General features: G+C 41.0%; 5 protein-coding genes and 1 non-coding gene across 9 annotated transcripts; 3 read left to right on the forward strand and 3 right to left on the reverse strand.

The window, feature by feature from the left end:
- Positions 1-17,152: 17,152 nt before the first annotated feature.
- ACTRT3 (actin related protein T3) lies at positions 17,153-20,198 on the reverse strand. Its single transcript, XM_003256426.3, has 2 exons — positions 19,623-20,198; positions 17,153-18,576 (listed from the first exon to the last, which is right to left on the reverse strand). Exons 1-2 carry the CDS (start codon positions 19,820-19,822, stop codon positions 17,658-17,660), a joined length of 1,119 nt encoding a protein of 372 aa, XP_003256474.1. The 5' UTR covers positions 19,823-20,198; the 3' UTR covers positions 17,153-17,657.
- A 1,316-nt stretch (positions 20,199-21,514) lies between these two features.
- On the forward strand, positions 21,515-21,587 carry TRNAV-AAC. Its single transcript has one exon. It is a non-coding gene; the product is annotated as a tRNA-Val (tRNA).
- A 439-nt stretch (positions 21,588-22,026) lies between these two features.
- Positions 22,027-38,526, forward strand: MYNN (myoneurin). Of its 2 annotated transcripts, none has more exons than XM_012510808.2 (8): positions 22,027-22,752; positions 23,558-23,854; positions 28,134-28,927; positions 29,956-30,115; positions 31,822-32,000; positions 32,826-32,909; positions 33,969-34,055; positions 35,766-38,526. In XM_012510808.2, the coding sequence occupies exons 2-8, from the start codon at positions 23,589-23,591 to the stop codon at positions 36,026-36,028; spliced, it is 1,833 nt and encodes a 610-aa protein (XP_012366262.1). In that variant the 5' UTR covers positions 22,027-22,752; positions 23,558-23,588; the 3' UTR covers positions 36,029-38,526. The 2 variants fall into 2 exon arrangements, with proteins under 2 accessions (XP_012366262.1, XP_030678653.1); XM_030822793.1 differs by having other exon boundaries at positions 22,029-22,752; positions 23,558-23,724.
- A 4,298-nt stretch (positions 38,527-42,824) lies between these two features.
- Positions 42,825-62,060, reverse strand: LRRC34 (leucine rich repeat containing 34). Its single transcript, XM_003256429.4, has 11 exons — positions 61,899-62,060; positions 58,107-58,224; positions 57,246-57,367; positions 57,085-57,149; positions 56,503-56,586; positions 53,693-53,821; positions 50,327-50,422; positions 46,103-46,257; positions 45,572-45,727; positions 44,855-44,981; positions 42,825-43,195 (listed from the first exon to the last, which is right to left on the reverse strand). The coding sequence occupies exons 1-11, from the start codon at positions 62,035-62,037 to the stop codon at positions 42,992-42,994; spliced, it is 1,395 nt and encodes a 464-aa protein (XP_003256477.1). The 5' UTR covers positions 62,038-62,060; the 3' UTR covers positions 42,825-42,991.
- Positions 62,061-71,699: 9,639 nt separating this feature from the next.
- LRRIQ4 (leucine rich repeats and IQ motif containing 4) lies at positions 71,700-86,676 on the forward strand. Its single transcript, XM_030822794.1, has 5 exons — positions 71,700-72,750; positions 77,338-77,511; positions 79,364-79,502; positions 81,854-82,050; positions 86,382-86,676. Exons 1-5 carry the CDS (start codon positions 71,731-71,733, stop codon positions 86,532-86,534), a joined length of 1,683 nt encoding a protein of 560 aa, XP_030678654.1. The 5' UTR covers positions 71,700-71,730; the 3' UTR covers positions 86,535-86,676.
- A 1,396-nt stretch (positions 86,677-88,072) lies between these two features.
- Positions 88,073-119,125, reverse strand: LRRC31 (leucine rich repeat containing 31). 3 transcript variants are annotated; one of them, XM_003256432.4, is made up of 9 exons: positions 118,899-119,125; positions 110,658-110,801; positions 109,542-109,709; positions 105,524-105,691; positions 105,153-105,320; positions 103,628-103,795; positions 100,435-100,602; positions 96,823-96,990; positions 88,073-89,140 (listed from the first exon to the last, which is right to left on the reverse strand). In XM_003256432.4, exons 1-9 carry the CDS (start codon positions 119,071-119,073, stop codon positions 88,809-88,811), a joined length of 1,659 nt encoding a protein of 552 aa, XP_003256480.1. In that variant the 5' UTR covers positions 119,074-119,125; the 3' UTR covers positions 88,073-88,808. The 3 variants fall into 3 exon arrangements, with proteins under 3 accessions (XP_003256480.1, XP_012366079.1, XP_012366078.1); XM_012510625.2 differs by having other exon boundaries at positions 88,798-89,158; positions 118,899-119,093; XM_012510624.1 differs by lacking the exon at positions 109,542-109,709 and having other exon boundaries at positions 88,809-89,140; positions 118,899-119,073.
- Between the last annotated feature and the right edge of the window lie 24,745 nt (positions 119,126-143,870).

Genomic DNA, 143,870 nt, shown 5'->3' on the forward strand with positions numbered 1-143,870 from the left:
TGGCTCATGCCTGTAATCCTAGCACTCTGGGAGACTGAGGCGGACAGACTGCCTGAGCTCGGGACTTTGAGACCAGCCTGGGCAACATGGCAAAACCTCATCTCTACTAAAAATACAAAAAATTAGCCAGGTGTGGTGGTGCATGCCTGTAGTCCCGGCTACTTGGGAGGCCAAGACAGGAGAATCGCCTGAACCCAGGAGGCAGAGGTTGCAGTGAGCTGAGATGACAGCACTCCAGCCTGGGGAACAGAACGAGACTCTGTCTCCAAAAAAAAAATAAAAAAATAAAAAAATAAAAATATATATATATAAAATATAACATAATAAAGTCTAAAGACAGGGAATTCCTGAACAAGTCAAAATAGCAGCTGAACAACAGCAGCAGAGCAAGTCAAGGACACCATCCATTCCATCTCCCTCTGCCATCCTCATACTTACCCCTGACGGCCACAGTATATTCTCAAGATAAATCTAAAACATTTCTTTTGGGGGTTTAGAATCAGAAAATTTAAAAATTAATCCTGGTTAGTTAAGTGTTTTGGTTAGTTGAATTCTAACTGACTGAAATTCTTCTTTAGGTCTTTTTTTGTTGCTGTTTTTCTTTTTTGTTGTTGTTGTTGGTGGTGGTGTTTTTGAGACAGAATCTTGCTCTGTTGCCCAGGCTGAAGTGCAGTGGTGCAATCTCCATTGCAACCTGCCTCCCGGATTCAAGCAATTCTCATGCCTCAGCCTCCCGAGTAGCTGGGATTACAGGCATGTGCCACCATGCCTGGCTAATTTTTGTATTTTTAGTAGAGACAGGGTTTCGCCATGTTGGTCAGGCTGATCTCGAACTCCTGACCTCAGGTGATCCACCTGCCTCAGCCTCCAAAAGTGCTGAAATCACAGGCATGAGCCACCACGCCCAGCCTAGATCAATCTTTGTATTTCATATTTTGTCCAAGATTTCACTCTAACATCAGGATCAGATCACTTTCATGGTTTTAGATGAATTTCCTTTATTCCCATTCTCAGAACATGAAGAGATGACTCTAAATATTTCTTTTGAGGAAGTAAGTGGTACACCTTAAATTTGCATAGCAGTACACTTTCACATGGTTTGCCTAATCTAATCTTTACAAATATTTGTGAGTTAGAGAGAGCAGATATTAATAGCTTCATTTTAGAGACGAGGAAATAAAGGCTGAAGTTGAAATGAATTGCCCAAGGTCACTGAAAAACTACATGGCAAAACTGAGATTTAAGCCCAGATATTCTATCTTTCAATTCAGTGCACTTTCTACTTGTGGAGACAATAAATCAGATTTCTCTGGGCCAGTGCAAATTTTGCATATCAAGTCACAGTATCCCCATTATTGCATTCATATTTGTTGAAACGAGAGTTTTTTTTTTGTTTTGTTTGTTTGTTTTTGTTTTTGTTCGAGACGCAGTCTCGCTCTGTCACCCAGGCTGGAGTACAATGGTGCGATCTCAGCTCACCGTAACCTTCACCTCCCGGGTTCCAGTGATTCTCCTGCCTCAGCCTCCCTACTAGCTGGGATTATAGGCACCTGCCATCAAGCCCAGCTAATTTTTGTATTTTTAGTAGAGATGGGGTTTCACCATGTTGGCCAGGCTGGTCTCGAACTCCTGACCTCAGATGATACACCTGCCTCGGCCTCCCAAAGTGCTGGGATTACAGGCGTGAGCCAACATGCCCGGCCAAGAGTTGGTTTTTAAATTAGAAAACACGAGCATGATAATTAAAACTATGGGAGGGCTTCCAAAGGAGGAATCAGGTCAGATACTCAAGCTAATACTCTCATTTCAGTGCAGTAGAAGAATGGCTGTGTCTTATCCCCTCCCGCTCTACAACTAAAGAGTGAAAAAGAGAGAAATTTGATAAATAAAATGGAGCAGGAAGGTTGCAAGGACAGAGGTAGCATTGCTGAAGGGAATGTGTCACAGATCTTGCTTACCCTTGATTTATCCTACATAAAATTCAGTAATAGTAGCTATAATACAGTGTTTTGTACTAATAAAATAAGACAGTCACCTTAAAACAATCAATAAAGGTAGTTTGAGTATTAGAAGAATAAAGAAATCCTTGCACATGACCCAGGCTCTAACTTCAGAGAAAAAAGAAGCCATAAGATATGAACCCCCTTAACTCCCTACCATGAAATCTTTAAACTGACCTGTATCTGATGGCCCATTTCCTTCCCTTTTGCTCTTTTCTTTTCTATGGAAAATCCCTCTTCTGCTGTACTGCCTTCCTAGAAACCTTTCTCCAGTTCCGGTCATCAACCTTTTTTGTTCTTCAGACCCCTTCCAATCAGCACATAAACATGGTTATTCAAAGCATTACTCATTACCCTGTCAGCTAACTCTCCTATTTCTCTCCTCTCCTTCATAAACTAAAGAACTATCTGTATCTACCATCTCTCCATCAATTCCTACACCTCAATTCTCAATCTACTGCATTCTGTCTTTCTGCCTCCCTAGTCCACCAAAACTACTCTTACCAATAGACAGGATGACTATATAATGTATTGTCCAAACTGGAATTTTTGAAAATACTATTTAAGTCCTCCTCCCCTACCCATTGTGCTACGGTGTAAAACCCTGTTCATTTCCTTCACACTCTGGAATTATATATTTACTAGTTCTCACTGTCTGTCTTTTAGTTTACTGCCAAACTTCAGGGATACTGAAGTTCAGTTGCCCTGGTACCTGGGCATTCCCAGCACCTGGCATAATGTTGACAGGTAGCAGGAGCTCAGTAATTCTTTTTTTTTTTTTTGCATGCAATACTTTTATTTTAGACATGCCAAGGAAAGCTGTTTCAGAATCTACTAATTTAAAGCAAGCAGCCGTATACAGACAGCAAAAGCAGCAACATTTTGTTACAGCTTAGCAAGAACTTAGAGAGCTATGTCTGAAGTCTGTTCTGCAATATCTGCAATTATTACTTAATAATAACTCTTTCAAAGCATTAATGCTGAGTTTATATAGTTCAAAAATTCTAACATTCAGTTTTAATACCTAAATACTTATATTTTTCCTGTATTTTCCTTGTATTAAGTCCTCATTTAAATACTTAATACTTTGTTAACTGTGGCATTATATTTCTGAATTTTAAAACCTTTAATATTGGTAACTATTGCATATTCTTTTAATAAAACAGTAATTCTTTATTGGATGAATGGATACATGAATAAGCAGATGAAAAAATAAACAAATACCATGCAGAACACTTTTGGAAAATAGTGGCATAAATACTATAAAATTGAGAATACTATAGCTGGATCTTTGTCCTCTATTTAAAAAGTCAGCAACAGAATCTCTGAGATGAAGGTTGAACAACCAAAAGAGGTCAGAGTTAACACCAGGAAAAAGGTAAGAATGAGTGGAGAAAAGTCGAGAGAACTGGTGAATTCAAACCATTTCCTCTATTCTTCTCCTTTGATACTTGCTATCTGTATAACCCTGTTTTAATTCCATATCTTGCACCAGAGAAAATTACACTAATGAACAGGTAAAACAATCTTTCTTTCCTTTTTTTTTTTTTTTTTTCCAGATGGAGTTGCCCAGGCTGGAGTGCAATGGCGCGATCTCGGCTCACTGCAACCTCCGCCTCCTGGATTCAAGTGGTTCTCCTGCCTCAGCCTCCCCAGTAGCTGAGATTACAAGCATGTGCCACCATGCCCAGCCAATTTTTTTTTGTATTTTTTTGGGTTTGTTTTTTTTTTTTTTTTTTGTATTTTTAGTAGAGACGGGGTTTCACCATGTTGGTCAGGCTGGTCTTGAACTCCTGACCTCAGGTGATCCACCTGCCTCGGTCTCCCAAAGTGCCGGGATTATAGGCATGAGCCACTGAGCCCAGCCTAATCTTTCTGGTTAAGGAACACCATTCTGTCTGATAGAGAGGGGAGACCTTTGAATGTGGAAGTCAAACACTCAGAAGGATTATCAACAGCAGTGCTGTTTTTGCTATAGTCAGGTTGCTGCAATGAATACCAAAGAAAGATTTATTCCATAACAGGAATGACACTTTGGACAGCTATCAAATAACATTTACTTAATTATCTTTTTAACAGTCACTTTTTAAAGATTAACTTTAAGACAAATATTTAACTAGATAGATATTCTCCTATCAGTTATACATCAATCACATGAATCTGTCTGTAATAAACAAGCAACCAAATTTCCTTTTCTACTGAGAAAAGGAAAAGTGGGAGTGGGAGATGGAGAAAGGTGACAGAACTGTGAGTTTTTATTATTGTATATCTCATTATCGAAAAGCTACGCATTGGACACATACACAAAAAAGAAAAAGTCTTTCACCTCTGAGAATAAATATTCTAAGCATGCTCTGTGGTCCCAAATTCTTTTTTTTTTTTTTTGAGACAAAGTCTCTCTCTGTTGCCCAGGCCAGAGTGCAGTGGCACAATCTTGCCTCACTGCAACCTCCACCTCCTGGGTTCAAGCGGTTCTCCTGCCTCAGTCTCCCAAGTAGCTGGGACTACACGCGTGTGCCACCATGCCTGGCTAATTTTTTTGTATTTTTAGTAGAAACAGGGTTTCACCATGTTGGCCAGGCTGGTCTCGAACTCCTGACCTCAAGTAATCTACCCACCTCGGCCTCCCAAAGTGCTAGGATTACAGGCGTGAGCCACTGCGCCCGGCCCCCAACTTCCTCGTCTTGGGGCCTACATCCCCGAATAGCACAGGGCTGTAAACAAGATTTGTTCTGCCCCAGAATGACAGCCCCTGTGCCTTTCCTATTACAAATAATCACAAACAATGTCCATGGTATTTGGTAGTTGCAAAGGGTCTCAAATAGGAGAAAATTTACTTGCAAATATAGCATCTGAAAGCTGCATGTCCTGTCTTTACAATGCTATCTGTCACTGTATCCAGGGAAGAGGGGTACAAATTGGGAGAAGAGCTGGTCCCAGAAGTCTCTGAGGCATGCCTCCTGTGTTGTAGAGAACATTTCCTTCTAGGACAGAAGCCACCCTAACCTCTCTTCTAGGACAGTGCCACAATACAATTATTTGGTAAGATAGCAATCATATAGCAGTCATGCCAATTTTCCTGCATCAGTTAAGGTACTTTTGAGTGAAGCAACAAAACCCCTGACGCTAACTGGCTAAAACAATCAAGGTGATTCATCAGCTCATGTATTTGAAAAGTTGAAAGGCAGGGCAAGCTCACGCATTTTGGAAAGTCCAAAGTCAGAGCTCCACCTCTTTCTCTCTGTTTCCCTGGGCTTTGCCCTTCTTTGTGAGTTGACTCTGTCCTCAAACTGGCCTCCCTCTTAGTTGCAAGTGACTGATAGGAGCAACATTAGTTACTAAGGTCTTCATTCCCATTAAAGGGGAGGAAACTCTTACCTCAGTCAGCCATTAAACTGAAGTTCAGCACTTTGTTCTGATGAAGCCATCCCAGAAGCAATCATGATGGCAAGAGAGAGGGGATTAGAACCATCCTTGGATACAGGCAAGAGTCAATCCATCCTACCTATGATGCATGGCTGCAACTGAATGCAGGAGGAGGGTGTGATGCAGGAGAGGCACCATCATGTATGTATCCAGCCTCTGCATTGATACCCTTGACCCCCGTGACTTAATACTACACATACACACACACACACACACACACACACACCTCTGAGAAACAGACTCTGTTTTTAGCCATTATCTCTCTCCCTGCCATCTTTACCTCCTGCTTTATCAAAACTTTTGGCAGGGAAAGCAAGGCAGGAAAGAAGATGAGGAAAGATAAGACAGAGAAGATATAATGTGTCCTTCATTTTAATAGTAGGACTCTGGAAAAGATTGAATGATTCAATCTGCATAGCTACTCAAGGTTTGCAGCTGTGGCCAGATCCAGTTCTGTTGACAACCAGATATACATAGTGATCAAGATAAATTCTATTTTGGGAAATGCCAGAAGAGAAAGTAACATAGGTGGATTACCCAGAGGTTCTATACAAGTCTGGACAATTCTCCTTCAAACCAAATACTACCCTTTGGGTTATTGATGCACTCTTAGTAATTAGGTAAAGGAACAATCTAAAAACATAAAAAATTTTGTGCATAATTATTCACGATAGCAGTAAAAAAATTGAAAACAAGTTAAATATTCATCTGTAGGTGAAGTGTTACATAGATTATGATACATCCATTAAATGGAACATTAGGCAACAATATTAAATAATGGTTATGAAGGCTCTGTAATACCATGGAATAATATTCATAATTTATTACTAAACAAAAAAGCAGAATTTGACATATAATTGTCTAAAATATATACATCAGGTATAAAAAGAGACAGGTATAAAATATATACATCAGGTATAAAGAGAGACTGGAAAGAAATGTACCAAATAATGACCTAGATTTTAATTTTGTAACTGAAAAACATTAGAAAGCACTATTAATTACAGATATCTACTTAGCATTTGCCTCTGTGCTGGTGAAATCATAGTTACAATTAGCTGGTCTGTTCTCTGCCCCAACAGCACTCCATTATGCATTCAACAAACAATTATTGAGCACCTGTTATGTACTAGGCACCTGGGATCTGTCAATGAACTCAATTACTTGGGTTCTGCCCCTATCCTTATAGCCCAGTGAAGAACACAGATAAGCAAATAACTTATTGCAAATTAGGAAAACATGTTATAAAGGTAATCAACAGAAGATCATAAGAGGAGGGGTAACCTGCTTCAAAAGGGGGTCAGAGAGGATTCTGAGGAGGTGGTATCTAAGTTGAGACTTGAGGAGGAGAGAAGGGGCCAGGAACTACAAGTGCAATTTAAGCAGAGAACCCAGGATGAGAGCTTGGTACAAAGGAGGCTGGTGTGGCTGAAGCACAGTGCAAGAAGAGAAAAGGGTGCATTAGTTTGTTTTCACGCTGCTGGTAAAGACATACCCGAGACTGGGAAGAAAAAGGGATTTTATTGGACTTACAGTTCCACATGGCTGTGAATGCCTCAGAATCATGGTGGGAGGCAAAAGTCACTTCTTACATGGCGGCAGCAAGAGAAAATGAGAGAAGAAGCGAAAGTGGAAACTCCTGATAAACCCATCAGATCTCGTGAGACTTACTCACTATCACGAGAATAGCATGGGAAACACTGGCCCACGTGATTCAATTACCTCCCCCTGGGTCTCTCCCAAAACACATAGGAATTCTGGGCGATACAATTCAAGTTGAGATTTGGGTGAGGACACAGAGGGGTAAGCAGGGGGCCAGATTATACAAAGCCTTGACAAGAATTTTGGATTTTATTCCAAGTGCAACATGAAGTCACTAAAGGGTTGTGAAGAGAAAAAACATGGCTCAGTTAGCCTTTTAATGAGATCACTCTAGTTTCGTTGTGAAGAATGAATTGGTAATGGGTGTGAGTCAAGATAAGAAGTAGAAAGACCTGTCAGGTCTTTGTATAAGATGGTGAACTGGGCTGGGGCAGTGGCTCACACCTGTAATCCCAGCACTTTGGGAGGCCAAGGCAGGTGGATCACCTGAGGTCAGGGGTTCAAGACCAGCCTGGCCAACGTGGTGAAACCCCGTCTCTACTAAAAATACAAAAATTGCTGGACGTTGTGTCACGTGCCTGTAATCCCAGTTCCTTGGGAGGCTGAGGCAGGAGAATCATTTGAACCCAGGAGGTGGAGGTTGCAGTAAGCCAAAATCACACCATTGCACTAGAGCCTGGGCAACAGAGCAAGACTCTGTCTCCAAAAAAAAAAAAAAAAAAAAAAGATAGTGAACTGGATTAAGGAAGTGGCAATGAAGCCAAAGTGGGAGGATCACTGGAGGCCAAGAGTTCAAGACCAGCCTGGGCAATATAGCAAGATCCTGACTCTCAAAAAAATTATTTTAAAAATTAGGCTGGTGGTGCACATCTGTAGTCCCTCTATTTCTCACCTTTTTTTATGATATTGTCACATTAATTTTGTAATTGAGAAAATTAGAAAGCATTATTAATTAGATTACTTAGCATTTGCCTCTGTGCTAACTCCTGGGCTCAAGTGACCCTCACACCTCAGCCTCAGGGCTGCAGTGAGCTATGTCACACTACTGCACTCCAGCCTCGGCAACAGAGCAAGACCCAATCTCAAAAAAAAAAAAAATAGACCAGAGGACATGGTGGGGTGCAGGGAGAATGAGACATCAGCAACGGTGCCCAGAAGACTGGTTTGAGCTACTGGGTGTAGCAGTAGCATTTACAGAAAGGGGAAAGGGAAGAAAACATAGATTTGGGGGATAAAATGAAGAATTTAGTAAATTTAAATAACATAAGACTGCACCATATAATTTGCTTATAGAATCTCTCTCTCCAGGAAGACCTTTAAGGATGAGGAATATACGTTTCACCTTTGAAGTCTCAACACCATGAACGATACAACATGTTGCAGACTAGGTATTTAGTGTTTGTTAAATGAACATCACAACTTTGCAAGTGGTTCATTCATTCCAGTATAATAAGATTCTAGTTGTGAAAAGCCATTTAAACAGTTTTCCTTACCAAGCAAAAGTTGATAGATGAGTAATTATTCTTTAACTTAAAAAGAGAATGAAAAAGTATGTGATTTTTTTAAAATTATTTTTTGTTTGTTTAGTTTTCTGTAAAGTAAAATAGCAGTTAAAAGCTTAAATGTGTGTGTTTACATTCTTGGGCCTGCTACTGACCTTCTTCAAGTGATTTTACCTCCCAACGTTTCAGTTTCTCCATTTGCAAAAGGGAGATAATGGTGGTTGCCTTATCTCACAAGGATGTCATGAAAATAAGTCAGATAAATTGCTTTGCCCTCCTTGGAGAGGGGCTCTAGAAAGTAAGCATTATTAGATATGATGATGAATACCCACAACTTCAAAGATATTTTTAAATTGCCCCCCCTCCACCCCCAAGTCTTTGAACATGTTAAGCCTATGAATAGCACTGGGTTAGGTGTTTATACATTTCTGGCAAGCTTTCACCTCTTGTTAAAGCAGTAAATGGTCTTTGAACAAACGTATTTCTCATTCTTTGATAACTATGCTTCCTTGTTTGTACACTTGAAAGATGATTATAATCTGGCATATGAGGTCAAGTTGAACTCCTTGGTGCCATTACAGTTCAAATGCAGCTTTAATTGAGTTTTTCTTCCAAGGTTGAAAATAAGTCACCCAGTTTACTTTAGCAAACTACTCGCATTTTTTAAAAAGATTCTGGGGAATGTAACTGTTTTTGCAACTGATATGTATAATGTTTTTCATTTTAGTTATAATATCCTCATTGATCATACAAAAAAGTCAGTTATTTGTATTTCATTATTGCATTTTTCTGTTTTCCTTAAATTGTTTTTAATAACTATAATTATGCCCTTTAACACTTATATAGACAGCCATAGTACACACATAAATATCACCAAAGTGAAAACCTAGAGCCCCAAGACAAAAAAAAAAAAAAAAATGATAGTCAAACATCACCTAGAGAAAGATTCTAGCTGCAGGTGTGCATCAAGGTCATAATTGGTGTTATTTTAAAAATTCACAAACCATTAGCACTTCGACCCTTCTCCATATATCTCTTAACTATATAACCAAGTCAAAACCACTTCCTGCCGGAGTAACTACAACATACCCATCAGAGCACTGTAAAATCATTACTTGCAAAGTAAAGAGTAAGACAGACTTCTCCTCTCATTAATAATACCAGTTGCTGTCATATACATTACTCATATATTCTCCCCACAACCACCCTGCAAGGGAAGTCTTAGTACATCCGGTTGACATATGTGGAATGTAAAGTTGGGTGACTTATGCTAGATTCCCTCAGCTAGGTTAGAACAGGGTAAAAGTACAGGACCACAATAATATCCTTATTTCAAGGCCTTCCTGTTTCCTTTTTATATCAAGGAAGAAATGAGAATTTGAGGCAACACAAATGAAGACCATATATACTTTGATACCTACCTAGGAGGGGAGATATAAACCAGAGTAAAGGACAAATATGGGAAAAGTTGCCTCATTTCCACCGAGTGATGGTGGAACCCTCTTCATATCCCATAAAGACTGACAGAATGGACACTGAAAAACAGGCCCACCCCTCAGGCAGAACCACTGGAAGAAATACCCTAACTCGTATACGTGAAGGATCAGCACTACTATTTTCAGAATATTATTAAAATTTAATTTTGAAACTTCTCTTTAGTGATATTCCCAGAAACCTATAAAAGATACCACCAGTGTAAACTCCTCTCAAATACATTTATTTTGGGTAGGCCTTAAACTGGTAGGATGGTCCAAACCCTCACCCTTCTAGGGAAAGCATTCAGGAATGCTTAAATTTGCCTAGGCCAAAGGTCGCAAATTAATAGCCTATAATAGACCAGATTTTATCTCAAAAGGTTTTTTGATTGGCCCATTGCAACGACTTCAGCTACCAACAACCTAAGCTAGGAGGTCCCCAGGCCATCCTTACATCTGACAAGCTGCCTACAAATTTAGGGGTTCCCACTACCCTTTCAAGTTTCATAATTCAGTAGAATGACTTAGAGAACTCAGGAAAGTGTTATTTCGGTTTTATTACAGTTTTATTATAGCAAAAGGATGTTTATTACAGTTATTATTATGGTTTTATTATAGCAAAAGGATTCAAATCAAAAGCAGCCAAAGGGCGAGACACATAGAGTGAGGTCTGGGACGGTCCCAAAAAGAAGATTCCATTGTCCCTCTTCTCATGTCCTCAGGGACATATTTTCCTCCTAGCACACTGAGTACTGCCAACCACGGACATTCATCCAAGCTTCAGTGTGTCCAGAGTTTTTATTGGGGCTTCATTACAGGCATGATTGGATGAATCGCTAGTCGTATGGCTCAGACATGTGGCTCCAAGTCTCTCAAGAGGTTAGGCTAGTATCATGGGGCCCAAAGCCCCAACACTCTAATCACATCGCTGACCAACCCAGTCATGAGTCATCTCGTTAGTGTAAACTATTGGGTCTAGTCCAAGAGGCCTACCAAGAAAAGACACTCCCACCATTCTTGGTGAATTCCAAGGGTTTAGAGGCTACTTTCCAGGGTTCAGGAACAAAAGCCATCCAAATTATTTACTATGCACTTATATAATATTTAAATTTTATTTCAATTTAGCCACCAACATTCTATAATCAGTGCTGTTGACATAAAAATCTGAATTTTTGTCTTCTCTTGCAATATTGACAATTTTAGGCTCAATCTCTGTAAGATTGCTGCCTCCTTAAAAAGGGACGCTCATTCTCCCCACCATCTCTATAGCCTCCATTTTCTTATTCCCGGTGTGATTCACTTCTTTGTTTCCTTCCTGTCCACTGCAGACATTTAAATTTGCAAATCCTGGGCTAATTCTTGGGTACTTTCGCTGTTTTTACTTCCATCACATATTACCTTAAAAGAATGAACATGGAAGGAATGACAGTTACCTTTGTCACTTCATTCTCATCTTAGTTTAAAACCACTCCTCCCTTACACTTTATATGAGGGTGGGTGCATGTTTACACATGCTTGTGCCTGTGCCATCTATTTGTCTCTCAAGTCTCGAGCCAGGCTAACATGGAATTTTTGACTGCAGAACCAAGGCAAGCTGAATTAAAACTCAATGTCATACTCAGAGTCAAAACCCATAACCAACCCCGGACCTTAAAAAGGAAGCCCCTCATTCTGAAGGACAAAAGAAAAAGCATGTTTCTCAGTATTTTTAAAGCTAATGCTTCCTTCATAAGCATAAAATTCTCACATCCTTCTTTATGTGAAATACAACCTAAGTAACTGAAAATAAAGAGAACAAGTATCGTCATTTGCAAACTTCATATACCCTTTCTCTCACGATACCCCTTTGAGAATCACTGGTTTAAATAATATAAAAGGCATGAAACAAGCCCTAAGTACCTCAGGAACCATGTGGGACATCTGTAGTTTCTCTCAGATACAGCTGTCACATAGACCTTGAAGTACAGTCAACCCTCAATATTCATAGATTCTGTATTTGTGGATTCACCTAGTCACCGAAATTGTTTGTAATCTCAAAAGCAATACCTGCAGTGCTTTCATAGTCATTCACGGGCATGTGCAGAGCCCTGAAAAGTTTTATTTCCCTAACACGTAGGTTCCCAGTTTTGCCTTTGTAGTCCAAAAAGGACACTATAAACAACTGTCCTATCTCTGGTCTATTTAATGGCAAGTTTTTCACATTTTTATGCTTTTAGTTGGTGACTGTGCTGTTTAAAATGACCCCCAATCATAGTGCTTAAGTGCTGTCTAGCGTTCCTAAGCACAAGAAAGCTGTGATGTGTCTTACAGAAAAAAAAAATACTTGTTAGCCTTCATTCAGGCTTAAGTGATAGTGTTGTTGAATATGAGTTCAATGCTAATGAATCAACAACATACTTTAGGGTGTCTTTAACAGAAACACACACAAGATTATGTATTGATTCTTTGACGAAAATGTTATGACCGAATGTTCCCAGAAACCTAATCCCGTAATTCCTCTGGGAGCAATGGTTCAGTGTTCGCTAATCCAGTGTTCACAGAGGCTTCACAGAATGTAACTACTGCAAATAACCAGAATCAACTGTACTTGTAAAAAAGAGAAACACATACAGCACAAAATCACATCGAAGAGTGCTGGGGCGGGAGTGGATGTGGGGTGGAAACCAAGGTTACAACCATTAAGGAGGTTATTTTATTTTAAACCAGAAAGTGACGATGGAGTTAATGCTAGCCATCTGTCCCAGGTTAACCAGGTTAACCAACAAAGCCTTAGGGTGCAATACAGTGAACAGAACACTTCCCAAAACTGGGAAGCCTAGCTTCTGGTCACAACTCCGCCAAAAAATTAACTTAGGCAAGTAAATAACTTAGGCAAGTAACTAAAAACCCTCTCCGCAGCAGTTTCTTCATCTGCTAGAGTCACTCAAATCGGTGGCAGTAAGAAGTCACTTTTGCCATAATTATTATATACAGAAAGTTTTCACATAAATTATCTCACTGGATGACCTGTATGGTCATCCAGGATGACTGGCCGTCTTTACTCCAGAATTATATAACGTAATCATTTTACCAAAAAGAAACAATATATTGAATGTTTATAATACTAAGAATTGTCCTTTGGACTGTTTGTAATAGACACGTCAGAGGGAGGACTTCAAATATGAGCTAGAAAACAACTATGGACTTATTTTTAAATTGAATGTATTAAATCACTATTTTCTTTTTAAAAATGAAAGAAAAACATTCCTGGTCTGTGGCCATTCTTGCTTCACGGCCCTGCACCACCACAAATGTTGTAAATGTGGAGAAGCAAAAGTACCACTAGATGGAGTAAGAACAAAAGACATGCATTTCTCTGTAGTTCAAGGAATCCCCGCCCTTGAAAAGGGGATCTTAGTCCTCGCAAGGTGGCTCACGCCTGTAATCTCAGCACTTTGGGAGGCAGAAGCAGGCGGATCACCTGAGGTCAGGAGTTCGAGACCAGCCTGCCCAACATTACCAAAAATACAAAAAAATTAGCCGGGTATGGTGATGTGTGCCTGTAAACCCAGCTACTCGGGAGGCTGAGAGAAAATCCCTAGAAACCCGGGAGGCGGAGGTTGCAGTGAGCCAAGATGGGGACACTGCACTCCAGCTCTGGGTGACAGAGTGGGACTCCGTCTCAAAAGAAAGAGAAGAAAAAGCGATCTTAGATCACCTTGAGTAAAGTGAGGCTTACTGAAGCTGAGCTACTTCCTCAAGACTCTAAACAAGTTCTTGGCAAAATCATTCCTTACTTTTCCACAAAACCATGCTGATAGGAAAAGTATTTTTCCTTAGAGAACATTACCAGCAACAGTGGACTCTAGAGGTTTTTTTACATTTCTTAATTCTAATAGTGCTAAGAAATGTATCTGCTAGACAATTCTAGGGGACCTACTTTAGTTAATAGGTTAAAAAGCTACAAATATACACGTTCATAAATTTACTGACATGGTCTTGCCTACTGACTCAATCATCAGGATTCAGGCTATCACCCTAAAGGTGGGCCTTTATATACACACCCCTGGCTGCTCTCTTGGCAACTACCCCCAGAAGAAGGTCCTAAGGAATTACAGGTATGGATTTGGGACGGAATTACCTTGTCGTGGCAAGTGGGTAGAAAGGCCTGTTTGTTTCTTTCAACCTAGTGGGCCATCAGCTTATCTTCTTAAAGGAAATCAGAGCCATTCTTGTGGGAGACTGCCGGCTGAGAGGGTTGGGGGGGCGGTGTGGAATAAATTTCTTTTCCGTCTTTCATTATGCCTAGTGTTCCGTTATTGGAACGCTAAGCTTGTGGGGGTTATATCCTACTGCTCAAGGTCATCGCCAAGGTCTAATTTTTCAAAAAAGAAACTTGTAACCTCCGGCATAAACCGATGACCATTAAAGGAACACAACTTTCAATGTTCATTTAGATCTTCTAATTAAATATTCATTAAATGTTAGATGATCTCTCAAAAAAAAATCACTGCTCTCCCACACCCGATTGAGGGGACTGGTCGAGATCTACTTTGGGAGAAGCAAAAACCTCAACAAAATCTGCAGAGCAGGAAATAAGTTGTAATACAACCATAAAAGGCAACAAAAAGAGGAAGACGGGAGAACCCACGCAGGAACGGCTCCAGGCAACCCCGGCTCACTGCCCATTCATTTTCGCCAACTTTGGAGGTGCTTTCACGTCTCCTGCCAATTTGCAGCACACTGGCCCAGTCAGTCAGGTTTGGGGGTTCACAAGCCCCCATTGCCGGCGAGGGGGGACGGATGCGCACGATCGGCGTTCCCCCCAACAGGAAAGCGAACTGCATGTGTGAGCCGAGTCCTGGGTGCACGTCCCACAGCTCAGGGAAGCGCGCCGCGCGCGGGGACTCGCTCCGTTCCTCTTCCTGCGGCCTGAAAGGCCTGAACCTCGCCCTCACCCCCGAGAGACCCGCGGCTGACAGAGCCCAACTCTTCGCGGCGGCAGTGGGCGCCTCCGGAGAAGCCCCGGGCCGACCGCGGCCTCCAGGCGGGGTTCGGGGGCTGGGCAGGCGACCCGCCGCAGGTCCCCGGGAGGGGCGAACGGGCCAGCAGCTGACATTTTTTGTTTGCTCCAGAATGAACGGTGGAAGGCGGCAGGCCGAGGCTTTTCCGCCCGCTGAAAGTCAGCGAGAAAAACAGCGCGCGGGGAGCAAAAGCACGGCGCCTACGCCCTTCTCAGTTAGGGTTAGACAAAAAATGGCCGCCACCCCTCCCAGGCCCACCCTCCGCAACCCGGTGCGCTGCCGGGCGAGTCGGCTTATAAAGGGAGCGGCCGCCGACCGCACGGATTGGCCAAGCTGACTCTCGCGGCTCTCGTGAGAGTCACTCTCTCGGGCGGGCGGGTGGCAGGGAACGGGAAATTAAAGTTCCATTTCCGGCCATGAGGAAGGACCCTGCCCTTCCGCACGTCCGGGAAAGGCTTTGCGTCTATACTGCCGACCTTCTTTAAAGGTGAAAGTAACTTGAGGTATCAGAGGGCCTTTTTTCTATCCTCTGCAGACCAGACGCGGTTCACCTCGACTACCTTAAAAATGGAATTCACAGGAAGATTTTAGGGCCTAAGACACAGAACACTAATTCCTAGTTTTGATCGTTACATTTTTTGGAGAACTTTGTGAAAATAGATTCCCAGGCAGCACTGACTAAAGCAGAATCTTATCTCGGCTCAGTGGGATGCGTCCGAGTTCCTACCCTGCCCCCTTCTCCTTAGAATGCCTTCTCCAGCCTCTCCTTGAGCAGAGGATGGCTTTAATCAAGTGTAACTACTACATTATTAATCTTAAGGACTGAATCTCCCTTTCATTAGGAAAGAAAGGCGTTTCAATCATTGACTTTGCTTTAAAATAGTGCTGTGTCTTGATGAGGTAAAAAGAGGGGAGTAATCCACCATAAATTGTAACGATTTTTTTTTTTTTGAGACGGAGTCTTGCTCTTTCGCCCAGGCTGGATGGAATGCAGTGGCGTGATCTCGGCTCACTGCAACCTCTGCCTCCCGGGTTCAAGCGATTCTCGTGCCTCAGCCTCCTGAGTAGCTGGGATTACAGGCGCCCGCCACCACGCCCGGCTAGTTTTTGTGTTTTTAGTAGAGACAGGGGTTTCACCATGTTGCCCAGGCTGGTCTCGAACTCCAGGGCTCAAGCAATCCACCCGCTTCGGCCTCCCAAACTGCTGAGATTACAGGTATGAGCCACCGCACCCAGCCGTGAATTTTTATAATGGCCAGTATAGTGCAGTTTTACATATAAATGACAGGATGATCTTAAAAGTTTTACTCGTGTTCAGTTAGATAAACTCCGTGGAGTTGTCGCTGTCGGTCTCCATCTGAAAGAAAAGTAAAATATCTCTCTCTCCATCTCTCTCCCTCCTTCTCTCTCTCCCATCCCCTTTTTCTTTCATAGCATCTGCCAGGTTGTAAAGTTTTTTAAGGACAGAATCTGACTCCTGTTTTTAGCACTATTGCACTTAGCATAGTACCTTACATAGAGTAGATGCTAAATGCTTTGAGTTATATATTAACACTACCACCATTCTCTTAGCGTCCTACATTATCTCAAACCCTTCTTTCCCCTTCATATCTAATTAGGCACTAAATCTTGTCAGTTTTCATAATTTCTTTTTTTAAATTCCTATTGCTTATAATCTTGAGTACAAGACTTGGCACTTTATATCCGGACTAGTAACTTTCTAACTGATCACCAAATCTCCAGGGCCTTCCTCGTTCAATTTATTCTCCAAACTATCACCACATTCATCATAACATAGTTTCCTTATGGCTCCTGCTTTTAAATCTTTAATTTCTCTCCTTTGCATATTGGATATTTAGCACTTTAAGCCTTTCAGTCCCTGGCCTTCACTTAACCTTGCTAGTCATAGTGCTTGTTCTGCTCTATATGAGCTCTTGACTTGAACAAAATCAGTCTAAACTAGGCGTGGTGGTGCACACCTGTGGATTCAGTTACTTGGGAGGCTGAGGGCAGAGCCCAGGAGTTGGAGGCTGCAGTGAGCTATGATTGCACTACTGCACTCCAGCCTGGGACACAGGACAAGACTCTGCCTCTAAAACTAAATAAATGAATAAATACATACATAAACAAAAAATTTTAAAAACAAACAAAATCAATCTATTAAACATGCCCTGAATATGCTTTCTTCATTCTCATCTTCAGCAACTTGTTCATTTTAGTATGCTTGCCTGGATATCCACCCTCCATCCCAATGCCACCCCTTCCATGATGGCATATCTCTGCTATGGAGTCTCTTTCCTCACCACAGCAACCTTCTTTCCCTAAACTTCAATAAGCTTAAATCTTATCACTCATTTGGCACATAGCATATTGTACCACAAATGCTCTCTTCCAAGGGAAATATAAGCTCACCAACGTCAAGTTATAGAAGAAACACTATGGGAAACATTATTTTAACTTGGTTCTACTCAATAGACATCTGTTCTTGAGCTTCACCATTATTATCCCCCAAACCCATTATAGAAATACAACAGAAATATTGGCATCCCAGTAGTTGAAGTATTTTCTCTTCTCCCAGAAACATATAATATCCAAAGTTTTCTGTCACATATACTCAAAACATTTTCTTCTAACCATTTTATCTGTATTTCAGAAGCATCTTTGGTGTACTATGTTGGGTCCAACTTCTTTAAATTCTGCAGCAGTGATCCACATGTCCTGGAAGGCAGACAAGGATGCAAGAATAGAACCTCCCATCCACACTGATATTTTCCTTTCTGGAGGAGCTTTAACTTGCACAGCGGTGTTGGCAGGAGCCACCTTTGCTATATCCTTAACTAACCGCTTGTCTAAACCAGGGAAGGAGGTTGATCCCCCGGCAAGGATAATATTGGAAAAGAAGGAATTCCTCAGGCCTGTATCACATTTCATTATGCTGCTTAAGCATATCTTATCAATGCCAGGGGCCTCAAGGTTCATATGACACGGAGAGAAGAGGGCCTCTGGACAAGAAAAGAGCTGGTCATGGAGCTGGATGACCTTCCCATCAGGTAGTTGGTAAACTTTCTCTAGACAATCAGGTTTCTTGGCCATTTCCTCTTCGTAGTTCATTGCCACATAACAAAAGGTCTCCTTGATGTCTTCAACAATCTTTCTGTCTGAAGCACTAAGCAACATGATACCATGGTTCTTCATTAGCACCATGAGGTAGTTGGTGAGGTCAAGGCCTGCCAGATCCAGTTGCTGCACACCATGAGGCAGACAGTAACCCTCAAAGATGGGTACACTCTGGGTAACCCCAGCACCTGAATTCAGCACAAGGCCAGTAGTGAAGCCAGCAGCAAAGAGAGCCAGCACAGCCTGGATGGACATATAGAAGGCAGGAACACCCAGATGCTCAAAAAACACTTCCGTGATCTGTTGCCGGTTGGCCAGTGGGTTCAGCGCTGGCTCAGTAATCAAGACTGGGCCATCACATGGCTTCAGCTTTAGGTTATAGTCATAGATATGCTTCCACATGATCTCCATGTCCTTCCATGAAGTAATGAGACCACGCTCCACTGGGTAACTGTAGGGAGAGCAATAAGATCAATGACAGCTTTTTATTTTTCTAGTTTCTATTGTCTTCGACCCTCAGTTAATTCCCCGCGTTTATTACCAATATCGCTTTATGGGCAATAACTGCCACAGCCTCTCACAGAAGGTAAGTGTCAGCCAAAATTAGCACAGCTACTTACCTCTGCAATTTTTTTTTTTTTTTTTGAGACGGAGTCTCGCTCTGTCACCCATTCTGGAGTGCAGTGGTGCGATCTCGGCTCACTGCAAGCTCCGCCTTCCAGGTTAATGCCATTCTCCTGCCTCAGCCTCCTGAGTAGCTGGGACTACAGGCGCCTGCCACGACGCCCGGCTAATTTTTTTGTATTTTTAGTAGAGACGGGGTTTCACCGTGTTAGCCAGGATGGTCTCGAACTCCTGACCTCCTGATCCGCCCGCCTCGGCCTCCCAAAGTGCTAGGATTACAGGCGTGAGCCACCGCACCCAGCCTACCTCTGCAATTTTTGTTGCTTTCCATTTTCTCTGTCCTTTGAAAATTTGTGACTTTTAAAAAATTGGGAAATGTCCACATTATAGTATAGTTTAAATGTCAATTGAAGAGAATAACCCAAGTGACAAAAGGAACTATGAGTTAATATTCTTAAATGAATTCGTCCCATAACTTTATACGTTTTAATACATTTGTATAGCCACAGACAGCAAAATGTTCAGTTTTTAGATGTGTGGTACCCTTGGAGATTTGTGGCCCGCGTGTTTGTAGTAACTCCAGCTGGACGGGGCTTTCCAGCTCCCGGCTTTCTTATCCTTTCTGTCCCCATTGCGCACCTCCTTTGGGGTCCTTCCCTGCCCCGCGACAACACCCCCAGTCCCCCTGCCCCCAGCCACCCCAGCCCCACCCACCCAACCTCACCCACCCCCAACCTCCCCAGCCCCACCCCACCCCAACCTCCCCAGCCCCACCCCACCCCAACCTCCCCAGCCCCACCCCACCCCAACCTCCCCAGCCCCACCCCACCCCAACCTCCCCAGCCCCACCAGCCTGCTGGGAGAAGGAGGTACCTGATGGACAGCGAGCTCCTCCAGTCCTGAGCTTGGTCGCCCACGCAGAGTTCTTGCCTGCCCTGGGCCGCGCAGCCCTGGCCCTTGGCGCGGCCGATAATGTTCGGGTAGATAAACTGGGGCTCCCGGCACCCAGCCACGCCCGCCTTGATCACTCCCGAGCCGTTGTCGATCACCACCGGTAGCTGGCAGTGGTTCATGCCGCCGCTGCTGCCGCCGCCTCCTGTCTCTGGGCCGCTCTAGCTACGGGCTCGGCCGGGGCCGAGTGCCTGGAACGCCGCGTCACAGAGGCCCCGGCACGGCCGGGTGAGGCCAGAGTCCTGGGGGCGCAGGCGGGGGGTCGGGAGGGCCCCAGGCGGAAGGACTCGCTGGACGCACCGTGCTTCTCGTGTCACCGCCCGCTATTGCTTCTCGCAGGAACTGGGCCACCCCAACCCCTGGAATCCCGGAATCCCAGTATCAGGAAAACCCGACTTGCCCATCAAAAGATTCAACTGTAACCCTTCACAAGTGCATTTCTCAAAATACCCAGAAGAGCTATAAAAGCAGTTTTATTTTCCAAAGCCACTTAATTCTGGTTAACTGGTGGCGGTTCCGGGGAGTTCTAGAATTCGCCCTTGAAACTGGGGAAAAATGAGACTTAAGAGGAGAAAGTTGTTGCAGGAAGGGAGGCAATGTCTGCTTCTGAAATGTTAAACTTCTAAAATAAGGAGAAAAATGCTGGAATTTAAATGAGTTTTAAGTACGTTTATTATTGCTTCTGTACCTTGGGCAATGCTTTGTTGTGTTTCTTCCTGTGATTTCCAAGCAAAATCTACGCAATTAAAACAAAATAGTAGTTCCTCGCTTATATATATAAATTTATATATATTTATATAAACATATAAAGTTCATATATATTTATATAAATATATAAAGTTCATATATATTTATATAAATATATAAAGTTCATATATATTTATATGTATTTATATAAATATATATAAAAATATTAAAATTATATATAAATTTATATAATTTATATAAATATAAATTATATAAATATATATTTTATATTTATAAAATATAAAATGCATATATTTATATAAATATATAAAATATGTAAATATAAATGTATATATTTAAGCGAGGATATAAATCGAAATATATGTATTAATATTTATATTTATAATATATAATAAATTTATATATATTATAAATATAAATACATATATATTTCGATTTCTATCCTTCTGGTGTAATCTGCAAGCCTCATTCCCTACTCTTTATTTTTAGGCTGAAGGACGTGCCTGCCTTTTTGCAGGAAAAGTAAAGTTTCTCAGGTCATATGAAATTCAAGTTTGGAAAAATTTGAAAGTACATTGCATGTCAATAAACGTATCTTGGTGTCTGATTCTGCATACCCTATAGAGAATTTTAAAACAAGCAGTCAGTTTAGAACTTCTGCTTGGTCTTCGGAAGCAAAAGGAGGAAATTCAAAAGTAATTTTACACGTCCTTCCACCAGAAGCTGAAAGGATGGCTTTTTCGCGGCTGAATAACGAAAGCCCCCTGCTTCGCCCCGGACTCTGAGCAGTTCAACCTGCGGAAAGGATGTGTAATAAAACGCCTTTCCCGGGAGACCAAAAAAAAAAAAAGGGCACCCAAAGGAAGGGCAACTCGGGAGTGCCTGGTTTCTACCGCGGTACCCGGGCGCTTTGGAAGAAAGTGCATGCAGATTCAAGCTTTTGAAATGGTTTCAGCACTGTTCAATTGGGCATAGGCTATTTTTCCTTTTCTGTTTTTTTCTTTAAATACATTATATTCATTCCTGTCAATCTGGTATTAATCGCTTGAGAATTGCGAATTGACACATACATATCAGAGACTTTACAAGCCTTTCCATACAGCGAGGTTTCCGTAGTGTAGTGGTTATCACGTTCGCCTAACACGCGAAAGGTCCCCGGTTCGAAACCGGGCGGAAACAAATGCGAAGTTACTTTTATTTTTTTTCTTTCTTTTTCCTTCGCTTGGAAGAAAGCGGGAGATCACGCTTTGTTTTTTTGTTGTTGTTCGTTTTGGTTTTTTTTTGAGGGAAGCCTTTGCTTAGTGTATGCCGGTCTTTCAAAAGACATGATCCAGATAGCAATTTGAGAGTTTGAACTGTAAGTTTGTTACTTTATTCGTTCACCAAATGTTTTTATGGAAGCCTTGCCACGTGGAACACGTGCCCCGGGTTTTAAAAAATGAACTTGACTCACCAGCTAACACTGAAAAAATAATGTACAGCCTAGACGGAAAGATCAAAGTGTAAAAGTGGTTAGTCCTGTCGCCTCCTGAGCATTTTTGTATTATGTCACTTGGTTTTTCGTCTGAAGTGGATGTAAATAATCGTATTAAAAATCTGCTAGTCCAGACACAGGAAAACCTTTTCCGGTATAAAGCCCACCTTCCTCTAATGTTGCGCATGCCCACTGTGCCCAGCTGCTCCGCTTTCGTGCATCCCAGATTTCTGTCACCAGGTAAGGGCATCTTGGACGCTGAGCTACAGTTGGCTGGGGCACCAAAAAAACAGGGGGTGCCAAGAGCTTTCAGGTACGTAAGCGGGAAAGGGGTGCCGAGTCTCAGCTAAAAAATCCCCCATGGCAGAGATCCGAGTACACATGCAGCAGTTTCCACCGGTGGGGCCCCGAGGAAGGGGAGGATGATGGGAGAAGACAAGCAACTACAAGCCCCCGCACGCAGTGCGCAGCTGGCTTCAGGAGAGAGGCCCGTGGTGCAGTGCTGCCGGGCCTCTGCGCAGAGCCCCGGCAGAGCGCCAGACGCTGACTGCCGGCACCAGAATGCTGGCGATGAGGAAGACAGGCGGAGCGCTGCGACCTAGCGAGCCCTCAGCTCTCGTATCCATGACACCTGCTGCTTCGGGGGACCCCTGGCATGATGGGGAATGGGTCTCTGTGGGACATCCTGTCCCGCCCTGGCCGGCGCCGGACCCCCATGGCCCCAGAACCTCCTGCACTGCCACGGGATGACAGAGCCGGACGTGACGCCAACGTGGAAGGAAGGGAGGGGCGGAGCGTGGCGCGGTGACGTCCTCCCAAGATGGCGGAGACAGAGTGAAGAAACTGTGTTCCCCCCTTGGGTTGCTATCGGTGAGTTCCTACTTCACCCCCAGCCCGCCATTCCCGGTCTTTCCAGAACCTGGGCCATCGGAGGGCAGGCTCCTTGGAGTTCCAGCACGGGTCGGGGCGCAGGTGGAAGGCTTGGGCTAGGCAGCCCCGGGGTGGCCTGGGCCACAACCTCTGCTGTGGGAATTCGCGGGAGTGGGAGCTGGGCAGAGGGCAGAGCGGCAGAAGCCGAGGAGGGACTGGCTTTGGTTGTCACTCTCGGATGCCGCCTCGCGTAGAGAGAGTGGGAAGGGAGAAGGTGTGGCCTCCTTGGTGCGAGTGATAGAACCTTTGACAACAAGCCATGGCCCGGCGCATTCCCGGCTTTCTGGGCAGCCACCTCGCGTTTTGGAGAAACTGCACTGGGGAAACTAACAGGTTTCGGCGATTTGAGAGCAGTTTTTAAAAACTCGTACTGTTCTGCCCCTGTCAGTCCCAAGAGATCATGTCTTAGTGGTTTAAAAAATTGTTTTGTAACATGAGTATGTCTACTGAGCTTGAAAATCTGAGGGTTCAACTGATGTGAAAGCGTCAGGTTTTGCGGTGCTTTTTTCAGGTGGTAGAAGTATTGCCATTCACCGTCACTTATTGATGTGTCCAAACGATTGTGTTAGTTGGTCAAGGTAACCAAAGATAGAAAGGCACTCATCCCTTCATTCTTAACCATATATGTTTGATAAAGATTTTCAAGGGGGCTAAAATTGTTAAAGTTTTGTCCTCTGTCCGTTCCCTCACTGAGCGTTGATGAAAACTTACGGTTACTGATTTACTATTTCTTTTTGTCTTTTAGATCAAGGGTAAAATTCCATTCTGATATCAAAATGCAGTATTCGCACCACTGTGAGCACCTTTTAGAGAGACTGAACAAACAGCGGGAAGCAGGTTTTCTTTGTGACTGCACCATAGTGATTGGGGAATTCCAGTTTAAAGCTCATAGGAATGTGCTGGCCTCCTTTAGTGAGTATTTTGGTGCGATCTACAGAAGCACTTCTGAGAACAATGTCTTTCTTGATCAGAGTCAGGTGAAGGCTGATGGATTTCAGAAACTGTTGGAGTTTATATACACAGGAACTTTAAATCTTGACAGGTAAAGTACACATTTTATTTTCAGTTATAAAAGCTAGTCAGTAGTCTTCACAGCAAAAGTAATGTGTATTTTTTCCATTCTCTGAACTCAAATTCTTCAACTATTTATGCACACAATGTTTGTTTTTATAAAGAAATCAGTATCACTGATTTAGGATGAGCAGGCAATATTTCATAAGCACAGATAATAAACAGTAAAATTTGACACGTTTATTTACTTAAAGCCTGTGATTTCACTTATGTAAACTTGAACATTAAACACAATGAATTTTATTTATTTTATTTTTGAGATGGGCTCACCGTCACCCAGGCTGGAGTGCAGTGGCGCGATCTCGGCTCACTGCAACCTCTGCCTCCCGGGTTCAAGCGATTCTCCCACCCCAGCCTCCTTAGTAACTGGGACTACAGGCGTGCACTACCACACCTGGCTAATTTTTGTATTTTTTGGTAGAGACAGGGTTTCACCATGCTGGCCAGGCTGCAAACACAAAAAATTCTAAGTTACTCCCAGTTTCCCATTGCTTTTTGGTTCTTGAATTCCTCTGGTCTTCTGTCTCCCTGATTCTGACTCCTGTTATCTCTATTAACCTACCAGTACTAATACTGAAGTAAGGTCAGAGATGCTAGAATGATTCTCTAAGATGCTTACTGATGTCACTGCATTAACAAGAAGTAGGTTCTGAGGAATCTGATAATGCAGGCACTGTGTGTCTCCCCTATATAACGAACCATATAATTAGATAATTATCAAAACATTTACTGATTGTAGGTGAAAAGGTGGAGGGAATAAAAGCAAAGAGAAACTGATTAAATTACCCCTGTCTCATTTCTGTCTCTCTTATGAAAGTGAACATGAGTAGACTGTTCATAATCTTCTGACATAGGAAGATTATAGGCTTTGGAATTAGATCTTTCCTGTCAGTCGCTATGTCTCCTTGAGCATGATGCAATCTCTGTGGGCCTCAGTTTCCCCATCTGTCAAAATCAGATGGTAATAACTACCTTGAGGCTAAATAAGGTTTTACTTGATCCTTATTCACTTCCCACTGAACGTTAATTTCTTTATTTTTCCTCTTTACCCTCTCCTCCGCCTTTAATTCCACATTTCTTGGAGAAAAAATAGAAAAAAGAAACACTTGAAATTCTACTACCCACTGATAACCCCTGTTAACCTTTTGATATATATTAATTCATTCTTTTCCAGATCTCTGTAGAGATGTGTGTGTATACATTAAGCAAAATCTTTCCCTCCCTTTTATATTATAACATCGTGGAAATATACTTATTTAAAAATCTAGAATCAGGGTGCTGATTAATCCTTTTGACGAGGAAACATTCTTGTGTAAGAAGTATCCAGTGGGGGGAGTGGAGAGAGAGAAAAGTAAACTTCCATGCTATTTTGGAATTATTTTTAAATTTTGGTATAATGAAATCTTCAAGTGAGTTCTTTATAAGTTGATTAAAGGAAAAGAGCAGTGTGAATTTTGGCTGGCCTTCAATTTAATGGTTTCCATTTCTCTCAATTAACTATGCAAAACAAAAAATCTTGATTTGAATACACGGTAGAGCACTCTTCTTTGAGACTTCATGCAAAGAACCAATGTGAAGAACAACCAGGTGTTTTCTTCAGTCTCTTTTGGTACATATCTTTCCTGGGGACTGGGGAGCTAGTTCCTCGAGTTCAGCTAGAAATGTAAGAGAGGATTTATACCAAAATAGAAAGGCTTACAACTTAGTGGTTAAGAAAACAGGTAGAATAATAGAATTAAGTTGGCTCAGGGGCCAGATTACCTTGGTCAAATCTTGGTTCTAACATTCTGTGCTCTTAGACAGGTTACTTTATTTCTTTGGACTTCTGATTTTTCACTTGTATGTAAAATGAGGATTATAATAGATTTCATAGGCATATCCTGAGGATAATCTTATAAAGCATTTAGGCATGTGCCTGGCAATATGTAATTAAATGACCTTCAGTGACTGTTCACAAGATGTTATCTAATACTTGTAAACAAAAGCAAATCTGCTATTGAAGTAAATATTGATTGGTGCTCTTAACTGTGACTGAGATTATAGCCATCTATGAAATAGTTTGTATGAATTACCATTTCAATGTTGAACAATTTTTTTTTTTTTTTTTTTTTTTTTTGAGACGGAGCCTCACTCTGTCACCCAGGCTGGAGTGCAATGGCGTGATCTCGGCTCACTGCAACCTCCACCTCCCAGGTTCAAGGGATTCTCCTGCCTCAGCCTCCCGAGTAGCTGGGATTACAGGCACCCGCCATCATGCCCGGCTAATTTTTGTATTTTGTAGAGACTGGGTTTTACCGTGTTGGCCAGGCTGGTCTTGAACTCCTGACCTTAGGTTATCTGCCCACCTTGGCCTTACAGGCGTAAGCGACTGTACCCGGCCTTGAACAATTAATGTATGACTTCCTGCTAACTTATGTTGGTTTTAAAGGCTACCTGACCTTGTTATCTGTTTGGCGGTTTATTTTATGGAGCACTAAACACAATTAGAGACCAAAAGACCTTTTTTAGTGGCCCAGCCCAAAAGACAATTTTTAGAAAGCTGTTGTGACGCTCAGTTAAATAAGGGGAAACATACAGGTGGCACTTGAGGCAAAGCAAGTTTAATTAGAAGATAATGAGAACATGGGTAGTGATGTGTAGATACTGTAGCATACTTTTAGAGATCTTAGAGGTTCATGACACTAGTTATTTTTTATTTTATTTTTTATTTTATTATTTTATTTTATTTTTTATTTTATTTTTTTATTTTATTTTATTTTATTTATTTTATTTAGTCCTTTAAAATAGTATCACCAGCACTATATTTACATTGTCAGCTATGATTAAAACCCTTTTCTGGCTTATACTTACAACAAAGAGGGAAAGAGATCATCTTCCTAAAGATAAACCATATTTAGGGGAAAAAAATCAAGTAGGAAGATTATTTGAGGGTAAGGGGTGTGTGTGTGTGTGTGTGTGTGTGTGTGTGTGTGTGTGTTTCCATCCTCAAATACTTACAACAGTCATGTTTTTAGTGTTAGTACCAACTCAACTCTAATTTTACAGCTAAGAAAGTTGAACCCCCCCAAAGATGCTGACTTACCCTAATTAAGTCAGCTAGTAATGCCAGAGCCAGTGCTAGATTAATCAAACAACCTTTCACCACATTGTGAACTTCTGAAGGGCGGAGACTATTTACTTATTAATATCTTAGTACCACACATGGTAGATGCTCAGTAAACATTTGACTAGAATATTGAACAAGGTGGCTTAAGTCTTTCTTTGTAACTCTCATATCACAAACACTCCAGCTAATTTGGGTTGAGTATCACCAAAGAAGGTGGGAGGGTTGCTAGAGAGAGTTTAACATTCTAAAACCTTGTTCCTCTAAGTGGATTCCTTTAAGCAACATTGGCATCACCTGGAAGTGTATTAAGAAATGCAGGCTGTGCTGGTGGCTCACACTTGTAATCCTAGCACTTTGGGAGCCCATGGTGGGAGGATCACTTGAGGCCAGGAGTTCGAGAGCAGCCTGGGCAGCATAGCAAGACCCTGCCTCTACAAAAAAAAGTAGCCAGGTATGGTTGCACATGCTTGTAGTCCCACTTACTTGGGAAGCTGACGCAGAAGCCCAGGAGTTCAAGGCTGCAGTGAGTTATCATTATACCAGTGCACTTCTGCTTGGGCAACAGAGGAATACCCCATCTCAAAACAGAAAAAAAATGCAGAATCTCAGGCCCCATCACAGACCTACTGAATTTGAATCTACATTTAACAAGATTCCTGGGTGATTCACATGCACAGCAAAGTTTGGGAAACATAATTAAAGTCCTTCACAGGGGAGCAGGAGAAAATAGTAGGAAACAAGTGTCATTAGACTTTCCCTCTTGCCAATGCAGAAAAGTTGGTTGCTATCTGAAGAGGCCTCAGGATGAATGGAGGAGGTAGTGAGTTACCATCAGCTATTTTTGTGTTCTAGGGTTTTTTAAAAAAAAAAAAGCCAGAAAATTTAACATTTAATTTTTCTGCAGTGGTTCACTGTCAGCTGTGAATAGCCATTATCTTTCATCTCTTGAAGTTCTGTAAAATTGGAGATTTTTTACCTAAACATTATTCTGAATGAATTTATAAATATATTTTTCTCTTAGTTGTGTGTTTTTCAGCGTTCTGCTTCATTAGGTCTTTAAAATACATTGAAATATATATGCAGCTCTGTTTCGAAAAGTTTTTTTTTGATCAGAATATTGTCATGTAGCCTTGTTTCCTTACAGTTGGAATGTTAAAGAAATTCATCAGGCTGCTGACTATCTCAAAGTGGAAGAGGTGGTCACTAAATGCAAAATAAAGATGGAAGACTTTGCTTTTATTGCTAATCCTTCTTCTACAGAGATTTCTAGTATTACTGGAAACATTGAATTGAATCAACAGACTTGTCTTCTTACTCTGCGAGATTATAATAATCGAGAGAAATCAGAAGTATCTACAGATTTGATTCAGGCAAATCCTAAACAAGGGGCATTAGCAAAAAAGTCATCTCAAACAAAAAAGAAGAAGAAGGCTTTCAACTCCCCGAAAACAGGGCAGAATAAAACAGTGCAATATCCCAGTGACATCTTAGAGAATGCATCTGTTGAATTATTCCTAGATGCAAATAAACTGTCCACACCTGTAGTAGAACAAGTTGCACAAATAAATGATAATTCAGAACTCGAGTTGACATCAGTAGTGGAAAATACTTTTCCAGCACAAGATATTGTGCACGCTGTTACAGTGAAACGGAAACGTGGAAAATCACAGCCAAACTGTGCTCTGAAAGAACACTCTATGTCTAATATAGCCAGTGTCAACAGTCCTTATGAGGCGGAGAACTGCGGGGAAGAGCTGGATCAGAGGTATTCCAAGGCCAAGCCAATGTGTAACACATGTGGGAAAGTGTTTTCAGAAGCTAGCAGTTTGAGAAGGCACATGAGAATACATAAAGGAGTCAAACCTTACGTCTGCCACTTATGTGGAAAGGCATTTACCCAATGTAACCAGCTGAAAACACATGTAAGAACTCATACAGGTGAGACGGGTGTGTGGGGAGATATAATTATTTTTATACTGTGACTGAAATAGTGTATTTTTATAGAGAGTACTTAGCACACACTACTTGTGACCAGAATTTGGCATATTTTTCTATTCATCAAAGTATTTAACAGTGTTAAACTGTTGAAAATTTATTTGTAATTGTAACCAAGTATTTAATGGCTGTTTAAGCCCTAATGCATCAACTCCTTATACCATTTTCCCTCCAAATAGGCATGTTGATTCTAGCTTACCAAGTATTTAACAGAGCCAAAGACATTAAAACTGATAAAGAGAAAATGTAATTACAATTCAGGCCAATTTTCAGATATTGCCAACACTTCTTCTACGTACTTCCTAGACTCTGTTGACTTCTGAACATGTTCATTGGAATTACACATACAGTGTTCCCTAAGCTTCTACAGTTACCTTTATTTTGCATGTCCTCTGCCTGGTTGTAAAGTATGAGCACCCATTAGTACGTTTAGATTCGTACTTTTTTTTTTTTTTTTGAGACGGAGTCTCACTCTGTCGCCCAGGCTGGAGTGCAGTGGCGCAATCTCGGCTCACTGCAAGCTCCGCCTACCGAGTTCACGCCATTCTCCTGCCTCAGCCTCCCAAGTAGCTGGGACTACAGGTGCCTGCCACCACGCCCGGCTAATTTTTTGGTATTTTTAATAGAGACTGGGTTTCACCGTGTTAGCCAGGATGGTCTCGATCCCCTGACCTCGTGATCCACCTGCCTCGGCCTCCCAAAGTGCTGGGATTACAGGCATGAGCCACCGAGCCCAGCCCTAAATTCGTACTTTTTAAAATGCTGTATGTACTTCTCTCGTGAATTAGGAAACACTAATTTCTTCTAATTCTACTGGTGTTTTCAGTGGTCTGGAAAAGATTATATTTGTTTTCAGTTCCAACAGTTAACATTTTCTTAATAACAAAGCTAGTACTGTTGATGAAATCTTATATGACTTATGCAACCAAAACACTATTTTCTTCTAAATATAAATTTTATTGTTCTTTTAGGTGAGAAGCCATACAAATGTGAATTGTGTGATAAAGGATTTGCTCAGAAATGTCAGCTAGTCTTCCATAGTCGCATGCATCATGGTGAAGAAAAACCCTATAAATGTGATGTATGCAACTTACAGTTCGCAACTTCTAGCAATCTCAAGATTCATGCAAGGTGAAAAACCAAATGAGTTGTTTGATCTTTTAGTCTTTTAATCACCATAGTCTTATGAATAGACTATTATACTAGAATTCAGGACAGTAGAATTGTAATTGTGGTTCCACCAAACAGCATTAACATATTCAAGGAACCACAAGGAAGCCATAGTGGTTGATAGGAAATAAGCAGGGGGTGGGGACTACTAGGAAATAAGGTCAGACTGGTCCAGAAATAAGATCAGAATGGTCCAGAATGCAACTTAAGGGGATCATTTTAACTGGTATAGGATTATAAGAGTGGAATCAGGGTAAACAGGAATCTATAAATAAAACCCAAGCAAGGGTGATGGTGGTTCAGGCCAGGGTGGCAGCAGTGAAAGAAATAAGTAGTAGTAGATTCTGGATATATTGTAAAGTTAGAAATAACAGAATTTGCAGACAGATTGTATGTGAAGTCTGGAAGAGAGTCAAAGATGATTCTGAGGTTTTGGGCCTGAACCCCTATAAAGATGGAGTTGCCATTAACTGAGATAGAGAAGGTTTGCGGGTAGAACAGTTTAAGTGGAAGTGCAGGAATTTACGAGTACAGTTCTGTGCATGTTAAATTTGAGATGACTTACACTTCTGAATAGAGGTGTGCAATAGATAATTGGTTATCTAAGTCTGCAGTTCAGGGGACTGGTTTGAGCTGAAGATAACAGTTTGGCAGTCATCAGCATATGACAGTATTTAAAGCTGTAACCCTGGCTAAGGTCACCAAGAGAGTGAATGTGGACAGACGAAATCAAAAGACGGCCCTGAGGCACTCTAACTTTATGAGTTCTGAGAGATGGGTGAGAACCAGCAGAGGTAACTAGGAAGGAGCAGCCAGTAGAGGAGGAAAATCAGGAGAGAGGGCTGCCCTGGAATCCCAAATGAAGGAAGTTATTCCAGATGGGAGTGGTCAATTGTAAAATTCTGTGATAGAGAGATGAAGACTGAGAATTGACGTGGATTTAGCCAAGTGGGAAGTCAGCAGTGCTCTTGACAAAAGTATCATTAGTAGAGGCCAGTAGAGAAGAAATGGAAGTAGATAGAACACTTGGGAGTCTCAAGGTTTTGGTAAAGGGAAGCAGAGAATGGAGGAGCATGTAAGGTCAAAGGTCTTTGTTTTGTTTTTGTTTTTTTTAATATGGGAGACATCAGTATATTTGTATATCATAATCCAATGGAGTGAGAAACATGGATGATGTAGGACTGGGGAAACTGCAGAAGTGATATCATTAAGTAGGAATTTAAGTATATAAATTAGAATTGATAGATTCAGATGAACTGTCACCCTCATGTCATATGAATTTTTCTCAGTGAAATAGGAAGCAGGGATGTCACCTGAGAGTAACAATGGGCGAGGAGATGCTGATGGTTTGAGGAGAGAGTTTTCACGAGTCAAAGAGTGACTAGACTCGTGAAAATAATTGCCTGCAGTATTAGGGACCCACTGACAACCATATAAAGATCATAGAACTAATGTTTTGATAATAAGTAATCTCAGAACTAATGTTTTGATAATAAGTAAAATATTTGTTTTTGGCAGTGTTTACACTGAAACAACTACTGATTTTAAATACATCGTCTTGGCCTGTTAAGATGACATGAAATAAAATGTATAAAAAAATTTATGAATTCTTGCTATATAGACTGACCTCCAAATTGTTTTACTTATTTAACTTTATTTACCAATAGGAAGCATAGTGGAGAGAAGCCATATGTCTGTGATAGGTGTGGACAGAGATTTGCTCAAGCCAGCACACTGACCTATCATGTCCGTAGGCATACTGGAGAAAAGCCTTATGTATGTGATACCTGTGGGAAGGCATTTGCTGTCTCTAGTTCTCTTATCACTCATTCTCGAAAACATACAGGTAAGTTTGACAGGGAGAGACTGCTCAAAATAAAGTTATAAATAAAAAGGGGACTTGGGCCTTTAGCGAAGTAGATTGGAAACTTTGTAGTTAGATATCTGTTTATACTTCTATAAGCTATGTTTATGATTTTCACATATTTGTTAAATATAAAAGCTGACTTATTTTCTAGAATAATACAAGGTGGGTGAAATAAACTATATAACTTACACATTAAAATCAGTGAGATAATTTTGATATTATATAAACTTGCATTGAGATGCGTTTTGTGACTTTAAAAAAACCTTTTCAGCTTCCTGAAGGGTCATCTCCTATAGTTAGGGTTGAGGAGTGGGTTTGGGTTGAACACTGATTTTTTAACTTCTTAGGACCTTTCCTACACAGATATTCTGAGATTTTCAAATAAAGTAATTCAGATGCAAAATAGCAGTTTGGAAACAAATTGCTTTTTTAGGGTACATTTTTTAAAAGACTTCCCTACATACTTTTGTTCTCCTTTATTAATATAGTAGATAGCAAGAATAGAAGTGTGGGTTTATGAATTGACATGTTCTTAATCATATAAAAATCAAATTCCTTGCCCAAATCATCTCTACTAGAAGGGACATTTTCAGGAATAAGGTTTTAATATATGAAAACTTATGAATAGTATACAATAATTACTAATATTCATTTACTTGGATCACTGAAAATACCTCTAAAGTACAATATAGAGAGATTTTAATTTAAATAATATTTCAGAAAAGCTTACTTTAGATTATTTGTAATTGATAAATATTATATTGGTATAGTACACCACTTCGCTATCTTTTATTTTCCATCTAGGTGAAAAACCATACATATGTGGTATTTGTGGGAAAAGTTTTATTTCCTCAGGAGAGCTCAACAAACACTTTCGGTCCCATACAGGTCTGTGTTTAGGGAGAACGTATTATTTTTTGTTCTCTCTTAATTTCTTTTTATGTAAACCTTGACTTTTAAGCCATTATGGACTATATGGTATTTAGTCATATTATACCTATAGCAATATCTTAATGCATAAATATCAACTTATTTGCTTATTTTGTTTTTTTTTTTTTAGTTGTTTGGAGTATGAATTAAATTTGTTAAAGAATTGTGTTGGTTTTCCAAGAAATGTGCCAGATAATCAATAGTTTTTAAATTATTTGGATTAAATTGCACAGATATACCAAGAAATGAAAAGGAATAGGTAATACCAAGATAACATCAGATTTTCTTACTAAACAGTGTTTAGTATGCAATTTTTAGGAACAAATTTTAATTTTGACATGTTTATTGTAAAAAGTAGTTTGTAAATTGTATAAAGAAAATATTGAATGTAAAAAATTTTAAAGGAAAATGCCACTTTGAAAGAGTACTGTTCTGACATTCTCTTTTTAAAAATTCCTCATAATTCCTACCTAGAATAATGTGAGTACTTAATAGAGATTTAGTAAGTTTTTGGTGACTTTATATTCTCACGTGCTTTAGTTTACACCATAAAGCACTGAACAGTTCTTATTTCCAAAGAAGTGTAATATTGTAGCACGTTGTCAGTATTTTTAAGGATTTTCTAATTTGTCAGGTACCTGAGAGCAGAAACCATGATTATTACACTTATTTTCTCCCAGCTGTATCTCTTAGCCAGTGTCTGGCATGTAATTGACACTCACTAAGTGTTTTCATAGAAATACAAGAGTAGGCTTTTGTTTGTTTTAGTTTGCAAATACATTTCTGTTCATGAAAATGCTCAAGTTTTCTTGAGACACAGATTTTTTGTATAAAGGAGTGTCTAGGTTGTATAGAATCTTTCATTTCACTATATTATAACCAGGTGATTAAAGTGACAATTTGAAACCAAATTTAAACACTAATAATTTTTGCCTTGTGTTCATAAACGTTGATATTTTTGTCTTAGCTAGCAGCTTTTAAAATCTTGAAATTTAAACTTTTAAATTTGTTTTTCAGGAGAAAGACCATTTATCTGCGAATTATGTGGAAATTCTTACACAGATATTAAAAATTTAAAGAAGCACAAAACAAAAGTCCATTCTGGTAAATGCTTGTGTTTTGTTTTGTTTTGTTTTTAATTTGATGCTCATATTAGTGCTATTCCTTAAAATGTTGAGATGAGATGTACATTTAAGCAGTTTACATTAAATGTCTATTTCAAAAACTAGGTATATACATGTGAGGAAAGTAGCTTTTTTGCAGAAACATTCACTCTGGATTTCTTTTCATATTGAGTCTCTTATTAAAAAAAAACAACTTGAAACATTTCCTCCTTTTAAAACCTGACTTAATAACAGTCCCAAGCATGAAGGAACATATAAGCAAGCTATGTGTCACTGTTTCCCATACTGGAGTCTGGATAACTCAGGGTTTACGGTGGTTATTATGAAAAAAAAAAAGGGGGGGTGTGTGTTATGAACACTAGTCCAGAAATGTTTAAGAGGAAATAGGGAAACAGATAGCCCTACATTGTTATAATATATTAAAATGGAAAGCCAAACAACAAGTTTTGAGTCCATTGGTTAAAGTGAATTCTTGAAAAAGTTTCCCTGTGCTTAGCATTTTATTCTGTCATTATTAGACATGACACTAGGCCCTTCTGGTGTGTAAATACTTAAACATCATAAGTATTAAGTTAGAAACATCTAAAAACTGCAGTAAGTCATTAATTTAACCACTTGTTAAATTTCTGTAAAGTGTACTTTCAGGGAATATGAAGTTAAACAAGGCATAGTTCTGGTACTCAAAGCACTTACAACCTGGTGTGCGAGAGCAGAAACCTAAATAAATAATTAAATAAACTAAATAAATAAATAGGGAAAATGTACGGCATAAATCGACACAAAAGTGCTAAAGAAGATAACTGCATTTTTATGAGGTCAGTACTAGAAAAAACTTAATTTTAGGGAACTTGAAGGATGGAGAAGAGTTCAAAGATAGAGATGGGAAGAGAGGATTCATTCCAGGCAGAGAACATTGTAAAGAGTCAGTGGGACAAGAGGGAAACCTTGGCTAGTTGAAGTGAAGAGTAGTTTGGGAAGAATACAGATAATTACAATTTTACGAAAGCAGTTTTGTCTGCCTAACAAGGACGGTGAAACCAAAATCATGTCAACACTTCAGAGTAACGGAAGCATGTTAAAGCCATTGGAAAATTTGAAGGCAAAAGTACATCTTTAGTCAGTGTGCTAATTGCTCCTTTTAGTAGAGCAGAATTTCTCACCTCTGAAAGTATATGAAAGTGCCATACATACTGTTCTGAACTCACAGAATAATATGAACAACTTATTAAAAACATTCAGTGAATGAATAGAATATTTCTTATCACTATTTAATATTTTGAGGGAGTTTAAGAAGTATAACTTGACATTTACTCTCAAAGAATTTACAGTCTGGTTGAGGATTCAAGGCATATCTCAGTAGGATGTTAAATGGCAATAAGAGAGATAGATGCCACGAGGCAGTATATGAAAATTGACAAATGTGTGATTAAGCAGATAAAACAGCTCACCTTGTTTCATTCTTAATCAAGTCCATTTTTTTTTTTAATGGAGTTGGTGCTTGAACTTAACCTTGAAGCCCAGATTGAATTTACATAGATAGTGAGGAGGGCATATCTACAAAAGAGAAACCGCTTGAGTAAAGGTATGGAGGTTGGAATGTAATTTCTGGGAATAGTAAGTACATTAGTCTACCTCAGGGGTTTAGTTTTGTTTTTAAAGATAATGTAGATTTTTTTTCCTTCCATTGTAGGTGCAGATAAAACTCTAGACTCCAGTGCAGAGGATCATACTGTGAGTGAACAAGATTCCATACAAAAAAGTCCTTTATCAGAAACTATGGATGTGAAGCCTTCTGATATGACTTTACCATTAGCTCTTCCAATTGGGACTGAGGACCATCACATGCTTCTGCCTGTCACAGATACTCAGTCTCCTACGTCAGATACGTTGTTGAGGTCAACTGTGAATGGGTATTCAGAACCACAGTTGATTTTTTTACAACAATTATACTGACTTTGTAAGGAATATGGAATTGCTAAGATATCATTGGTAGCAAACATCTCTGGTAAGGTGCATATATTCATATTAAATTCCCATTCATTTAAGTTGTGACCATTATTTTTCATTCACTGAAGTAAAAGCACCTGATGCTGCATCACAACTATAATGTTTGTTTTTATTTTTGGCTTTATGTCTATACTCCACAGAGAGCTTTTTAAATAATGAATTATGTAGCACTATTTTGGGTGGATGAGTTTTATTTTCTTTTAAAGCTGCCTTAATTCCATTTTATTTTGCATTTTAGAATTGCCCTTCATTTACTAAATCAGCCAGTTAATGTGATTCAGTTTTGACCTGTGGGATTTTAAAATTTTCCTGCCGTCATAATTTAAGCAAAATCCACAATAGTATCAGCCCAAGAGTATGTTGCTACTTGTAAGCCCCATGGATCAATACATAAACTATGGAGAAAAAATAAAATTTCATATTTTCACTCGTGAAAATTTAGGTGCTGAAAAAGAATTGTGCTATTTCTCTTAATATATTGTTAGAAATAACTTTTCTAATGAAACAAAAAATGTTTCTCAAAATCTAGAAAAGTGCATATAAATTTTTGTTCATTTAGAACTCAGTATTCTGGAGAAAACCAATGGTCAGTACTTTTGGTTTGAGTTATCTGAGATTATATTTTCAAAATGAATTTTAAGTAGATATTTGGTGTTTTTATCTTGTCAAAGACAGTTTCAAAATTTGATTCAGTTTATGTTTTATTCAGTTCTAAAATATTGGAGATGAGGAAAATGTACTTGAGTTTTGAAATATTTTGGTAAGCCTCTCTTATTCCTGTTATGCACTTTTTAAAATAAATATTAAATTCCAGAAAGAATTTTCTAGATATAAACTTAATGTATAGTAGAAATCACTTGGCTTCTAAATTTGGTACATTATATTGCATAAAGAGTTAAGAAATTAACCTCAATTATAAGTAAATATTTTGAGTTAGCAGAAAGCCAATTTTAATTAAATATTTTGTATCTGAGTTTTCTATAAGTTTGGGGTTTGTTAATTTTATAAATTAAACCACAACTTTTGGTAGTGGTTGTAGTTTCACAATGGTCCTTTTCCTTCCAAATGAATGTGGAAAATTCGTTATTACCCTGATATTTGCACCACTCATCCCCATGCCACTTTTCCCACATATTAATTTATTTCACTGCCTGATCTTTGGATATGAAATTATCAGTTCCACAAAGTCAATTTTTATAGTGCCGACCAAACAGCATGATGATATTCTTTTTCTTTTTTTTTCCCCCCACAAGGCTGTTGTTCAGCGTGAGATGACATCATTTCTTATTTCTGCCATGCTGTGGCTTTTTTGTTTTCTGCTTTTAAACTACACCTGTAGTACAGTTAATATGGTTTTTATTGGTATTGATTTCTTTAATTCATTAATTTTCTCTATTTGGGACCCAAGTCATAAGAACCAATTAGAGGACATAATAAAAACACTTAATGCTTGTAGTCTGTAGAGATCTTTACCATTTCACAGCACACACATTATTTTCATAATAAATTGCCACTGGTGGGACATGGGACTGACTTATTTGAATAGAGTTTGAAATACCACCTTTGTATGATACAAACTTAATATTTGATTATTTTATCTAAGAAATCTATGCATGTGTATTAAGTTAAAATAGTGGGTTTAAATAAAATTAATACAGCATTAGAATGTTCACTTAATCTCTTCTGGGTTAAATGTGATAGGAATGTATTGGAATGTGAAGAAATTAGAGAAAATTAAAAGACTCAGCCTCTTTAGGAAGTTTGCTAAAATGGAGAGGTTATGTTTAATTTATTTATATCTTCATTAATCCAAGCATCTAATGAGCAAAAAACTGCTACAGTGACGTCATAATTCTATAAGGGCAATAGTTGCCAAATTTCGTCTGGTATTATTAGCATTTTGCCTTTGCATAGATTAGCCTTCAAATTTATTATTTTTAGTATTATTTGATACGATTGAAGTGGCTAAGATTGACTGAGCTTTTCTTGATCACATTTTCTGCTTCTTAGCTAAAGTAATTTTATTTAAATTGACATGGCTTGAGTTGTCATCATTTTCTGCTCTTCTAGAATGATGTGTAGAGAAAACTTGAAGATACTATCCCTTCTTTGGCATTTTTCTCTTAATGCTATGCTATTATTTATCATAATATGCATATATTTAGTTGTATCTGGTATCATTCTAACACTCATAACTACCATTTTAGTTAAGTCCAACTTTATATTTGTTACAATGCAGTGTTTTGGGAAAGGTCTATTAGTAATTATTTAAGTATTACATATTTTTATGGAAGTCTTTAGAAGGTGAAGATCTTACTGAGAAACTATTTTCTAAATAAATTTAATTTTGTTTTGCATTTGTATCAGATCATGCCTACTGTATGTTAGATTTTAGACTATTCTAAAAGAAACCGTAGATTATATGAAAATTTTTTTGCTGTTTTTAAATGGCATTTGTCTTATGCTTAATTTCACAGGATGATTTTGATAGAAAAATTTTAGAAAACCTTTTCTCAAAGGTAATGATTCTATCAGTTTCATTCCAACAGTAGCTTATTTCTGTGTTTCAGTCCTACAGAAATTGTGCAAGTGAGTAGTTGAAATAATGTACATGTACTAGTTTTTTAAAGTATTCTAAATAGTTCTAACATTTAATGCATATCAGAAACATGTTTAAGAAATAACAATATCCAGGCCCACCCCACCTATTGAATCAGACAGTTCCCAGGGCATATATATGCTGGAGAAGACCCATAGGTGATTTTAATGTATACCAAACATGTAGAGTCTCACTCTGTTGCCCAGGCTGGAGTGCAGTGGCGTGATCTCAGCTAACTGCAACCTCTGCCTCCTGGATTCAAGCAATTCTCCTGCCTCAGCCTCCCAAGTAACTAGTACTACAGGTGCGTGCCACCACACCTGACTAATTTTTGTTAGAGATGGGGTTTCACTATGTTGGCCAGGCTGGTCTCAAACTCCTGACCTCAGGTGATCTGCCCACTTCGACCTCCCAAAGTGCTGGGATTATAGGCATAAGCCACTGCGCCCAACCATGAACTACTATCTTAAACATTTCTTGATGTTCTACCTTTGGGAAGCAGTTTAAAATGATGCTCTTGAATATAATTTTCAATATTTTACCTGGAAATTTTGAGTACCTAGAACTTTTTTTTTCTTATTATACTTTAAGTTCTAGGGTACATGTGCACAGCATGCAGGTTTGTTACATATATATACATGTGCCATGTTGCTGTGCTGTACCCATTAACTCATCATTTACATTAGGTATTCCTCCTAATGCTATCCCTCCCCTCTCCCCCCGAGTACCTAGAACTTGACTAGAAATACCATCAAGTAAAATTCTTTAAATTCTACATTTTTACTCATTATTTATGGGCAATATTGATATGTAGTTATTACAGCATTAATTTTTTGAGATAATAATATAGTCTACTCTTCTGTCCTCTGCAACTCCTGCCTCCATTCATTCAAAAGAGGTTTACTGTACAGAGACTCCTTGACTTACGGGTTTAGACAAGGAGTATACTGAATATGTATTAGTTTCACACATTGTAAAGTCAAGAAATCATAAGTCTGGGACCATCTGTATTTGTTGAAGAAATTAGATAATTACCATGTAAACACAGTATTTAATTTCATGAAGAATTTACTAAAATAAACACCATGGATGTGAACATCCACATATTTGGATAACAGTATCTGGCCAGTGTTTCAAATGCTGGGAAAAAAATTCAAATCAGTATGCATAAAGCTGCAAAGATGATAAACTACCCTTAAGTTTACAGTCAAATGGAGATGCCAAGCATAAATATAACTTGCAATAAGACAAGCCAAGATGTTGAGTGTTATAGTAGGGGAAGGCAAGAAAGGAAATGCTGAGCAGTCAACAGGAGTAGAATGGACAGAGAAACAGCCATTGCTTACCTGGATAGGCAAACAAGGAGATAGCTGATGGAAGAATTTGCACAAAGCTGATGAAGAGTGAACTAGGCAGAATGGAGAGAAAGCGTTAAGTGGAGAGGAGATAGAAGTCAGAGGCATCTCCAGTACTACACCTATACCATCTTGAAATAGTCCTCTACCCATACTCTGTGCTGAAGGAGTGAGATTAGATAGCCAGGTTTGTAACCTATGTCCTCACGTGCCAACCACAGTTGCGTGCTGGAGGGTGGGGATTAGACAGCCACATAGGTAACACATGATTCCATGCTTGTGACCACAGCAACAAGACACTTCACCAGGGAAAAACAATTCATAGGCCAGACTGAGCTGGTAAGATTCTTTCTCACAAATTTGAGCTATGAAATTCTGAGACAATCAGATAATGATATATGTATAAATGAAAAGATCATTTTAGAACTAGCCTCGAAGTCAGTGAAGCAAGCTAAAGTCTAAAGGAAATGATGAGTAAGCAGAGAAAGCTGATCTATAGAGCAAAGCTAGGGAATGAAACAGGTTTGCAGAGCCAAGAGACTGCCCTAGAGAGATCAGAAGAGTGGCCTTAGTTTCTGGCTTTGCAATCCTACTGAGGTGATGCAGCCATGATTCATTTTCTGCCCCTGGATGCCATTGATTGTGGCTGTTGTATCCTTATGTTAAATCCCTTTTTTCTTAAACAGGCTGAGTCACTTTCTTTTCCCTGTGATCAGGCAGCCCCAAATTGGACACCTAAGCTTTGATCCTTGGTGATTGAGACGATAGTGATACCATTGACATCAAGATAAGTCAAGGAGCCTGTTTAGAGAAGGGAAGCAATTTTGATGTGCCGAATTTGATTGGTGATGAGATATGTATGAAATTTCTGGTAGTGGTTGGAAATGGGGCCTGAACCAGGAGAAGTTAAAACTAGAGATACAGATCTTGCAGCTAATAATTTATAGAAATGATTAAGGCAGCCCTGGGAGATGGTATAGGAGAAAAAAAGATCAGGACATAATTTGGGGGAAAATTCATTTAAAGCATTTAAAGGATAAGCAAAGATAGAAAAGAAGATGGAAAGTGATAACAGAAAGGAAGAAAACCAAGGCGGCACACATTTTTCAGAGGCAAAAGTGGCTTTGTAGCAGTCACATGGTACAGAGAAGTAGGATGTAAATCTGAGACAACATTGGGTTGGATAATTGGAGCATGATGATCCTTTAGAAGGCAGGTACAGTATAATAGTGGGAGCAGAAACCAGATGGATATAGTTGTAGTAGATATTAAGAAGACATGATCAATGATAATACTATGGAAAAGTTTGAAAAGGAGAACGTTTAAGACAAATGATCATTATTTTCCCAAATATCTGAAAAGCACATACTGCTTTATTTTTTGCTTTCAAATTTGAAACATTGTAAAATGATGAGTATAATATGATCTGCAACAGTGTAAGGTGAAGCAATCTTTGATCTGGGTCTTAAAGGATGATTGCTAAGAGAAAAATGAAACAATACAATATGATTGCAGATTTGCTCTTTACAATTTAGATGTGCAGAGGAAATGAGAGGTTTCCTATGGAACTTATATGTCCTTCCTCTTGAGCGCATACCCAGTGGTAAGTCTGGAAAAAATTAACTTTTAATTTTAGCCAGTTTAAAACCTAGTCTGATATAAAGGGGATAGAATTTATATCTTAAGGGATTTTAAGGTAATGCTTAATCTTTTGGAGAAATGCTGTTTTATTTCTGCCCTTTGTCTCTCTAAAATGGTGTCTAGACATATCTTACAAGACAGTGGCATCAGGGTAGACAGAGTCTTTCTTGAGCCCTTCCATTCTCTGGGTTAATTATACTGACCTCTGTTGCGGCAGGCAGCAGCTTATAAAATAAGTAACAAAGTCTTTCCTAGTTTGGTCAGAGTCCAGTTGTCCTTGGCTGAACTGACTTCATCTCAGTTCTCTTGGATGTGGAAAACTCTCTGAGGCCCTATCACCTGCAACTCTGCCTCAAGCGGCAGTGTAGGTCAGGTTACAGGTTTACCACCTGCACCCCACTGTAAGCTCAAGGTAAGCCTACTTGCTTCCCCTTCAGCCATCTTCTGAATCTCCCTTTGGGGGAATATGGGAACTTGTGGGTCTCTTCTGTAGCACACAGGAAGAGACAGTAGCCTGGGAAATCAAACTCTTTCCAGAATCTGGTAGACTCCCTACTACCCAGCATGTGAGGAATACTACAAAGCAATGAAAAGTGAACAGACTACTGCCACATTAAACAACATAAATGAATCATACTAATATAATGTTGAACAAAAGAAGCCAGACACAAAGAGTGTATACTATATGCTTCCATTTATATAAAGGTCAAGAACAGGCAAAACTACTCTGTGGGGTTAGAAGTCAGGATAGTGGTTATCTATGAGATGAGAGTGGGAGAAGCTGGCAGCACTGACTTGTTGGGAAAGGGGTATGTATATGTTTATATATATTTGCCTGTATTTATGAAATTGTTATTAACATCTGTCTGTAACACGTAAATAGGATAGGTAGAATACTTTTTCAGCTTCTGAACTTTGAAACCCTTTGAAAGTCACTGATAATTTTCTACTACAAACCTTTTTATTGATACTACTTAATAACTTTCAGTGAGATACCTACAATGACCTTTACTTGCATGCTAGTTCACTACTTGGTTATATTTTCATTATAAAAAGAAATTTAGTCTAGTTCCTTGGCCTCTTTCTCCAGGGTTAGAATTTTAGTCTCTATATTGTAAAATTTCTTTTAAAAAATTACCCTACTCAGTTTTTCACAATAGACAGTTATGCAAAGTTTAATACAGTTAAAAAATTAGTATCTTTTACACATTTGAAAAAATTGACTTGTTTTAATTTGTAAAAGAAAACAGGCTATAGAATATTAATCTCTGTGAAACAATAAGACAAATGTATGAAAATTATTTTAGAGCTTTTTCATGGCTGTTGACCTACTGGAACAAGAGCAAAACCTGCATTAGATGAGTGGTCATAAGATTCTCCATAAGTTGATGTCCAATAATAATGCTTTTTAAGGCCATTGGAGACTTCTGCAAGATATACGCGTCCATCTACCACAAATGGCTCCACATCTGTATTGTCTGGTTTTAGACAACCCGTTTGAATTAAGTGTGAATATGCCTAGGATTTTTAAGAAAAGAAAAAAACTATATCATTAAGAAAAAAATGTATTCAATTTACAGTGCTTAAGGAAATTTAAATATTCAAATTAGCTGTGCTAATTTGTAGTTTAAAATAAAATACTCTGAATAACATTGCTGAATTTTAATATTTTCCAGGTATTGTAGGTAGATTTTTATTCATTTAATTACACAGAATGAAATTATAATGTTGCAAAACTTATTTCTAACTTTTAATGTATTAGACATGTTTTGTCATTTTGTGACTCCTAGAGTTAATTTTCTATACTACCAATTTTGTGGACCAAAGCTCCTATGGTCAAAATTTTCAAGTCCCACGGATGTTCATAAATAGGAATAGGTAGGGGGGCTGGGTAGGAGGGCTATTGTATACATTCTTAAAAGTCTGCTGATAGCTAGTTACCCATTCCTCAGAAAAATTAAGGGAATCCCAGATTTGGACATACAATTATATAGAGTTCATGACCCCCCCCGAATCTAATCTACAGATTTAGGCTAAGAGAGACAATTCCATAGTATTGGATGCTGGCCTATTAATTATTTCTTCATTGTAGAATTTTTATACTTTCTTTTTTTTTTTTTTTTTTTTGAGACAGAGTCTTGCCCTGTCACCAAGCTGGAGTGCAGTGGCACGATCTCGGCTCACTGCAACCTCTGCCTCCTGGGTTCAAGAGATTCTCCTGCCTCAGCCTCCCGAATAGCTGGGACTACAGGCTCCATGCACCACCACACCCAGCTAATTTTTGTCCTTTTAGTAGAGACGGGGTTTCACCATGTTGGCCAGGATGGTCTTAATCTCTTGACCTCGTGATCCCCCCGCCTTGGCCTCCCAAAGTGCTGGGATAACAGGCATGAGCCACGATCCTTAGTATCTATGTAACAGAGCCATACAAACATGTAGAACTGGTTTGTCAATAAGGTTGGCATTATGGGGAAAGATGGAAATTTAGACATTAAAAGATTTAAAAGTCAAGTTGGTTTTTGCTTTAGCTTGTCATTCATCATTAGTTCCAGTTCCAGACCCAACTTATTCAGCTACTGGTGTGTAGAACCTAAAGAATTATGGATGTTTTTCTAAAAGTAAGGGTTGGTTTTTTTGGGAGGGTCGTTTAGACAACACTGTATGTTTTATTACTCTTTTTAGTGGTGGAATTTTTGTTAGTCCTCTTGCAAATTTTTTGAATTTTAACATCTGCTTTTTCCCCCTCATTCTTTCCAGATGAAAACTGTTACTATTATTTCTGTTTTGAAAGTAGTATCAAATGCTGTCTATTTATGTGAGCAACATGCCAAATATTTTGATAGCTTGTACTCTATCTCTCCCATTCCATATTTTGGTATAATTATTAGGGAGCAGATCAGAAATTTTCCTACATCTGATCAATAATTATGATTTTTTTTAACCTTAGAGGAATTAGAACTGTGTCATTCAGTGATGTGTAATAGTAATACATAGTTTTAATATCTTTTGTTATTTCAACCACCAAACTCTGTAGTAGCTAATTTTAGGACTTATGTTAATTATCAAAACTGCAGTGTCTCACTGTGTAACATTTCTGAGGCACCTGTAAATAATAACTGATGTTACAGAGATGATCCCAGAAAAAGCCTTCAGTGAAGGAAAAAACTTAAAACTTACTACACACGTAGCCTCATCAAATTTGTTTCCCCAAATGTAGATATGAGAGAAAGTGAGATTTGTTTTCATTGATTGTGAAAGTGCAACAAGTCCTTCTCCCTCTATGTTGTTGCTGACTACTGACAACCTGAAACCAATAGTTCCACATTAATACAAAAATTAGCAACATTTATTACAAACATTTTCTTGTGTAGTCTCAGCATTATTCTTCAGTATGTTGTAATGCAGTGGTAAAAATACTGACCATTTAATTCCTAAAATCCAAGAAACTTAGTTTTCTAATTAGATCCTTAAGGTACTTAGTAGAGCTAACTACATTTTGAAAGTTTCTGTTTTATATTATTCAGTAAATGTTTGGGTGGATAGCAGATATATTTTTCTGGATAAATGCATCCAAGTATCTTATTCTTTAGTTCATTCTTATTTTTAAAAGTCTTGATCATATTGAATGCTTCTGAGTTTTCTATTAGAATTCAGGATAAGTAATATAAGCAATACAGATTTTCTCATTAATTTGAAGGAATCGATAATAGAATCAGTCTAATTGTAAAAGACATTACATTTGAAAAATGTAACTGTTTACTGTAACTTAATACTATGTCAGTTTAGAAGCTGAGTTTTCATATTTCATCATAATCTTAAGAGTTAAGGGGATTGAGGTTAGTATTTAAAAATTTGCTTTTCTGTTATTTTGATTAAATATAAAACCATACTAACGCTTTAAGACTCCTGTTGTGTGAAGTGAGAGTTTCACTGAGATAGTTTGCGCCTGCATTTTCTATTCTGTTAAAGGAAAGATCTATTACTTCCAGGGTAGTGTTGCTTTTCAGTACATCCGCCAAATACACCATTCCATCATGAGTTATTTTGTTGCTGGCAAAGGAAAAATAGTTATATTTGAAAATATGAAATAGTGTTTTTATTCATAGTGATAAGATGCTTGAAAACTTAAACAGTACTTTCTGTTTTAGTAAAGGTTTATTTTAATCACTTGATTTCCAAGAAAGTTAATGAAAATTCACCATAAAATATTGCTTTCATTCTTGTTTACACAACTAAATTGCTCATTTATGTTACTAAAAGATAGCAGTATTAAATATTAAAGCTTAGGACAAAGGGTTGACAATTGGTTGCAGTTTCTAATCATTGGAAATAATGTCTAACAAAGTATCCCAAGTACCATGAATATTTATATAGATTATTCCCATTATTTAACTTTGAATTATTAATGTGTAAATTATCACTTACCAGCTGACATCAAGGTAGCGCAGGCTATTGTTCAGATACAGTGCATCACATAACTGTTGTATACCACTGTTTTTTATATCATGCTTACACATGTGTAGTGCAACAAGACAGTGATTTTCTTTCAACATGCGGCCTACATGGACTGTAGATTCTTCCTAAAAGTGGATAAAATCTTATTTCTAAAATATAATTTTGAAGTAGTACATGTTTATTTCAGACATACGCTGTTATTTAAATCAGCTTTTTAAAAAGATTATATTGGTTAAAACTGTTAGTCCACAATTTGCATTTGTTTGGTCTATCTTTAAAAAATTATCTTTGCCACAAATAATATTTTTTACCTTCTCAGAAGGTAAAATAGAGTCACTATATTTTACAAGTGCCTGCTACCTAAGTGATGTAAAAGAGGCTGGTTAATTTGGTTTTTTTAAAAAACAATAATCAGTCATTTCAAAAGGAAAAAAAAAATTGGTCCCATCATGTATTGAGCATGTAATCCATCTTTCAAGTCTCTAAACCTTTCTTATACCTTCCATGTGTTCCTGAACTTTGCTCTTGATCTCTACTCTTGATGGTTTTCAGACAAAATACAAAGACATTTCCCAATCTTTATTTATTTTTATTTTTTATTTTTTTTGAGACAGAGTCTTGCTCCATCGCCCAGGTTGGAGTGCAGTGGCGCAATCTCCACTCACTGCAAGCACCGTCTCCTGGGTTCATGCCATTCTCCTGCCTCAGCCTCCTGAGTAGCTGGGACTACAGGCGCCCACCACCACACCCGGCTAATTTTTTTGTATTTTTAGTAGAGACGGGGTTTCACCATGTTAGCCAGGACGATCTCGATCTCCTGACCTCGTGATCCGCCCGCCTCGGCCTCCCAAAGTGCTGGGATTACAGGCTTGAGCCACCGTGCCCGGCCCCAATCTTTATTTTATATTAAGAATACACTCATTAACCCTGTGATATATCTGATCCTTCCCTTTATATTCATCTCAAATTCCTAAGAGGTTTTATTCTTATTCTCTGATCATCAGAAGACTTTTTTTTAAGTTCCACAATCTAGCTGCTTCTAGGTAAAAGATACATGGCATCAATGAAGATCTGAATACCAGGCATTTTAAGTTTTTAATAAAATCAAAGCATATTTTCAAAGGAATGGCCCAAAGTATTTTGTGACAAGAAGTACTCTTGCATGATTGCTGTATAACATAATAAGTTTTTTAGTCACTGGAAATGCTGATGATGAACATAGATAACTATATGTGTTCTTGTTATATAAAAAGGTACTTTGAAAAAAACTTTAAATGAAACCACATAGCAATAGCAGAAAGTACCTGAGCTTTATAAAAATCAAATCTGTCAGATACTGGCTTTACCTTTTACTGGCTATATGACTTTGGGCAAATATTTTCATCTAGCTGAGTCTCAGTTTCCATTTTAGTAAAGTAGCTGAAATTATGCTTCCCTCACAGAAATAAGTTAACTAATAAAAGTACCTAGCACAAAATAAGTGTTCCATAAGCAGATACAAAGTATTTATTATTGTTCAATATTCTGTAATTCCGTATTTGCTGAAATTGCTTTGACACTGAAAAGATACACCCAAAGGAATGCTATGTAGACTAAGATCTTTAAAAATGCAAGCCAACCATGCCAAAGGGATGCTATGCAGTCTAGGAACGTAAAAAAATGCAAACCAACCACTTAGGGGGTTCCACTATTGCTCTACCTAGTGCCAGGCACAGAGGACAAATTCAATATGTTTTTGTGTTTGGGCCTTGATTGCAGTTTTAGGCTACAAAGCTTGAAAGCAGGAGTATCCTAATTAAGGGAGGAACTATTGTCAGAAATAGTAAAGGGTTTTAGCCCCATTCACTGAGTTTGTGACTTGATTTGTCTAGAGTGGCACCTGGCATCAGTATTTTTCAAGCTCCCCAGATAATGTCAATGAGCATTAAAGGTGAAGTCCAACATCTTAACAGCTTTTTGTTATCCCATTGTTATCCCATGGTAATAAAACAGTAAAACCCGTAAATGGAATAGATTTGCAGGTTTGTATTTGGGAACAGCAATTTAAGAGCAGAATAGTACCCTTGGGGATAGAGAAGGTAGTGGCTGTCCTGGAGAAGAACAAAACAGGCTAGCACCTAGCTGGCTGCCAGAAGCACCAGGCTGAGAGCAACAAGAGGGCCTGGGCTTTTAATAATAAGCATCCTCAGGTGGATTTAGGAATGACACCACTCAACATATTTTAAAAAGGGATCATGCTTATTATGTGATCTCCTATATATAAACATATTTCCACAGAGACAAAATCCAGAAATTTTTTATTTAGCCCTCAAATCTCCTGTCTTGTCCTCAATCTGAGAACCTCCCTACCACACTCACCTCCCCTGCTTTGATTCCGATTACCCTCCTTATGTCCCCATGGCACCCCGAGCATATCACTCTCCAGACTTGTCAAGCTCCCTCCACCTAGATGGAAAACTCACTGAAGACAAGTGCTATGTAATTTATTTGACTTTAATACCTCTGGCACCTCGCTAGCATTGTGTCTGGTTTAAGGTTGCATTCAAATATTCATGGTGCGAATGAATCATGAGTGAAGCAATTCACTGCACACCTACTTTGAGCTGTATTTTGCTAGTCTTTTAAGTATTTTTAAAATAGGAATCTATTTGAAGATTCTGAGGGTCTTGTTGAACAGATTGGATTTACGTACATGAAACAACGTGATGTAAAACCGCAAAAATTCTGGTACCGAAAAGTGCAGAGATAACTCAAAGGGAGAGATCTATGTAGGCAAAGAATGTAAAATACATTTCTGAATATGAGAATACTACTTTAAAAATATCCTTAATTCTCAGTTATTCATGCTAAGGGGGAACAATGAAGTAGATAATTTTAAATTATCTAAAGTGCTTTAATCATTTAAAAAGTTCAGAGTTTGGCTGGGCATGGTAGCTGATGCCTGTCATCCCAGCACTTTGGGAGGCCAAGGCAGGCAAATAGCTTGAGCTCAGGAGTTCAAGACCAGCCTGGCCAACATGACAAAACCCTGTCTCTACCAAAAATACAAAAAAAATGAGCTGGGCATGGTGGTGCATACCTGTGGTCCCAGCCACTCAGGAAGCTGAGGTGGGAGGACCATTTGAGGCCAGGAGGTGGAGGCTGCCGTGAGCCAAGATCATGCCACCGCACTCCAGCCTGGGTGACAGAGTGAGACCTCATCTCAAAAAAAATAAAGTTGAGAATTCAAACATTGACATTTGTTGATTGATTGATTGATTGAGATGAAGATGAAGTCTCGCTCTGTTGCCCAGGCTGGAGTGCAGTGGTGCGATCTCAGCTCACTGCAACCTCTGCTTCCTGGGTTCAAGCGATTCTCCTGCCTCAGCCTCCCAAGTAGCTAGGATTATAGGCGCCTGCCACCATGCCTGGCTAATTTTTGTATTTTTAGTAGAGACTGGGTTTTGCCATGTTGGCCAGGCTGGTCTCAAACTCCTGACCTCAGGTGATCTGCCTGCCTCGGCCTCCCAAAGTGCTGGGATTACAGGTGTGAGCCACTGTGCCCGGCCAAACATTAAATTTTAAACATTGAACTTTATAAAGTGCTTTGACCATTTACTTTTCCTAATAGTTAGATATATGTTTTTGTTTATACCAATAATAACGTGAGTTCTTATTCTCTAGCTGTTTACAAGTGATAGGAGAAGAAAGCCACCCAGAAGGAGGAAGAAGTCATGAAAGTAGGAACCACGTTTTTACTCATCTTTCTGTCTCCAGCAAGCAGCTTACTGCTTTTCACACACATTCTGCTTTTATTACTCATGATTTCAAAGGTGTAATGGTTCAGCCACATCAATGTAACAAACAGTTCACACTGGGCTCTTATAGTCTGGCCTTTAAAACCTTCACTATTTATGCTTTCATCTTAACTACTTTGACCCTCACAAGTTTACTCACTAAGAACTTGAGTTTCAAGAGAAAAGATGACATGTTTGCTGCTTAAATAAGTAATATCTAAAAGCATATTTAATTATAAACATCTTACCAAGAATTGATGTAATTTTCGTTTAAACATTTTTATAAATAGTAGTTTACAAGATATAGTAAGTACATCTCTAAAAATACAGTGTATCCATGTACCTTGACATAAATTTATAGTAGTACCTTAGTTTTATTCATGTTGTTATATTAACTACCATCACTTTGAATACATACCTGTTCACCATACAGTATAGGTCGGTTTAGGTTTATTGCCTTAATTGCTTGGTTTCGAGTTAGTACCGTAGCAAATGCTATCACACTTTGCATTCCCTAAAAACAGGTAAATTCATTAAGGAAACAGACAAAGTATATAATAATCTCGCTACATAAATATTTCAAGATCAGCTATCTGCATTCTGATAAAATTGTTTTTAAAATTTAAGCATTCCTTGCACTTTGAATTGTAAGTTGATCAAATTCAAAAATGAATTGTTACTGTATTTTTTTCTCTTGGCCCTAAAATCTATCTAAAACATGGCATGGGGAGTTTCTTAATGTTTCAGTGTCCATTTCCTGGGTGTTTCCCTCTAGGTTTTTATTCCTTACTCCTCAAGCTTCTATGTGGATCCCAGCTGGAGCTCATACTACTTATCCAACACACATCATTGTGCAAGCACTCTTTTATATTCATACTTTAAGTGTGTGTGTGGTGGGAAAAGGTTACCAATCACATTTTTCACAGATCCCATAGGCCTGTCTTGCGCTATCTGACTGGAAGGGCCTAGTCCCCCCATATCCGTGATGGACACCACCATGTACACCCAGCTGGTATGCCGGAAACCATGGGCTTCCTCTCTCTCTGCCATTCCTCTTACCTTCCCATCCAGTTGATCACTAAGACTTACAGATTCTGCTGCCTCCAAAAGATGTCTCAAATTAGTCTGTTCCTGTCCATCTCTGTGGCCACCACCCCAGCCCAAGTCCTCCTCACCTCTCACCTGGACTACTAAGTGGTCAGATGGCTTCTTCTTGCCACCCTTTAATTCTGAACAGAGAAACCAGTGATCTAAAACCACCAATCAGATCATTACCCCTCAGCTTTTCCAGATTTCCATGATTTCCTTTTTCCATGATTTTCATTTATAATACAACCCCCACTTCTTCCCCTTACCCGCGACCCACAACCCACACAACTTTGCCATATCTGGCCTCCATAAGCTTCTCTACTTTTACTTCGAGGCACTCTTAACTTTGTCTGCTCAGCCATTCTGACTTCTCAGTTCTTAAAACCTGTGACACTTGCTATTTTATTATTCCATGTACCTCCCTCGTGATTTTTGCCATATCTCAGTATGCAAAATATTTAACACTGTTTTTGTTTTTATTTATTTATTTTTTGAGATAGGGTCTCACTCTGTCGCCTAGGCTGGAGTGCAGTGGCACACTCAGCTCACTGCAGCCTTGACCTGCTGGGCTCCAGCAATCCTCCCACCTCAGCCTCCTTAGTAGCTGGCATGCTTGGCTAATTTTTGTATTGTAGAGACGGTGTTTTCCCATGTTGCCAAGGCTGGTCTCAAACTCCTAGGCTCAGGCAATCTGCCTGCCTTGGCCTCCCAAAGTGCTGGGATTACAGGCGTGAGTCATCACGCCCAAACTTACTTTACGCCATTTACTTAATACTTTCCCATTAAATCAACTCACTTTTTCAATTATATTTATTTTAAAATAAAACTTTGTATCACTGCTATAAATGGAAAACCATAATCCCTTGAAACAAACAGAAAGCATCTGTAAAGATAAATATATGAGTATGAAAATTACCTCACTCTGCACCAAGAATGCTACCCATGCCACACTTAGGGAAGCACTATCTTAATGTCTGTGCATGCTGGATGCTCTGCCTGGAAGGTTCTGACATGGACACTCTCCATGAGTTTTTTCTCATCCTTCATAACTCGTAAATATTACCTTAGTAATATAAGTCTTAGGCAACCATCCTGTAGCAGAATTACTTCTCCCCATTATCAGAGTACTCAGTCATTTTTGTAGCACTTTCCTCTTATTTCTTCATTGGTGTTTTCCCAACGAAAATACAAGTTTCATAAGGGCAGAGGCAGAGGCCATATGATTCACTGTTGTATCCTTAGTTTCCAGCACAATGACTGGTATGTGGAGATGATCAGTACCGAATTAATGTTTTCCCAGAACCACACTGGCTGCATCTACCACCTTAAAAAGTTAATCTTGGCCAGGCGCTGTGGCTCACGCCTGTAATCCCAGCACTTTGGGAGGCCGAGGCAGGTGGATCACCTGAGGTCGGGAGTTTGAGACCAGCCTAGCCAACATCATGAAACCCCGTCTCTACTAAAAATACAAAAAAATATTAGCTGGGCATGGTGGCAGGCACCTGTAATCCCAGCTACTCAGGAGGCTGAGGCAGGAGAATTGCTTGAACCCAGGAGGTGGAGGTTGCAGAGAGCCAAGATCACGCCATTGCACTCCAGCCTGGGTGACAAGAGTGAGACTTTGTCTCCAAAAAAGTTAATCCTTCAGAATCTATTATACCAGAAAGCCCCCTGGCCCATCTTATTTTCATGTCACATTGATTAACCTGAGGCTATACAACAGGTTCCCAAGAGTAGGCCTAAAGATTTGAAAGCATGTCAGAGAAAGTGAAGCCTGGAATTTGAAGACATGCAAAAAAACACATTTTTCACTATCAGGCCAGGTGAAGGTTCAAAGCAACTTTTATCTTTTTTAATAATTTTTAGAGACAGGGTCTTACCATGTTGCCCATGCTGGAGTACAGTGGATGTTCACAGGCACGGTTGTAGTGAACTGTATCCTCAAACTCCTGGGCTCAAGAGATTCTCCCACTTCAGCCTCCTGAATAGCTGGGACTACAGGTGCATGTCATGTCACCCAGCTTCAGAGCAGCTTTTAGCATCATCATTTTAAGTTTTTGTGCTACAATATAAGTAACTACTAAAAAGTATTTTATTTTTGTTTTGAGGCAGAGTCTCACTCTGTTGCCCAGGGGCTGGAGTGCAACTCACTGCAGCCTCCACCTCCCGGTTTAAGCAATTCTCCTGCCTCAGCCTCCTGAGTAACTGGGATTACAGGCTTCCACCACCAGGTCCCGACTAATTTTTGTATTTTTAGTAGAGACGGGGTTTCACCATGTTGGCCAGGCTGGTCTTGGACTCCTCACCTCAGGTGATCCACCTGCCTCGGCCTCCCAAAGTGCTGGGATTATAGGCGTGAGCCACCGCACCCAGCCTAAAATGTATTTTCAAAAGTAAAAAATTTATATGAATAAAGTAATATTTGTTTAATTAAAGTGAACATGATCTTTTTCTAAAAATTCCATACAGTTTAAGATGAGTTATATAGATGGAAGTTTAGGAATATTTTTATTAAGTATTTTTCTATGTTATTTACTATAGTCTCATAATAATCTGCACTATTATGTCTAGGGGAAAAATACCTTTTCTCTGATATTAGACATAAGAGGCAAAATTAATCATTCATAAGACTCTCATTTAGCTGTTCTCTAATGACCCACTATCTGGATGATTTTCTCATAACCAATTTACTCACCAGATCACAGTCACCCAGATCTAATTTCTCTAAGGATGAATTAATTTGCAGCATTGCAGCAAAAAACATTCCACCTTTATTTTCAATTTTGTTTCCAGTCATTCTTAGGTATTTCAGAGTCCGATTCTTCTGAAAAGGAAAAAAATTTATTTAATAATTTTTAATCCACAGAATTCTATACATTACATGAATTAGGAGACTATACTACTATTTGCAGACTCCAATTTTCATGGAGATAGAACACAATATATTCCTTTTTTTTTTTTTTTTTTTTTGAGACGGAGTCTCGCTCTGTCGCCCAGGCTGGAGTGCAGTGGTGTGATCTCGGCTCACTGCAAACTCCGCCTTCTGGGTTCACAGCATTCTCCTGCCTCAGCCTCCTAAGTAGCTGGGACTACAGGCACCCGCCACCACGCCTGGCTAATTTTTTTCTGTATTTTTAGTAGAGACGGGGTTTCACTGTGTTAGCCAGGATGGTCTTGATCTCCTGACCTCGTGATCTGCCCAGCTTGGCCTCCCAAAGTGCTGGGATTACAGGCGTGAGCCACTGTGCCCGGCCAGAACAGGATATATTCCTTAAAGGTAACATTCAATCTACCATAATAGATAAAAATCTGGTTTAACAGTTGAGTAGAAAGAATGCCCAAGAAAGAGATGCCCAAGCAATAACCAGTAAATAAGACATATATTAATAAACTTTGACTGGAAAAATCTGTAAATGTATCTTATGAAAATTATAGCACTTCACTTTTTTAAATTGAGGTGAAATTCACATAACATAAAACTGACGATTTTTAAGTATACAATTCAGTAGCATTTAGTACATTCACAATATTGTGCAGTCATCACCTGTAGCTAGTTCCAAAACATTTTCATCATCCCCGAAGCCGGTCCTATACCATTAACCAGTCACTCCCCATTCCTCCTATATCACTTTTAAAGTAATATAATTTGATAAATATTTCACAAAATTACAGACATTTCATCATTCTAATGAGTAACTATTAGGACATATAATAGTGTAAATAATTGTCACAATTCAAACCCCTCTGTGATCAGGAAGAAGAAAAGGATGTCCTCTCACCACTTCTATTTAACATTGTACTGGAGGTTCTAGCCAGAGCAATTAGCCAAGAAAAACAAAAAGAAAAACCATACAAATTGGAAATGAAGTGAAACTCTGTTTGTATGTGACACCATCTTGCATAGGGAAAATCCTAAGGATTCCACCAAAAAAACCTGTTAGAACTAACACAAGAGTTCAGCAACACAGCAGGACACAAGATCAATATACAAAAACAGCTGTATTTCCATATGCTAACAATGAACAACCTAAAAATGAAATTAAGAACAACAATTCCACTTACAATAGCATAAAAAAAAGTTAGGAATAAATTTAACAAAAGAAATGTAAGATTTGCACATCGAAAACTACAGAGCATTGCTGAAAGAAATGAAAGGCCTTAAATAAATGAAACATCTTATGTTCAAGGTTTGGAAGACTTAAGATGGCAATACTCCCCAAGTTGATCTACAGATTTACTGTAATTACTATTAAAATCCCAGCTGCTGGCCGGGTGAAGTGGCTCATGCCTGTAATCCCAGCACCTTGGGAGGCCGAGGTGGGCAGATCATCTGAGGTTGGGAGTTTGAGACTAGCCTGACCAGCGTGGAGAAACCCTGTCTCTACTAAAAATGCAAAATTAGCCGGGCATGGTGGCGCATGCCTATAATCCCAGCTACTCGGGAGGCTGAGGCAGGAGAATTGCTTGAACCTAGGAGGCGGAGGTTGTGGTGAGCCAAAATCGCGCCATTGCACTCCGGCCCGGGCAACGAGCAAAACTCTATCTCAAAAAAAAAAAAAAAAATCCCAGCTGCTTTTCTTGCAGAAATTGATTAACTGACCTAAAATTCATATGGAAATGCAAGGGACACAGAAGAGCCAACACAATCCTGAAAAAAGAACAAGGACACACTTCTTGATTTCAAAACCTACTACAAAGCTATAGTAATCAAGATAGTGTGGTACTGGCATAAGGATAGACATATAGATTAAAAGAATAGAATTGAGAGTACAGAAATAAACTCCTGTAATGATGGTTAACTGATGTTTGGACAAAACTGTCAAGACAGTTCAATGGGAGAAAGAATAGTCTTTTAACAAATGGTGTTAGGACACGTGGATATACACATGCAAAAGAATAAAGTTGGACTCCCACCTCATACCATATTCAAAAATTAAAATGGATCAAAGAATTAAAGAGTTAAAACTGTAAAACTCTTAAAAAAACATAAATCTTTGTGACTGGGTTTTCAAGATTAACCTTGAAAACATTAAGCCAGTCACAAAAGGCCACATATTGTATGATTCTGTTTATATGAAATGTCCACAATAGGCAAATATATAGAGAGATGAAGTAGGTTAGTGACTGCCAGGGGCTGGAGAGTAGGGGGTGGAAAAGATGGAGAGGGATTGCTAATGAGTTAAGGGCTTTTCCTTTTGTGGTGATAAGAATGTTTTAAAAATAGTGATAGTAGTGATACTTGCACATCTCTGTGAATATATTAATACTTAACCACTGAAGACTTTCAAAGGGTAGATTTTTGTATATGAGTTAAATCTTAGTAAAACTATGACTTCAAAAGTGTTCATGCAATGTCTACACTTGAATAAATTAAAGTATAATAAAAAATATACATTCCTACAATATTAAAATAAGTTCACTTCAACATTGGACACTGTTGGTTCCAAGCTATCAGAAGTTAGAATTTCCAAATAAAATGTTAGTTTGAAGTACATAAATGCTTACATGCAGCACTTTAGCAATCAATTCTCCACCTTCAGGCCCAATATCATTAAACATGAGGTTTAAGTAAATGAGATTAAGTTGTTTCTATAAGAGAAAGGAAGCTATTACACATTATTATTATTGGAAATTGGTCAATTTTACATACATGTATATACATACACACATACAGTATATACTTTATTTGAACAAGTGTTTTCCTCCAAAGAAAATCTTTATAACCAAGAAAAACTGTATCCTAGCAAAAACAACTACATTAAGGAAAAAAAAATCATTCTCATGTAATCAAAATATAATTACAATATAAATGAAAGAAAAAACGATATTTAGTTTTGATCAATCTGAAAGATGGATGTGGTGTATATATTTAATCATGGTGTACAAGTTTGCAAAAGATAACTCAGGAGCTCTAGCTACTGGCTCCATTGAGACCAAATCCACAGTGGGTTTCTAGTATATTTCAAGTGTTCTAGCACAGAGTTGGGACCCTTGACATCAGGTAAAACTAGTGTTTTATGTGTGTGTCATTAGACTAATTGGTTTCATTGTAAATGGAACTAAGGACATTTTGTAGTAAAATAATACCTGAAGCAGTTTCATAGCATAGTATGCACCAACATCACATAGAAGGTTATATCCAACATCCAGACCTGAAGCACAGATGAATAGAAGCTGATATTCATTATAAAGAATACTTAAATTAGATCAATGAAAAGCAGGAGGTATTGATTCTTATGGAAACATACCATTAATATACAGACAATTCTTTAAAATTTTGGAAAGAATCCAAAAATCTTCACCTGTAACTCTTTCTACTGGCACTAAGCGGTTGTTACCAGCAATGTTTAATGTGATTCCTGCTGCTAGCCTGTTAAAATACAAAAAAAAAAAAAACAAAAAACAAAAAAAAGATTTTGAAATACAAACCCAGTAAAGAAGTAAAAGTATGTTTCCTTCATGTATAAATAGTCATATCACAGATAACATTTACTGGAAGCAAGCATATAAGTAGACTTATACAGTATATTTATACCGGGTAACTTAAAACTACTGAACATTCTGCAGACTGCAAAGTGCTTTAAAAGATTCCATATATTTCTCTCTCTTGCACACACTCACACTCACACAAACAGTATCCCCACTTTATAGATAACAATACTGAAAACTTCAATGATTTGCTTAGACTCACCCAGCTCAGGTTAGGCGCGGTGGTTCACGCCTGTAATCCCAGCACTTTGGGAGGCCAAGGTGGGCAGGTCGCCTGAGGTCAGGAGTTCGAGACCAGCCTGGCCAACATGGTGAAACCCTGTCTCTACTAAAAATACAAAAATTAGACAGGCATGATGGCGAGCACCTGTAATCCCAGCTACTCAGGAGGCTGAGGCAGGAGAATTGCTTGAACCCAGGAGGCTGAGTTTGCAGTGAGCCGAGATCACGCCACTGCACTCTAGCCTGGGCAACAGAGGGAGACACCATCTCAGAGAAAAAAAAAAAAGATTCACCCCACCCACACACACAAAAAAGGTTCACCCCACCCACAGAAGTTAAAAGTCACTCTGGAGTAAATATATAGATTTATATATTAAATTTGTATTTGTCTTTCTTACCCCTTTTTAATTTCTTCATCCACTTTTTGAAGTATATGCAATATAAAAGGATTAATTTTCTGGGATTTTTCCATACACAGATTAGAATAATGTTCCTGGAGACCAGATTCTGGAGATTCTGAAAAATATATGCATCCTCTATCACATATAAATTATTCTAGAAGCTTTAAAAAAACCATAAAAACTACCTCTTTCAAATATATGAGTTGTATGTGTGTATAGTGGGGTAGGGAAGAAAAGGAAACAGAATTGTTAGAAAAAGAGAAGAGAAATAAAAATAATGAATGGGAGAGATCATTAAAATGCTGTTTGGAGAACTAGGGCCATTGAAGCACCCACTGAGGCTTGGCAGACACTGGCTCAAGTGAGCACCCTACGTTGGAAGTGACATAAAGGGAGAACTAAGCTGCATTATGTGCCAGGCCTGTTAGCTGAGGAAAATGACTTCCAAAGAAATTGTATATTTTGTCCAAAACCATGCAGCTAATAAGGGCAGAGTGCAGAATCAAACTGATTCCAAAACCTCTTTCCACTGTGCCCTATTGGGTTACAGTGACTCAACGTTTCTTTCCTTTTTTTTTTTTTTCAATTCAGTATCTCAGCATCCACCAGAGGAAAAGTTTTCTTCCAATAGCTTCATATAAAAACAATTTTATCTAATAACCTAACTCAAAAGGGATCTGAAAAAGCACCTACTCCCACAAGCTTCTTGGATACCCTCTACACCATCCCAAGTTTGAATGTAACTGTCGGTTCTTCGTACCAAATCGAGGCCTGGCTCACAGAAGCTCTTCTACCCAGCTTTCCATTTCCTCTTTCTAAAGGTGACTTTTCCCTAAGTTCTTAAGAAGATAGAAACAAAGCAGGAGTTGAGATCTCCCTTCTGTTATACATGCAGCTTTCCTTAATGACCTTACTGTTTTCAGTAATACCTCAAAAGCATCTTCTGCAAGGCCTACATCTTCTGGGGTGGAAGTTATGCTGTTACTTTTCTTAGAAGCACAGGCCACTGTCTTTGTTTTCTATACTTCTACCTTTTGTGGATGTCTTTTAAAAATTTGTGCACAGAGATCTCATTGCTCAACCAGCCTAGCTTTTTAGGAGCTGGCTTCTCTTCTAGGTCTCTACATCTCAGAAATGTTGTTTACTGAGTGTCCTTTGCACTCTGAAGAATAATGAGTTTGCTAAACGGATCTGCAGAACAAGATTTAATGTGAGGAACATTATATTTCAGATGAAAGCAAACAAAATTTTCTTATAGTTTTTAATAACCTTTTTAAAAATAAATTTAATTTACTTATTCCAGACAATTTGGAAATTTCTTTTTTTTTTTTTTTTTTTTTTTTTTTGAGATAGGTTCTCGATCTGCCACCCAGGCTGGAGAGCAGGAGTGCAATCTCGGCTCACTGCAACCTCTGCCTCCCGGGTTCAAGCGATTCTCCTGCCTCAGCCTCCCAAGTAGCTGGGACTGCAGGCACACGCCACCACATCCAGCTATAAAGATGGGGTTTCACCATGTTGGTCAGGCTGGTCTCAAACTCCTGACCTCAAGTGATCAGCCTGCCTCAGCCTCCCAAAGTGCTGGGATTACAGGTGAGCCACTGCGCCCGACGGGAAATTTCTAACATTTAAAAAAAAATACATGTTAATCTGCAATCCCACTGCGAAAGAACAACCACAATTGAGGTCTAGGCATACATACTTCCTATAGTTTTTCTTTTATATGCATATTAAGTATTTTTTAAACAAAATTGGTATCTTTGGATATAATTTTATATGCTGTTTTTTTCAATTAACATTATATTGTAAGCAGTTTTCCCATGTCACTATTCTCTGAAAATTTTAAATAGCATAATTTCTGTCATGTGGATAGATGTACGTATTGAAAAAGCTTCACCTATTTTAGAAAATTTTCATGTATTTAAATGATATTGTAGCACAATATTTCCCAAACTGTATTTTGTGGAATATTCATGTTTTACAGGATGATCAAAGGTGTTCCAAATAAAATAGGTTTTATTATCAAGTAAGTTTGAGAAGTGCTAAAATAAACAAAACTATACACAGACACAACACTTCTCAGGGTATTTAAAACGTGCACACTCTTCAAACTGTTAAGTTTGAGAATAGGGAGGATAAGAATGCTGCATTTCCGGCCGGGCGCAGTGGCTCATGCCTGTAATCCCAGCACTTTGGGAAGCTGAGGCGGGCAGATCACTTGAGGCCAGGAGTTCGAGACCAGCCTGGCCAACATGGTGAAACCCTATCTCTACCAAAAAATACAGAAATTAGCTGGTATGGTGGCAGGTGCCTGTAGTCCCAGCTACTTGGGAGGCTGAGGCGACAGAATCGCTTGAACGCGGGAGGTGGAGCTTGCAAGGTTGCAGTGAGCAGAGATCGCGCCACTGCACTCCAGCCTGGGAGAAAGAGGAGACTCCATCTCAAAAACAAAACAAAACAAAAAACAAAAACCTCACTTGGAAAGCAATCTAGAAAATGCTGCTTTAGCGTCCTCCCCAGGAAACAAAGCAAGTAGATCCCCAATAGAAGTTGGAGCTAGGCTCCCACTGGGCTTCTTTCTTCCCTACTCTCTTCCTTGGTATTAAGAGAAAGATTGCCCTGAGAATCTCCGAGATTCAGCGCTGCCCGCACCACAACCAAGGCACAGAAATGTGTCAGACTACAATTCATTTTCGCGAAGGCATGAAGGAATCTTCATGAAGATTCATGCCTTCATGAAGATTCATGAATACGAGCTAAATACAGCTAAACAAAGTTATGGAAATATTCTTATTTAACTAGCTAGCCATAGATTTACAGTGTTTAAAAGTTTCTGCTACCCTTCCTTTGATTTAAAATTCACCTATGTATTTTGTATGCCAGGATTTTGTGGCACCAATGAATTTATTTCCTATACTGTATTCATATTAGAAGGAAAACAGCCTTCAAATTGTAAGGCAAAAACTAGGAAATAACCCAGCTACGCAGGAAAATGTCAAGAACCTAACCCAAATTTCATTTTTTCATCCACGCCTCTGGCAACACGTTTTACAATTTCCAGAGAAAAGACTTACTTAGGAGGTAGATCCCTCCAAAACATGCTTTTCTATACTTAGCCAAGCACTGCGAAATCTAAGCGATGAGCATGAGCCAGAACGTGGGTGCCCTATCCAGAATCCGCAGTGTGTACATTTGAACAAGTTGTTATCCCAGCTTAAATTTCCTCTCACGCTAAAGGCAGAGCCTAACACTGCCCATCTCCTGGATGCAGTATTATTAAGCCAGCCTCCGAACACAGTTCCGTATCCACAAACAGACTTTAAAACAAGCATATAAAACGGAAATGGCGGGTAGGGGGTGGCCGTTCAGGGTATGTGCTTAACTTGCTAACGATCATTCATGGGCGCAGAAATATTTACAACGGAGATAGTACAGAGGTGCAAAGTCAGAAACGGTATCAAGACCCTCATGCCCCCCTGTGACCTGCTCTCTGGGACTTTCACAAAAAGGGGGCTGAGAAGAGTCCCCCAGCCAACCCCTCCCGGAGACCCTGAGAGCACGGCGACAGGCACCGTCTGCACAACTTATCGCGCAAAGGGCGGACCCACGCGGCGACCGGGGACTCCTCTCCTGCCCTCGTTTCGGGGCGCCCCAAACCTCTGGCCACAGCTGGGGTTCCGCCGCGCCGCCTTGGGCTGCCGGACTGCTGAGAGGACTCCGGCCGTGCGACCCCGGCACCCCTCGCGCGTTTCGTCTGGGCCAGGCCGCGCAGACGTGCTCCCTACTTCTTACCGCGCTGGACCGCCAGGGCCGCGCCCGGAGTACGGGCCTGAGTGGAGGCCCAAGCCGGGGACCTGGCCGGCGCACGGGCGGCCTCCCGAGGGCTCCCCATGCTCCTCTCACCCACTGGCCGCGGCGGCTGCGCTGCCATGGCGACCGCGCGCGCGCTTACAGTCCGCCTGCGGCTGTGAGGCGGCTACAGGAGCCCTGGCGCCAGCCTGCTTCGAGTCCCGCTAGCTGTGCCTGCCCGGGCCCTGAGGCCTGACTGCTAAGGCAGTGACCGCCAACTCTGTGGAGGTCCTCTGTCACTCTGACCTGGTTAAAGGCAGCCTGAGGGAGGGCGTCCTGGCTCCTTTGCAGGGAGGAGTTCCCGAGGTTTGAGGGGCTCCGCTGCTGAGCTAGGGCTGGGGCTACAAAGAAGATTATGACAAAGCCGGCTCCTGCAAAGTGTGCACCGGCCTGCCGGGCCAGCGAAGAAGCAGAGAGTAGCATCAGCACATGATAAAGGCGTAAGGCTTTGGGGGCATAAAGGGTTTTGTGCTCCCAAAGGGCGGGGCCACCAGGGAGGGCTTCTTGAAGGAGGTGACATCTGGATGGTTCGAAGGAGGCTGCCAGACGACAGAATGCTTGATGCGTTCTGGGCATGCGCAGGTACTTGAAAGTACTCAGATCAGTACAGACAGCGGGGAGGCGGGCAGGGCCAGACCCACATGTGTTACTAAAAGGCCAGGGGTTCCGTCTAGATCCTGCTGCTCCTGGCACAGAATGCCAATCACTGAAACAATGAGAATTGCCAGGGAAGAAGGCTTTAATCTGGTGCTGCAGCCGAGGAGATGGGAGATCAGTCTCAAATCTGTCTCCCCAGCCAACTAGAATCAGGGGTTTATATAGCAAGAAAGAAATGTGACTACTTGCAGGAAATCAGGAATTAGGTAGGGGTAAGGAAGAGGAGTTGGTCAACAGGAATCAGGTGGTCGCTTAGGGAATCATGATGGGTGAGGGATCTGGTGTCTCATTGTCCAGATGTGATGATCTGGTAAGTTTCATTTCCTTGATACTGAAATGGTAATAGTTTCCTTATCCCCCTTGCAGGGCATGCGATGGTGAGGCAGGAAAATTGGGTCTGGAGGTAGGGAACATAAGGCCGATTCACACTTCGGCTATAACAAGAAATATCCTCTCCACAGGGTGTACACCATAAACGACTTTGTAACCTTACTTCATCCTCTTCATTTACACAGGGCGTACTCCAGGTAACCAATGGAATCCTCTAAGGGGTATTTAAACTCCCAAAAAATTTGTAACAGGGCCTTTGAGCCCCTATGCTCGGCCCACTCCCACACTGTGGAGTGTACTTTCATTTTCAATAAATCCCTTCATTCCTTCCTTGCTTTGTGCATTTTGTCCAATTCTTTGTTCAAGACGCCAAGAACCTGAACTCCTTCTACCGGTAACAATGGGGGTGTGGCTTGCTTCTTTGGTGCTCTGCTGCTCAAACCTCTAGGGGGGGGCATGCAGACGGGCAGGTTGTGGGGTACGTGGGCTCCGAACCCACGGCAGCGTCTAGGGGTGAATGCTTACAGCTCGCTTCTGAAGCAAAGCCCCAGTAGGCGTGTGTTACAGGGTGCTCTTTTAGTTTTGCTGTTTATAGGCGGCTTGTGTTAATCAGCTCAGTTAGACCCTCTGTCTTATCGCAAGAACAGAGGGCTTTCTGTATCCTGGGGGTTCTGGCCTTGGTGTACCGGAAAAATCGGATCACACAGTGGGCTTAGAGAATGAGTGCAAGGTTTTATTGAATGGTGGAAGTGGCTCTCAGCAGATGGATGGGGAGCCAGAAAGGGAATGGAGTGGAAAGGTGGTTTTCCCCTGGAGTCTGGCCGCTCAGCAGCCAGACTCTCCACTGACTGCCCTGGCCAAATTCCGCTCGGTCTACACATCGTGCTGCCTGTCGATGGCCTGGCAGCATCTGCTGGTGCCTGTCGGTGTGCTCTTCTGCTCCTCTGTTCCTCTCAATGTCCAGCCACCTGTGTGCTCCTCTGCCGGTGTGTTCCTCTCAACATCCAGCCACTTGTGTCTGTGACTACTAGGGTCTCGGGGTATTTGTTTGTTTGTTTGTTGTTTGTTTTTTGAGACAGAGTCTCGCTCTGTGGTCCAGGCTGGAGTGCAGTGGCCTGATCTTGGCTCACTGCAACCTCTGCCTCCAAGCTTCAAGCGATTCTCCCACCTCAGCCTCCAGAATACCTGGGATTACAGGCGCCCCCCACTACGCCCAGCTAATTCTGTATTTTTAGTAGAGACAGGGTTTCACCATGCTGGCCAGGCTGGTCTCAAACTCCTCACCTCAAGTAATCCACCTGCCCCTGCCGCCCAAAGTGCTGGGATTACAGGCGTGAGGCACTGTGCCTGGCCCTTTAATCCATTTTGATTTGATTTTTGTATGTGGCAAGAGATAGGGGTCTAGTTTCATTCTTCTGTATATGGATATCCAGTTTTCCCAGAACCATTATTAAAGAAACTATCTTTTCCCCAATATATGTTACTGATACCTTTGTCAAAAACGAGTTCACTGTAGATGTATGGATTTATATCTGGGTTCTCTATTCTGTTCCATTGGTCTATGTATCTATTTTTATGCCAGTACCATGCTATTTTGGTTACTTTATTTTTTTTTATTTTTTTATTTTTATTTTTTTTTTTGAGATGGAGTCTCGCTCTGTCGCCCAGGCTGGAGTGCAATGGCGCAATCTCGGCTCACTGCAAGCTCCGCCTCCCGGGTTCACGCCATTCTCCTGCCTCAGCCTCTCCAAGTAGCTGGGACTACAGGCGCCCGCCACCACGCCCGGCTAATTTTTTTTTTTGTATTTTTAGTAGAGACGGAGTTTCACCGTGGTCTCGATCTCTTGACCTTGTGATCCACCCGCCTCGGCCTCCCAAAGTGCTGGGATTACAAGCGTGAGCCACCGCGCCCGGCCTATTTTGGTTACTTTAGCTCTGCAATATAATTTTAATTTAGGTAATGTGATTCCTCCAGTTTTGTTCTTTTTGCTCAGGTTAGCTTTGGCTATGTTGAGTCTTTTTGTGGTTTCATACAAATCTTAGGATTATTTTTTCTATTTCTGTGAAGAAGGTCTTTGGTATTTTGATAGGAATTGTATATAATCTGTAAATTGCTTTGGATAAAATGGACATTTTAACAATAATTATTATTCTAATCCAGAACATAAAACATCTTTCCTTTTTTTGTGTGTGTGTCCTCTTTAATTTCTTACATCAATGTTTTATAGTTTTCATTGCAGAGATCTTTTACTTCTTTGGTTGAGTTTATTCCTAGGTATTTTATTTTATTTGTAGCTACTGTAAATGGGATTATTTTCTTACTTTTTCTGGTTGTTTGCTGTTGTCATATAAAAATGCTACTGCTTTTTGTATGTTGATTTTGTATCCTACAACTTTATTGAATTTGTTTATCCATTCTAATAATTTTTTTGGTGGAGTCTTTAGGATTTTCCAAATATAAGATTATATCATCTGCAAACAAATATAATTTGGGTTTTTCTTTTCCAATGTGGATGCTCTTTATGTCTTTCTCTTCTCTAATTGCTCTATCTAAGACTTCCAGTGCTACATTGAATAATAGTGGTTAAATTGGGCATCCTTGTGTTGTTCTGGATCTTAGACAAAAGGTTTTCAGTATTTCCTATTCAGTATGATACTACCTATGGGCCTGTTAAATATGGTTTTTATTGTGTTGAGGTATCTTCCATCTACTCCCAGTTTGTTGAGGGTTTTTATCATGAAGCGATGTTGAATTTTATCACATGCTTTTTCAGCATCAATTAAAATGATCATATGGTTTTTGTCCTTCATTCTGTTGATAGGATGTATCACATTGATTGATATGTGTATGTTGAGCCATCCTTGCATTCCTGAGATGAATGCAACTTGGTCATGATGAATGATTTTTTTAATGTGTTGTTGAATTCAGTTTGCTAGCATTTCGTTGAGGATTTTTGCATCAAGGTCCATCAGGGACATTGCCCTACAGTTTTCTGTTTTTTTGTTTGTTTGTTTGTTTTTGGTGTGTCTTTGTCTGGTTTTGGTGTCAGGGTAATACTGGCCTCATAGAATGAATTTGGAAGTAGTTTTTCCTCCTCTATTTTTCAGAATAGCTTGAGTAGGATTGGTATTAGTTCTTCTTTAAATGTTTGATAAAATTCAGCATTGAAGCCATTGGGTCCCAGGCTTTTCTTTGCTAGGAGACTTTTTATTATGACTTTGATCTTTTTACTTGTTATTGGTCTATTGAGGTTTCAGATTTCTTCATGGTTCAGTCTTGGTAAATGGTATATATCTAGGAATTTATCCATTTCTTCTAGGTTTCCCAATGTATTAACATATAGTTGATCCTTGGAATTTCTGCTGTATCAGTTGTAATGTCTCCTTTTTCATCTCTGATTTTATTTATTGGATCTTCTCTCTTTTTTTCTTAATCTGGCTAGAAGTTTATTGATTTTGTTCATCTTTTCAAAAAACCCAACTTTTCATTTCATTTTATTAATTTTTTGCATTGTTCTTTATTTTAATTTCATTTATTTCTGCTCTGATTTTTATTATTTCTTTTCTTCTACTTTTTTTTTTTTTTTTTTGACAGAGTTTTGCTCTGTTACCCAGGCTGGAGTACAGTGGCATGATCTCAGCTCACTGCAACCCTGCCTGCTGGGTTCAAGCAATTCTCCTGCCTCAGCCTCCTGAGTAGCTGGGATTACAGGCACACACCATGCCTGGCTAATTTTTGTATTTTTAGTAGAGACAGGGTTTCACCATGTTGGCCAAGCTGATCTTGAACTCCTGACCTCAGGTGATCCACTTGCCTCAGCCTCCCAAAGTGCTGGGATTACAGGCGTGAGCTATCACTCCCAGCCTTCTGCTAACTTTGAGTTTGGTTTGCTTTTACTTTTCTAGTTCTTTAAGATGCATCATTATATTGTTTATTTGAAGTTTTCCTGCTTTTTTGATGTATGCACTTATTGCTATAAACATGCCTCTTAGTACTGCTTTCACTGTATCCCATAGGTTTTGTTATGTTGTTTCCATTTTAATTTGTTTCAAGAAATTTTTAAATTTTCTTAATTTTTTCATTGACCCACTGGTCATTCAGGAGCATGTTGTTTAATTTCCACGTGTTTGTATGATTCCCAAATTTCCTCTTCTTATTGCTTTCTAGTTTTATTCCACTGTGCTCAGAGAAGATACTTAATATGATTTTGATATTTTTGAAATTTTTAAGACTTGTTTTGTGACCTAAAATATGGTCTATCCTTGAGATGATCCATGTGCTGAGGAAAAGAATGTGTATTCTGCAGCTGTTGGATGAAATGTTCTGTAAATATCTAGGTACATTTGGTCTATAGTGGAGATTAAGTCCAATGCTTCTTTGTTGATTTTCTTTCTTAATCTCTCCAATGCTGAAAGTATCCAATGCTGAAATCAACAGCCATTATTGTACTGGAGTCTATTTCTTTCTTTATCTCTAGTAATATTTGCTTTACATAACTAGGTGATCCAGCGTTGGGTGCATGTATATTTATGATTGCTATATCGTCTTGCTGAATGAACCCCTTTATCATTATATAATGACCTTTTTTGTCTTTTTTTATAGCTTTTGCCTTGAGATCTATTTTGTCTGATATATGTATAGCTACTCCTGCTTTTTTTGTTTTCCATTTGCATAGAATATCTTTTCCCATTCCTTTATTTTCAGCATATGTGTGTCTTTATAGGTGAAATGTATTTCTTGTAGGCCACAGATCGATCATTGGGTCTTGTTTTTTAAAATCCATTTAGCACCTCAAGAACAATTCATCAGAGCCCAGCACAGCATCAAGATTTGCCCAGGAATTGCAGTCCTTGTGACCTAGACTGCCTTTCAAGTTTATTTAGAACCCCCAGAGCACTTTATCCCACAGTGGTGGGCTAGCCAGAACTCAGGTTCCACCCACTGGCATGGACAATTCCCCTCTGGCTAGGGCTGGTCTAAATGCTGCCTCCATGAGCACCACCTGAATTCTACCCGATGTTGCTTTCCACTGTGACAGGCAGCACCAAAGTCCATTCCAAAGCCCCACAGTCACTTTCCTCTCCCTCCCCGAAGCACACATATTCTCTCTGTGTGCCACATGGCTGCCGCTGGGGGATGGAGGAGGGATGGTTCTGACTATCCAGGACTGTCTTTCCTACCTTCTTCAGTGCCTTTTTCTTTGCTATGATGTTAAAACCAGGGACTGTAATTGCAAACCTGATCTTTGGTTCTTATAAAGGTGCTTTCTTGTGTGAATAGTTGTTCAATTTGGTGTTCCTGTTGGAGGGGATGATTGCTAGAGGGTTCTATTCAGTCATCTTGCTCTGCCTCCAGGAATTTTTTTTTAACAAGACGTATTTGTACAGAATTATCTCAGCTATGACTCCTTGTTGAAGAATTTTCTTTCTGGTATAGGGAAGGCGTGATTCACATGCAAGGTTTTATTTCCTGTTTACAAGGAGGGAAAGGGAAAATTAGAATACACTTCTTGCATCTGCTATTTTTCAAGTGTCTTTAGCTTAAAGTAATCCTCATACCAAAGTGGCATATTTTGGAGTGGCATATGCTGCCACTCTTTATTACCATTACATGAATTTCCAGTCTGAAGTCAATTAAGGTTACTTTTAGTTTGTTTGTGATTCACCAGTTTTTAGAAGGAAAAGATCTGCTGAGTGAAGTTTTAAGCAAAATCTTGAAATTCTTTTAACTAGAAATGGGTTTTTATGCTAACAGAGAGAGTCACACACCATATTAACCTCAGGAACCTAGTCTTATCTATCTAGTTTGTGCATAGACAGACTTGGAAACAAAAGCATCAACACTCCCTGTAAATTTGAGAGGGCTGATTAGTTTCTTAAATGATTTTCTCAGGGGTTAGAGTTACACAAAGAAAGCTAATTGTTAAACTATCCAAATCTTGGCTCCTTCAAATGAAGGTGTCACAATTATTTAATTTAGAAATCACCCCACCATAATATTGGATTGTAATAATAAGTAAATTTGATCACATTTGGGTAGCAATCCCTAGAGAAAAAATCAGTAAAGACCAAATCTTCCCCATTCTCATTTACTGTGGCAGAATTACTGGCAAAGCTATTGCAAATACAATCTCCTTTTATTAAATCCACAAATGAACGTGAAATATGGGTGTATATATAGCTTTCAGAGGGCCGTCAAATTGATGGGGTATATGATTAAGGTGAGATAACATACACACACAATCAGATATTCTAAGCAGGTCTTATTATGGAGAAAGATGAATGTTAAGAGAAATAAGTTCTTTCATGTGTCCAGACACCCTCCTATTAATTCTAATCCACATAAATTTCTCCCAGGTGACTTTGTTGTAATGCTGCACAATAAAATCAAGTCTAAAATTTCACACCCAAGAAGAATGATTTTAATAAGTGCCAGGTTTCCTGTAAATGAGTGATGTTAACAATCTAGGTGAGGTTGTGTCCAATTCTCTGCTCTTACTCCACTTCCTACCATGTTCTGAGAGGAGCTCTTTTAGTTATATAATTTCTTTATCTGGGAAACAGGGCTAATAATGATGCCTCCTGCACAGGATTATTGTGAAGATTAATTAGGTTACTTTAAGTAAAGCCTGGAATACATAATCAGTGTTCTTGGTGTTCCCCATTTTTATTTGTATTATCACCTCAGTCTACATACTGTGGAGAATTTTCAGAAATTTGCAAGTAGGAAACTGGAGATTTTATCTTCCAGGACTGAACAGTATTATATAAATTTAATCTGCCTGATGACTAAGTGACAAAAATGCTGGAGACAGCTGGTTTTAAACAAAATCAATGTTAAATCTTTCCTTCTCTTTAAATAACACTGTCTCGGAGCTGGTTTTGAGTCCAGGCATAAAGCAAGAAGCACCTGAAGCACATAGTGTTGTGTTTTCAGGAATAGCAGTATTATGTATGGGGCTAGAAATGTATCCCCTTCATCTAGGCACTGGGCCTCTGTGATGGATAAGAGGCCCAGATACTCTAGCAGGACTGCCTTCATCCTAAAAAGAAGTTCAAAGACGCTACCACCAACCTTGCCACTATCATGTCATGTTGTTCTCTGCCTTTCCCCATAGACTCTGTGTGTGTGTGTGTGTGTGTGTGTGTGTGTGTGTGTACTAAAGACTTACTCTTCTGAAATACAATATTCACATCTTGCATTTATAAGATTTATAAGCCTAGTAGTGTAAGTCTGCTGATTTTTTTTCACTAAAGATTATCTTTAGCTCCTTGGCATTTTCATAGAAATTTTAGAATCAGCTTGTCAACTTCTACCAAAAAAGAAAAAAAAAAGTTTGCTAAAATTTTGACTAACATTGTGTAAAAACTATAGATCCAATTAGGGGAATACTGACATCTTTTTTTTTTTTTTTTTTTTTTTTTTGAGATGGAGTCTCGCTCTGGCGCCCAGGCTGGAGTGCAGTGGCGCGATCTCGGCTCACTGCAAGCTCTGCCCCCCGGGTTCACGACATCTTAGCATTACTGAATATTCTAATCCATGGACATGATTTGTCTCTCCATTTATTAGAGACTTTAATTTGTTTCTGGGTTAGGCTTTAGTTCATTTCAATTAACTGCAGTTCCAAATGTCTCACTTAGACAGAGTTAAGCTTCTTGCAGCCAGGCTTCGGTACTTAAGACCATGAAACTACAGGACCTGTCTCTGTTCTTTAGTCCGGCCTGCAATTTTCCCTGTGGCCGTTTAACCAGCCAAAGACTAATGGAAAGAACTAGTTAGTGGGGAGAACTGACTTTGCATTTGGGGCTACTCCAGATTCTAATCCACTATGCCAGCCCACACATGACTGTTAAAAGTTTGGCAGGTTTATTCTTCTCCCAGAAGTTCCTTTGCCTGTGCCTATTAAAGGGTTGTTTCTCTGCCTGACAGTCCTTAAACTTGCAAATGCCATCAGGCATGAGAGGGTCTACTCACCCGTCTCTAGTTATTTAGAAAAGGTTGGTGCATCTCTAGAATACAGTGTTTTTGTTGTTGTTGTTGTTTTTGTTTTAGCTTTCTTTGTATCTTCGACTGTCTGGTGGCTTTAAGGAATACTGTATTTTAAAATATGAGGTTTTTCCCTAGTGTTTTCTCAGTGTTATGGTAGGAGCAAGGATCTTTTGCAACCTTCTACATCCTACTGGAAACATTCAGAACAGGCATTTTTTTTTTTAACTGAAATTAGGCTGGGCACAGCGGCTCATGCCTGTAATTCCAGCATTTTGGGAGGCCGAGGCAGGTGGACCTGAGGTCGGGAGTTTGAGACCAGCCTGGCCAACATGGTGAAACCCCCATCTCTACTAAAATTACAAAAAAATTAGCTGGGCATGGTGGCGGGTGCCTGTAATCCCAGCTACTCGGGAGGCTGAAGCAGGAGAATTGAATCGCTTGAGCCTGGGAGGTGGAGGTTGTAGTAAGCCAAGAACACACCATTGCACTCCAGCCTGGGCAACACAAGCGAAACTCTGTCTCACAAATAAATAAATAAATAAAACTGAAGTTAATCTCTTTTTTTTTTCATGTGAGTCTACGTGTTAGGGGAAGGAGTCTACACTTTAATTCTTCTAATATGAAACGCAAAAACCTAAATTTTATGTTCTGTCATAATTTCAAGCACTAAGTTTAATCAACTAGGTTTTAATTTTATTTTTCTTAAGGACAGCAAGTCTGGTGGCAGGTAAATTCTGATTTTTTTCATCCTTTTCACAAAATTTCAGATTTTGAATATTTGAGGTTTTCTTCACAATAATGTCAAAACACATAAAATCAGTAGAACATTCACCTAAAATTCATCAGAGAAATGATCCACAGCACGTCAATGACAGAACATTCTTCATTGATGCCTCTAATCATAGCTTGACTGCCATACCGTTGGAGATCTTCACATTCACAGAATTAGAAGAAGTGCATTTGGAGAATAACCAGATTGAAGAAATTCCCAAGGAGATTCAGCATTTAAAGAACATCAGGGTCCTCTACCTGGACAAGAACAACCTGAGGAGCCTGTGCCCGGCGCTGGGGCTGCTGAGCAGCCTGGAGAGCCTGGACCTGAGCTACAACCCCATCTTCTCCTCCTCCCTTGTCGTCGTCAGCTTCCTCCACGCCCTGCGCGAGCTCCGGCTCTACCAGACCGATTTGAAGGAAATTCCCGTCGTCATCTGTAAAAACCTCCACCATCTCGAGCTGCTCGGACTGACCGGAAACCACCTGAAATGTCTGCCCAAGGAAATAGTGAACCAGACCAAGCTGAGGGAGATCTACCTGAAGCGAAACCAATTTGAAGTTTTCCCCCAGGAGCTCTGTGTTCTCTACACCCTGGAGATCATTGACCTGGACGAGAACAAAATCGGTGCCATCCCAGAAGAGATCGGACACTTGACGGGGCTGCAGAAGTTCTATATGGCTTCTAACAACCTTCCCGTTCTGCCTGCGTCCCTGTGCCAGTGTAGCCAACTGTCAGTGCTCGATTTATCCCACAATCTCCTCCGCTCCATCCCGAAGAGCCTCGCCAAGCTCAGGAAGATGACGGAAATCGGGCTGAGCGGGAACCGCCTGGAGAAGGTGCCACGCCTCATTTGCGGGTGGACCTCGCTGCACCTGCTCTACCTGGGAAACACCGGCCTGCACAGGCTGCGGGGCTCCTTCAGGTGCCTGGTCAACTTGCGCTGCCTGGACCTAAGCCAGAACCATCTGGACCACTGCCCGATGCAGATCTGTGCACTGAAGAACCTTGAAGTCTTGGGACTGGATGACAATAGAATAGGACAGGTACGGATTCCCTTTCTGGCTGTCACTATGTTGTCATCCAGGGTCCTTCCTGCCCTAAGTTGGTTCTGTGTCTAAACAGCAAATTTGAACTGACTTTATGGGCGAAAATCCAAGATTACTAAATATCCAACAAGGTGATACTTTGTATTACTTTCTTTTTCCCTAACAGCAGCAGTAATCATAATAGTAGCTAATGTTTATTTAGAGGGTTTATGTGCCAGTCACTGAGCTAAGTGTTTACATGGATCATCTCATTTACCTCACAACCACTGTGTCCTCAATGGTATATGAAGGAAGAGAGGGGCAGGGAGCTTAACTAACATGTCCAAGGCTACACAGCCTGTAAGTGATACAGCCGCGATTCCAGCCCACAGCTGCCAGCCTCCAGGGTCTACATTCTTATTCTTTTTTTTTTCTCTTCCCCGAGACGGAGTCTAGCTCTGTTGCCCAGGCTGGAGTGCAGTGGCGTGATCTCGGCTCACTGCAACGTCCACCTCCCGGGTTCAAGCGGTTCTCCTGCCTCAGCCTTTCGAATAGCTGGGATTACAGGCACCTGCCACGATGCCCAGCTAATTTTTGTATTTTTAGTAGAGACGGGGTTTCACTGTGTTGTCCAGGCTGGTCTCGAACTCCTGACCTCGTGTTCCGCCCGCCTCGGCCTCCCAAAGTGCTGGGATTACAAGTGTGAGCCACTGCACACAGCCCAGGGTCTATATTCTTAACAAAGACCATCTCCCGACAGAGTTTCCGTTAACAGCAGATGTTTCTAATGCATACAGCCTTAGAAGCCTAAAGTTCCATCCATAGGAAAGTGCAAAACCAGATATGTCCCCAGAGAAACTGTCCCGTGTGTGCAGGGTGGCATATTCAAAAATGGTCATTTAGCATTGTTGATAATCATGACATTATGGGAGACAGTCTAAATGTCAGTAGGGGAGTGGGCAAATAAACATCAATATATTCGTAAAACGAAGTTATATAGTAATTTAATGAACTGGTGCTGTATTGCCAATATGGATAGTTCTCAAAATTGTGATGTTTATTGAAAAGAAAACCTAAGGTTCTGCATCAAACTGCAGAACCTTATGATACCATTTATAAATTTTAAAATCACACAAAACCATATATATATGTATATACATACACACATATACAGACAACACATATTTTATGGATATTTTTATATATAATGAAAATATAAAATATTGACTGGAAGAAAACTAAATTCATGAAGGTGGCTGCCTCTGGGAAGAGAGAAGGCAGTCAACAAAATAGGGAAGCAGCTGGATGTGGTGGCTCACTCCTCTAATCCCAGCATTTTGGGGGGCCAAGGAGGGAGGATCACTAGGGGCCAGAAGTTCAAGACCATGCTGGGCAATGTAGGAATGTGTCTTTAAAAACCAAGAAAGCAAATGGGGAAGAGATCATAAGGGGACTGAACTTAATTGCAGTATTTCATTTTGTTTATTAAAAGATTTGGGCAATTGGGCATGCATGGGTTTATGTTTCTTTATTATTTTATAATATTCTATTTATTTTAATTTTATTTATTTATTTATTTATTTTTGAGATGGAGTCTCACTCACTCTGTCACCCAGGCTGGAGTGCAGTGGCGCTATCTCAGCTCACTGCAACCTCTGCCCTCTGGGTTCAAGCGATTCTCCTGCCTCAGCCTCCCAAGTAGCTGGGACTACAGGTGTGCGCCATCACACCCGGCTAATTTTTGTATTTTTAATAGAGACGGGGTTTCACCATGTTGGCCAGGCTGGTCTCAAACTCCTGGCTTCCAGTGATCCACTTGTTTTGGCCTCACAAAGTTCTGGGATTACAGGTGTAAGCCACCATGCCTGGCCTATAATATTTGATTTAAAAAGAAAAAAAAATAGCTGTTAAGAGCAAAAGACAACTGTAGAGAGAGTAAAAAGGGGAATTTGGAAATCAGCAACTATAATCAAATAATAGGTCTGCTTTACCTGGCCATGGACACCAGTCTCAGGTGTTCCCTATACATTATAAAAGTCCTGGGGCCTTACAGATTTATTTTTAAAAATCTTTTTTTTTTTTTTTTTCTGAGATGAGCTCTCGCTCTGTTGCCCAGGCTGGAGTGCAATGGCGCCATCTCCGCTCACTGCAACCTCCACCTCCCAGGTTCAAGAGATTCTCCTGCCTCAATCTCCCGAGTAGCTGAGACTACAGGTGCCTGTCACCATGCCCGGCTAATTTTTGTATTTTTAGTAGAGGCAGGGTTTCACCATATTGGCCAGGCTGGTCTCAAACTCCTGACCTTGTGATCCGCCCACCCCAGCCTCCCAAAGTGCTGGGATTACAGGTGTGAGCCACTGTGCCCGGCTGCTAAAAAATCTTTTATTTGATTTTTTATTTCTAGAACTTTTTTCCCCAAATTGCTGTGGGGTTTTAAAGCTGCCTTTCAGGAAGTAAACATTTTGATGGTAACTTGTAGATTTAGAATGAGATACTAGGACTTAATCTCTACTGATATAGCAACTCACCTTGGAGGATTTTTGAGGTTCCATGAGAGCCCATCCCTGAACTATTCCACTGCTGATGTAAGAAATTCCTTTTAGTGGACTAAGTCTGTCATTCTGCAGTTGGAGTGCAAGACTTAAAATATAAAGTACATGTGGGAAGGATAACACATTATACTGAGCCATGAATAATACCTAATCCTTTTCTGAGAGAAATTTTAAGAAGTCAAAGGAGCGAATCACACACAGACTGCTTGTTAACAAAAATAAGCTTCATCCAATACCAAGTTTTACCACAAGCCAAACTGCACTGAAATGTAGACATGTTAAATATTATTGTATTGAACATGATAATCTCTATGTACCATTGCTTTTTCCTCTTCAGTTATTCTGATGGGTTTTGTGTGTGTGTGTGTGCATTTGTCCTCCCTTCTCAATTTCCTCTCATGCTAATACCACCTTCCAATGCATTTCTCTCCTTAATGAAACATGGCCTTTAAGCCAGCTCATTGTCTCTCCCTCCCCAAAGACTCAACTCATGGGTTACTAGCTCTTAAAGCCTGACTAGTAGCTTCTACTTGCCTGTGTGCATGCAAAAAAATATCTGATTTTCAATGCGTACCTAGATGGATTTTATTTCTCCTTCTATTAAAGGAGAAAACCAGGCCATGTGCGGTGGCTCATGCCTGTAATCACAACACTTTGGGAGGATGAGGCGAGTGGATCAACTGAGGTCAGGAGTTTGAGACCAGCCTGGCCAACATGGCGAAACCGCATCTCTACTAAAAATACAAAAATTAGCCAGGCATGGTGGTGGGCACCTGTAATCCCAGCTACTCAGGAGGCTGAGGCAGGAGAATGGTGTGAACCCGGGAGGCGGAGCTTGCAGTGAGCTGAGATCGCACCACTGCACTCCAGCCTGGGCGGCAGAGCAAGACGACGTCTCAAAAAAAGAAAAAAAAAAAAAAGAGATTTTTTTCCCATGTCGTTCTCATGGTCCAGAAAGAAACCGATAGACGGACATAACGGTGAAGCTGATTTTCGCTGTACTAAAGTAGGGAATCTGATGATTAGAAGTAGCCATAGAAGATAATGAGCTTTTCTTCACAGGAGGTGGTGTTTAGATACAACTGGATGGCTCGCTATAGAATGTATGCAACCACTGGATTAGAATGTTGAAATAGAGAACCTTCTTAAGGCCTTCCAGCCCTGAAAGTGTGGCACTCTGTGAAATGCTGACCCAGTTCCCACACGGGGTACACAAGCCAAGGTATTCACTGAAAAGCAGAACATGACACAATAGGATCATAATGGAGTTCACTGAACACTGATTAGACATGGTGTGAATATATGTTTGCCTCCAACTGAGACTTCAACTGAAGTTTCAAAATTATTAAAGCCTTTTAGGATGAAGAGTCATATCACTAAATTTATTAGTTCCAATAACTGAATTTATAATGAATATTATTATTGCAAAATTACACATAACTTTAGTATTTTTCTTTCTATAGTGTCAAGCAGTTGCCATACTACAGTCCATAAATGGCAAGAACATAGGTTAAAAATTGCTCCAATTTTTTTTTTTTTTTGAGACAGATTCTTGCTCTGTTGCCCAGGCTGGAGTACAGTGGCACAATCTCGGCTCGCTGCAACCTCTGCCTCCCACGTTCCAGAGATTCCTCTGCTTCAGCCTCCCGAGTAGCTGGGATTATAGGCACCCGCTACCACACCCGGCTAATTTTTGTATTTTTTAGTAGAGACAGGGTTTCGCCATGTTGGCCAGGCTGGTCTTGAACTCCTGACCTCAGGTGATCCACCAGCCTTGGCCTCCCAAAGTGCTGGGATTAAAGGCATAAACCACAGAGCCCGGCCACAAAAAATTGCTCCAGTTTAAAGTGGTGCATAAAAGTAAAATCAGAGACTTTAGATCTACAAGTATAAATACTGTAATGCAGATATGTGCACAAATTTTTCATCAGTAGGAGAGGCTAAGTTACTCCACTTGTTTAGCAGTCTGCCTCAAAACCAAAAGCCCAGTTTATCTCTGCTGACTGTTAAAAATAATCTTGACCTGAAACCTATCTTTTTGGAATACTTCCAGTTACCTTCAGAATTGGGCTCACTTTCAAAACTGAAGATACTTGGACTAACAGGAAATGAGTTCCTTTCCTTTCCGGAGGAAGTCCTTTCTTTAGCGTCTTTAGAGAAATTATACATTGGGCAAGACCAGGGATTCAAACTTACCTATGTGCCAGAACACATTAGGAAACTGCAGGTAAGCCTCCCCAAATGAGCAGGCTAAGAAGCACCTGCCACTGCCTCTGAAATTGGCCGAAACTGAGAAAATATGAGGTCTCCACAGGGTGAATGTAGAATCATCCATACTAGATTTCCAGCTTCAGACAAGCAATCATTTTTACATTTTGAGGTTTCCACTCTCCGTGAACAACTCTTCAACATTTCATTGTGATTGCTGTTGGATATGTCCTGCCATACTTCTTTCCACTGTGTGATTTGGTGTGTTTCATGTACAGAAATTGGGTCATATCTCTTTCCATTTAATTTCCACTTTTTATAAGTAGCCCCCTGAAAACTGGACTATTTTGAAGTTAAAGAGTATCATACAAGTGACACGCTGGGAGCCTACATTTTGGTGCCCAGGATTTCCTGTAAGGGGAAGTGTGACCTCTCTACCTGATTGGAAAAGGGAAATCATGTTGCACTAGCTTCCTGGATCTGCAGGGCTGTGAGGAATACTTGCAAAGCAACAGGATAACTTCATTCAAAGTAGCCATACTAGGGTGTCTTCATATATTCATCTTTTAAAGAACTGTTTTTTTTTTCATGTTCGTGTTTTTTTTTTTTTTTTTTTTTTTTTTTTTTTGACAGTTTCGCTCTTGTTGCCCAGGCTGGAGTGCAATGGCTCACTGCAACGTCCACCTCCCGGGTTCAAGCGATTCTCCTGCCTCAGCCTCCCAAATAGCTGGGATTGCAGGCGCCCACCACCACACCTGGCTAATTTCGTATTTTTAGTAAAGACAGGGTTTTGCCATGTTGGCCAGGCTGGTCTCGAACTCCTGACCTCAGGTGATCCACCTGCCTCAGCCTCCCAAAGTGCCGGGATTACAGGCATAAGCCACTGCGTCTGACCTGCTGCACTCTTAATGATGATAAAGTAGGTGTGGGCCACCACATAACCCCAGTCACGCAATGCCATGCACAGCATAGGTAGTTCTCACTATGACACAGGGTGTCTTTTCCTAATTCTCCATTCCTTTGCCCTGTGTTCATAGAACACCTTTCATTAGCTTTTCCTTTGTACCTGTCATGCCACAATCTTAGAGTGAAGTACAAACATTAGATTTTTGCCCAGTGGTGTTGAAAATAGTGGCCGGGCGTGGTGGCTCACGCTTGTAATCCCAGCACTTTGGGAGGCCGAGGCGGGCGGATTACGAGGTCAGGAGATTGAGACCACGGTGAAACCCTGTCTCTACTAAAAAATACAAAAAATTAGCCGGGCGTGGTGGCGGGCGCCTGTAGTCCCAGCTACTCGGAGAGGCTGAGGCAGGAGAATGGCGTGAACCCGGGAGGCGGAGGTTGCAGTGAGCCGAGATTGCGCCACTGCACTCCAGCCTGGGCAACAGAGCGAGACTCCGTCTCAAAAAAAAAAAAAAAAAAAAAAGAAAAGAAAATAGTTATTCTGAATACATTCAAACCCATTCCCTGTGCATTTTGGCTACTTTCACTGAGGCAATATTGGGTTGATAGTTGAGGCAATTATCATTCTGTAGCAACTGCCACAGACAATTAGCTATTAAAAAGGAGTTAATGATAAATGTAGTTAAATTATTCAAATTATTTTTTCATAAAGTTCTGGTGAAACAAGCACTAGATGTCTGTATTCTCTTTTCCCTGCATAAATGGAAGCTAAGTCTAATGGATTTACTCAAAAATAATTTTATGTCTTGATGATGGTCCTTTAGACATGCTTTTTCCCTTTAACTCAATGCATAATTTCCCCATTGAAAGGAAAAAAAAAAAAAAATGCATGGGCACCCACAGGTGATTCTGGTTATTATAATTAATTAATCAAGGTATATTATTATGGTACACTCATGTTATTTCAGAGTCTCAAAGAGCTATATATAGAGAACAATCATCTGGAGTACCTGCCCGTATCCTTGGGGTCAATGCCTAACCTAGAAGTTCTTGATTGCCGGCACAATTTGCTTAAGCAACTTCCAGATGCCATTTGCCAAGCACAAGGTGAGGAAACTTGGTAGATTCACAGCCTAGTAGAGTTTGTGGCCAGCATTTCCCATGGCAAATGGCTTCCTTGCTTTGCTAAAGACCGATCTCAGTGTTCAGAGAACTGAGTCTATCCCATTACTTCCTTGCAGGGCTCACTTAGCGACATGGGGGAGGCCAGGTGTCCTGATTAGTATAGCTAAGAGTCTTGCAAAGGCAGTTAAGTCGTTTATTAAAATGGAAAAGTAAATAGCAACTGCTAAGAAAATTAGCATTCACCCATACACTACCAACAATAATTTACTGTACACTTACTATATGCCAGAATTTGGAGTTGGGATCCTGCACTAAATTTCATCTAGGTCACTCAGTCACTTGAATAAAAGAAAAAGTATTAGTCCGGAGTGGCGAAATTAGCAGGGGACTTTCTTGGATCTACATAATTGACCTGGAAAACTATATATGATTCCTATTTAAACAGCCAAACATTTTCCACTACACTAAGCCATTCTTCGTCTGTACATTCATCCATCCACTTAACATGCTTTTGCTGAGCACCCACTGGGACCAGATTTTAAATGTTTTTTTTTCTTCTTCTTTTTTTTTTTTTTTTTTGTGAATCCTAGGCTTATGCACATGTTTTCAAACTATCAAACTATGGCTATTCTTTTTTTTTTTTTTTAAGACAGAGTCTCGCTCTGTCACTCAGGCTGGAGTGCAGTGGCACGATCTTAGCTCACTGTGAACTCTGCCTCCTGGGTTCATGCTATTCTTCTGCCTCAGCCTCCTGAGTAGCTGGGACTACAGGCGCCCACCACCACGCCCAGCTAATTTTTTTTTATTTTTATTTTTGTATTTTTAGTAGAGACGGGGTTTCACCGTGTTTGCCAGGATGGTCTCGATCTCCTGACCTCATGATCTGCCCACTTCGGCCTCCCAAAGTGCTGGAATTACAGGCATGAGCCACCGCGACCGGCCCAAACTATGGCTATTCTTTAATGAAAAAAGAATGAAGAGATATTAGAGTGGAAGCGGATGCCTACTCATAAGACATTCAAAAATTGGGGGCAAGGCCGGGCGCAGTGCTTACGCCTGTAATCCCAGCACTTTGGAAGGCCAAGGTGGGCAGATCACCTGAGGTTAGGAGTTCAAGACCAGCCTGGCCAATATGGTGAAACCCCATCTCTACTAAAAATACAAAATTAGCTGAGTGTGATGGCACGTGCCTGTAATCCTAGCTACTTGGGTGGCTGAAGCAGGAGAATTGCTTGAATACCGGAGGCAGAGGTTGCAGTGAGCTGAGATTGTGCCACTGCACTCCAGCCTGGCGACAGGGCGAGACTCCGTCTCAAAAAATAATAAAAATAAAAAAAATTTTTAAAAAAGAAAAAAAAAACTGGAGGCAAGGGGTTGTATGCAGTACTCCTTAGTAATGCTCCTGACCATAAATTTTTATCCTGTCCTTGGTCCCTGGAGGAGTGAAATATTCTCAAAATTTTTCAGTGTTTTCTATTTTTCTGTCTCTAATATTTATGGATGCTGGCTTCAACAACTTTGAATTGTTATGAAGAAGCTGTAGGCCGGGTGCGGTGGCTCACGCCTGTAATGCCAGCACTTTGGGAGGCCGAGGCAGGCAGATCATGAGGTCAGGAGTTCGAGACCAGCCTAGCCAATACAGTGAAACCCCATCTCTACTAAAAATACAAAAATTAGCTGGGTGTGGTGGTGGCTGCCTGTAATCCCAGCTACTCAGGAGGCTGAGGCAGGAGAATCACTTGAACCCAGGAGGCGGAGGTTGCAGTGAGCAGAGATCGCGCCACTGCACTCCAGCCTTGACAGAGCTAGACTCTGTCTCAAAAAAAAAAAAAATTAGCCAAGTGTGGTGGCTGGCACCTGAAATCCCAGCGACTTGGGAGGCTGAGGCACTTGAATCGCTTCAACCTGGGAGGCAGAGGTTGTAGTGAGCCCAGATCATGCCACTGTACTCCAGCCTGGGCAACAAAATGAGACTGTCTCAAAAAAAAGAAAAAAAAAAAAATCAATAGTCTGCTGACCTTAGGAACAGCAGGGTCTGAGAGTGATTTTTCCCAGTGGGCTGTCAGTTTCAGCTAAAAACTGTTGCTCTAAACAAACAAAACATTTGGAATATCTGGAGACTGAATTCTGTTCTCTTCATTATGAGAAGGAGCAAACATAGAGCTAGAACTTTTATTAGATGGTAGAAAAGTTTTGTTGGGTCTTGTGCATCCTTCCTCTCATTCCTTTTGCAAAGACAGAATTGGATCCCTCACCTATGTGGGCAGGATTAGGTGACAAGTTAATATTGTTTGTTCTAAGATTGATCCACCATTACAAAAAAATCTTTTCAGCTTTGAAAGAATTACGGCTGGAGGACAACTTGCTCACCCATCTTCCAGAGAATTTGGATTCCCTAGTGAATCTTAAGGTTCTGACACTGATGGACAATCCCATGGAAGAACCCCCAAAAGAAGTGTGTGCTGAAGGCAATGAGGCCATATGGAAATACCTCAAGGAAAACAGAAACAGGAATGTAATGGCAACAAAGGTAAAATCAGACCAGATTCTTGATAACAGTTGCTTTAGAGGGAGTCTAATGGTAAACACATTACAGATTATCCTATGGAGCAACTCCTTACCCCCTTGTCCTGCTTCTGAAAAGAGAAGTTACTTGGTAACTTTTATGTTCCCAGGGCTAAGTAAGAAGATTTTTAAATGTCAGCCCTAGCATTTTTGTCTTTTATGTCCCTTATTTCTTTGTCCAATAAGATGCCAACAAATAGGCAAAGGAAACCAAAACTTCAACATTTCAAACAATCTAAAATTCTTGGACTATTTCATTGGAATGAAAAAAGCTTGTATTAACAAAAGCAATAAAATAAGTTTGAAAAATTAGAAACGAAAGCATTTATAGATGAGAGGCTGAGCCCAGGATTCTGAGCTGCCGTTAATTAGGATCAAAGGGCTGAGATCCTTGTAATTCTGCTCTAGCCCTTTGAGCCCATGGAGATGTAGGACAGGTCTGGAATGTGTCCACTTCAGCCAGTATTCTTTATTCTCCAACTAGCCCAAGTCCCCATCACCTCACACCTGGATGACTACATAAGCCCCCTGACTATTGTCCCTGCTTCCATGCCAGCTCCCCTACAATATACCTTCTGCTCAGCAGTTGCACTGATGCTGCTAAAACATGGGCTAGAGCTCACCACTCCACTGAAATTGGCAATCCTCCATTACACTCAGAGTAAGAGTCAAGTCTTCGGTCTGTAAAACCCTCTCTCAATAGCCCTCAACCCTATCAGATCTAATGTCCTCCATTTTATGATAAATCTTTTGTGATACCTCTTTTACTATTCCAAAATAAATTCAGAGATAATAAAAACCTACAAAAGGACATAATTTAAATCAAAATAATGCCTGAGTTGCAATTTAAAGGAGAAAGAAAAGTAATTTATATACAAATATATATTTCAGGCCAGGTTCGGTGGCTCACACCTGTAATCCCAGCACTTTGGAAGGCTGAGGTGGGTGGATCACTTGAGATCAGAAATTCGAGATCAGCCTGACCAACATGGTGAAACCCTTTCTCTACTAAAAATACAAAAATTAGCTGGGCATAGTGGTGCATGCCTGTAATCCCAGCTACTCTGGAGGCTGAGGCAGGAGAATCGCTTGAACCCAGGAGGCGGGGGTTACAGTGAGCCTAGATCGTGCCACTGCCCTCCAGCCTGGATGACAGCTATTAAAATAAAATAAAATAAAATAGTTATTTCAATGTGTATATGCTCAGGATGGATTACACTTGAAAGAATGAAAGTTGTGGTTTTTAACTGAATACTTCCTAAAAGCATTTTGAAAAACCGTGCACCCTCTTGCACATTCTTAAAATGATATTTAACATTGTTGGCCACAAGTTTAAATCATTGCAAAGGATGTAATTTCCAGTGAATTTTAAATGCTGACATTTTAAAATAGAGCTGTTAGACCAATATTTTAACTGTATCCAGTGGAAACTGAATATCATTATGATTTGTCAACACCAATTTACAAATACTGAAACAAGTTATTATTTTATAGGTAGAATTTTTATATCATATTCCTTTTCTTCTTAAACATGTACTTCCATTCTACTTTCCCCTCAAAATTGATCCTAAGGTTTTATGTACACACATATAAGTCTTTCATAGATTGCTCTTTTGTACTTCTAGACAACAAAACTATTTATATAAATTAAATTTTAAAAATTTAAAAATGTATATACACTACAACTATTAGTACTATAAAATCACCTAAAACAACATAAAATTTCTTACAAATTTTAATAATTATCAGACATATAGGATTTTTTACAGCAGTGTACCAAAATGAGAGGGATTTTTTAGTGTAGTTTATATATTCATGCATAAATATTGATGATTATTAGAATAACACAGGGTTTGTTATAGATTCTACTCCTGTTTTTCATTTTACAGATGAAAGCCTTGAGAAACCTTGTTCACATAGATGAGTTAATGAGAACAGAAGAAGCTTTTTTTGTCTGTAATGTTTTATTTTAAAAAAAACAATGCTTCATGCATCTCTGAGCTTCTTCCAGATTTATACCCCCAAATCGATAGCAGGTCTTAGCTGACATGTCAACTAGGCTTCCCTTATTTTTCTTGAAGGTAGAATTAGAAACCACCTGTCTTGCAAAAGGATTGCTTAACCAGTCCCTAGAGTCATTCATTTTCTCATCAACACTTGGCACTTTGAATTGTCTTTTCGTGTGTGTGTGTGTCTGTGTCTGTGTCTGTGTCCTAATGATTTTTGGAGTCCAGGGCAATACACCATAGTAAGATTCAGGTGGGTGCAAGGCATGCCCTTCCTCTGTGGAGCACCAAAGGGGCAACTGGGATGGGGGATCTGCAGTTCTGTTCTCGGGATGATTTTAGGAAGGGATACATCTGGAAGTTGAAGCTCAGGAAATGGACTGTCTTCAACCTATCCATGCCTGCACACCGTTGGAAAGGCTTTGTAGACCAGGGTACAGGCCACACAATTGAAGACTGCTTAACCTTAAGACAACAAAAAGCCCCATAAATGTCCAAAATGCCTCTAGAGAGCAGTGCTGTTCCCTGGATCCTGACTGGTCTGCTGTTTTCACTCCCCATCTCATCTTTCCTACTCTCACTGGGCTTCAGTCACAAGCAGATCCCTGGTGTTCTTCCAAGGACCAAGCATGCTCCTGGCTCAGGGCCTTAACACTGGCTCTTCCTGTGCCCAGAGATGCTTCCCCCAGATATAGGCAAGATTCTGGCCCTCACTTCATTCCATCTCTGCTTAAATGTCCTTTTATCAGAGAGCCCTTCCTTGATCCACCTTATATAAAACAGCATACCCCCAGCCACCTCCTTTCGTTTGTTTATTCATTCAACATTTATTGAGCTTCTACTATGTACCAGACACTGTTCTAAGCATTGAGATACATCAGTGAACAAAACAAGTATTTATGTCCTCACAGTACTTAAAATCTAGTAGGAGGGAAATAAAAGCATGAAATATAAAACATAAAATTAAATACTATGTTAGAGAGTGCTACTGTGAAAAAAAAAAAAAAAACAGGTTAGCCTAAGGGGAACTGAAATTGCCAGTAGTGTGTGGAGGTGGGGAAGTGGTTGATTTAAATAAGATTGTCAGAGTAGGCCTCAATGAAAAAATGACAGTCTTAGCTTAGGCTGCCACAACAAAATACCATAGAACAGGCGGCTTAAACAACGGAAATGTATTTTCTCACAGTTCTGGAGGCTGGAAGTCTAAGGTTAGAGTATCAGCATGATTGGACTCTGGGGAAGGCCCTCTTCCTGGCCTGTAGAAGCTGACTTCTCCCTGTGTCTTCATACGACAGAAAGAGAGAGAGAGAGATTGCACTGGAGAGTGCCAACTCTCTGATGTCTCTCCTTATAAGGCCACTAATCTCATCATGAGGACCCTGCAGTTATGACCTCATCTAAATCTAATCATCTCCGCAAAGCCCCTTCTCCAAATTCATTCACACTGGGGATTAGGGCTTCAACATATGAATTTGGGGCAACACAGTTCAGTCCACAGCAATGACAATCGAGTAAACCCTTGAAGCAGCGGAGGGGTGAGCCATCTGAATACTGAGAAGAGTTCCAGGCAAACGAAGCAGCCAATGTACAGGCCCTGAGTCATAACTGTGCCTGTGCCTGTGTGTCTGAGCAGGGAGGAGGCCCGCACAGCTGGAGCAGAGTGAGCCAGGGAAAGGGGAGTTAAGAGGTTAGAGGGGTCAGGACTGGGGAGGCATATCAGAGACGGCCTTGTAAGCCATGTAAGGACTTTGGCTTCTATTCAGAGAGAAATGGGGAGCCACTGGACAGGTATGCTACTAGAGGAGGGGTGTTGCTGGGTAGGTAGGAGGGAATAGGATCCAGGGAACAAGTGAGGGCTGGCTTTAGGCAGGAGCACAGACAGCCCAGTAAGGAATGGGAAGGCAGGGAATAGGCACTCAGATCCCCTCACCATGCACAGTCGCTCTCCGTAGCACTCATCACCGTCTGACAAATTGAACATTCATGTGTTTATTTTTCACTATCTCTTCCCTCACTGGAATGTGAGCTCCATAAAGTTGAGACAGTTATTTCTCTGCTGTTGCGCAAAAGTCTAGAACAGGCCCTGGCACATAAAAAACAATAAATGCATCTTTTTAAAAATTTGTCTGAATGTCTGGCCAATTGAGAAAGATAGAAAATAAAATTTAGAGTTCTAATCACATCCCATTCTCCACGTCTTCAAGACCACGTATCAGAATAAAGAGATTTAACAATTTCTAGTTCATTGTGATACCAACCGATGCTGAATTTGGGTTTATCTTGTTTTCAGATTCAGGCATGGTGGCATGGAACAATGGTACGGAAAGGATTTGGGAAATTCGGTGAACTACTAAAACCACGAAAGAAAGGAAAGACCTCTCCAAAAGATAAGAAAGGAAAGAAGGATGTAAAAGGAAAACCAGGAAAGGGAAAAAAGAAATAATCCTATAAATTGATAAATTGGGGTAATGGACCTTGATGGATTAAGAAGGCAAAATATCTAGGAATTAGATGACTACTACATTAAAATTATTCATAAAATTATGTTTATGTGTAAAAATAAATGATTCTTACTTTTACTGAAATATTTATGGAAAAAATGATACAACACCTTGGAATTGCTTCTAAATAATATGGGAGGGGGAGGGGAAAGTGGGTAGGAATACAAGTGAAACAAGATTGGCCATACATTGATAACTGTAGAATAAGGTGATGAGTACACAGGGGTTCATTATACTATTTGCCTACTTTTATTTATTTATTTATTTTAAGGCAGGATCTCACTCTGTTGCCCAGGCTGGAGTGCAGTGGTGCAATCTTGGGCCACTGCAACCTCCATTTCCCAGGTTCCAGCAATTCTCATGCCTCCGCCTCCCGAGTAGCTAGGACTACAGGTGCATGCCACCACGCCTGTCTAACTTTTATATTTTTTTGGTAGAGATGGGGTTTCACCATGTTGGCCAGGCTGGTCTTGAACTCTTGACCTCAAGTGACCTGCCCGCCTTGGCCTCCCAAAGTGCTGGGATTACAGGCGTGAGCCACTGCACCCAGCCAGCATACTTTTAAAACTTGTACTGTGAAATAATTATAGATTCACAGGAAGTTCCAAAGAAGTGTTTCGGTAGGTCCATGCACACTGCTCAGCCTCCCTCAATGCTGACCTCTTTCATAACTATAGCATAATAACAAAACCAGAAGATTGACATTGGTACAATCAACAGTGCGCTCGTTTGTGTGTGTGTGTGTGTGTAATCCTATGCAATTTTGTCACATATAGCTTTGTGTAGCCACCATCACAATCAAGACACAGAATTGTTCCATTGCCACAAGTTTCCCTTGTGCTATTCCTCTGTAGCCGTATCTACTGCCTACTCCTCTCCCTATGCCTAACCTGTTCTCCAGATCCATAATTGTGTCATTTTAGGAATGTCACATAAATGTAAACACACAGTATGTAACTGGGATTGGCTTTTTTATTCAGCCTAATCCACTTGAAGTCTATCCAGCTGGGGGCATCTATCACTGGTTTGTTCCTTTCTGCTGCTGAGGAGTATTCCATAGTCCCACAGTTTGTTTAACCTTTCACTAATTGTTTCCAGTTTTTTCGCTATTGTGAACAAAGCTGCTATGAACATTCATGCACAGGTTTTTGCATATGCATAGATACTCAGGGAATTCATGGGAATGCTCATGGTATTCTTTTATATCATGTAACCCAAAATATCCCCTTTACATCATTCAAAACCTCCTCATCCTGAAAACGTTTTAATTTGGAGTAGTATTGATTTTAAATTTGCATGTCTTTCAGGCAGTGATTGCAATACTAATTATTGGTGTAATAAGAAGAAAGCAAAACAATAATTGACTAGAGCATGTCAGAATAGAAATGTGTAGACAAATATCTCTGCCATGCAATAACTTTCATGCTCTAGCAAATCAAAAATTTCAAAAATAGTTTAGAGCAACACAAAAACTGTCATGAATGAACTAAATTAGTTTTATGAGGCAAATTCCATTTCAAAGAAATGCCTGGAGGCAATATGTTAACAATTTTTTTTAAACAATAAAAGGTTTTAATTTATTCTAACAAGATGTGTTTTTCATACTGGGTTTTAAATTTTTAATCACTTTTTACTAAGATGTATATGTCAGTGACTATCATTACTGTTCATGGTTTGTATCTGAGATAAAAGGCACCAGAATATAAAATAATAAACCATAGAAGGGTACACTTTCTGATAAAAACCTACATAGACCACATTAAGATACATATAGTAATAGTAATGATACATGAAACTATTAGACAGCTAGTGCCTTTCACATTAGAATTACACACCCACACACACACACACACACACCCCATTATATTTAGAACATTTAACTTGTAGGAAAAGAAGAGGCAAAACATTTCTGGGCAAGAGAAAAGCAGTTGCAGTACCGAAATCTAAACACTTTTGGCAAGGCTTCTAAATAGCAAATGAACTAATTATATATCCACAACAAATCCATTGAAGAATGCCATTTTTGTTTCATAAGACAGAGAATAATGGCATGCTCATATTAGATATTATAAATATACATATATTTACAAAGCTCTTGTAATACAAGTCCCATTAAACGGCCCAGAAGTTGAAATTCAGTTCATGACTCTGGAATTCGTTTAGGTTCTTTTCCTTTGGAGAATGGTTTGTAGCTTAGTAGGACATGGGAAATCAGTTTACTGAAACCCACCATGGTCAAAGTGAATGCTTCTTTTTTTATCTTGGTCAAAGCATTCTAGTTCTTCCTCCTGTGAAGCTGGGAGAATCCATCTTTTCATTCCTATCTCAGTGATCTGAGGAAGTTTGGTCACAGCATATAACAAGTGTCTAAACCATTGTCCACAATCTCGAAAATTTGATGGTCGAAGGCTAATATCCAGCTCGATTAGCTCTTTGAGGAGCCGCACGTTTTGGCAGAACATGGTCCACCCTGCATCACAGATGCTGTCATTGTAGCTCAGGTCCAGCTTTCGCAGTTTGGCCAGATGACCCATCTGTATGACCGATGCTGAAAAACAAAATCACTCTAAATGCTAATATGCAAGAATACTGTCTGCCATGGCTATTCCCATTTCCCATAACACTATCTCCAGGAATAGTAATGACAAGATTAGTAATTAGTAATGATTTGTTATTAGTAGCTTTATTCAGGACATCTGAAATTAGTAACAGATTTCTTCTCTGTACATCCCATCTACAGCTTTTTTTATTTCTTTTTCCAAATCCCAACCCAATAATTTTTTTTTGTCAAGTTCCTGCTCTCTGTTCCACTGAAGTCCCAGCTCTTCCTACAGATTTTCTCTAATTAAATGTAAAGAGTGATGGCTCATTGGCTTTAACTAAGGACCATTTGTAAATAATCGTCTTGCTGCTTTAATTGTTCATTGTTCATTCATTCAGTCCTTCTTCATCCAGCAATTATTTAAATGAGCACTTTCCATATGCAGAACATACCTGGATAATTTCCAATTCACCTTAGAGACCCCAATACACATGACAGTTTTCCCTTTGAATAGAACATATCAGTACTACCTACAATGGCACTTAAAAATGATGACTAATGTACAATGTGAGCTATTTGATCAGAAAATAAATAAGTTAATGATGAAGTAAAGACTTCTGTAAGAGGAGGCAGGAGAGATAACCAGGGAAAATGGGACATGTTTCCTTTTTCAACCAAACCCAGGAATGGATTGCAGAGATCAGGTGAGTCGTATAGAATCTCACAGTTGCAAGGGATCTTGGAAGTCTCCTTATCCAACCTCCTAATCAATAATCGGAGAGAAATCCTTTTCACAGCCTCTCTCCTCATGACCACCACAATTCTGGCTGAACTGTTCTTTCAAGTTTGCCCCAGCATTATGGAGCAGCTCCTAGCAGGAGGAAGCCCTCCCACAGGGCCCCAATCTATCTTGTGGTGTCTTTCACCTAGTGCCCCCATCAGTCAACTGAAACATTCAGCTCCTTCTTCCTCATGTCAGCCCTGCGGTGTTGGACAACAGCCAGGTCTCCCTCAAACTTTATCCCTCTAGGACTGAACATGCCCTGGTCTTTCAGTCTTTCCTCACACGCATGGCTTTCAGATCAAGGAGGATGCTCCAACTCCATCACTTTCACTTGCCGACAGTTTGATTCCACAGTGAATTTGAGAGCTCAGCCACCCGTGCACACAACAGCTGCACTCTGTCTCTAGGTGTTCATGTCACTGTGTGTCTCTCTTCCTTCCTGTCTCGCAACATTACTCACAATATTCTCAAGACCTAACTAAGTGTTAAAGACAATGCGCATGCTTTTTCTCTTTTAAAAAATGTTGTATTATGGAAATTTTCAAACACACAAAAAGTGGAGAGAATAGGAGAAAGTGGACCACCATGTACCCATCATTCAACTTCAACATTATCTTCATTACATCAATCTTGCCTTATCTAGTCCCCTTTCCTCTATTTTTTTGTTTTTTAAAAACACATTTTAGGCCGGGTGTGGTGACTCACACCTGTAATACCAGCACTTTGGGAGGCCAAAGAGGGTGGATCATGAGGTCAGGAGTTCGAGACCAGCCTGGCCAAGATGGTGAAACCCCGTCTCTACTCAAAATACAAAAATTAGCTGGGCATGGTGGTGGGCGCCTGTAATCCCAGCTACTCAGGAGGCTGAGGCAGGAGAATCGCTTGAACCTGGGAGGTGGAGGTTGCAGTGAGCTGAGATTGTGCTATTGCACTCCAGACTGGGCAACAGAGCAGACTCCATCTCAAAAAAACAAAAACAACAACAGCAACAAAAAACAAGTATTACTATATATGGTTTTAGCAATTGCCACTTTTATATTTTTTCTAATAGAAACGTTAAAAATTTGTTAATCACTAGCTTATATACATTTTAAAAATAATTAATGGCATTTATTTTTTCACATAGTAAATTATAAAGAGTATACCCATGGCCTACATTTCCCCTACCTAGATTTTTAAAAATGTAATAAATCTAAAATAATAAAATATAATAAAATAGGGTGCTCACGTTATAAAATCCAAACAAAAAAATAAATTTATTTATTTATGTATTTTATTTTATTTTTTTCTCGAGTAGCTGGGATTACAGGCACCTGCCACCATGTCCAGCAATTTTTGTACTTTTAGTAGAGACAGGGTTTCACCATGTTGGCCAGGCTGGTCTCGAACTCCTGAACTCAAGTGATCCACCTGCCTCGTCCTCTCAAAGTGCTGGGATTACAGGCGTGAGCCACCATGCCTGGCCTGTAATACTTGTCATTGAGTAAAAATTCAAAGAAGGAAAATATACCCTGATAAAACGTAAAAGTATAAATTTGACCTGAGAAAAAAACTGTCAGTAAAAATTAAGAAAAAATATACAATGGCTGAAGACATGGTGAATAAAATTTGATGCAGACAAAAATAAAAAAGACCTAATTGAAGAAGCAAATTTTAATTATAAACATTAAATAAAGTAAATATATTTAATGGTGTCTAATTCAGAAAAATAAATAAATGAAAATCAAAAGCTTATTGTTTAGAAGACTCACAACATCAATAAACCCCTTGTGGTAGTCAGAATTCTAAATAGCCACCTTAAGATTTCCATTGCATCCCCAGGACTGAATGTGGTAGATTTTGCTCCCAGGATTAGCTTAGGCTATATGGCACACCTGACTTTAAGAAAGGGAGATTACCCATGTGGAGTTAACCTAATCACACAAGCCCTTTAAAAGCAGAGAGAATTTCCTCCTACTGGTGGCAGAAGAGGAAGGAAGTCACAGAAGTCAGAGAGATTTAAAGTGTGAGAGGCATGGACAATCCACTCCTGCCTTGAAAATGAGGGGCCATGTATCAAGGAATGTGGCTGGCCTCTAGTAGCTGACAGCAGCCCCCAGCTGAGAGCTAGCAAGAAAACGGGACCCTCAGTCCTATAGCTGCAAGGTCCTCGACTCTGTCAACAACAATGAGCTTGAAAGTGGATTTATTCCTAGAGCCTTCAGATGAGAACTCAACCTGGCTGACACCTTGATTTTAGTGTTGTAATACCCTACACAGAGAACCGACACAAGTTGTGCCAGACTTCTTACCTACAGAACTGCGAGCCGGGTGAGGGATGAGAAATTACTTAATGATGCATTATTCATTCAGGTGATGGTTACATCAGCACTCCAGACTTCACCACTACAATATACCCATGGAACAAAACTGCACTGGTGCCCCTTACACTTATATAAGCTTTTAAAAAGAACTGTGAACAAATATATGGATATTGTTTTAATCCACAAATTAACATGTTACACAGCAACAGAAAACTAACACCTTTGGTCAGACTAGCCAAGAATAAAGAGATAGAAACACAATTATCAATGTCAGGAATGAGACAGGGGGTATCACTATGGGCAGTAAAAGGATAACAAGGAAACAACTTTATTTCCATAAATTCAACAACCTAGATGAAATGGGCCAATTTCTTAAAAGACACTATCAGAACTTGCTTAAGAAGAAATAGACAACTGGAATAGTCCTATCTCTATTTTTTTTCTATCTCTATTTTTTAGATTGAATTCGTAATTTAAAATATCCCACAAAGAAAATTCCAAGTTTAGATGGCTTCACTGGTGAATTCTGTGAAACAGTTGAGGAAGAAATAATACCAATTTTACACAATCTTTCTGGAAAATAAAAGAGGAAGGAACACTTCCCAACTCATTGTATGAGGCTACCTATACCCTCATAACAAAGCCAGACAAAGACATTATAAGAAAAATGGTAGACTATTATCCCCTTGTGAACATAGGCACAAATATCCTCAACAGAATATTAGCAAGTAACATCCAACGCTATTTAAACAAGATAATACATAATGACCATGACAAGGCTGATTTAACATTTAAAAATCAGTTAATATTATTAATTATTATCATTCATTATTATTATTAATATTAATGAACTACAAAGTTTTTTAAATGCTCATCTCAATAGATGCAGAAAAATAATTTGACAAAATTCGTTATAAGAACTCTTAGCAAATTAGGATTCCTTAACCTGATAAAGGGTAGCTACGAAAAAACCTAGCTAACATCATACTTAATGGTGAAAAATGGAATGCTTTCCCCCTTAGCTTAGGAGACTAAGACTGGAAGCAAGGCAAGAATGTCTGCTCTCATCTCATTCAACATCTATTAGAAATCTAGCCAGCTAAATAACCAAGAAAAAGAAAGAAAAGATACACAGAGATAAAGAAATAAAACTGTCTCTAGGCCGGGCGCAGTGGCTCATGCCTGTAATCCCAGCACTTTGGGAGGCAAAGGCAGGCAGATCACGAGGTCAGGAGATCGAGACCATCCTGACCGACATGGTGAAACCCCATCTGTATTAAAAATACAAAAAACTAGCTGGGAATGGTGGCACGTGCCTGTAGTCCCAGCTACTCGGGAGGTGGAGGCAGGAGAATCGCTTGAACCCAGGAGTCGGAAGCTGTGGTGAGCTGAGATCATGCCACTGCACTCCAGCCTGGTGACAGAATGAGAGTCCATCTCAAAAAAACAAAACAAAACAAAACACCTATCTCTAATTATAGATGATATGATTTTCTATATAGAAAATCCTACAGAATCTACCAAAAATATCCTACAGCTAACAGATGAGTTTAGCAAGGTTGCAGTAAAATGTCAATATACAAAAATCAATTATATATCCACATAACATTGGGAATCTAAAATTAAACAGTATATTTTATAAGAGAACAAAATTAAATACTCAGATATAAATTTAACAAAATATAAAAACTATAAAACACCAGTGAAAGAAATCAAAGAGTACTTAAATACAGAGGTAGACTATGTTCACGGATTGGAATACTCAATATTGTTAAGATGTTATTTCTCCCTGAATTGATCTATAAATTCAATGTAATCCCAGTAAAATTTTCAGATGGATTTTTAAAATAGATGTTGACAATCTGATACTAGCTTTATATAGAAATGCTAAGTAACTAGAATAACCAAAACAATTTTGAAAAAGAACAAAGAATACTTATACTACTTCATTTCAAGACTTACTATAAAGTTTCAGCAATCAAGACAGTGTGATATTGGTAAAATAAGAGACACACAGATCAATAGAACAGAATTGAGAGACCAGAAGTAGGCCATCACAAATATGGCCAATTGATTTTTGACAAAAATATAAAGGCAAATCAATGGAGAATGGATAGTCTTTTCAACTAATGGCACTCAAATAATCAGACAGTGATATGCAAAAACATTAGCCTCATACCTTGTATAAAAATTAACTCAAAATAGGTAATAGGTCAAAATATAAAAGGCAAATACAAAGCTTTAAGAAAAAAATATGGAAAAAATCTTTGAGAACTTAGATTTGCAAAACGCTCTAAGACGCAATACAAAAAAACTCTATTCATCAAATTAACAAATTGATAAATCTTTATCAAAACTGAAAGCTTTGCTCTGCAAAAAAAAAACACTATCAAGAGAATGAAAAGCCAGTGGGACAGACCCACAGAAAATAAGAGCAAATTATATTTCTGATAAAGGACTTTCTTATATTCAGAAAAATCTTAAAAACTCTCCAAACTCATCAATAAGAAAACAAACAATCCAATTTTAAAAATTAGGCAAAAGATTTAGAACAGACATTTCACCAAAGGAGCTAAGAAATGAAAATACACACATAAAAAGATGTTTGACGTCATTGGTAATTAGGGTAACGCAAATTAAAGTCACCATGTTTTGTCCCCATCTTCTAATTACAATCATTTTTGCTGTAACACTTGTTTTGAAAACACAAGTTTATTTCAATGAGATTGAAATGTCAGGAAACAATCTGAGCATAATGCAAATTTCTTGTTTGCATTATGCACTATTTGTCCACAGGAAACACTAGGTGAACATATAAAACTGTCCCCAGCTGAATTGAGCTGCATATAGAAATAAAAAGTCTGGGCACAGTGGCTCACACCTGTAATCCCAGCACTTTGGGAGACCGAGGCGGGTGGATCATCTGAGGTCAGGAGTTCGAGACCAGCCTGGCCAACAGGGCGAAACCCCGTCTCTAACAAAAATACAAAACTTAGCCAGGCATGGTGGCACGCCCCTAATCCCAGCTACTTGGGAGGCTGAGGCAGGAGAATCTGTTGAACCCAGCAGGCGGAGGTTGCAGTGAGCCAAGATCATGCCACTTCACTCCAGCCTGGGTGACAGAATGAAACTCTTGTCTTAAAAGAAAAAAAAAGAAAGAAAGAAAATGCAGACATGCACACACCTCATAAGGACAACAACCCTCATATCTCCACATACCCTCTTTCCACCAATGGAAGTGTGGACAGACCACTTCTACAAACTTCAGGTCTTTCTCAGGGGAAAGTGTAATATTTGCTCATTTCTTAACTATTTAATATGTAAAACTGTATTGCTATTTTTCATAGCTTCTGTTTTTTAAAATATGCCACTGATGAAGTGTTTGAATGCGGTGCTTCCCACCGTAAGTCCTGTGGTTATTACTGAATAATTCTTGCATAACACATGATCTTTAGGTCCATGTGCCGTGTCATAGCAAAACTGACTAATAAATACACTGAGAACACAGATACAACTACCTGGAGTGACGTTCTGGCCCTTCATTTGGAGGCGTGCTCATTGCTTTGGAATTCTGTTAGCTGATGGCTGAATAGTGAATGGAGTGTGGGGACAAGGCTAGGTGGGAGACAGAGAGAGTACTCTGATTCATTGTTTTATAATGGGAAAGCGGAAACATAGAATGAGGTGTTTTGTTTTGTTTTGTTTTGTTTTTTGAGAAGGAGTTTCACTCCTGCTGCCCAGGCTGGAGTGCAATGGCGCGATCTCAGCTCACTGCAACCTCGGCCACCCAGGTTCAAGCGATTCTCCTGCCTCAGCCTCCCGAGTAGCTGGGATTACAGGCATGTGCCACCACGCCCTGCTAATTTTGTATTTTTAGTAGAGATGGGGTTTCTCCATGTTGGTTAGGCTGGTTTTGAACTCCTGGCTTCAAGTGATCCGCCAGCCTCGGCCTCTCAAAGTGTTGGGATTACAGGTGTGAGCCACCACGCCCGGCCACATAGAATGATTTTAGGGAATATTTGGGTAGCCTCAATCCCACAGTGCAAAAGTTATTCCTTATTCAATTATCTTTCCATCTTTCTAGACTGACATGGACGAAGGGTCAGATTGTTACTACAGTATGACTTTAACCCTCTCATCTTTTTCTAATAGAGAGAAGGAGCCTCTAATCAAAGCCATCAGCAGTCTAATATCTATGAGAAGTGATACCTGTATTTCAGTTACAGCGATAATCAGTTTCCTGTTTAAATGAAAGCATTTAAATTAAAGAGTCAATTTAAAGGAAAAGTTAAGTAATAGTGCTGGAACCATGCGGATGGGTGAGATGTAGATGACTGAAGTGGGAACACTCATGGACCGCGGAGGTGTGGAACCTCCCCACCTATCTATATCCATATCCTTTTAGGAAATGCCTTCCACTGTCATGTGGTTTTAGAATTGCCTTCGCTCATTTTGAGTAGACCTCTCGGCAGATATTGGGGAGAAGGGAATTTGCACAGAGGGCTTCACCCCAGGTCTGGTACCTCCCCCACCTCCCCACCCGGTGCTTTGCAGGGGCGGCACCCTTTGCTCTGTGTGCTTGGGAACAAGTAGATACACACCCAGGAGAGCCACGTCGTCTGTCACCAGGGAACAGCTGCTCAGCCTCAGCACTTGAAGAGACATGGAAAGCTTTAGTGTTTCCAGAAGCAGCTTTAAGTTGCCACCAACACACTTGTTCCAAGAAAGGTTGAATACTTCCAGAGCAGAGAGGTGAACAGAGGCTTCAGCTAAAAGTGATAAAGATACGAACAGCAGTAATTTAGGTTTTCTTACAGATCATAGGCTTTGGATTTGAGGAAACTGGTCTGGGACAACACATTAATATAACTGGGATTGAGAAAGTTGTAGAGACCATTTTCTTCTGCCTTAAATTTATGGCCTCAATTTATGTTGTCTGTTTTTTGTTTTGAGACGGAGTCTTGCTCTGTCACCAGGCTGGAGTGCAGTGGCACGATCTTGGCTCACTGCAACCTCCACCTCCCGGGTTCAAGTGATTCCCCTGCCTCAGCCTCTCGAGCAGCTGGGACTGCATGTGCATGCCACCACACCCAGCTAATTATTTTTGTATTTTAATAGAGATGCTGTTTCACCATATTGGCCAGGATGGTCTTGATCTCCTGACTCGGGATCCACCAGCCTTGGCCTCCCGAAGTACTGGGATTACAGGCGTGAACCACCGTGCCTGGCCTGTTGTCTGTTTTTATTTGGGGAAATATTGGAAACTTTAGCAAAGCAAAACTTGATAAATTGGAATTCACTGTCCAGCTGGGTTTCTTTCCTTCACTTCACATGTAGGAAGGAGAAAGAGGCAAAGTGCTTGGACAGCTAGTCAAGATTTCCAGAATGTGTCCTGGTTGGTACATATTTCACTGCACAGTCACTGCTGAGATTCAGGTGGGGGCAAGCCTCCCTCAGAGTCTGAAATACCAAAACGTATTTGTATTTACTTCACTGCAATTACTGCAGGCAAGGAAAGTAACTAATGTATTTTGGAAAGATTTTTAAAGAAAAGTAAAAGATTTTCTGCTTAATTCTCAGTTGCCCCCAATGTTAAAATTAACCGGAATATCTTATTCCCAAGTTAATCGCATTTTAATCTATTCTGCCTTCCTTCTAGAGAATAATGTGTTCAAGGGGAAAATATATATTCTTTTATAATATCTAGTAAGAAAATCCGTACAGAGATCTACATTAAGGAGAAATGGAACTTTTTCTTCTAAAAGTGATGTAGGGAAATATATATTTGCTTCATTTACTTAATTCAAATTGAATGGTAGATTTATGTCAGATGATATAATTTAGTGTAATACCTAGTTGATCATGATTCATTGATTGTTCAGCTAGAATTAGAAAGAGCTGTGCCTTCTAATGTCTGCAATTCCTTTAAAAAAAAATATTTTCCCAGAATGGGCAACATAGTAAAACTCCATCTCTACCAAAAATACAAAACTTGGCCAGGTGTGGTGGCATGTTCCTGTAGACCCAGCAGCTACTGAGGAAGCTGAGATGGCGTGATCGCTTGAGCCCAGGAGGTCAAGGCTACAGTGAGCCATGATAGTGCCACTGCACTCCAGCCTGGGCAGCAGAGCAAGACCCTCCCAAAGTACTGGGATTACAGGTGTGAGCCACTGTGCCTGACCCAAGTCCACGGTTCTCTACTGGGGGTTAGTCGTCTAGCTACCCTCTGCCCAGCATGTACCAAAATTCCATGATCACAAAAGAAAAGCTCATGTTCAGCATAAACCATGTTGTTTATGCAAACAGGTTAGGCACAAACCACCCTTATCAGTTAGGAAATGGTATGAACACCCCCAGATTCCAAGTTCTGGGATATCAGCTGAGAGCCAGCCTTTCTGGTTGATAGCAGGCCTTTCTAGGGATAGCAGCATCAGGCCTGCCATGTTAACTCTTTTTTGCCCCCATACACGTGATTGGAGTTGTTGGATTTGGGTGATTCCTGGATAATGCTAAAAATGGAGTCCTTCTCTCCAACCCTCTCACCAGTGTTTTTTATCAGTTGGCACTTCCTTAAAAATGAATTGTACGGTCAACCAGACAAGGGCTATTATTAATGAAATAAATGCATTAAATTCATAAAAATGAGTAGCTATTTATTATTATACATTAATAAAAATAAATGCATATTATTTACCCTCACATTTGAAGAACTCTATATTTAGGGCATTCTTGGCCTCCTTCTCAGCCTGAGTATTTTGCTCAGCCCGAGTGTTTTGCTCCGCTCCCATAGACTTGGTCCTCACCATGCCCTGCTCCCAGTGCTCCCTCAGCATCATTCATCTCATTGTCCACACGTCTGGATGGGGAAACGTCCCAGGATACGTAGCCTTCAGCCCTGCTGTTCTAGGGCCCATGGACCCACCAGACAAGTCTACAGGTGTGCTTGAAGGGGTGCCTGTGAGCTCCCTAAAACTGATTACAGTTATTCTGTGGGGAAGAGTGTGGTACATTTTCTGGATCCAAAACATCTGGAATTAGACTGCCTGAAATCAAATCCTGGCCCTGGCTCTTATGACCTTGGGTTACCTCATGTACTTAACATCTCTGTGCTTCAGTTTCCTTGTGTGCAAAATATAAAATGGAACAACGGCACATGCCTTATACAGTTGTAAGAGTTAAGTTGGTGAATGCATGTAAAGTTCTTGGAAAGGGGCCTGGCACATAGGATATGCTCAATAAATGTCAGTTGTTAAGTTCTGCCCATTTGGTGACAAGTGCAGTGTCAGCAAGTAAGAGGAGATATTTTGAAACAAAGAGACTTGGTAGCACTTTTCCAAATCGATCACCCAGGGAAGCAGTAGTTTGTGCACACAGTGCCGGGGTCCCCAACGCCACCTCCCTTTACTTGCTAACACTAAACTTGTCACCAAATGGGCAGAACTTTCAGATTCAGTAGGTTGCTGATGTAGGCTGGGGTATATGTGTGACCTTAAGGCATACCCAGATTCCTGAGAGAGCACATAAATCCTGTGGGGAGTGATTGCTTGGCAGTTAGCTAGGCTCACGCTCTAGTAAATGGCTCACTTTCCCATCAGATCCACAGCAATCCCAACTCATATTGACACCTCCACAAAATTACAAGTTACCATGGATGTGGTCGTCCCAGGTTGGTTATATACACGTTAAATTTTAAATGTTAAATCTGCACATACCAAGGCCAGACACGGTGGCTTACACCTATAACCCCAGCACCCCAGCACTTTGGGAGGCCCAGGAGGGTGGATCACTTGAAGTCAGCAGTTTGAGACCAGGCTGGACAACATGGTGAAACCCTGTCTCTACTAAAAATACAAAAATTAGTCAGATATGGTGACGTGCACCTGTGATCCCAGCTACTCGGGAGGCTGAGGCAGGAGAATCGCTTAAACCTGAGAAGCGGAGGTTGCAGTGAGCCAAGGTCGCGCCACTGCATTCCAGTCTGGGTGACACTCTGTCTCAAAACACAAACAACGACAACAACAAAAAACCCCTGCACATACTAGAATCATTTTTATGGACTTTCAGAAGGTCACTTTTAAGAAGGCATATGTCCTGAAAAGAAGACAAATTAGTACTTCGCAAACTGGCTGAGCCTTGGAATGAAACGCAGAGAAAAAGAAGTCTCCCTCTCACATCATTGCATAGTTCCTGCAGGGATCTGGGAAATCTCTTACCGAGAGCTGTAAAAGTCTCCCTCTCCAAAGCACAGTTGTTGATAACTAATGACTTCAGTGCAGGTAAAAATCGGAGCCTGCTGAGTAAGTTTTCAGAAGAACTGCCCATCTTTTTGTTGGCTGATAAATCCAATTCTTGAAGATTTGAGAGTAAAGGAATGACCTGAGCTGTTAAAAATATGAACAGTGACATGTTTTAGGCACCATCTCACAGAGCGTCTTCTGGGTGTTTGGTTCCCACAATCTGTTTAAACTGTCAGTCAATACAGCTCTCCCCAACCCGGCCCTCCCTCCCTTATACACCCCAAACCAGCCTCTTCCCAGCATGCTGCTTGGGCTTTCTTACTTCCAAGACCTTTTCAGGCTAGAAGAGCAAAGGTTGTGGAGACAGAGAACTAGATCTTGGATCTGCTACTAAAGAACTGTGTGATTTTGGACAAGTTAATTAACCTCTCTGAACCTTAAACTCTCAACTCTAAAAAACTCTTAGCCCTCTCGGCAGGGCACAGTGGCTCACTGCCTGTAATCCCAGCACTTTGGGAGGCCGAGGCGGGTGGATCACGAGGTCAGGAGATCAAGACCATCCTGGCTAACACGGTGAAACTCCGTCTCTACTAAAAAAAAAAAAAAACAAAAAAAATTAGCCAGGCATGGTGCCAGGCGCCCATAGTCCCAGCTACTCGGGAGGCTGAGGCAGGAGAACAGTGTGAACCCGGGAGGCGGAGCTTGCAGTGAGCCAAGGTTGCGCCACTGCACTCCAGCCTGGATGACAGAGCGAGACTCCGTCTCAAAAAAAAAAAAATAAATAATCTCTTAGCCTTCTCTATTTCACTTGGTCATTGGGAAGGTAAAATGACTTGGTAAAGGTAAAGTGCTTGGTATAGTGCCTGGCATATACTAACTGCTCAATTAATGTTTGAAATTATAATTCTTTTCTCAGAATGTAAATACCAGTAAGGCAATGAAAACAAGCAATCAGAAGAGACACCTGTTGGTAACGGCACTGGGTCCTGAGGGGCCCAGCTAGGAATTACCCTCATTCGCTATCTTTTGGCTACTTTTCTGGCCTTTGCCCCAACTCTTACCAAGGCAGAAAATGCAGTATGCTGGATCTCTACAAAGCTGGCTTACCTCCTCAAAGCCTTCCAGGGTCACCCACACCAAAGTAACCCCTTGGTCACTATCACATCACCATATTTTATTTTCACAACACCCAGCGTTATTTGATATTTTCTTGTTGATGTATTTGTTTTCTGTCTTCCCTCACTAAAGGCAAGCTCTGTGTTATAGGAACTATCTCACTCCCAGAATGGGGATCAGTACCTGGAACATCAGAGGTACAAATGTTTGTGGGAAGAGGGAGAGAGGTCGGGGAAAGAAAGGGGAAAGGCAGGGAAGGCAGATAGATGGGCACTTGTAAAGTCAACAGGTGTAACTATTTCTCCCTCTTCCAATCCCCTCAGCACTTTGTATTTCGCCATGTAGTTTGGATATGCGTCGGTTTACTCCTGCCCCTGCCATACCTAAGCTCCCTGAGAGTTGGGATTTTCTGTAGCCCCTGGCACGGTGCCCCACACCATTAGAGGACTCATCAGTAGTTATTGCTTAAAGGATCTATAATTCCATTTCTTTGGAGTGATTTACAATGATCGGATAAAAGAATGTTCAATTATTTAACAGCGTAAAATATAAAGCAGGATGTATTTTCATTTCCATCTTTTCAGAATTAAGCAGAAGGAAAGCAATGCAATTCATTACAGTTATCAAATAATTATTAGTTTTCCAGGGCCATTCACCCATGTCAGTGGCTATGAACCCAGGTAAGGAAAGCTTAGTCCTCCGTTATACTAGTGGGAACAATTGAGGTTCTCCAGCACTGAGGAGCAAAATGAGATGTGGTATTCATGTTATTTAGTTGTACCAAGGGAATTTGGTGGGCTAATAACTCATGAATGTCTTCCTAGGTATGACGCTCAGGCTATGATAAGTAAAGGGGATGGTAAGAACCCATAATGCTCCATGCAAAGCTCAAAAAGGGATTATTTTTTCATTTTAAAATCTTCATGAAAGACTTGAACTCTTCCCATTTTCCCAAATTGAGAGATAAGAGTCTGAAAGATAATTTAGCAGGTTTAAAAAGATAAATGTGTTAGACCTAGAAACATATTTTACGGTCTTCCTCCCCAAATCGTACTATAAACAACCAAAAACTTACTTTTATTCTCATTGTTCACTCATTCATTCATTCATTCACATATTCAACATGCATTTACTTGGTGCCAACCACGTGCAGGTGCCTGTGCTTGAGCAGTGGGGAGATGCTAAACGAGACACCGCTAGCCTGGAATTGCCCATGACCTAGAGAGAGAGCATTGGCAAAGGGCCCGAGGCCAGAGCATGCCTGGCATGTCTGAGAATCAGCAAGGGCAGGGGCCAGGGTGGAGTCAGTGAGGAGGAGGGGGAGTGAATGAAGTCAGAGTGACAGAGGACAGGGAGGCCATTTGGGCTCTTGCAATAATCTAAGCATGAGATAACTGTGGCCTGGACCAGGGTAGTGGAGGTCTACATGGTGAGCCACGGTCAGATTCTGGATGTACATTGAAGGCTTATTGTGGCCACAGATGGGATAAAGCCCTTAATCTCAAGGCAACGTTTGCTCTGTTTGTTATGGGAAATTGCATTTATATAAGACATGTTGTAATTACAGAACTATGTTTGCAGTAGGAAAATAAGTGTAGTTGCCCAAAGCAGTAACGTACAGCCATGACGCACCACCCCGCTGACTCTTTTTCTGTAACTTCGTTTGTATCTGAGTGGCTTGACTTCACTTGTTATTCAGAAAGCCTCAATACCCTTTGTGTTGGCATTTGGTTACAGGTATGTAACCTGTTTGTAATCAACTTTGTGACACTAAGAGATTTATTTCTAAACAGCAACATAAATTCAAAATTTTCCCTAAGTGACAAATCTATCATCTGCAGACATGTATAGGTGGAACTGAGATTCACTAACATTTACTGGGCGTTTAATACGTGCCAAGTACTACGTTGGGGCATTCACAGAACTTTTATGAATTGATCTTTCCAATAACTTCATAAGAAGTAAATTTAAGTGTACATATTAAAATTTCCAAGTTTCCAAATATAGGCCAAGATTCCAAAAGTCTTTCCTTTGCTCTGCAATATATACTTACTCAGTGACATCACGTCATCTGCTGTTAGTGAGCACTGGTGAAGATCTAGGACTTGCAGATGCTTTAGCATGACCAACTGAGCCGGCAAGTCTTCAAAACCTCCACTTAGATCCTTATTGCAGGAAAGATCTAATTTCCTCAGCTCACCCAAATACCTAAAAGCAGCATCTACAAAGAAAGTCAGAATCCCATTCTGATAGCTGGACACACTGGTGTACCTATAGTCCCAGCTGCTGGGGAGACCAAGGCGGGAGGATTGCTCGAGGCCTGGAGTTCGAGTCCAGCCTGGGCAGCATAGTGAGATCCATCTCTTAAAAAAAGAAAAACAAGGCTGGGCATATGACTCCCATCTGTAATCCCAGGACTTTGGGAGGCTGAGAGGGTGGATCACGGGGTCAGGAGTTCAAGACCAGCCTGGCCAAGATGGTGAAACCCCATCTCTACTACCATTCTGACATATTGCAAGGTGGTGAGAAGGTGTGGAACAGGGGTGGGGCCGTGGTGCAGTAAGGGAGGCTGAGGGAACACACTGTGTTCACAAAAGACAAAAGGAGGAATAAGTGTAGACTTCCTACCGTCTGGCCCTCTGTGGACCTGACCATGATTTCACACACACGCTCCCTAAGATCTGCATACATTGCCAAGGGTTTTGACATGAATCCTGCAACTACACTTGAGTATCCTCTCCTATTACACTTGAGCACTGGAGTTTACATAGATTTTTAGACTTATTCAAGCTGCCGGTGAATATTACAGGTTCTGTAAGTTGAAGGGGAAACACAGCATCATTTCCTATTCTCCATTAATATGGATACTATATACAAGGGAGTAAGTTTTAACTGCGGACGCCATCGAAGCCGTTCTTTTTATCAGTACCGATTCCTTCCTACTACTGAGCATAAAATAATGCTGACACTTTCAAAAGAGAAAACCTAGTAGTTCTAGCAGCAAAGAAACTTTATTTTTCCCAGTGTTTATCTCAACCTAAAATATACTGGCCTTTTCAGAGTCAGTCATATTAAAGGCTTATTTTTATAATCATGAAAGCGTATGTTCTCTGTAAAATATTTAGAAAATAAATAAAATGTAAACAAGATTTTTTTTTTTTTGAGATGGAGTCTCTTCTGTCATCCATATCGGCTCACTGCAACCTCGTCTCCTGAGTTCAAGCGATTTCTTCTGCCTCAGCCTTCCAAGTAGCTGGGATTACAGGCACACGTGCCACCACGCCCAACTAATTTTTGTATTTTTAGTAGAGATAGGGTTTCACCAGTGTTGGCCAGGCTGGTCTCAAACTCCTGATCTCAAGTGATCTGCCTGCCTCAGCCTCCCAAAGTGCTGGGATTACAGATGTGAGCCACTGCGCTCAGCCTAAAGGAGATTTCAATTAACCATAATCTTATTCCCCAGCACAACCACTGTTTATATTTTGCTATATTTCCTAGTAACTTTTCAATATATATATTTATATGTATAGCATATATATTTATACATGTAATCTTAAATCCAGCCATTGTTAACTCACCCAATATTTTGATACTCTTTTGTGATAATCCACATGAATGTAACTTCAGTACTTTCAGATTTGAGGTGCTTTTTAATCCCTGAGCAATACTGTTCAGACTGCCAACAATGTCTCGGTTAATGGAAAGATCAAGTACTTCAAGACTTTGCAGCATAGGTAGAAGTTGACCTAGAAGGAAAGAAATCCAAATAAGAAGCGTATGTAGGAGGGGAGTGGAGTTTTACGTCACCTGGGGGTATAGTGACGTAAAACTCCACTCTCCTCCTACATACCTTCTTTAAATTCAGGATAAGACAAAACACAGCAAACTTAGATTCCCAAGCTATCCAGTGGGCATCTTCACTTTTTTTTTCCCTTCAAATTCCACTTACCCAGAAATGTCCCATCTTCTGACGTGAGGGAGCAATCCACAAGCTCAATCATTTGTATCTTGCTCCCTTTTTGGAACTTCTGAAGGATCAGAGGCAAATTTCCTCCCACTTTACTGTTCCAAGACAAATTTAGCTCTTCAAGTTCAGGAATCATCTCAAGTGCTTCTCCTGTTAGCAAATGGCCCAAAAATTCTGTTGGTCACTAGTCAGAAAAGCAGGGAATTCATTTCAGAATCAGCACAACCATGATTAATGGAGTGTGGAAACTGGGCCAGGTACTGTCCTGTTTGGCACCGAGGAACAGAGAGAAGGAAAGAACCCAGTTCCTTCATAGCAGGGCATGCTTCTCTAGATTTACAGGCACAGTCATTGTAATCCCTCCAAAATTCCGAAGCCATGCGTATGAGCTCAACAATTGTTGTTGTAGAAAAATCCACCTATTGGTAGGGTGGTTTTAGGAAGCTGCTTTGGTGGTGGTTCATCTGCTTTCCCTTAGCCCTCCTCTCTGGGATCAGTATTTCTGAGAAGTTTGACCAAGTATAGAAATGAGGCAAAGCAGATAACTGGCCACCACAGAGGTAAAGCTCTCTCCAATGTCAAGAATATCACATGCCTATATATATATATATATATACACATACACACACACACACACACGTATATATATACACATATACATATATACACACACATATACATACATACATATATATATATATATATATATGAGGAATATCACATGCAACCTGAGCTGACCACTACAGAGAGAAACTAATAATAGAGCATCAGGCACTAGAAGCTTATAACAGCCGTGCTGCCTTAAGGGGTAAACGAGGGTGCAGTGAAACAGGGATGAAAACCAACATTTCTGAAACCATTACACACAGGAAAGCTCCCAGGGCTGCAGAGTGGAGGCTGGGAGAGAATAGGAGAAGTGACCAGACAGATCTGCCCTTAGGAATGATTTTCACTGCCTTGGGGGTAGACACACACGTGGAAAATGTACTTTCTCAATGTGCAAACAATTAAGCATCTGGCAAGTCCCCTGATCTAGAACCCTCTTTACTACCTGTCCCTGGGTTTGAACTTCTACCATTGTTTATTCATTCCATGGATTAAGGTTTTAGAAGTCCAGGAATCCCATGCTAAAATGCATATTCTCCAGGAGTTATAGCATCTTAAGCCAGCAATGAACAGGTATCATTTTTTGTGCTATTACCAGTCAATTGGGGGTGACTTTCTATAGCCCTGAGGTGTTCCCCAGGATCAGGGAGAAAGAGCTCATGATTGATTAGTTATGTCTGCAGTGGTCATGGTACTGGAGTGCCATGCATTTGCCACTTGGTACTAAACTATTATAATGGGTGTAACAATTTTGAAATGACTTCTGATTCATGTTCTTTTATCAAGAGGCCATTTATTTTCCGTATACCCCATCTGCATTAAGGCTGAGTGAAGAAGATAGAGTATGGGTGATAGGTAAGCCCCTCTTGATGGGAGAGGATGCAGAAGTCCTTCCAGAGAAGAAATAACTCTGGGAGAGGAAAAAGGGCACAAACATCAGAACAACAACAGTGCAGACTCCCTCCTCAACCAGGTAAGTTTGGAACAGGTCCCAGGGCAGAAATTTCATTTTCTTGTTTTCTAAGGATGGAGGATCAGGAAAAAGATCAGGTTAATCACAGAAAATAAGAAAGTTGTCTTTTCACACCTGAGTAATGGTATGTTAAAATTGTGAGTCCGCTGCACGATAACCAGCTGCTTAATGTGGGGCTAAACTGATCATGTAAACCCATAGAAAAGGGGTTTTAGATGACAGAAGGGAGAAAGAAGGACTATGAGTTATTGAGCACCTATTGTGCACCAGGCATGTAGTAGGTACTTTACAGAAATTGTTTAATCCTTGCAACAATTTTTTGAGAGGGAGGTTATCCCTATTTCAGATATAAGAAAACCGAGGCTCAGAAAAGTTAAATTATTTGTTCATGTTCACAAAGCTAGTTAAAGGTGGCACTAGGGGCTGGGCATGGTGGCTTACACCTGTAATCCTAGCACTTTGGGAGGCCAAGGCGGGCAGATCACTTGAAGTCAGGAGTTCAAAACCAGCCTGGCCAGCACAGTGAAACTCTGTCTCTACTAAAAATACAAAAAAATTAGCCGGGCTTGGTGGTGCACGCCTATAATCCCAGCTACTTGGGAGGCTGAGGCAGGAGAATCACTTGAACCCAGAAGGCGGAGGTTTCAGTGAGCCAAGATTGCACCACTGCACTCCAGCCTGGGCGACAAGAATGAAACGCTGTCTCAAAAAAAGGGGGGGGGCGGCGTTGGGGGACGGGCACTAGGATTTGAAGTAGGATCAACTAAAAATACAAAATAATTACAAAAATTAGCCAGGAATGGTGGTGCACGCCTAAAATACAAAAAAATACAAAACATTAGCTGGGCATGGTGGTGCACTCCTGTAATCCCAACTACTTGGGAGGCTGAGGCAGGAGAATCACTTGAACGTGGAAGGCAAAGATTTCAGTGAGCCAAGATTGCACCACTACACTCCAGCCTGGGCGACCAGAATGAAACACCATCTCAAAAAAAAAAGGCCAGGGGGGTGGACACTAGGATTTGAAGTAGGATCTGGCCAACCTGAGATGTGTAATGTTTCTCCTCAGCTACAGGAAGCATGAGCTGGGGGATGTCAGCTGCCCCCATTTCCAGGAAGGGACTGACAAGCAGAGATATTTGGCATAAAATGTGTTGTTTTTACAGAAATCTGTAAATAGATGTAAACAATTAAAATAAGTCATGAAAATAAGAAACTTTACATCAAAAGAAGAATAAAAAGTATCAAAGACATCCAATAAACCAGCAAGCATTTTAGTACAGCAGTTGGATAAGTAGAATGACTTCGTACAAATTTAATCCTATGTTCCATATATAAACTAACTTAATGGAGGTTCTAATTCTACTTAAGCTATTAACTTAAAAATCTTGTTTTGTTTAATTTTTCAAAATGTGGGTGGGAAAATAGAAGACAGAAGTATTCTTTTGGAATTGTAAAAGAACTTAATTCTTGTCTACTCTAACTCCTCTATTTTACACATGAAGTAACTGAGACCCAGTGTGAGCATGTTTTACAGTAACCTCCATTTAAACTACATGAGGCTGGACATGGTGGCTCATGCCTATAATCTCAGCACTTTGGGAGGCCGAGGCGGGTGGATTCCCTGAGGTCAGGCGTTTGAGACCAGCCTGGCCAAATGGTGAAACCCCAATCTCTACTAAAAATACAAAAATTAGCCGGGTGTGATGGTTCACACCTGTAATCCCAGCTACTTGGAAGGCTGAGGCAGGAGAATTGCTTGAACCTGGGAGGCAGAGGGTGCAGCGGGCCGAGACTGCACCACTGCACTCCAGCCTGAGCAACAGAGTGAGCCTCCATCTCAAAAAAATAAAAATAAAAATAAATAAATAAATAAATAAACCCATGAAAGCAGGGACCTGGTCAGCCTTGTTCTTTTCTCTATCCACAGAGCTAGACACAGGCTTACATAGCTTTTTAGCAGTTATACAAGTGCCCAATACAGCATAGTGCCCTTGACCATGATGCCCAATGGAGCAGGCAACAGAGATAGTTTGCCCTTGAGGATTCAGCTTGCAAAGGTGCATCAAGTGAATCCATCTTCTTCTCTTTTTTTTTTTTTTTTTGGAGATGGGGTCTCGCTCTGTCACCTAGGCTGGCATGTAGTGGCACGATCTCGGCTCACTGCAACTTCCGCCTCCCCAGTTCAAGCAATCCTCCTGCCTCAGCTTCCCGAGTAGCTGGGATTACAGGCGCCCACCACCACACCCGGCTAACTTTTTGTATTTTAGTAGAGACAGGGTTTCACCATGTTGCCCAGGCTGTTCTAGAACCTCTGAGCTCAGGCAATCCGCCGGCCTCAGCCTCCCAAAGTGTTAGGATTATAGGCGTGAGCCACGGCGCCCGGCCAAATCCATCTTTTAAGAAATGCATTCATCATACCCAGTGCTTGAACATCGTCAGTGGTAAGTCTGCAGCTACCCAGCCTCAAGATTTTTAACTTGCTGACCAGATGCATTTGCTGAGTAATGGAATGGAGGGTTCCACCTACAAAATCATTCCAGGAGATATCCAGTTCTTCCAAGTCTGGGAGAAAAGGCAGCAAGGCAACTAGAAGTGAACAGAAGAAAATACAGATATGTGTATGTGACTTGTGATTGGTAGTAAATAAAATGCAATGCCTACATACACAGGACATAGTTTTACACTGTAAGAGAATAGACAGGGGTGGGCATGCTGACTTTTGGCGAAGCAGGGAGCCCTCAGCTGTACAACTGGAGAAATTGTGATGTTTACATTTCTATTTATTGGGATGTTTTCTATTTCTGCCAAATAACTGCAGTCTGAAAATGCAGGGGTGTGTCTGTAGATTTCATACAGCCTCTTTTCCTAAACTCAGCTGAAGTCTTCAAAACTTGAGGAAAGATCAATTAACTTGTTTTCTTTTTCCTTTTTTTTTTTTTTTTTTTTTTTGAGACGGAGTCTCGATCTGTTGCCAGGCTGGAGTGCAGTGGCGTGATCTTGGCTCACTGCAACTGCCGCCTCCCAGGTTCAAGCAATTCTCTGCCTCAGCCTCCCGAATAGCTGGGATTACAGGCACCCGCCACCACGCCTGGCTAATTTTTGTATTTTTAGTAGTGACAGGGTTTCACCATCTTGGCCAGGCTGGTCTTGAACTCCTAACCCCGTGATTCACCCGCCTCAGCCTCTCAAAGTGCTGGGATTACAGGCGTGAGCCACCGCGCCTGGCCTTTCTTTTGTTTTTTTTTTTAAAAAAAAAAAAAAAAAAGGCTACTCTGGAGGCTGAGACAGAAGAATGGCATGAACCTGGGAGGCAGAGCTTGCAGTGAGCTGAGATGCACCACTGCACTCCAGCCTGGGTAATAGAGCGAGACTCTGTCTCAAAAAAAAAAAAAAAATAGCAATGCTATTTCTGCAAATTGTCTAGGACCACTCAGCAGACTTGGGGTTACTAGGTGGGCAGCTGAGTATGTTTTATCTGCTCATCTCAACGGAAAGGCCCTATCTTCCTCTATGCAAAGTCTACTGCATACAGACCCATTTCTTTCATGTCCGCTGTTGTTAATCCACGGTTATTCAAATCTAGACACCTGTTGACAGCCTTTTTGCCCAGCTTCTGCAGGAACTGATCATTTTTCTCCATACTGGATCTCAATTCCATTTCTGAACTGAGAGGCTTAGCTGTGTGATAAGCATAAAAAAGAATTCACTGTTAATTATGGATGTATTAAAGATGCATAGCGAGCACAATCAGACAAGTGAAAAGACTGCATAACTTTGAATTGCTCTTTTATAAAAACCTCAACTCAGAGGCAGAGCCATTTACTAGGGACAAAGCTTAACTAACCACTGTTCCTGCCACCAGGTGCCCAGACACTGCTTCAGGAGCCTGAGGAACTCACTGGCTTTTCTATTATGACCTGACCTGGGCTTCTCAGCATGAAGACAGAGCTGCATTCCTGGGTGAGAAGTAAACCTGTCAGCCCTGCTTTTGAGATGCTTGCTTACTTGAAGGGCACACATATCTTTGGTGGATGCAACTGCTAGGGAGGAAGCAGAGATACCCGCCTACTCAAACCAAACAGGTGAAGAAGGTAAAGCATTGAAATCACCATCAAGGAGCTTCAAATGGCTACACGGAGTGAGTGGAATTCTTGCCGGTCAGTTCCTAGACCATTCAATTGGCAAACACAAATCCAGAGAAACTAAGCCTACAACAGCTTTTGCTTTTTCTCAACTACTGCCAGAAAGTGCATTTGGAAAGCCTCATTTGTCCTTCTTGTTATTAGGGACTATCGTGGCACCCTCACCGGCTTCCTCTGTAATAACACTATAATAACATGATAGTGGCTGGGAGCGGTGCCTCACACCTGTAATCCTAGCACTTTGGGAGGCTGAGGTGGGAGGATCATGAGGTCAGGAGATCGACACCATCCTGGCCAACATAGTGAAACGCCGTCTCTACTAAAATACAAAAAATTAGCTGGGTGTGGTGGTGCCCGCCTGTAGTCCCAGCTACTCAGGAGGCTGAGGCAGGGGAATCTCTCGAACTCAGGAGGCAGAGATTGCAGTAAGCTGAGATTGCGCCACTGCACGCCAGCCTGGCGACAGAGCGAGACTCCATCTCAAAAAAAAAAATGATAGCACTATAATAACAAAAGCTATCATTTTATTGAGCACCTATTATGTACTTGTTCTTTGCCTACTTGCAGGTGCCAGCATTTCTTTTTTCTTTCTTTTTTTGGGGGCGGGGATGGAGTCTCACTCTGTCACCCAGGTTAGAGTGCAATGGCACAGTCTCAGCTCACTGCAATCTCCACCTCCCAGGTTCAAGCAATTCTCCTGCCTCAGCCTCCTGAGTAGCTGGGACTACAAGTGCCTGCCACCACACCCGGCTAATTTTTGTATGTTTAGTAGAGACGGGGGTTCGCCATGTTGGCCAGGCTGGTCTCGAACTCCTGACCTCAGGTGATCCACCCACCCGGACTCCCAGAGTTCTGGGATTACAAGTGTGAGTCACCATGGCTGGCCAGGTGCCAGCATTTAAGACATACATAAAATACATCATACTTTTGTAAGGAAAAATAAATATACATGTACTGACAGTGATTTTAAAGTGGTTTTGTAAATGAAATATACAATTTTAAACATATAGATTATGTATATTGAAATCCAATAGGAAATAATAAGTTCTGGAATGAGCAGTAATATTTTATTAACCCTGACAAAAAGATATAAGACCACATAGCTAAGAAGAAATACATTGGTACCAGTGAAAATTAAAAGATAGTAGGTTTGCAGTAGCAATAAATTTAGACCAAATGATTAGCAGGATAATAAAAACTACACCTCTAATCCACAGCGGTCTTGCGGCTTCCTGTTTGGTCTAAGAAAACCACACGTAGGATACTCGTCCTTGTTGGGATGCTTGGTGTTACCATATTTCACCAGTAGGAGGCAGCAGCATCCACCATTTAACCTTTCACTCTCACCTTCCATTTTTTTTTTTTTTTTTTTTTTTTGAGACGGAGTCTCGCTCTGTCGCCCAGGCTGGAGTGCAGTGGCGCAATCTCGGCTCACTGCAAGCTCCGCCTCCCGGGTTCACGCCATTCTCCTGCCTCAGCCTCTCCAAGTAGCTGGGACTACAGGCGCCCGCCACCACGCCCGGCTAATTTTTTTGTATTTTTAGTAGAGACGGGGTTTCACCGTGGTCTCGATCTCCTGACCTCGTGATCTGCCCGCCTCGGCCTCCCAAAGTGCTGGGATTACAAGCGTGAGCCACCGCGCCCGGCCTCATCTTCCATTTTTATGGCACATTGGATACAAGGTATTTAATTTTGGGTAGAGTTGCCAGATTTAGGAAAAACAACAACAGGATGCCCAGTTAAATTTAAATTTTAAATCAACAAGGAATTGTTTTATTGTATGTCTCAACTGTTGCATGTATTTTCTCTGGCAACCTTAATTTTGGGTAGGGCAGAGCAGAATTGCAGATGGGAGACAGGGAGGGAGTGCCTCTCAGGTGCCAGCAAGTGCAGGACATTTTGTTTAAATGAGCCACAAACCATTTCATAGATTTGGAAACTTAGAGACACGATTAATTAGGAAGAAGCAGAGCCTGAATTTGAACGCAGAATAGTTTGTTCCAAAGCCTATAGTGTGTGTGTTTTATTTTTGTATTTAAACAAATTTCTCTGCATTGCATCTTATTGCTGTCTCTCTTTTGTTTTTAAGCTTTTTATCTCGACTTACAATCATCCTCAAGTTCCAGCCCCAGCAAACCCACTCTTCTGTTTTCTCCTCAAGACACTGCTCTGTCAAGCATTTCCTTTACTGTCAAATGTTTGGAAAGAGTGGTTTCCACTTGCCGGGCCAACTCCTTCCCCGCATTTACAAGCTAACCCTCCACCTTCTGGCTGCTACACTCCTCTATCCAAATACATTGTTTCTCAAAGGTCACCAACAATAACCTACAAACTGACAGATGCAGAAATCTCTTCTCAGTCCACATCCCACTGGGTGCTCTGTCATGTTTGATGTGACTGACGAGTAAGCAGTACAGTCAGAAGACCTGGTCCAAATCACGGGTCTGTCCAAGGAACAAGTCACTTAACCTCTCTGAGCCTTGGTTTACTCATCTATGAAATGCCTGGCTCATTTCTCAAGAGTATCATGATTTAAACTTACTGGAACCTCCTATGCACATGGTAATCTGCAGGGCCTTTTACCTGAGAGGTACTTGGTAAATATTTGTTGAACGAGCAAACAATTGAATGAATGAATATTGGTTTTACAGTTCCTCAATTACCAAAATAAATCATCCTGATAAATCTTTATCAAAACACTTAAATATAAATGTGAGTACTAACGTATGAGACTCCTGGACATCTCACAGATCACGTATTTCAATTTTTAAAAAATCTGTGAAACCGGCCGGGCGCAGTGACTCATGCATGTAATCCCAGCACTTTGAAAGGCTGAGGCGGGTGGATCACCTGAGGTCAGGAGTTCAAAACCAGCCTGGCCAACATGGCAAAACACCGTCTCTATTAAAAATACAAAAATTTGCCAGGTGTACTGGCATGCACCTGTAATCCCAGCTACTTGGGAGGCTGAGGCAGGAGAATTGCTTGAACCCGGGAGGCAGAGGTTGCAGTGAGCCAAGATCGTTCCACTGCACTCCAGCCTGGGCGACAGAGCAAGACTCCATCTCAAAAACAAAACAAAACAAAACAAAACAAAACAAAACAATACACACACACACAAAAAAAACAAAAACCTATGAAACCAAATTAGCCAAGTGTAGTGGCGGGCGCCTGTAGTCCCAGCTAGTAGGGAGGCTGAGCCACAAGAATCTCTTGAACCCAGGAGGCGGAGGTTGCAGTGAGCCAAGATTGCGCCACTGTACTCCAGCCTGGGTGACAGAGTAAGGTTCTATCTCAAAAAAAAAAAAAGAAAAGAAAAGAAAAAAATATATGAACCCTTCTCTTCACAGGATACCTATGTCACAGCTCAGTGTGTAGAACAGGTGAGTCAGGGCTGCTGCAGCTAGGCTGGAGTGGGGCGGGAGGCACCCATGGGGGGCGCATTAGTAATCACGCAGGAGCGGCTCTGGAGATTGAGGCCTGTTCCTAGCTGTGTTAGCTCTGAACAAAGCTCTTCGTTCTTAGAGCTCTCATTAAGTTCCTTTCCGACTGAAATCTGTCAAGGTTTGTCAACCAAAACACTCGACACTCATAAAACATTATTACACATTGGTAACATGGGTGGTACTGTACCAGGAACCAAGATAACAAGTTCCTGTTTTCAAAGAGCTGCCTGTTTAATGAAAGAGACAGCAAGAAAGCCACCGTTACCATATAGAAGAGAAGTGGAGGCACGCAGGGGTGTGTGGTTCCACACTTCAGTGACAATAAGTACCTCAAGTCTGGTGATTCTAGGTCGGGGAGGTGGGTCTTGGGAAGTTTCCAAGAGAAACTGGTGCCTGGATTGCACCTTAAAGGAAGAGTGGGAGTCATCCAGGTGGGTGGACATGAGGGAGGGATATGTCAAGGAGGGGTGCAGGGGAGGATGGTGACACGAGGGAAAATCTTTCTAGCCACAAAGAACCACTTGCTGGGGATGGGAGAAGAATGTGGCCAGTCAAGGGAATTATAAGTAAATCAGAGGGCCACACATAGAGGATGAGGGCGACGCTGTGGTGGGAGGTGGGAGAAGGCAAAGGTCATGAAGAGATATCCAATATCCAACTGATCGCTAATACCTTGAAGGCCATGCTTGGGAATATAGGTGAGAGAAACTCAGTGAAGGATTTTAAGCAGGCGAGAGACACCACCATATCTGTGGTTTAGAAAGAGCACTATGGCAGTGTGGAGGACAGACTGGCAAGAGAGCAAGACTAGAAGCAGAAAAACCAGTTAGGAAGCTATTGCTGTCATCCAGGCAAGAGACAATGAGAGCTAGGCAGGAGAAATGGAGAGGAAGAACCAGGTGGGAGAGCTATTTGGGGACAGACTTAACGTGACTCCAGGAGCCATTGAATTTTGGGAGAAATAGAAATGAAGAACCAAGAAGCTTGGGTGGTCAGTGTTGCACAGCAGAGATGACCCCGGCTTGGTTTTGCACTGTTAATCACGATTGCATTTATTCATTAACCTCTTTCCTGATGCTCTAAATCACACTCTACAACAAAAATGAACAATTTTCTGATAGAGATGGTTTTCTTTTAAAGACAGACTTTAATTTCCTACTTATAAAAACATATTTAAAATACATTTAATCTACTTGCTGCTAAAACGGTATTATTTTTGGCATTTGATGGCAAACAATCTGACGGAAGGGAGGGTAGGTATAAATGATATAAAATTGGCTAGGCACAGTGGCTCCTGGCCAGGCCTGTAATCCCAGTACTTTGGGAGGCCGAGGCAGACAGATCACCTAAGGTCAGAAGTTTGAGATCAGCCTGGTCCACAAGGTGAAATCCCGTCTCTATTAAAAATACAAAAAAATTAGCCGGACATGGTGGCACACGCCTGTAATTCCAGCTACTTGGGAGGCTGAGACAGGAGAATCACTTGAACCTGGGAGGCAGAGGTTGCAGTGAGCCGACATCACACTGCTGCACTCCAGCCTGGGCGACGGTGCGAAACTCTGTCTCAAAAAGAAAGAAAGAAAGAAAATCGGCCATGGGTTGTTTTTTTTTTTTTTTTTTCGGAGGGTCTTGCTCTGTCACCCAGCGTGGAGTCCGGTGGTGCAATCATGGCTCACCACAGCTTCAACCTCTAAGATTCAAGCGATCCTCCCACCTCAGCCTCCAGAGTAGCTAGGACCACAGGCATGCACCACCATGCCCAGCTAATTTTTAAACTATTTTCTAGAGATGGAGTCTTTTTTTTTTTTTTGAGATGGAGTCTTGCTCTGTCACCCAGACTGGAGTGCAGTGGCGCAGTGGCGCAATCTCGGCTCACTGCAACCTCCGCCTCCTGAGTTCAAGTGATTCTCCTGCCTCAGCCTCCCGAGTAGCTGGAATTACAAGCACCTGCCACCACACTTGGCTACTTTTTTATATTTTTAGTAGAGGCTGGGTTTTACCGTATTAGCCAGGATGGTCTCGATCTCCTGACCTCATGATATGCCTGCCTCAGCCTCCCAAAGCGTTGGGATTACAGGCATGAGCCACCATGCCCAGCCAAGATGGAGTCTTGCTATATTGCCCAGGCTGGTCTTAAACTACCGGCCTTAAGCGATCCTCCCACCTCAGCCTGCCAAAGCGCTGGGATTACAGGCATGAACCACCATGCCTGACTGATAATTACTAAAGGTAGGTGACCATGGGGATTCTTTATTCTATTTTTGCATATGCTTAAAATGTTTTTAAAAAGCTTTTAATCTAATAGATAATATATTGATGACATTGCACATAACACATAACCTTAGAGAGAGATTTGACAATATTTATTTTCATAACCCTTGAATTTGCAATCCCTGTTCTGGAAATTTATACTGTAAAAATAGCTGAAATATGGTGAAACAGGGAATGGGAAAGAAGGAAAGCCAAAGACACTCACTGAAGGACAAACAAGGAACTCATGGAGTAATTAAGACATATGAATGTAATGGAATATTATGCAACCGTGAAAATTATGCATATGAGCATCATGTAGCAATGTGGGAATTGAGCAATATATGTTCCAGAAGTAGGATCACAGCTCCATATAAACTCAGGAGGAATCTGTAAGCTATGACAACTGTGGAAAAGACGCCAATCTGGCCCCAGCTGCCTCTTTGAGTTGTCTTCCACTACCCCTTCCTCTCCATGTCTCCCATTCTGCTTCAGCATCCCTGACTTCCTCACTCTCTCTCAAGCACTCTAGGCTCATTCCTATCTGAAGCCTTTGCATGTACAGTCCTTTGCCTGGAAAGCTATTTCCACAAATACCTAAGTGGCTGGCTTTATTCCTTCATTCAACAAAGCTGGTTTTATTCAGATTGCTGCTCAAATGCCTCAAAATCGAAGACTTCTTTCCTCCACCCCCATCTAAATAGCACCCCATCCCATCATCCTTTGTCTCCTTAGCCTGCATTATTTTTCTTCATATCACTTATCACCACCTGAAGTTATATCTGCATTTGGTCCTTTTCATGGCTGTATTTCTAACACTTAGAGCAGGGGTTACCACATAGCAAGCACTCAGTAAATATTTGTTGACTGCTGACTGACAGAACATAAATGCATGCACATGAAAAGACTGAAAAGAATCTTAAAGAAATAATCGTTTGTGTTACAATGAAAGGAAATTCGGTATTTTCCCTAAACCTTTCTGTAGTGTTATATTGCTTTCAACAATTTAAAAGTAAAATTATGAATCATTTAAAGCATGTAAGTAACATAATAAATGACTAGCACAGAGACTCATAGTTGAGTCTTTAGTCTCAAAAGTCTTAAAGTCTTTAGTTTAACCCATAAGATCACTTTAGAAGAAACTCTAAAAAATAAAGAAATACAGAGGCTGGGAAGGATGTGTGTGTTGTTGGTGGGGGAGGTGTGGATGGTTAACGGGTACAGAAAAAATGGTTAGAATACATAAGATCTACTGTTTGATAGCACACCAGGGTGACTATATTTATCCTTTGTGTTACAAACAACCCGTTATGCTCTTTTAGTTATTTTTAAATGTACAATAATTTAATTGCACATTTAAAAATAACTAAAAGAGGCCTGACATGGTGTCTTACACCTGTAATCCCAGCACTTTGGGAGGCCAAGGCAGGAGGATCACCTGAGGTCAGGAATTCAAGACCAGCCTGGCCAATGCAGTGAAATCCCGTCTCTACTGAAAACACAAAAATTAGCTGGGCATGGTGGTGCGCACCTGTAATCCCAGCTACTCGGGAGGCTGAGGCAGGAGAATCACTTGAACCCGGGAGGCAGAGGTTACTATGAGCTGAGATCATGCCATTGCACTCGAGCCTGGGTGACAAGAGCAAAACTCTATTGCAAAATAAATAAATAAATAAATAAATAAATAAATAAATAAATAAATCTAAAAGTATAATGGGATTGTTTGTAACACAAAGTATAAATGCTTGAGGGGATGGATATCCCATTCTCCACAACATGATTATTAGGCATTGCATGCCTGTATTGCAACATCTCATATACCCCATAAATACATACACCTACTATGTACCCACAAAAATTAAAAATAAAAATGTTTTAAATGTGGAAGTAAAAACAAAACAAATACAGCAGCAAAACACCAGCAGCCAGCAGCTTACCAGTCTCTGAGGTAGCTGTCTTCTGTATCCAGTCGCTGGGTTGGGAATCAGTTGTTTTAAGGTCATTGTTCTGTTTTCTGCTTTCAGCTTTGGAGCCCCTGAGAAATTTGTTGACAATTGAAGTCTGGGGCTTAGTTTCTCCTTCTGAGGAAGTTTTCTTCCTTGTTTGACTCATGGTGAAGTTGATGGGGGTAGTTCCCACTAAGATATCTTCCTGTTGTTTTCTGCTTTCTAGGATTTCTAAGAAAATAAGATTCTGTCAAGCCTGTGTTCAATCAAAATATCCTCCCCTACGTGAGTGCCCCCCTGCCACCTTTCTTTTTCTGTTTTTTTATTGCTGTTAATGTTTAACATGAAAATAAGAATGATATAACCCAGGATCCGGGAGCCAATACAAACTCAAAGCAATTTGAGTTTTTAACTTTGCCCTATTTCATTGTGTGAGATATAAGTCATTAAGCACAACTTTGGCAAGTGCATCAAGTGTGTCAACACATCTTAAATTACAGCTGTCAATTAGTTACCTGAGGACTTAATATGCCTTTAAAAGGGACTGGCCATTTGCAAAGCTGTCCCCAGAGGAGTCTGCCTTCAGCAACCTCTGCCTTCCGGTGACCCCCACCTCCTTCCTCTGCGAGCAAGCTCCTTTTTCTCTTTGCATATTCATATTTTCTCTACCCCCAACCCTGCACCAGCACCCGACTGAAACACGTTGGCAGTAAAGAATTCACTCATTCCATAAATAGTTTTAAAGAATCTACTGTGGGCCAGTTAATGTTCTAAATGCAAAAGATTCAATGATGAACAAGAGACAGTTCTTGTCTTTGATGGGATCTTAACCTGGTGGGAAGATGGACCTGTATGCCATTGATTGAGTGGAACAACAGCCAATAGATGGGAGGTGGTCAGGGAATCCACAGGTAAACTAAGCATGCCTTGGAGAACAGACTTGGAACAGTGAGTGACATTGCCTGGGTTTTGAAGGACTGCAAGTTAGCTTTTTAAGAGAGGGAAGAGTATCCCAGGCAGGAGAAAGAGCAAGCTCAAAAGCTCCCAGGCAGAAAGGGCTGGAAGAGTCTAGCACTGGAGGTGATGTGGGTCGAGGGGTGTGGAGGTTAGGGGTGAGGTCTGGTATGATTTGAAGCTAAAAAGGATTCATAAAGGTCAATCTATTATCTCTCCTGAAATTTGCTTATATTTTATGGGAGGGCTAAGGACTTAAACTAAAGGGATACACAGAGGTGATTTGTTTTGTTTTGTTTTGACGTGGAGATGGATTTTCACCATGTTGGCCAGGCTGGTCTTGAATTTCTGGCCTCAAGTGATCCACCCACCTGGACCTCCCAAAGTGCTGGGCTTAAAGGTGTGAACCATCATGCCCAGCAGAGGTATTCTTGAAAATACAGTTTTCATGGTTTCCTCTCTAATAAAATAGCTCTTTCTGTAATATTATGTTCCAGAATGGTCCAAGAAACATTTTACACATGGAATCCTAAAAATGGACCTTGCAGAGCCCGCCTCCACTCATGAGGGCTGGAATGTTCCATGCACTCGGAGCACTGCTTTGGAAGTCACAGTTGGACATTCCATTTTTCTTTTAAAATCTTCCTTTCATATTAGAGCAGGGCCCAGCCCTGGTTTACCCAGCAACAGACAGCAATGGAACTAGACAATTACCCCATGCACAGCAGCACAGCTGACTGGAGTCTCAGGGGGTTAGGTGGAAAAGAAGAAGGAAAGGTGTGCTAACTCATAAATCTAAACATGACCTGCAGCCCTGGCTGCCCCACCCTGATTCCACCATCACCCCAGGCCTTTCTCAGTTTGCTACTCTTCTGGCCCCCCACCCAAGACACCTCCATGGTCATTTTCAACCAATTTCACCATTTGGAGATTTAGACAGGGCTACTCTCTGGAGAGCTAGCTCAGTAAATGGTTTCACTTTTTTATCCTCGCCCCAAATGCACTGACTCCAACTCCCCAAGTCCTAAGAAAACAGTGCTGGAGGGTGCTCCAGGATGTGGTAATTTACCCAGGTGAAACCCCACCCAGCTTCTGAGGCCCAGCCAGTTCTCTGTGAAGATCAGTACACTAAGGAACAGGAGAGCCAGGAAGCCAAGAAACAAAAGAACCAAGGAACAGAAGAGGATGTGAAGGAGAGGAAAGGAACAAGAGAGTAGAAAGCAACCAGGAGGCTAACAAGGCAACAAGAAAGGACCATGCCATAGGAAGGAAGGCTTTTGGATGAAAAGGGGGAAGCATTTGCACATTTCTTCATATACAGTAGTTAAGTGCTAGGTTACCATGCTCATATTTAAAAAAAATAATAATTTTTTCTTCAAAATATGTCTGGGAAATTCCTGTTTATATAAAAACTTTAATAAGCCCTCAGGCTTCCCAAACCAAGTCAATCTTTAAAATCTTAGCTTCAATAAACCTTCCGCTTCCTCCTTATCCCTGAACTGGACTTTACAAAGGTAATCACTGGAAAAGGAATTTGGGAAAATTGGCAGATGACAGCACAACAACCACAATACAGCAGCTAAAAACTGGGGGCTTGTCCCTTCTCCCAGAGTCAAAAGCATTCACTTAAGAGCCCTTAGGAAAAAGAAATGGCTGATACTTCAATTCAACTCATCAATATTAATTGAGCAGATACTGTCCATATTTACTATATTCTTAATAGTTAAGGTTGTTTGCCATGGAGCCCCAAGAGTAATAATACATATTTGACACGTCATTTCTCTTGCATGTAAGCTCTTTTTATTTATTACTTTTGCAAAAGTAAGGAATACCTTTCCTTTCTTTTCAATCCTTAGATTTGGGTTTAATATAATTTAAAATTTTTGGGAAATGTCTTTAAAGGTCTTTCTTTTTTTATTCTTTTTTTTTTTTTTTGAGATGAAGTCTCACTGCCTCCCAGGCTGAAGTTCAGTGCCGCAATCTTGGCTTGCTGCAACCTCTGCCTCCTGGGTTCAAGTGATTCTCCTGCCTCAACCTCCCAAATAGCTGGGATTACAGGCATCCGCCACCACACCTGGCTAATTTTTGTATGTTTAGTAGAGACGGGGTTTCACCATGTTGGCCAGGCTGGTCTCAAACTCCTGACCTCAGGTGGTCCGCCAGCCTCGGCCTCCCAAAGTGCTGAGATTACAGGCATGAGCTACCACACCCAGCCAGTCTTTCATTTTTTGATATAATGTTTCAGAGTGAATCATATTTTCAATGTTGTTTGTCAAAGGGAGACGCATTTTTCTTTCTCCACAGACTTACTTCATTAAAAAAGAAAGGAAATCCTGTTGCCCGTTACAATATGAATGAATCTTGAGGACATTAGGCCAAGTGAATTAAACCAGTCAAAATAAGATAAATACTGTATGACACCTCTTCTATGCGGTATCTAAAGTAGTCAAATTCATGGAAACAGTAAAAATTGTGGTTGCCAGGGGCTGGGGGGAGGGGAAATACGGAGTCGTCTGATGGGTATAGAGTTCCAGTTTCGCAAGATGAAAAAGTTCATCTTTGTACAACTTTGTGAATCTGTTGTACAACAATGTGAATATATTTAACATTGCTGAACTGTATACTTAAAAATGGTTCAGATGGTTAATTTTGTGTTCTGTAGTTTTTACCACAATTAAAACATTTTTAAGTGTATTTTTAAAAAGTGATTCAGGCTGGGGACAGTGTCTCACGCCTGTAATTCCAGCACTTTGAGAGGCCGAGGCAGGCAGATCTCCTGAGCTCAGGAGTTCAAGACCACCCTGGGCAACATGATGAAACCCCATCTCTACTAAAATACAAAAATTAGCCGGGTGTGGCGGTGTGCATCTGTAGTCCCAGCTACTTGTGAGACTGAGGCACGAGAATCGCTTGAGCCCGGGAGGCAGAGGTTGCAGTGAGCCAAGATCGCATCATTGCACTCCAGCTTGGGCTACAGTGTGAGAATCCATCTCAAAGAAAAAGAAAGTGATTCAGAGGACTGAACTCCAAATGTAAAGTTTTAAGAATACATTAATCAATTTCTACTTTTATTTTCCTTCTTATGTATCCACAAATGTGACATGATTTTAGAAAATCCATGCCTAACTACTAAATAGATTTTTAATAAGCATAAAATAAAAATCCTAGGTAATTGGGAAAAAAAAAAAGCTTCAGTCACTCAGTTCTAAGGCATTCTGGTGGCATGCAGTATCTTGAGTTCTGTGTCTGATGAGCTTAGTTCAGCCTTATTCACAACTCTTGTCTTAAAGAGGCATTATTGTAGATACATTTGTAGTACTTTAGTTAACTCTACTATTTTTAGTTAATTTAAGCAGAAAAGGAATTTATTAAAAGAATGATATGGAAGTTCTACTAAAACGATGGCAGAGGTAAATATGTGTTTACCTCCACTTCTCTTGAAACCCTATTTAATCAACAGGAGATTTATAAAAAAGTCATAAATCTGTAAGGATAAGGAGAACTGGATAGATGTTAACACAACTTTTAAAACTAGAGAGCAAGAGGATGAGTTTAACTGACTTTAAATTTAAGTGCCTGCGTGGATTGGGAGAACAAGTTTTTCAAACATCAGAATCCCGAAAGTCTCAGTAATTGACAGCACAAGGTAACTCTGAAGGAAAGAGAGGGGTGGGTAGGGCCGCACACAGGATGATTCGTGAAACATTTGTAAGAGGTTAAACTGTTAAATTCTATTTCTCACTTCGGGCAGCCAGGAGGCTACCCTTCCCCATCTTGGGAAAAGAACGTTTATTTTCACAACACGTCGAAACATAGAAGATCTAGACTCAGACACTGGTCAGGTTTTGAATACCTTATCTGAAAGGAGCTTAAGTGAAGTCTGTAACTGAGCCATGAAACCCTTCCCTATTCCCTCTTCTGTTCCTGCAAGAACATCCTGGCAACCAAGTGTAACTACCCACTTCACCACATAACAGAGGTGGAGTGGATGACAACTACCTGAAGAAACTGGCCAGCCTAAGAGAAAAGACCTAGATACTGACTGTTGAAAGTCCTTCAGCTAAATGAATCTGTCCCTGCCCAAGCACATTACAAAGAAATCCACTGATTGACAGGCCCTACTTACGTACACAGACATTCCAGTATAATGCATAATCTACATATGCATGAAGCACCAAGGATGTCAAGATATTTGAGGAAAGATTCTGACATAAAAACAAGGTGCAGAAACAGTAAGAAAAATGAAACTCAGAAAATAATGACAGCGTGGGGAGAAGAAGGGACTTTTACAAATCACTATTATACTTGGAGTGTTAAGAGATGAGATGATGTATGGTTCACAAGTCAAGAGAATATCCAGACAACAGAAGAACTTCTGGATAGCAGTTTCTGAGCAAGATGAAAATGTTGATGGTGAAGTGGGTTTTTTGTTTTTATTTATTTATTTATTTATTTATTTATTTATTTATTTATTGAGATGGAGTCTAGCTCTGTCACCCAGGCTGGAGTGCAGTGGGACGATCTTGGCTCACTGCAACCTCCACCTCCTGGGTTCAAGCAATTCTCCTGCCTCAGCCTCCCAAGTAGCTGGGATTACAGGTGCCCACCACCACACCCAGCTAATTTTTGTATTTTTAGTAGAGATAGGGTTTCACCATGTTGGCCAGGCTGGTCTTGAACTCCTGACCTCAAGTGATCCACCAACCTTGGCCTCCCAAAGTGCTGGGATTACAGGCATGAGCCACCATGCCCAGCTGTTGGTGCAGTTTGGAATCTACCCAATCCTCCAACAATAACCCATCTGAGGCCCATGAAAGCCCTGGGCTCAGCCAGAGTTGAGCAGATGACGGAACAACTAGCTGCAGAGAGGAGCCACCTTCTCTGCTGAGAACTTCAGAGATCTGCAGAGACCATCAAATGACCTGCCTGCAGAGAGGAACTACTCTCTCCAGGGCCTCCTCTCTGCTGAGCACTGAACACTGAAGGTATGGCCTGCCTGCCTACAGAGGGGAGCTACCCACTGTGGGTCTCCTCTAAGTGGTTCTAACACTAAATAAAGCTCCTCTTCGTCTTCTTCACCCTTCACTTGTCTGTGTATCTCATTCTTCCTGGACACAGGACAAGAACTCAGGCAAAGGTGCTACCAGCCACAGAGTTTCCAGGAAGAAAATAGACACCCCAAAGATCCAGTAACAATATTATTCAGGCATAAAAATGTAATGAAGTATTGATACATGACTGAATATGAATAAATCTTGAAAATACGCTAAGTGAAAGAAGCCAAACATAAAAGGCTGCATATATTATTCCATTTATATTAAATAGCCAGAATAAAACACAGTAGATTAATAGTTGTACATTGGGTGAGGAGATAGGGATATTTTAACTAAAGGATATGGGGTTTCATTTCCACATTTCTACAGAAATGTGGAATTGTCCTAAAATTGATTGTGGTGATGGTTGCACAATTCTGAATATATTTAAAGTCATTGAATTGTACACATTAAATGAGTGAACTTACACATTATTGGTATATTTTGTGGTTAAGCTGTGAACAAATTTTACATAGCCATAATAATATAAACACTATATGTTAAAACTCAGGAATAACCACATTGGAATGCCGAGGGAAGGGGAAATTTGCAAACATGTAACAGAAATAAATCCTCATTTGTCCTACAAAGAGGACAATAAGTAATACCTAAAAATGAAATAACAGTATAAGCATGTTATTTGGAAATGCAGAGGTACACAAAAGACAAAAGGTAAAAGGGATGCATTTCCTGAACAAAACTCTTACTTATTATATTTAGAGTTTTCTGAATCTGACAGAAACAATTTAAATTAATTTTTTTTCTTATTAAGTCTTTTGGGAAAGAGAGATGAGAAATCACAGTGACAATCTCAAAGAACTAAAAGCTGTTCTGGCTTTTTACAACCTTCTGGAGAAAAATGAAAATACGGAAAATATATACTAGTGATGTCATTTACAACTTAAGTAAAGGATAACAGGCATTTTGTGAACTAACAATTTCCTCAAAAAAAATCCTAAATTCAAGCAAATTATTTCAAGTCTAGAAATTATAAATTACACTGAAGGTGCTTAAATACATTAAAATCATTTAGGCAAGCTGAAAGTTTTCTCTTAATATGAACTAGAGCAAGAAAACAGTTACCTAGCACTCCCAGAAACTCGCTTCAACTCAGGCCTTTCATAGCACATCATCTTTATGGATGATTTGTCTTAGTTATTTCTTTTTAATCAAAGCTGGGCAAAAGGAGACACAAATAATTTTAATCTCTATTTTCTCCTTGTTACCGCTGAGTGCAGGCACCACATTCTGCACCATTGACCCCACTGATGCGGCAGGCTGGGCTCTCTGCTAGAACCTTGGCCCCTACTGCCTTCGAAGCCTAAGACAATTGCCACAGCCAAGGCTATGTCTTCAGAATGGATTCTGCATGATTCCTGCTTCCTGGTGCCATAAGTCCAGCTTCTAAGCCTCCCCAGAGATTCTTTGAAATACCTGTGGAATTAAAAACAAAATACAGTCTGGGTGCAGTGGCTCACACCTGTAATCCCGGCACTTTGGGAGGCCGAGGCGAGTGGATCACTTGAGGTCAGGATTTCGAAACCAGCCTGGCCAACATGGCAAAACCCTGTCTCTACTAAAAATAGAAAAATTAGCTGGGCATGGTGCTACCCACCTGAAATTCCAGCTACTCGGGAGGCTGAGGCAGGAGAATTGCTTAAACTGGGGAGGCCTGAACCCGGGAGGCGGAGGTTACAGTGAGCCAAGATCGCGCCACTGCACTCCACCCTGGCGACAGAGCGAGACTCCATCTTAAAAAAAAAAAAAAAAAAAGTTTTAAAATGCATTTTGAATTTAAGCTGCCTGGTTACATTATGACCTGGGGAAAGCCTGAGGTCAGAATTGAGATGACCTGACAAAGACAAAGGGAAGGCCACTGTTGGGTGAAGTGCTCTGCTCTCAGCATTTCTCCCCTGCTGCTCTGTGGCATCCTCCACCCAGCTGTTGATGGTAGGTGCTCTCGCTCCACTATCTGTGTTGTGCTCTTGTTCCTCCCTGATCTTCTCCCAGGCTCTCCCTGGAGAAGCCCAGGCTCAGGAGGGCCATCCAGCCTCCAAAACCCGAGTCCTACCACCCCCAAGCCAGCTCACCTCCCACATCCCCATAGACCTTGACTGTGTAACTGGCTGTGTGGAGCTTTCTCACTTCTGAAATTCTTGTATTGCCTGACCTGTATTTAAAAATACATAGCCATGAATTTAAGTAATAAGTAATTTAAGGTATTAACATCTTGTTTCCTCAGCTGGGCAGTTAGTTCCTTAGGGACAACAGCCATGAGTTGTATTTCTTTGCACCTATTAATACCCGGTAACGGCATTATAGGTCACAGATGTTCATAAATGTGTGACTGATGCTGAGGCAGGCCCATTCTACAAAGCTGCAAGAGCAACTGTATTTCAAGGCAAATGAAGGAGAGCAACAGCAAACCATCCATCGTTCACATGTAATGAAGGGACTAAATCTGCTTGTCGTGTGAAGGCAACGAATACTCGAAGAGCCTGCCCGGGTAAGGAGACTCTGTTACTGACCTAAAGTTCATTGTCACAGGGGCATTTCTGGTAAAGCCCTGAGCTTAGGACTGCCAAGATAAGAATGAGCACTTGGCTAGGTGTGGTGGCTTATGCCTGTAATCCCAGCACTTTGGGAGGCCCAGGTGGGCGGGAGTTCGAAACCAGCCTGACCAATATGGTGAAATCCCGTCTCTACTAAAAACACAAAATTAGCTGGGCGTGTTGGCGCATGCCTGTAATCCCAGCTACTCGGGCAGCTGAGGCAGGAGAATCGCTAGAACCTGGGAGGCAGAGGTTGCGGTGAGCCGAGATCGCACCGTTGCATTCCAGCCTGGCAACAAGAGCAAAACTCTGTCTCAAAAAAAAAAAAAAGAAAAAAAAAGAATGAACATTAGCCAGTAAAGAACATGACAATATGACAATGAGAGTGAAATGGGAAAAATACTCCTTAGAGCAAAGAATGCAATGCACTTATTTTAGGAGGTAAAACTCAAGTCACCAGTTACAGAACAATCAACCTTTCATCCTATCCCAACCTTAATGTTTAGGTCAGTTTCTTGGGTAGGAGGCTGCGATAGACATTACTATTACACACCAGTACCTGCCATTCTCCTCCTCTCCCTGGATTACCTTTTTGAATTTAGGTGGCCTTGTGACTTGCTTTGGCCATCAAAATGTTCATGGAATTGAGGTGTGACACTCCCAGGCAGAAGCATTTAACAGCCAGTCCCCAATTTTTCCAGCTGTCTTCCCTTGCTGCAGCAATCATGGGAGCCGATGTTCAGTTAGAGATGCAGCAAAGTTGGAGCAGGAAGATGGAGTGCATTCACTCCAAGTATACTTACTGAGCACCAACCATGTACTTAGCACCAGCCACGTACGAAGCATTGTTAGGCACTGGGGATCTACTAGTGCACAAGGCAAGGTCTCTGCCCTCATGGATGTTCCTGTCTAGCAGGGCAGACATCTATTTTTAACTTATTTTTAACTTAGATATAAGTCATTATTTAATTCTGGCCGTGACTCACATTATGAAGAAAGTAGAACTTGTCCAGAGAGCATATAATACAGGCATCCTGAGGTCTGAGATTCAATGGGAGGGTTGACTTAAGAACAAGTAGGAGGGGCCAGTTAAAGAATATTCCAGGATGAGGTTCTGTGTCAGAGAGGGGTACAGTGAATCTGAAAAATAAAAGGCCAGTGTGGCTGGACAAAAGAAAGTGGGGCAACAGTTCATGAGACTTGTGAAACGTGTAGAAGCCAGATTGTGTGGGGCCTGTGGGCTCTGCTAAAGAGTTCAATCTCTTATTCCAAAACTGACTTGGGTATTCTTGAAACAAACGATGAATGGTCACTTACCACCCTCCTGTCATATTTTCCTTTATCCCAGCAGCCCTTGTGGAGTGGCACAGAGCTCTTCCCAGTTGGGAAAGAGTTAAGCAAGTTGAGAGGTTGAGCACATACCCTTGCCATGAGGTCAGCAAGGGGTCGATCCCATTCCTCTTGTAGCAACCAGCACCTTCTACCATCCCAGTGATGCTGGCTACAGCAGGGAAGCACGGCTGGGACTGCACAATCCATGGAGCTGGTGGGAGCCCTGCCCTCCTGAGTGGGGCTACAGCCACCCAAACTGTGGTCGTGTATTCAAGTCTCCCTGTGCTCTCGGATGGGGCTAGGAGTAGGCAGGATCTGCCTGCCTGGGTGCAGCGGCAACTGCCCAACCTGCGGCCTCAGAGCTGGGCCTCCTGCTCCACAGAGCAGGCAGGAGCCAGGGACAAGCAGGAACCTCACCCCTTCCGAGTTGGCAGGAGCAGCCACCCTCCCAGGCACAGGACCTGGGCATATTTGCAGCCTGCAGGCTCAGGGGTGTCTGCTCTCACTGCCTGGTGCCTCTCTGGTCCCAGTGCCTACTCTGATCTCAGAGTGGGGTTGGGGCCATGAATGGCAGTGGGAGGCAGATTGATTCCTGGGCAGAAGGGGGCAGGTCCCCAGTAAGGCCCCATGTTCAGGTCAGGGAGGGCCTGAAGGCTGGGGGCTTGGTCTGCCAGTCCTGTGGACTAGAGTGGAGACTCGGGATGCCTCTTCCAGACCCACCTGTGGCTGCCCATGGACCAATCAGCATGCACTTCCTCCCCTCCAAGGTCTGTAAAAGCCCTAGGCTCAGCTAGAGCAGGGCAGAGGATGGCCAGAGGGTGAAGAAGGCAGAGAGACAGATGCAACAACCAGATGCAGAGAGGAGTTCCCTTCTCTGCTGAAAGCTGCAGAGATGACCTGCCTGCCGAGAGGAGCCACCCTCTCCAGGGCCTCCTCTCTGCTGACAGCTGAACATTTGACAGGATGACCTGCCTACAGAGAGGAGCTACCCACTGTGGGTCTCCAACACTAAATAAAACTCCTCTTCATCTTCTTCACCCTTCACTTGTCTGCATACCTCATTCTTCCTGGATGCAGGACAAGAACTCAGGCCAAGATGCCACCAGCCACAGAGGTTTCTGGCAAAAAAATCAATACCCCAAATATCCCATAACACCAGGGTACTGGCAGCATTCTTTGGCAGAGACCAGGAATCACTCTGGCTAGCTTAGTAAAAGAGAATTGCTACATATATTAAATAGCTATGGAATCATAGAGAAATAGATGCTAAGTTGTGTTTCCAGGAAGTACTCCCAAAGCTACCCCACATAACTGTGCTACCCAGAAAGCTGTCATAGTGAGGACACTGCCTGTTGAAACTGGAAGTAGTGTCACAGCTGCTGGTTCAAAATCGCAGACATCAGGAAATTGGATGTCACATGACCTGCCTGTCACCCTATGTACCTCAGTTGCAAATTCAAGGCTTGCACAAATGTGAAGGATCAGGAGAACCTCAATCACTTCCTGAACCTAGCTTCAAGGGAGGCTGGGAAAAGTCATTTTAACTTTGTAGTCTCTGCAGTAGGAAAAACCTGCTGGAAGAGGGTTGAAATTCAGTGTATAATTTATCATATTCATCACACCACATATCAGAGGAATCAAGGTTGACAAGTGGGATCCCCACTTTGGAAAGTCTTCTGACTTTCACTTTAGCTCTTCAAAACCCTATGCTAACCTAGTGATACTCTCCTTATCTTCCTATTGTATTTTCCCTATCAAAAATAAAACCACTGTGAAGCATTTATTTCTCCATCTCTTTTGCATTTGGTTAAAGTGTGTGCCTCTCTGTCTTTCTATTCCTTGCTTTGGGAAGATTAGAAACTCTTGAAAGGGTGAGTTCTTCATCACAGACGAGCTCTGTTGGAACCCAGTACTGTGTAATATTCATATACATTCTTATACAAATATAATTAGTCTCACTCAGCTCTTGTATAATGCAGTTGTTCTAGACTGTTGTGGGGAGGTTTAAAAGGCAGCTAGGTAATGCAATAGGAATGAGCTATGTTGAATCCTGCTTAAAGGCCAGAGGAGGGTAGATACTTCATAATTCTCTGGGTTCGTATCCTTTTCTGTGACCACAGTTAAAAGGCACAGTACCCTTAAAACTGTGATTTCCTCTGCCTTTCCTCTACCTTGGGCAGCATTTGTGATGAGGACATATTTAGACAGGGCTTTGATTTTCAGGATTTTGTGAGTCCTGATATTCTGGCATTGGGCATATGGGAAGTTATATCCAGGTTAGGAAAATGTTGTGAGCATCTAAATCCATAGAGAGGTTTTTTTTTTTTATTTTTTTTTTTTAGACGGAGTTTTGCTCTGTTGCCAGCCTGGAGTGCAGTGGCGCGATCTCGGCTAACTGCAACCTCCAACTCCCTGGTTCAAGCTATTTTCCTGCCTCGCCTCCCGAGTAGCTGGGATTACACTGGCTGCACCACCACAGCCAGCTAGTTTTTGTATTTTTAGTACAGACAGGGTTTCACCGTGTTGGCCAGGATGCTCTTGATCTCCTGACCTCATGATCCGCCCGCCTTGGCCTCCCAAAGTGCTGGGATTACAGGCATGAGTGACCGCACCCGGCCTTATATGGAGGCTTTTAAAACTCAAATGAATGTGTTCTGTTTGTTACAATCTGCCAATAAGGAGACAAGTTCAATGGAGGAGGCAACTGAGGATGAACATCTCTGAAATGGGAGTTGAACATCACACAGGCCGGCTGCTTACTGTATCCTCTGTAATAACTCGCTGCGTAATAAAGGATGCATGGCTGCATAAGGACCACAGGGGACTAACTGTTAAGGGTTGTGGACACGGCCAGGAAGGACCAAAGGTATGGCATCAGCTGCACCTAAGATTCTGCACCCAAGACTGGTCTTTGCCTTCTTTATTACCTTGGGACCTCAGAGGGGCCTTGAAGTACAAAGGGGAGAGGGCCCCATAGCAAAGAAAAACCATTATTCCTGCCCTGCTGGCGATTATTTCTAGAACTTCTCATGAGCATTCAAATAGCCCTGGTGGAGTGTGGTGGCTCACACCTGTAATCCCAGCACTGCCGAGAGGAGCCAAGGCAGGGAGGGCAGGCAGATCACTTGAGGTCAGGAGTTTGAGACCAGCCTGGCCAACATGGGGAGACCCCTTTCTCTACTAAAAATACAAAAAAAATTAGCCCGGTGTTGTGGTGGGCGCCTGTAATCCCATTACTCTGGAGGCTGAGGCAGGTGAGTTGCTTGAACCCAGAAGGCAGAGGTTGCAGTGAGCCAAGATCGCGCCACTGCATTCCAGCTTGGGTGACAGAGCAAGATTCTGTCTCAAAAAAAAAAAAAATAGCCCTAATGATTGGGAATATTAGAGCAAATGCCAGCTGCCTAATAGTTCTTGGGGTGGTGAGGATGATTATGATCATGATGATGTCAGAATCCAACATGTATTGAGTTCTTTGTATATGCCGGACACTACAATGAGCATCTGACATACATTTCATTTGCATAAATGCATACGTTCATTTGCATACATTTCGTCATGCATAAATGCCTCTCATTTAATCATCGCATTATATTATTATTATTATTCCATGTTATATAAGAAGATATTGAGGCATACAGCCCATAGATATTGAGGATCACCGAAATAGCAAGTTGTTGCTTGAGGAAATCCATGCTCAAATTCGCCCCATAACACTTACTACTTAACAATTTTTCCTCTTTTGTGGAAAACATGTGAGATTTGAAAATTATAACTTTTGTCTATGAAAATTACAGGAGAAGCTATGTGTACCTTTCCCAGAAAGATAAATTAGTATATTACAACAAATTAAATGATTGTGAAACTCCTGTGAGAAATGTTCCACCATAGCCTTCTCCTTAATAGTGTTAGTAAAGACCTGAGAAGGAGCTACCAGGTCATTGAATTGGTCCCAGGGTAGATTATGGATTCAAGAAAGGGTATCATTTCTGCCAATTGTTTCTGCCCCAGGGAGAATAATTTTAAAAGGCAGAATTGTGCTTTGAAGCGGCACCTGGATATGAAAAAGACCTTTGTTCCAGTCTCCCTAAAGTGGAGGATTTGGAATTCCTTGGATACCTGTAGAAAAGGAGATGTCTCTCTGACAGGGGAATAGAATCAATGTGGATAAGGCCTGAGCATTTTTCAGAACTCATTTAGGTAGTATATTAGCTGGCTCAGGCTGCTGTAACAAAATACTGCAGACTGGGTGACTTAAGCAACAAATTTATTCATCACAGTTGTGGAGAACGTAAGATCTTGGACTTACATTCTCCACGATTGTGGAGTTAATTAATTGTTAGTTAAGAAGTAAGTGTTATAAGGGCTAATTTGAGCATGGATTTCCTGAAGCAAAGACTTGCAATTTGTGTGATCAGGACTCATACAATCCTGAAAATCGAAGGCCTATCTGTTGACCAAGGTGGGGTTTGCTTCAGGTAAGACTTCTCTCCTCAGCTTGCAGCGACTGCCTCGTCACTGTATCTTCAAATGGCCTTTCCTCTGGGTGCACACAATGCCTAGCTAATTTTTGTATTTTTAGTAGAGACGGGGTTTCACCATGTTGGCCAGGATGGTCTCCATCTATTGACCTTGTGATCCACCTGCCTCGGCCTCCCAAAGTGCTGGGATTACAGGCGTGAGCCACCACGCCTGGCCTGTGAGAGCTTTTTACACATTTCCTCATGGGGACCCCAGAGAAAGTGAACCACCACCGCTCATTAGGAGTAACCACCTTCTAACACATATCCTGGGCTGGCTTTTCCTTTTTCTGTTTCATTCTTCCCTGTCCCCAAATAAACTACATGTCTTCTAGCTCAAATTAAGACATATCTCCTCAAAGAAAACTGCTTTTCTTTTCTTTCTCTTTTACTTTCTTCATTAAAGCACTTACTCCTTTGTTTCAGGGTTAATTATTGATGGAAAAAAGTCTAATTCTATTTCTATACCTATTAGTCACACATCTTCTGCACTAAACTAATGGGATGAAATTAACTATGATTGAGTGGAAACAGACTGAATTCAAAATAACTCCTGGAGTGTGGGAAAGGAGAGATTTTGCTCTGGCTTTTAATATATTTTATTTTTTTTCCTCACTAGGAAAAAATGCAGTTAATCTCAAGAGCTGATGCATAATAAAAACCTACTGACTATTGGAGGCCAAGGCAGGTGGATCACGAGGTCGGGAGATGGAGACCATCCTGGCTAACGTGGTGAAACCCCGTCTCTACTAAAAATACAAAAAATTAGCTGGGTGTGGTGGCGGGCACCTGTAGTCTCAGCTACTAGGGAGGCTGAGGCAGGAGAATGGCGTGAACCCGGGCGGCAGAGCTTGCAATGAGCCGAGATCACACCACTGCACTCCAGCCTGGAGACAGAGTGAGACTCTGTCTCAAAAAAAAAAAAAAAAAAAAAAGAAATTACTTATGTCAACATGTAATGGGTTTATTATGAGTTGATGTTTTAAAAATTTGTTTTAATTTCTAATGTAGTAGATATTGATAGACATACCCTTTTTTTTTTTTTTTTGAGACAGGGTCCCACTCTGTCACCCAGGCTGCAGTGCAGTGGCATGATCACTGCAGCCTCTACCTCTTGGGCTCAAGCTATCCTCCCACCTCAGCCTTCCCATGTTACTGGGACTACAGGCACACACCACCATGTCCCGCTAATGGTTTTGATTTTTTTTTTAGTGATGGGGTCTCACTATATTGCCCAGGCTGCTCTTGAACCCCTGAGCTCAAGTGATCCACATGCCTTGGCCTCCCTAAATGCTGGGACTACAGGTATGAGCCACTGCACCCGGCCAACATACCTATTTAAACAAAGGGTTTCATTTGTTTGTTTGTTTGTTGGCACTCAATATATTTTAAGAGCAAAAATGGATCCTGAGATCAAGAAGTTTAAGAATCACTGGTATAAGGAAAACAGCAATGGCTTTGAATTGAGACAGTCCCGCCACTTACTAGCCATCTCTCCACGTGCCCCAACCCAATATGCACACATGCACACACTGTAAACACACACATACACACACCAATCAAGCTCTTTCTCATACCCTACTTAAGCAAAACATAGGCAATTTAGTTTAACAAATAAATATCCATTGACTCAACAAAGCAATTAAAAAAAAAAATTCTGGCGGGGGTGTGGTGGCTCAAGCCTGTAATCCCAGCACTTTGGGAAGCCAAGGCAGGCAGATCACGAGGACAGGAGATCGAGACCATCCTGGCTAACATGGTGAAACCCTGTCTCTACTAAAAATACAAAAAAAAAATTTAGCCGGGCGTGGTGGCGGGCGCCTGTAGTCCCAGCTACTTGGGAGGCTGAGGCAGGAGAATGGCATGAGTGAATGCAGGAGGTGGAGCTTGCAGTGAGCCAAGATCGCGCCACTGCACTCCAGCCTGGGCTACAGGGTGAGACTCCGTCTCAAAAAAAAAAAAAAAATTCCCCAACTGAGTAATTACAATGGGCTAAATGTTTATATCCCCCCAGTGTTCATATGTAGAAATCCTAACTCCTAAGGCAATGGTATTTGAAAACAGAGTCTTTGTCTTCATTAATGGGATTAGTCTTTATAAAATAAGTTTCAGAGAGGTCTCTAATTCCTTTCCTATGTTTAAAGACACAGAATACCATTTGTAACTCTAAAGGGGTAGGTTATATGTATTTACATTTATTTATATATGCATAAAATATCTCTAAAAATACACAAGAAAACAGTAACACTGATTGCCTTTGAGGACAAAGGTTGGAGTTGAAGGACAGAAAGGAAGGAAGATCTTGGGATTTTGAACCGTGTGAATATATTATATACTCAAAATATAAAATAAAATAAAATAAAATAAAATACAAATTTTGAAAAGCCAGCACAAATCCGCCTTCTTTCCAAAGTATCCTCAGATACTCATCCAGATCCACATAGCCCAACTGACGTTGGATCATTGTGTCCTTTTTCGTGGAACTCATCTTTCTCTACCACATTAGAAGTTCTTTGAATGAAATGACCACCTGCATAGTTGTAAGTCTTAAGAGTTCCCTGTTTTACTTAACACAGTACTGGGCATAAAGCAAATGCTCAATAAAAATGTGTTTATTAACTGATAAGCTCGCTCCCAAGGGACTGAAATCCTAGCACTGCACCAACTTTCCATAGCAAGTTGCTTTTTGTGATGAAAATACATGGGATTAGATCAGCCAAGGGGAAAACCTGGCACATTCTGATCAGCAAAGGAGAAGTACACACACAAAAACCTCTTTTTAAAATGTTTGATACTTTATATTTGAAAAAAATAACAGAAGCAGTCATTTACAGGAAAGGTAAATTCTTTGCTGGACTCCCTACAAGTATTTTATAGTTTGGGACCATTTTTACTTGTTTACATAATAGAGGGAGCATGGTGATCTTTCCAACACCGGGGCCTCTAAGAACCTCATCCAGTTGGGAAATCATAATAATGTAATTTCTTTGTCTCCTTTCTTGGATACATTGGCGATGCTGAGTGTTTGCAGAGCAATCATTTAGAATTCCAAGGTGTTGTACACCTGAAGCAGTAGCAGTAATGGGTCAGCATGACTGAAGATCTGTTCAGCCTTCCTTTTAGGTGAGGATGACTGTGATAACATAAAGGGGCTTTAGGTTTCAGCTTGAGGCTTTTGTTTCCAATTTTGAGAACTAGACTTTTGGAATAGATCTCTAATATAGATCCTAAAATGTGTCTATTTTTATTTATTTATTTATTTATTTTATTATTATTATCATTATTATTATTATTATTATTTTTAGAGACAGGCAGAGTCTTGGTATGTTGCCCAGGCTGGACTTGAACTCCCTGGCTCAAGGGATCCTCCAACCTCAGCCTCCTGAGGAGCTGTGACTATTGGCACATGCCACAGCCCTTGGCTCAAATTTTGTACTTAGTAAAAAGTATTTGGCATCACAAAAACAGGGCTTAAATGCTAGCATAGAAATAAAATTGGTAGTTGAGATGATTTCCCATCATTTCAAGAGGCTGTCACCCAAAAGTTGCAAAGTGTCCCTGCCTGGGTCCTTCCAATCAGGGGGAAAACACCACTGATTCACACAAAATGTCGTCAACAAGATGCTCTGCTTCCCAGGCCTATTTGCATTCTTATAGGGTCAACAATGCTTGATTCAAATAAATGACCACCTGAGGGTAAAATTTCAGATGATGAACCATTTAGAATTTTCTACTTTCTCTTAAAGATTATCCACTCTCTAAGTTTCCTCCAGCTCTTAACTTTCTTTAATACAATTGCAAATTCAAATGATGGAAGTTTGCATGTCTAAACTTAGAAATTGTCAGAGGAGAAATTTTTGTTTTATTCAAATTTGTTTTTTAAACATTTACAAAAGAGAAGCAGGGAATTGTCATCACCAGTTTGAAAGCCAAATGCCTTCTGACTTTTTACTGTTTTCAAGAACAAAAGACTTTTTTGTTGGAAACATCAGAGTTGATTTTTATGTTTGCGTACGTTAGAGAGATAATGACAGGTTTCTTGCAAAAGCCACCATTATGTCTCACACCCTCCTTTCTGATGTTTCATAATTTTCTAAACATATTTCAGAGTTATTTGCAATTTAGATGGATAGCAGAACAACTTGACAATTTTCCTCACGTTTTAAACTGAAAGTCATAGAAACACAACAGAGGAAATCTGCCACTTGTAACGGAGCAAAATCTTTACTTGAGTCTTTGAGAGTTTGTCTCAACCAGGTCACTTAGGTCCTTTAGTCCCTAAGTCATAAACATGTTTATCCTTTAGCTTAGTTTATTAGCATAGATGAAAAAGCACTTTCAGAAATTCGCCTTATTAATTCTTCTAAATTAAAGCTGACTCCCTTCTTTAAAAAGCTGCACTTTTCTAACTTCAGTTGCTTCCTTCTCAGAGAGAAGATGTATATGATTCTATTTCCCCACCTATGAGGCCAGCCTGTGTGCCTCCTCTCCTGAACAATCATTACCCGACTTGGGCCTGCAAACCAGATTGTTGGATGTTGAAAGGACCTGGTCCGGGGCCAGGACACTTTAGGAATCTCTGCTGTGCTCATGCCAAACTCTTGGCAGGAAACCAGGCTGAGCGCTCCAGGCCCCAGTGCTAGAGGCCAAAAGACCGGTCCCTTCTGTGATGCCTGGCTCCTCACCAGGCAAAGTCGCGGGGGCCGGGGGTTGGGAGTCTCTTCCATTGCTGAGATTCTGCCCCCACTCTCTTGTGTTGGTTGAGAGAGCTGTATCCAGTGACCTCCTATGTGGCTACCATTTCTAAAACATTGTTTATTTCATCATTTCAGATTTCTATTTGAGGGCGTTTTATCACATACATAGCATATTTAATCACAGTTCATGTGCATAAATATATAAAGTTTAAAAATACATAAAGGATATTCATGTACAAAAATATTTTCTGATGAGAGTTCCCAATCAAAAAAGTTTGGATACCACTGTTCTATGAGCAAAAGTTCTGGAAAAGGTTTCTATGTCCTTTTCCCAGAAACAATTAAAAAGCTTATTTCTGAGACACAAGAACCAACTTGAAACAGCTCCAAGTGGCCAAAGACAGGATAATTTGAGCATTAATACAATGGATTGAAACATATTAAATAAATTTAAAATTGATATATTCATAATAATGTTTTTAAAATAAACACATTGGTCATCTTTAAAGAATGTTAATAAACCAATTAATTATTCTGAAAAGAATCAAACATGGAACCTGACTTTCTTGTGTGAGCTGTATCCTAGGATACCAAATACTTAATGAGGGAAATTTCACTCCCTCTCCCTCACTCCCTCTCCACACACATACATACTCAGAGAATAATAGAATATCATCATCTGGCAAATCTCAAATTAAATAAGATACAGGCTATGATTTTCAGTAGCCACTAACATCACAAGAAGAGAAATAACTGAAGATGACGTGCCTCCTGATGGAACATCCAACACCACCTATGAGACTGTTCTGCCGAAAACTCAAACCTGAATCAGACCAAGCATCTAAATCTCATAACCAAGTTTTAGGAAATGCAGAGGCCTGCGGAACACCATGGAGTACAATAAGCCAAACCAGACTGTGGCAGGCTCAACTGCAAAGATAACCTGTTTATTAAGCAAATGTATTCCAAGACAAAAGAAGCAGGAAAAAAGCCTGTAGCTTAAAACAAACTCAAGACACAGAAGCCAAATGCAACTTGTGGACCTTTTTTGGATTCTCATTCAAACAAACCAAATTTTTTACAAATTGTAAGACAATCAAGGAAATCTGAACACTGGATAACGGGTAATTATTATTACTATTATTATTTGAGACTGAGTCTCACTCTGTCCCCCAGGCTGAAGTGCAGTGGTGCAGTCTCGGCTCACTGCAACCTCCACCTCCCGGGTTCAAGCAATTCTCATGCCTCAGCCTCCCAAGTGGCTGGGATTACAGGCGTATGCCACCATGCCCGGCTAATTTTTGTATTTTTAGTAGAGATGGGGTTTCACCACGTAGGCCAGGCTGGGTCTCAAACTCCTGACCTCAGGTGATTTACCTGCCTCGCCTCCCAAAGTGCTAGGATTACAGATAACAGGTAATATTAAACATTGTTAAAGTTTCAGGTCATAATTTTATGGTAATTTTTTGATGTCTTTCTCTTTTTGAAACACTTACTAAAATATTTATGGATGAAAGAATACCATAGCTGTCACTGGCTTCTATATACTCCAGCGTGGGGAAGGTGAAAGGTGTACCTTCTGTAGCCTTAGAAGGTATAGGTGAAACAAGAGTGGGCACAATTTTCTGATTGTTGTAGCTACATAATTTGTACATCCAGGGTTATTGTTCCATTCTGTCTCCTTTCGTGTATGTCTGGAATTATTCATAATAAGAGATTTTTCTAAAGGCTTATGCCCAACAGCCATCCTCCTTTGTATTGCTATAGCACACACTAGAGAAAATGTTTCTCGGAATCAAGAATTCCAAAGGCTGTAGTGGAATCCAGTAACAAAACTAGTTTGAAGGGACCCATGAATCGCTGCTGCACTGTCGCCTCTGAGGAAAAGCCAAGAAAAAGGGAAAGACAGCCATAATGACCTTCATGATTGCCTTATGCAGGATTTCCACTGCTGAAAGGGAAATCCTACGGCATTTAGTGCTCTCAATTAAATATTTCATACAGGAGCCATAAGGTGTTGTTGAAAGAAATGAAACCTTGTTGTGTGCCCTGTTTCCTGACATCTGCTAAGGCGCATCCTCCTCTGGACCCCACCTTACATCTAGAGGACGGGCCAGGGCAGCAATGCTGGAGATCGGGCTCAATGAATCTTTTCATTGAAAGATATATACAAAAGGAAGTGACTGAGTTTTTGTTGTTGTTGTTGTTGTTTTTAGGGGTCTTGTTTGTTCATTTGTTTTTTGAGATGGAGTCTCACTCTGTCACCCAGGCTGGAGTGCAGTGGCGTGACCTCGGCTCACTGCAACCTCTGCCTCCCAGGTTCAAGCGATTCTCCTGCCTCAGCCTCCCAAGTAACTAAGATTACAGGCATGTGCCACCATGCCCAGCTAATTATTTTTATTTTTAGTAGAGACAGGGTTTCACCATGTTGGTCTGGCTGGTCTCGAACTCCTGACCTCAAGTGATCCACCCACCTTGGCCTCCTAAAGTACTGGGATTACAGGCATGAGCCACCGTGCCCAGCCATGACTGAGTTTTTAAACAAAATTTTATCTTTTTTAAATTTAATTTTATTTATTTATTTATTTATTGAGACAGAGTTTCACTCTTGTTGCCCAGGCTGGAGTGCAGTGGTGTGATCTTGGCTCACTGCAGCCTCCGCCTCCCAGGTTCAAGTGATTCTCAGCCTCCCGAGTAGCTGGGATTACAGGTGCCCACCACCACGCCCAGCTAAATTTTTTTTGTATTTTTAGTAGAGACGGGGTTTCACTATATTGGCCAGGCTGGTCTTGAACTCCTGACCTCAGGCGATCCACCTGCCTTGGCCTCCCAAAGTGCTGGGATTACAGGCATGAGCCAGCACGCCCAGCCCTTGTCCTGTTTTTTTAAATCTTAAAAGTTGCTGGGCACGTAGTAGTTGTCTTTAAGTGTCCACTGAATGCATATTTGTGCATATAGTATTTCATAGGGTTGGGTGGGGAGGACATCCCTGCTATTCATCAGAACACAGCCCGGAGAGTGAACACAATTTATTTATTTATTATTTATTTATTTATTTATTTATTTATTTATTTTTGAGACAGAGTCTTGCTTTGTTGCCAGGCTGGAGTCCAGTGGCGTGATCTCAGCTCACTGCAACCTCCGCCTCCCTGGTTCAAGCGATTCTCCTGCCTCAGCCTCCTGAGTAGCTGGGATTACAGGCACACACCACCACGCCCAGCTAATTTTTTGTATTTTTAGTAGAGATGGGGTTTCACCATGTTGGCCAAGATGGTCTTGATCTCCTGACCTCATGATCTGCCTGCCTCGGCCTCCCAAAATGCTGGGATTACAGGAGTAAGCCACTGCGCCTGGCCCACAATTTAAGGGGCATAATCTCATTGTGATCATGACGGCCACCATCGCTTTTGTCCCCTGACATTGCAACTAAAACATTCTAATACCTCAAGCTCTGAGGGCTTTTCCAGGTGTATTCATTTTCTGGGGCTGCCATAACGACAAGTAGAATGGCTTAAACAACAGAAGTCTGTTGTCTCACATTCTGGGGCTAGAAGTGTGAGATCGAGGTTGTGTTGGGGTTGGTTCCTTCTGAGGGCTGTTGGGGAAAGGTCGTGGTTGCTGGCCATCTTTCATGTTCCACATACTCCATCTCCAAATAAGGCCACATTCTGAGGTGCTGGGCCTTAGGACTTCCCCATATGAATGAGGAAAGGAGGTACAACTCAACCCCTAACACTGGGTGGCCCTTCCTTCCCAAGGCCTCCCTATCCTCGGGGACAATTGCATTCGTTTGAACCCCCTGTCTTTCCAGGAAGGCACTGGGCTGCAAGGCCCCAAGCTCCCTTTCTTTGCCTGTTGGCACCAAGATCACCCTCCCACTCTTGCTCCTGAAGCTTTCTCAACACTGCTGTGGTTAATGTTGGCTTTTTGGCTCTTGGTGGCCTGGTTTGTGGCTGTTACTTTCCTGTCATTATAGTAGTGTTCTCAGCTCTCTCTTCTTTTCACTGCAATAGTCCTTAAACCCAAAGAAGAGGTTTTCCCTGCCAGCAAACATCAGTGGCCTAGCCTTATACTGGCTATTATATTCCTTGGGCCCCTTTCAAAAGATAGGCTGCTCTTTTGAGGAAGTTGAGATATGGGATCTAGAAAAATATGGGCAGGGAATAGAGTATTTCTTCCCTCTTGCCCTGGAGTTCTTCTCCAAGGATGAGACTAATTTTCCTTTTAGTTTTCAAGACATGTTATGTCTCTGCTTCAAGGTACCCCAGTCTCCCTAAATTGCGGGTAGCCTTCATCACATTTTTGTCTGAAATTCTTCTTTTTTTTTTGAGATGGCATCTTGCTCTTGTTGCCCAGCCTGGCACGATCTCAGCTCACTGCAACCTCTGCCTCCTCAGTTCAAGTGACTCTCCTACCTCAGCCTCCCAAATAGCTGGGATTACAGGCATGCACGACCACACCTGGCTAATTTTTGTGTTTTCAGTAGAGAAGAGGTTTCACCATTTTAGCCAGGCTAGAGTGCAGTGGTGCAATCTCGGCTTACTGCAAGCTCTGGCTTCTGGGTTCACGCCATTCTCCTGCCTCAGCCTCCCGAGTAGCTGGGACTACAGGCGCCTGCCACCACGCCTGGCTAATTTTTTGTATTTTTAGTAGAGATGGGGTTTCACCGTGTTAGCCAGGATGGTCTCGAACTCCCGACCTCAGGTAATCCACCTGCCTCGGCCTCCCAAAGTGCTGGGATTACAGGTATGAGCGACCTCGCCCAGCCAAAATTCTTCATCTTGTTGCTCCAAGAGTTTGTAATTTCCCAAAATTTACTACCCCATTTTTCCAAGAATCTGAGGGGCTCACTGATGTGCAAACCAGGTGTCCATGAGCCCAACTATATGAAAAACATCTTCATATAACCATCATCCTGCTGTTTGGAGTCTGGCCCAGAGAAGCATACAAAGAAAAAGCCTAACCCTTTCAGATATGTAAAGTAGACTTCCAGCCACAACGGCTGCATCTTTAATCACAGTGCTTCCAGTATTAGAGCTAGAATGATGACAGTGGTGGGATGACAATTCCTTAGCTAAAGAGTGTCAAGCATTCCAGCCTGACCAACATGGTGGATCCCCATCTCTACTAAACATACAAAAATTAGCCGGGCGTGATGGTGTCCCTCTGTAATCCCAGCTACTTGGGAGGCTGAGACAACAGAATCGCTTGAACCCCGGAAGCAGAGGTTGCAGTGAGCCGAGATCATGCCACAGCATTCCAGCCTGGGTGACAGAGTGAGACTCCGTCTAAAAAAAAATAGTGTCGGCTGGGTGCAGTGGCTCACGCCTGTAATCCCACCACTCTGGGAGGCCGAGACAGGTGGATCACGAGGTCAGGAGATCGAGACCATCCTGGCAAACACGGTGAAACCCCGTCTCTACTAAAAATACAAAAAATTAGCCGGGCGTGGTGGCGGGCGCCTGTAGTCCCAGCTACTCGGGAGGCTGAGGCAGGAGAATGGTGTGAACCCGGAAGGCGGAGCTTGCAGTGAGCCCAGATCATACCACTGCATTCCAGCCTGGGTGACAGAGTGAGACTCCCTCTAAAAAAAAGACAGTATCAAGCATCGTTAGCATGAAACTTGAAGAGACTTAAGCTCATCTTGTGCTTGCTAAGGGTAGGCAGCTATACTCCAGGTCGGCAGACAACAGTAACAATTTCATGCTGAGATCTCTATTGGAAGAAAGGAGAGAGGACCAGGGATAGAAGAACCAAGCAAAGTCTAGAAATTCCAGTGGCACACACTAGGGGTATGGGGGGTAGGAGTGAGGGTGGG

Source organism: Nomascus leucogenys, chromosome 11 (genome assembly GCF_006542625.1).
Source record: "Nomascus leucogenys isolate Asia chromosome 11, Asia_NLE_v1, whole genome shotgun sequence".
Classification (NCBI taxonomy): domain Eukaryota; kingdom Metazoa; phylum Chordata; class Mammalia; order Primates; family Hylobatidae; genus Nomascus; species Nomascus leucogenys.

What these genes read in the sequence shown, in the direction of transcription:
- ACTRT3 (XM_003256426.3), bottom strand. Translation starts at nt 19,822, where the DNA reads ATGAACCACTGCCAGCTACCGGTGGTGATCGACAACGGCTCGGGAGTG. An exon ending in AGGAGCTCGCTGTCCATCAG is followed by an intron (nt 18,577 to 19,622) that starts GTACCTCCTTCT and finishes CTCTCCCTACAG; the next exon opens with TTACCCAGTGGAGCGTGGTC.
- MYNN (XM_012510808.2), top strand. Translation starts at nt 23,589, where the DNA reads ATGCAGTATTCGCACCACTGTGAGCACCTTTTAGAGAGACTGAACAAA. An exon ending in ACACTTTCGGTCCCATACAG is followed by an intron (nt 32,910 to 33,968) that starts GTCTGTGTTTAG and finishes TTTGTTTTTCAG; the next exon opens with GAGAAAGACCATTTATCTGC. An exon ending in CAAAACAAAAGTCCATTCTG is followed by an intron (nt 34,056 to 35,765) that starts GTAAATGCTTGT and finishes CTTCCATTGTAG; the next exon opens with GTGCAGATAAAACTCTAGAC.
- LRRC34 (XM_003256429.4), bottom strand. Translation starts at nt 62,037, where the DNA reads ATGGCAGCGCAGCCGCCGCGGCCAGTGGGTGAGAGGAGCATGGGGAGC. An exon ending in ATGCTATGAAACTGCTTCAG is followed by an intron (nt 56,587 to 57,084) that starts GTATTATTTTAC and finishes TTTCTCTTATAG; the next exon opens with AAACAACTTAATCTCATTTA. An exon ending in TTGATGAGGCTACGTGTGTA is followed by an intron (nt 43,196 to 44,854) that starts GTAAGTTTTAAG and finishes TAAAAATCCTAG; the next exon opens with GCATATTCACACTTAATTCA.
- LRRIQ4 (XM_030822794.1), top strand. Translation starts at nt 71,731, where the DNA reads ATGTCAAAACACATAAAATCAGTAGAACATTCACCTAAAATTCATCAG. An exon ending in TGCCATTTGCCAAGCACAAG is followed by an intron (nt 79,503 to 81,853) that starts GTGAGGAAACTT and finishes AAATCTTTTCAG; the next exon opens with CTTTGAAAGAATTACGGCTG. An exon ending in GGAATGTAATGGCAACAAAG is followed by an intron (nt 82,051 to 86,381) that starts GTAAAATCAGAC and finishes TCTTGTTTTCAG; the next exon opens with ATTCAGGCATGGTGGCATGG.
- LRRC31 (XM_003256432.4), bottom strand. Translation starts at nt 119,073, where the DNA reads ATGAGTCAAACAAGGAAGAAAACTTCCTCAGAAGGAGAAACTAAGCCC. An exon ending in GGAGACTTTTACAGCTCTCG is followed by an intron (nt 96,991 to 100,434) that starts GTAAGAGATTTC and finishes TATCACTTTTAG; the next exon opens with CTGAAGCCTCTGTTCACCTC. An exon ending in AGACGACGTGGCTCTCCTGG is followed by an intron (nt 89,141 to 96,822) that starts GTGTGTATCTAC and finishes TTTGTTTTTCAG; the next exon opens with CATCGGTCATACAGATGGGT.